The sequence below is a fragment of the Bacillus rossius genome, chromosome 5 (genome assembly GCF_032445375.1).
Source record: "Bacillus rossius redtenbacheri isolate Brsri chromosome 5, Brsri_v3, whole genome shotgun sequence".
Lineage (NCBI taxonomy): Eukaryota > Metazoa > Arthropoda > Insecta > Phasmatodea > Bacillidae > Bacillus > Bacillus rossius.
Window position 1 is genome coordinate 82,468,102 of NC_086333.1, and position 144,179 is coordinate 82,612,280.

General features: G+C 40.3%; 3 protein-coding genes across 10 annotated transcripts; all 3 read right to left on the reverse strand.

The window, feature by feature from the left end:
• Positions 1–18,398: 18,398 nt before the first annotated feature.
• LOC134532324 (circadian clock-controlled protein daywake-like) lies at positions 18,399–37,489 on the reverse strand. The gene is made up of 7 exons (XM_063368744.1): positions 37,418–37,489; positions 31,587–31,752; positions 28,518–28,610; positions 27,002–27,149; positions 24,954–25,087; positions 22,830–22,979; positions 18,399–20,140 (listed from the first exon to the last, which is right to left on the reverse strand). The coding sequence occupies exons 1-7, from the start codon at positions 37,487–37,489 to the stop codon at positions 19,989–19,991; spliced, it is 915 nt and encodes a 304-aa protein (XP_063224814.1). The 3' UTR covers positions 18,399–19,988.
• A 4,262-nt stretch (positions 37,490–41,751) lies between these two features.
• On the reverse strand, positions 41,752–97,788 carry LOC134532127 (GTPase-activating protein). 8 transcript variants are annotated; one of them, XM_063368458.1, is made up of 22 exons: positions 97,700–97,725; positions 93,512–93,749; positions 90,740–90,932; positions 86,884–87,004; positions 84,666–84,867; positions 81,192–81,277; positions 78,674–78,830; positions 77,077–77,282; positions 74,801–74,996; positions 72,886–73,034; positions 69,527–69,728; positions 67,578–67,689; positions 66,628–66,734; positions 65,876–66,037; positions 63,613–63,686; positions 62,738–62,844; positions 59,741–59,886; positions 58,045–58,163; positions 55,764–55,915; positions 54,878–55,058; positions 52,007–52,131; positions 41,752–51,886 (listed from the first exon to the last, which is right to left on the reverse strand). In XM_063368458.1, exons 4-21 carry the CDS (start codon positions 86,964–86,966, stop codon positions 52,032–52,034), a joined length of 2,541 nt encoding a protein of 846 aa, XP_063224528.1. In that variant the 5' UTR covers positions 86,967–87,004; positions 90,740–90,932; positions 93,512–93,749; positions 97,700–97,725; the 3' UTR covers positions 41,752–51,886; positions 52,007–52,031. The 8 variants fall into 8 exon arrangements, with proteins under 8 accessions (XP_063224528.1, XP_063224529.1, XP_063224527.1 ...); XM_063368459.1 differs by lacking the exon at positions 93,512–93,749 and having other exon boundaries at positions 97,700–97,767; XM_063368457.1 differs by lacking the exon at positions 97,700–97,725 and having other exon boundaries at positions 93,512–94,268.
• Positions 97,789–105,809: 8,021 nt separating this feature from the next.
• LOC134532128 (F-box only protein 6-like) lies at positions 105,810–122,583 on the reverse strand. Its single transcript, XM_063368463.1, has 5 exons — positions 122,414–122,583; positions 118,517–118,841; positions 115,472–115,694; positions 113,007–113,139; positions 105,810–107,940 (listed from the first exon to the last, which is right to left on the reverse strand). The coding sequence occupies exons 2-5, from the start codon at positions 118,815–118,817 to the stop codon at positions 107,668–107,670; spliced, it is 930 nt and encodes a 309-aa protein (XP_063224533.1). The 5' UTR covers positions 118,818–118,841; positions 122,414–122,583; the 3' UTR covers positions 105,810–107,667.
• Between the last annotated feature and the right edge of the window lie 21,596 nt (positions 122,584–144,179).

Genomic DNA, 144,179 nt, shown 5'->3' on the forward strand with positions numbered 1-144,179 from the left:
TATTATCCACAGTGTTGCAAAACTGCACTCACAACTTATTCGTAATTTTGTCTTTTACATTTCAAAACAGCTCAGAAAAAAAATGCATTTTTATTACTGTTTAATTTCAACTCCACCAATAAAACCAGCTAGTAAAACGTATGTTTAAAACCGCTTCTGTGTAAATTTACAATAATTATATAAATCTGCTATATATATATATATATATATATATATATATATATATATATATATATATAAAAGTAGTATGGTTTGGGGGCTCCGAGATCAGGCGCCAGGCGGTGGTGCCGGTGCCGGTGTCCGCCATCTTGGATTTGTGACGTCACGGCGGCAAAAATTCCTCAAAATTCCTCAAAAATGCCTTAAAATGACTCAAAATTCCCCGTTTTAAGAAAAAATTTCCCGTTTTCGAGGGAAAAATTCCCGTTTCGAGGGAAAATTTACCGTTTTATTCCTTAAAAATCCCAGCGGCTGAAAATTCCTAAAACTGGCTTAAGCATCCTTAACTCAAGCCAACGTTAAGACATTTATAGGATTATGACGTCACCGCTGCAGTTTCCGTTACGCCCGCCATCTTTAAATTTACTATCCAATTTTAATGAAATAGAAAAATTTTTAAAATTTATAAAAAATTCAATTAATAAAATTTTAATAAAAAATATTTAAAAAACATACGTTAACGACACGGAGCTCGGAGTCCTCGGTTCGAACCAGGTGAGGGCGAAAAAAAATAAAAATGGCGACCGATCCTTCCACCACGGAAGTCACCTACAGACTAACCTACCACCACCAATATCAAGGTCAACTAGTATGATGTCATGTCCGCCATCTTGTCTTCGTCTGCTGGTAGCCATCATCATCTTGTTATCGTCGGCGAGAGTGCGCTGACGCCATGTTAGTTTAATTCTTATCCGCTAGAGTGCAGTAATCATTTATTATTGCTGTGTCACCCGCCATCTTGTCATTTGGCCGCCATCTTGGAATCGTGTAATAATGTAGCTAGAAATTCGGGAAAAATTCCAAAATTCATCAAAAAAATCACTCATTAACTTACATATCGATTTGATCCGCTCCAGTCCTTGGTTCGACCCTCGATCGTTGCAATAATGTTTAATTTTATGAAAAAAATAATAACTTCAATAAACCATGTTCAACGTTCTTAAAGAGACTTTAAATCCTCTATTACCATCATCATCCTATAAGCCATCAACACCAACATATTGGTAATTCATAATTTTAATGCTAGAGATTCGGGGAAAAAGTTCAGAAATCATTAAATAAATTTCCAATCAATGTACTGATTAATTAGATCGACTTAGGTCCTTGGTACGATTCTGGACGATGAAAGAAAATAACAATTTAACATAATAGTGACAGGTTCGAGAAAAAAACAAAAACAACACAAGTTCTTTTACAAACATAATATTTATTACATAATATATATTCTACTACAGGATCACTTGCGAAAGCCAGCAATCTTATAATCATTTAGTTCCGCAGCGGTGTGAAATGACTAATTCTTAGCTCCAATCGGTTTATACTAGACAGAGTCCAGCCAGAACATTTACAGACATAGTCCACCTCTTCTTGACAGAGTTTCTGGATACCGTATTTAACAGTTTGCTTCACATCGTTAGAACTGTAAATTACTGCAGCCGATGTCTTGAATGCACACTTCTTCACTTTGTCATCGAACGGATATGGCTTTCCATATATACAGTCCAACCACAAGTTATATTTCAAAGGTCCGTTTGTTGCTACATCATCAGTAAGCTGATTGATTATCTTCTGTCTGATATCGTCAAGAAAATTACAAATGTCCTTTGACTCACCGAACGTATTTAGATAATAGTAGTCTTTCAACGTTCCACGAAATGCAGACTGCGCCAAGTAGAAGCCATTATCGTTCACTTGTAATGCTCCGAACACAGTCTTAGGTTTAGTTCCATGTTCAGACGTCATAACAATCGGTTGCTGGGCATCTGTTTTTTTGGTTGTACGCTTTCGTGTCTCCAATCTAAAGCGAGGAGTCGAAATGTCGGCAGGTAGTTCAGCAGTAGGAGCACAGACTCCACTTTTACATTTTTTCGCATGATGTCGCAAACTGTCAATTCGAGTAAACCATTTAAGGCACTCATCACATCGAAACTTCATGCGAGAAGGATTCTTCGTGCATTTGCTCCGCTCATGTCTTCGTGCATCATGGGAAAATGCGAACGACGTATCACAGTAGCTGCAAGGATACCGTGGTGATGAAGACGAGCTTTTCAGACCCGATCCAGATACTGATGTTGCCGCAGTTGCACCATCTCCAGGCATACTTTTATGAACATCAATGCATCGTTGTTGCGCCGAAACCTTTACTTTCTGCCGAACAGCAGGACCTTTGCATGCCTTCATGTGCGTTTTCATATTATCTTTTCTGGCAAACTGCTTATGACATTTATCACAAACAAACATTTTACGATATAGGTTCTTGACACATTCTCTATTCTCATGTCGTCGAGCATTGCTGTTGTTTGAGAAAATCTTGCCGCAGTAACAGCACCGATTATCGTTAGTTGTTGTCGATTCGGCATCCATTGAAGTCTCCATTGATGGCGAACCAGCGTTCGCCGAGTTTCCCTGTGCAGCCAGCACTAGCGGCATTAAAGTCTCTTCTGCTGGCGGTACCACGTCTGTTGAAGTCTCCTCCAGTATTGACATCGACGTTGCCAACGGGATCTGCTCCACCATCGTCGACGCTGACGTCATGGTTCCCGCAGTCGATGGTACATCCTCCATCGAGTTCGTCGTTAAAGTCGGTAAAGATGCCATCGAAGTCTCAAGAACAGGCAATTACACGACTTATGCACCAGAAGAAACAAACTAGGTGATCCTTACACCGACGACGGCAGTAACAAACTGAGCGTCCTGTTGTCTAGGACTCGTTTATATACATGCACCGTATGGAATAATACGCTAGTCAAATCAAGAACCATTTACAATAATACTAGAGTCAAAACAACATTTAAAAAATAGAAGCACCATCAACGAAAAGGCAGCTCATTTGGAAGCACCGCTTACGAAAAGGCAGCACATTTGGAAGCATCGCCAACGAAAAGGCAGCACCATCGACGAAATGGAAGCACCAACTACGAAAAGGCAGCACATTTGGAAGCACCGACAACGAAAAGGCAGCACATTTGGCAGCACCAACAACGAAAAGGCAGCACATTTGGAAGCACCGACTACGAAAAGGCAGCACATTTGGCAGCACCGACAACGAAAAGGCAGCACATTTGGAAGCACCGAATACGAAAAGGCAGCACATTTGGAAGCACCGACTACGAAAAGGCAGCACATTTGGAAGCACCGACAACGAAAAGGCAGCACATTTGGCAGCACCGACAACGAAATGGCAGCACATTTGGAAGCACCGACTACGAAAAGGCAGCACATTTGGAAGCACCGTCATCGAAAAGGCAGCACATTTGGAAGCACCGACAACGAAAAGGCAGCACATTTGGAAGCACCGACTACGAAAAGGCAGCAAATTTGGAAGCACCGTCATCGAAAAGGCAGCACATTTGGCAGCACCGACTACGAAAAGGCAGCACATTTGGCAGCACCGACAACGAAAAGGCAGCACATTTGGAAGCACCGACTACAAAAAGGCAGCACATTTGGAAGCACCGACAACGAAAAGGCAGCACATTTGGAAGCGCCGACAACGAAAAGGTAGCACATTTGGAAGCACCGACAACGAAAAGGCAGCACGTTTGGAAGCACCGACAACGAAAAGGCAGCACATTTGGAAGCACCGACAACGAAAAGGCAGCACATTTGGAAGCACCGACAACGAAAAGGCAGCACATTTGGAAGCACCATCATCGAAAAGGCAGCACATTTGGCAGCACCGACAACGAAAAGGCAGCACATTTAGAGGCACCGACAACGAAAAGGCAGCACATTTGGAAGCACCGACAACGAAAAGGCAGCACATTTGGAAGCACCGTCATCGAAAAGGCAGCATATTTGGAAGCACCGCCAACCAAAAAGCAGCAAATGTGGAAGCACCGACAACGAAAAGGCAGCACATTTGGAAGCACCGACAACGAAAAGGCAGCACATTTGGAAGCACAGACAATGAAAAGGCAGCACATTTGGAAGCACCGACAACGAAAAAGCAGCACATTTGGAAGCACCGACAACGAAAAAGCAGCACATTTGGAAGCACCGACAACGAAAAGGCAGCACCATCAACGAAAATGCATCACATTTGTCATTGACTCCAATATTCATTGGCTCGAATATTCATTGGCTCCATTAATTTGCTCGCTCCAATATTACATTGACTCCAATATTCATCGGCTCCAATATTCATGGGCTCCAATATTCATTGGCTCCATCAGTCATTGACACCAACAGTCTTTTGGTTCCAAAAGTCTTTTGGCTCAAAATATATTTGGCTAGAATTCTTCGAGTCTAATAGACTATTAGACCACATGGCTACGAGTCTTAAAGATCTAGCTGGTTACGATTTATACATGGCTTGCGAGACTACAGAGCTACGAAGCCTCTAGAAAACGAGTTTACGTGACTGCGAGGATAGAGGTCTACAAGTCTGCACGAGTTCTTGACTACGAAGCTACTCGCCTACAAGGCTCCAATTGCCGCATCTGTCTTCGTCGGAATTTTCTCTTTTGCTACATCTGCACCATCAACATTATGTTATAAGATTACAAGGCTACTTGCTTACGTAGCTTCAATTCTACGAGGCTCCAATGCATAATAACTACGAGACTACGAGCAATGAGGTTACGAGACTATGCGATTGCAAGTCTTCAAGGTTACGTGATCGTGAGGCTATAGGACTACGAAGCTTCCATAACGCATGGTTACGAGACTGCATGAATAATTGACCGCGTGGCTACGAAACTTCATGTCTCTATCTGACTACAATAGCACTATTCAGTGGTGAGAGTTAATTTATCTCACGCAAAGGTACTTGCTGCAAGTAGTTCCGCTTTTCAACATCAGATGACGTCACGTGTTGCCTGCAGGTAAATAATATTTATTTCTTTTATGCGGGATGCGGGATGCTCACTATCGAACGCATAAGAAGGATGGCTTCGATAGTCTCCAAGGAGAAAAAAGTTCCTCCTTCCTGCTAGTGCTTCTCAGATTTGTCACGGTCCACCATCTTGGATTGCGACGTCACGGCGGCCATCTTGGATGGGTGTGACCTTGACCTTTGACCAAAAAATCGCAGGAATGATCGCAAGCACACGGATTAACCATCAAAATATTGATAAGACTAATCAGGAGCACACGGAGAAAACCACCATAATATTGACAAGAATAATCAGAAGCACACGGAGAAAAACGACTAACGTTTTCTTTGATATCATAAAATTACAGGGAAAAATAAATATTTAAAAATAAAAATAATAAAAAAATAAAAAAATACATGAACTAATTCTGCTAGCTTGTAATCTTATCATTGTTGTGCAATGAAAAAGTTCTAGTACAAGCCAGAATCAGTTCATGTATTTTTTTATTTTTTTATTATTTTTATTTTTAAATATTTATTTTTCCCTGTAATTTTATGATATCAAAGAAAACGTTAGTCGTTTTTCTCCGTGTGCTTCTGATTATTCTTGTCAATATTATGGTGGTTTTCTCCGTGTGCTCCTGATTAGTCTTATCAATATTTTGATGGTTAATCCGTGTGCTTGCGATCATTCCTGCGATTTTTTGGTCAAAGGTCAAGGTCACACCCATCCAAGATGGCCGCCGTGACGTCGCAATCCAAGATGGTGGACCGTGACAAATCTGAGAAGCACTAGCAGGAAGGAGGAACTTTTTTCTCCTTGGAGACTATCGAAGCCATCCTTCTTATGCGTTCGATAGTGAGCATCCCGCATCCCGCATAAAAGAAATAAATATTATTTACCTGCAGGCAACACGTGACGTCATCTGATGTTGAAAAGCGGAACTACTTGCAGCAAGTACCTTTGCGTGAGATAAATTAACTCTCACCACTGAATAGTGCTATTGTAGTCAGATAGAGACATGAAGTTTCGTAGCCACGCGGTCAATTATTCATGCAGTCTCGTAACCATGCGTTATGGAAGCTTCGTAGTCCTATAGCCTCACGATCACGTAACCTTGAAGACTTGCAATCGCATAGTCTCGTAACCTCATTGCTCGTAGTCTCGTAGTTATTATGCATTGGAGCCTCGTAGAATTGAAGCTACGTAAGCAAGTAGCCTTGTAATCTTATAACATAATGTTGATGGTGCAGATGTAGCAAAAGAGAAAATTCCGACGAAGACAGATGCGGCAATTGGAGCCTTGTAGGCGAGTAGCTTCGTAGTCAAGAACTCGTGCAGACTTGTAGACCTCTATCCTCGCAGTCACGTAAACTCGTTTTCTAGAGGCTTCGTAGCTCTGTAGTCTCGCAAGCCATGTATAAATCGTAACCAGCTAGATCTTTAAGACTCGTAGCCATGTGGTCTAATAGTCTATTAGACTCGAAGAATTCTAGCCAAATATATTTTGAGCCAAAAGACTTTTGGAACCAAAAGACTGTTGGTGTCAATGACTGATGGAGCCAATGAATATTGGAGCCCATGAATATTGGAGCCGATGAATATTGGAGTCAATGTAATATTGGAGCGAGCAAATTAATGGAGCCAATGAATATTCGAGCCAATGAATATTGGAGTCAATGACAAATGTGATGCATTTTCGTTGATGGTGCTGCCTTTTCGTTGTCGGTGCTTCCAAATGTGCTGCTTTTTCGTTGTCGGTGCTTCCAAATGTGCTGCTTTTTCGTTGTCGGTGCTTCCAAATGTGCTGCTTTTTCGTTGTCGGTGCTTCCAAATGTGCTGACTTTTCGTTGTCGGTGCTTCCAAATGTGCTGCCTTTTCGTTGTCGGTGCTTCCAAATGTGCTGCCTTTTCGTTGTCGGTGCTGCCAAATGTGCTGCCTTTTCGTAGTCGGTGCTGCCAAATGTGCTGCCTTTTCGTAGTCGGTGCTTCCAAATGTGCTGCCTTTTCGTAGTCGGTGCTTCCAAATGTGCTGCCTTTTCGATGACGGTGCTTCCAAATGTGCTGCCTTTTCGTAGTCGGTGCTTCCAAATGTGCTGCCATTTCGTTGTCGGTGCTGCCAAATGTGCTGCCTTTTCGTTGTCGGTGCTTCCAAATGTGCTGCCTTTTCGTAGTCGGTGCTGCCAAATGTGCTGCCTTTTCGTATTCGGTGCTGCCAAATGTGCTGCCTTTTCGTAGTCGGTGCTGCCAAATGTGCTGCCTTTTCGTAGTCGGTGCTTCCAAATGTGCTGCCTTTTCGTAGTCGGTGCTTCCAAATGTGCTGCCTTTTCGTTGTCGGTGCTTCCAAATGTGCTGCCTTTTCGATGACGGTGCTTCCAAATGTGCTGCCTTTTCGTAGTCGGTGCTTCCAAATGTGCTGCCATTTCGTTGTCGGTGCTGCCAAATGTGCTGCCTTTTCGTTGTCGGTGCTTCCAAATGTGCTGCCTTTTCGTTGTTGGTGCTGCCAAATGTGCTGCCTTTTCGTTGTCGGTGCTTCCAAATGTGCTGCCTTTTTGTAGTTGGTGCTTCCATTTCGTCGATGGTGCTGCCTTTTCGTTGGCGATGCTTCCAAATGTGCTGCCTTTTCGTAAGCGGTGCTTCCAAATGAGCTTCCTTTTCGTTGATGGTGCTTCTATTTTTTAAATGTTGTTTTGACTCTAGTATTATTGTAAATGGTTCTTGATTTGACTAGCGTATTATTCCATACGGTGCATGTATATAAACGAGTCCTAGACAACAGGACGCTCAGTTTGTTACTGCCGTCGTCGGTGTAAGGATCACCTAGTTTGTTTCTTCTGGTGCATAAGTCGTGTAATTGCCTGTTCTTGAGACTTCGATGGCATCTTTACCGACGTTAACGACGAACTCGATGGAGGATGTACCATCGACTGCGGGAACCATGACGTCAGCGTCGACGATGGTGGAGCAGATCCCGTTGGCAACGTCGATGTCAATACTGGAGGAGACTTCAACAGACGTGGTACCGCCAGCAGAAGAGACTTTAATGCCGCTAGTGCTGGCTGCACAGGGAAACTCGGCGAACGCTGGTTCGCCATCAATGGAGACTTCAATGGATGCCGAATCGACAACAACTAACGATAATCGGTGCTGTTACTGCGGCAAGATTTTCTCAAACAACAGCAATGCTCGACGACATGAGAATAGAGAATGTGTCAAGAACCTATATCGTAAAATGTTTGTTTGTGATAAATGTCATAAGCAGTTTGCCAGAAAAGATAATATGAAAACGCACATGAAGGCATGCAAAGGTCCTGCTGTTCGGCAGAAAGTAAAGGTTTCGGCGCAACAACGATGCATTGATGTTCATAAAAGTATGCCTGGAGATGGTGCAACTGCGGCAACATCAGTATCTGGATCGGGTCTGAAAAGCTCGTCTTCATCACCACGGTATCCTTGCAGCTACTGTGATACGTCGTTCGCATTTTCCCATGATGCACGAAGACATGAGCGGAGCAAATGCACGAAGAATCCTTCTCGCATGAAGTTTCGATGTGATGAGTGCCTTAAATGGTTTACTCGAATTGACAGTTTGCGACATCATGCGAAAAAATGTAAAAGTGGAGTCTGTGCTCCTACTGCTGAACTACCTGCCGACATTTCGACTCCTCGCTTTAGATTGGAGACACGAAAGCGTACAACCAAAAAAACAGATGCCCAGCAACCGATTGTTATGACGTCTGAACATGGAACTAAACCTAAGACTGTGTTCGGAGCATTACAAGTGAACGATAATGGCTTCTACTTGGCGCAGTCTGCATTTCGTGGAACGTTGAAAGACTACTATTATCTAAATACGTTCGGTGAGTCAAAGGACATTTGTAATTTTCTTGACGATATCAGACAGAAGATAATCAATCAGCTTACTGATGATGTAGCAACAAACGGACCTTTGAAATATAGCTTGTGGTTGGACTGTATATATGGAAAGCCATATCCGTTCGATGACAAAGTGAAGAAGTGTGCATTCAAGACATCGGCTGCAGTAATTTACAGTTCTAACGATGTGAAGCAAACTGTTAAATACGGTATCCAGAAACTCTGTCAAGAAGAGGTGGACTATGTCTGTAAATGTTCTGGCTGGACTCTGTCTAGTATAAACCGATTGGAGCTAAGAATTAGTCATTTCACACCGCTGCGGAACTAAATGATTATAAGATTGCTGGCTTTCGCAAGTGATCCTGTAGTAGAATATATATTATGTAATAAATATTATGTTTGTAAAAGAACTTGTGTTGTTTTTGTTTTTTTCTCGAACCTGTCACTATTATGTTAAATTGTTATTTTCTTTCATCGTCCAGAATCGTACCAAGGACCTAAGTCGATCTAATTAATCAGTACATTGATTGGAAATTTATTTAATGATTTCTGAACTTTTTCCCCGAATCTCTAGCATTAAAATTATGAATTACCAATATGTTGGTGTTGATGGCTTATAGGATGATGATGGTAATAGAGGATTTAAAGTCTCTTTAAGAACGTTGAACATGGTTTATTGAAGTTATTATTTTTTTCATAAAATTAAACATTATTGCAACGATCGAGGGTCGAACCAAGGACTGGAGCGGATCAAATCGATATGTAAGTTAATGAGTGATTTTTTTGATGAATTTTGGAATTTTTCCCGAATTTCTAGCTACATTATTACACGATTCCAAGATGGCGGCCAAATGACAAGATGGCGGGTGACACAGCAATAATAAATGATTACTGCACTCTAGCGGATAAGAATTAAACTAACATGGCGTCAGCGCACTCTCGCCGACGATAACAAGATGATGATGGCTACCAGCAGACGAAGACAAGATGGCGGACATGACATCATACTAGTTGACCTTGATATTGGTGGTGGTAGGTTAGTCTGTAGGTGACTTCCGTGGTGGAAGGATCGGTCGCCATTTTTATTTTTTTTCGCCCTCACCTGGTTCGAACCGAGGACTCCGAGCTCCGTGTCGTTAACGTATGTTTTTTAAATATTTTTTATTAAAATTTTATTAATTGAATTTTTTATAAATTTTAAAAATTTTTCTATTTCATTAAAATTGGATAGTAAATTTAAAGATGGCGGGCGTAACGGAAACTGCAGCGGTGACGTCATAATCCTATAAATGTCTTAACGTTGGCTTGAGTTAAGGATGCTTAAGCCAGTTTTAGGAATTTTCAGCCGCTGGGATTTTTAAAGATTAAAACGGGAAATTTTCCCTCGAAACGGGAATTTTTCCCTCGAAAACGGGAAATTTTTTCTTAAAACGGGGAATTTTGAGGCATTTTGAGGCATTTTTGAGGAATTTTGAGGAATTTTTGCCGCCGTGACGTCACAAATCCAAGATGGCGGACACCGGCACCGGCACCACCGCCTGGCGCCTGATCTCGGAGCCCCCAAACCATACTACTTATATATATATATATATATATATATAATTTGAGGACTTGTTGAAGGATATGGCAGACAAAACTGTTCATTTTGACGCCATAATTTTAAGACCAAACATTCTTAAAATAGGTTTTCACAAATGCTGCCCTGAAATTACAACTTTTAAAACCACATAATTTGGGGTACTTTTATAGCATTAACGTCATAAATAAGGCACAGGGTTCTAAAATCAGGTCAGAAGTATTGATTATTCTTACAAACTTATTTTTAAAAAATGTTATTATTTAACTGAACACTAATATTCACTCCTTTACAACAATGTCTTTCGCCGGACCATCCATCTTACGGATAATATGTCGTTCTGTACTACGAGATACTAGATCCACAGCACAATTGTTTGATATTTAATTTCAAAAAAAGTCCGAAACAAATAAAATAATAAATATTTAAGCCAGTAGCTAACCAGAGTTTATCGAAGTATTTCCTACGCATATTTATCGCTTTTGTGCTGCCCACGGAGCGAGAGTACTAAACTCGGTGAAATGTTACCCTGAAACATGTTCTCCTGTTCTATGAGTAAAAACCTATTACTTGTTCTATGAATGAGTTAGATAACATTCTTAGTTGAACAACACTACAACAAGGTGAATGACGTAGCATGTAGCATGACTGCAAAGGAACTTTGTAAGCTTTTGGACATACGCCATTGCTAATCACATGTATGTCTGTAGAAGAAAACTAAAAATACCCAAAAGACAAAACACAAATTAAGCAAAAAAAATGCTGTTGTCAACAGGATATAAACACCACATAATATTCCATAACAGGAATATGGTCAACAAACAAAGAAAAACAAAGACAAATGGACTAAGAGAACGAAAAAAAAAAAAAAAAACACAAATGATGACAGCACAAAAAATATTGAACCCAAAAAAAATTCAGCACAACAGTTATGGAATATTATGAGGTGTTTATATCCTGTTCACAACAGCAATTTTTTGCTTAATTTGTGTTTTTGTCTTTTTGGTATTTTTAGTTTTCTTCTACAGACATACATGTGCTTAGCAATGGCGTATGTCCAAAAGCTTACATCAAGTCATGCACTCCCATTGCACAAATCTTTCAAAGATAACTGCAAAGGAAATATAACATTACACTTAGAGCAGTACTGCAAGGGGATTGTGTAGCACGAAGCAGGACTGCAAGATGAATGACGTAGCACGCAAGAGGACTGCGAGGGGAATAGAGTAGCGCGTGGTAAGACTGCAGGCCTGTATTCCAAGACAAGCTCAGCGCCCGCCATGTCCGGGAGAGATAAGACACTTCCTGCGGACGTCACTTCACAGAATAGGGATGACATAGACTGACTGATCTTGTCTTCCGCCATCATTGACGATGTGCCAAGTTAGGTGTCAGCATATGTAGCTAAGCAACGACTCATTTGTGTGCACATATTCATACAATATTCAATATTAACTCGTGTTTTAAAGCAATATGATTTTAATGTAGGCTTTCTAGTCTTAGCATTTTATAACCATAGGCATGCGCAGATCCTCAGTGAAGGGGGCGCCATACCACACAGCATACGCCCTTCTTCCCCGCGGCTTTACACACACAGTGAACAAGTAAGCTATATAATTTTTCAAATGCTAGTTGTCTGAAACGAGATGAATATATCATATCTGCATTCGACTGCCGCTCTAGCGCTACGGTAATAATCTACCGTCAGGTACCGTAATTGTGGGTATAGCATACTATAATTTGTAACACTGAATCATATGTAGTGTACCATATTATCTTACACTATATACTATATATGGTTGAGCGTACCATTGTTATCGTGCGTTCGCTTATTTGTTTTATTATTTAAGAAAAAATTAGTGGACATTCATGAAATAGATAAGAAAATTCGGGATTAAAATCATTTAATTATAAGTTTGCGAGTGAATCCGAAGTAAAATTAACTTTTCACCATATTTAATTCTCATTTAAAAAAAAAAAAACATTTCCTACTGTTTTGTAGTGCTTGTGATTTGTCGCAAATTCATGAGTCGCGATATTTCCGGGTCTCTAGTTATTAGTGATGTAAAGCTGCAAATCGTAGGAGGTAATACCTGCAGTTAATTAGAATTAGACAACTTCAAATCATGGCAGTTAATTTTTCTGGTTTTTTTTTAAGAATATTGAGCATGGGTTAGTTTTCTAAAGGTGTACTTTTAGTGTAAATGATCGTCCCTGTCTGCTGGTGGAAATATGGACGGGAAAGGTTCCGGATCTCGGCGCAAGGAGCACTGTTTACTTGCGGATCCTTCCTGCGGGCGTTATCCCTCCTCCAGGGTGGTGTAGTGATGTGCCAGGGGGTGGGGGGCTGGGGGAAGGTGGTGTAGTGATGTGCCAGGGGGTGGGGGGCTGGGGGAAGGTGGTGTAGTGATGTGCCAGGGAGTAGGGGGCTGGGGGAAGGTGGTGTAGTGATGTGCCAGGGTGGTGGGGGGCTGGGGGAAGGTGGTGTAGTGATGTGCCAGGGGGGTGGGGGGCTGGGGGAAGGTGGTGTAGTGATGTGCCAGGGGAATGGGGGGCTGGGGGAAGGTGGTGTAGTGATGTGCCAGGGGGTGGGGGGCTGGGGGAAGGTGGTGTAGTGATGTGCCAGGGGGTGGGGGGCTGTGGGAAGGTGGTGTAGTGATATGCCAGGGGGGTGGGGGGCTGGGGGAAGGTGGTGTAGTGATGTGCCAGGGAGTGGGGGGCTGGGGGAAGGTGGTGTAGTGATGTGCCAGGGTGGTGGGGGGCTGGGGGAAGGTGGTGTAGTGATGTGCCAGGGTGGTGGGGGGCTGGGTGAAGGTGGTGTAGTGATGTGCCAGGGGGGTGGGGGGCTGGGGGAAGGTGGTGTAGTGATGTGCCAGGGGAATGGGGGGCTGGGGGAAGGTGGTGTAGTGATGTGCCAGGGGGTGGGGGGCTGGGGGAAGGTGGTGTAGTGATGTGCCAGGGTGGTGGGGGGCTGGGGGAAGGTGGTGTAGTGATGTGCCAGGGGGTGGGGGGCTGGGGGAAGGTGGTGTAGTGATGTGCCAGGGAGTGGGGGGCTGTGGGAAGGTGGTGTAGTGATGTGCAAGGGGGGTGGGGGGCTGGGGGAAGGTGGTGTAGTGATGTGCCAGGGAGTGGGGGGCTGGGGGAAGGTGGTGTAGTGATGTGCCAGGGTGGTGGGGGGCTGGGGGAAGGTGGTGTAGTGATGTGCCAGGGTGGTGGGGGGCTGGGTGAAGGTGGTGTAGTGATGTGCCAGGGGGTGGGGGGCTGGGGGAAGGTGGTGTTGTGATGTGCCAGGGGGGTGGGGGGCTGAGGGAAGGTGGTGTAGTGATGTGCCAGGGGGTGGGGGGCTGGGGGAAGGTGGTGTAGTGATGTGCCAGGGTGGTGGGGGGCTGGGGGAAGGTGGTGTAGTGATGTGCCAGGGGGGTGGGGGGCTGGGGGAAGGTGGTGTAGTGATGTGCCAGGGGGTGGGGGGCTGGGGGAAGGTGGTGTAGTGATGTGCCAGGGAGTGGGGGCTGGGGGAAGGTGGTGTAGTGATGTGCCAGGGTGGTGGGGGGCTGGGGGAAGGTGGTGTAGTGATGTGCCAGGGGGTGGAGGGCTGGGGGAAGGTGGTGTAGTGATGTGCCAGGGAGTGGGGGCTGGGGGAAGGTGGTGTAGTGATGTGCCAGGGGGGTGGGGGGCTGGGGGAAGGTGGTGTAGTGATGTGCCAGGGGGGTGGGGGGCTGGGGGAAGGTGGTGTAGTGATGTGCCAGGGTGGTGGGGGGCTGGGGGAAGGTGGTGTAGTGATGTGCCAGGGGGATGGGGGGCTGGGGGAAGGTGGTGTAGTGATGTGCCAGGAGGTGGGGGGCTGGGGGAAGGTGGTGTAGTGATGTGCCAGGGAGTGGGGGCTGGGGGAAGGTGGTGTAGTGATGTGCCAGGGTGGTGGGGGGCTGGGGGAAGGTGGTGTAGTGATGTGCCAGGGGGTGGGGGGCTGGGGGAAGGTGGTGTAGTTATGTGCCAGGGAGTGGGGGCTGGGGGAAGGTGGTGTAGTGATGTGCCAGGGGGGTGGGGGCTGGGGGAAGGTGGTGTAGTGATGTGCCAGGGGGGTGGGGGGCTGGGGGAAGGTGGTGTAGTGATGTGCCAGGGGGTGGGGGGCTGGGGGAAGGTGGTGTAGTGATGTGCCAGGGAGTGGGGGCTGGGGGAAGGTGGTGTAGTGATGTGCCAGGGTGGTGGGGGGCTGGGGGAAGGTGGTGTAGTGATGTGCCAGGGGGTGGGGGGCTGGGGGAAGGTGGTGTAGTGATGTGCCAGGGAGTGGGGGCTGGGGGAAGGTGGTGTAGTGATGTGCCAGGGGGGTGGGGGGCTGGGGGAAGGTGGTGTAGTGATGTGCCAGGGGGGTGGGGGGCTGGGGGAAGGTGGTGTAGTGATGTGCCAGGGTGGTGGGGGGCTGGGGGAAGGTGGTGTAGTGATGTGCCAGGGGGGTGGGGGGCTGGGGGAAGGTGGTGTAGTGATGTGCCAGGGTGGTAGGGGAGGTGGGGGAAGGTGGTGTAGTGATGTGCCAGGGGGTGGGGGCTGGGGAAAGGTGGTGTAGTGATGTGCCAGGGTGGTGGGGGGCTGGGGGAAGGTGGTGTAGTGATGTGCCATGGGGGTGGGGGGCTGGGGGAAGGTGGTGTAGTGATGTGCCAGGGTGGTGGGGGCTGGGGGAAGGTGGTGTAGTGATGTGCCAGGGGGGTGGGGGGCTGGGGGAAGGTGGTGTAGTGATGTGCCAGGGGGGTGGGGGGCTGGGGGAAGGTGGTGTAGTGATGTGCCAGGGTGGTGGGGGACTGGGGGAAGGTGGTGTAGTGATGTGCCAGGGGGGTGGGGGGCTGGGGAAGGTGGTATAGTGATGTGCCACGGTGGTAGGGGGCTGGGGGAAGGTGGTGTAGTGATGTGCCAGGGGGTGGGGGGCTGGGGGAAGGTGGTGTAGTGATGTGCCAGGGTGGTGGGGGGCTGGGGGAAGGTGGTGTAGTGATGTGCCAGGGGGGTGGGGGGCTGGGGGAAAGTGGTGTAGTGATGTGCCAGGGTGGTGGGGGGCTGGGGGAAGGTGGTGTAGTGATGTGCCAGGGGGGTGGGGGGCTGGGGGAAGGTGGTGTAGTGATGTGCCAGGGTGGTGGGGGCTGGGGGAAGGTGGTGTAGTGATGTGCCAGGGGGGTGGGGGGCTGGGGGAAGGTGGTGTAGTGATGTGCCAGGGGGGTGGGGGGCTGGGGGAAGGTGGTGTAGTGATGTGCCAGGGGGGTGGGGGGCTGGGGGAAGGTGGTGTAGTGATGTGCCAGGATGGTGGGGGGCTGGGGGAAGGTGGTGTAGTGATGTGCCAGGGGGGTGGGGGGCTGGGGGAAGGTGGTGTAGTGATGTGCCAGGGGGGTGGGGGGCTGGGGGAAGGTGGTGTAGTGATGTGCCAGGGGGGTGGGGGGCTGGGGGAAGGTGGTGTAGTGATGTGCCAGGGGGGTGGGGGGCTGGGGAAGGTGGTGTAGTGATGTGCCAGGGTGGTAGGGGAGGTGGGGGAAGGTGGTGTAGTGATGTGCCTGGGGGGTGGGGGGCTGGGGGAAGGTGGTGTAGTGATGTGCCAGGGGGGTGGGGGGCTGGGGGAAGGTGGTGTAGTGATGTGCCAGGGTGGTAGGGGGCTGGGGGAAGGTGGTGTAGTGATGTGCCAGGGTGGTAGGGGGCTGGGGGAAGGTGGTGTAGTGATGTGCCAGGGTGGTGGGGGGCTGGGGGAAGGTGGTGTAGTGATGTGCCAGGGTGGTAGGGGGCTGGGGGAAGGTGGTGTAGTGATGTGCCAGGGTGGTAAGGGGCTGGGGGAAGGTGGTGTAGTGATGTGCCAGGGTGGTAGGGGGCTGGGGGAAGGTGGTGTAGTGTTGTGCCAGGGGGGTGGGGGGCTGGGGGAAGGTGGTGTAGTGATGTGCCAGGGTGGTGGGGGGCTGGGGGAAGGTGGTGTAGTGATGTGCCAGGGTGGTAGGGGGCTGGGGGAAGGTGGTGTAGTGATGTGCCAGGGTGGTAGGGGGCTGGGGGAAGGTGGTGTAGTGATGTGCCAGGGTGGTAGGGGGCTGGGGGAAGGTGGTGTAGTGATGTGCCAGGGTGGTAGGGGAGGTGGGGGAAGGTGGTGTAGTGATGTGCCAGGGTGGTAGGGGGCTGGGGTAAGGTGGTGTAGTGATGTGCCAGGGGGGTGGGGGGCTGGGGGAAGGTGGTGTAGTGATGTGCCAGGGTGGTAGGGGGCTGGGGGAAGGTGGTGTAGTGATGTGCCAGGGTGGTAGGGGGCTGGGGTAAGGTGGTGTAGTGATGTGCCAGGGGGGTGGGGGTCTGGGGGAAGGTGGTGTAGTGATGTGCCAGGGGGGTGGGGGGCTGGGGGAAGGTGGTGTAGTGATGTGCCAGGGTGGTAGGGGAGGTGGGGGAAGGTGTCGCCTGTCTCTTGAGGGCTGTGGGGAGCCTTATTTTCACAGACGAGAGAGCCAAACGCCCGATCGTGCATCTTCGGGTTTTTTTTTTTGTTCATTGTAAATAAATATGGCGGTGTTGATAAAACGAAAGACCATAACACAAGACAACGGCATTTATTTGTAATTGATTTTAGAGGAAACTACCTAATTGAAGAAACGTACTTCGTGGATTTGTATAAAATACATACCGTATAAAATCTAGGAAGTCTTTGTCTTCCACAAATATTCTCGGGACGCCCCATATTCCGTGAATGTTTATTTTGGACAGCTAAAATTACTAATGGTTAATTAGGTTAGGGTTAGCTACATTATAAATTTTAAAACATTGTGGACGGTTGATTTGGTTAGGATAGCTACATTAAAGATACTGTTAAATCATGTAAACGGTTTCCTAGAGCTGGATAGCTACATATTTAAAAGTTATTTGCTAAGCAACCATAAAATGATTTGACAGTATTTTTAATGTAGCTATACTTGCCTAATATAACCAACCATCCACAATGTTTTAAAGTATTTATAATGTAGTTAACCTAACCTAATTGACCATTAGTATCCTTTTATCAACACCGCCATATTTATTTACAATGAACAAAAAAAACCGAAGATGCACGATCGGGCGTTTGGCTCTCTCGTCTGTGAAAAGAAGGATTCCCGTGGGTCTGCCCCCTGCCTTCTGCCGCTGTAGGCGCCATGGTAACGACTACCTAAATGTGCAAACCAGTGGTGGTGACACACCTGTGCTTATATAAATCAAACATTGTGGTAGTAACATACACCACGATACATGTTCTGACAGTGTTTTAGTTTGGATGTTATGTCTTGTCCCGACTCGCCGAGCGAGTCGCCTGACTCTGCGTCAGTGAACATGTCGCGGGAGCGAGGCCACTGACCCGAGCTACATGATAACTGGAACCAGCTGGGGGAGTGTTGGAATATGAGAAGCCTATGATGTGCATTCTGTATTGCACAGAACCGAACAAGCCTGAATATATACCTTCGGCCAACTAAGGGATAATTTTTTTATTACTTTACAAAATTGTGGATGGTTGGTTATGTTAGGTTAGTATAGCTACATTAAAAATACTGTCAAATAATTTTAATGGTTGTTTAGGAATTGGCCGAAGGTAGATATTCGGGCTTGCTTGGGTCTGTGCAGTACAGAATGTACATCATAGGCTTCCCTTGGAATATTCTCGGTCGTTTCAACCGCGGCCGCAGGAGCAGTACTCAACACGGCCCAGCAAGTTGCCTGACTCTCGGATCATGAATATGTAATCCACGTTAAGTTCTTAAAATGTTCTAGAAGTTCATAGAATTTGTCTAAATGATTCCAGAATAAATATTTACTTCGAAATCTACCTACGCCTGAAGGCTGTGCCGAAAGGGATTTTATATTTCAAAGAAGTTTAAATACAGTGTAAACTTTCAACAGAAAATTGAGAGGGAAACTCTGCAAGGAAAAATGAATAAAGAAAACAATTATTAATATTTTTATTTAAAATTAAACACGAACATTGGATCTACATTTTTTTTTTCTGTGATAAAACATTCGTGTTGACTCATTGACTCATTTATTTTCAAATTCATTCGTTTATTCTTCTTTCTCTTGAAATTGGTGAATAGAAAATAAAACAAGATTACGGAACTGAATTCGTGGCTCAGTTACATGAGGATCACATAATAAACAACTAAACCTGCCCTACATTTACAAAGTTTCAACATTATTTTTGAAAAAAAAATTGCTAATTTGTACCAAACGAAAGAAAAAGTGTCTGGTAGTTTTTATTCCTTTCGATTGTACACAGACTCAAACCTCACACTTTTAATCTTGTAAGAGTTCGACGATTGTACCTTGGGCTGTACCACACGCCATTGAGAGCTTTGAGCCAATGGTAAAGCAGTAGGCAAAAAGAAGGACCAAATCACATATATCCTATTCAAAACTCCACGAAGTCAACAAAAAATGAACACCGTATAGTTTATCACTCTTATATGAAGAGTACTCTAGAGTACTGCTCATAGAGTTGACAGAATAAATGAAATTTTGTAGTCCCAACACAAAGGTAAGCAGAATGTATGGTGTTTTCTTTTAAATGTGGTTACGTACTTTAAATAGTTATGGTGATTTATCGCAAGAAGATTCAACTAACTTGACTTATTCTTTGGTCAATTTCGTTGATGTCTGTGAGAGTTCTTTTCTCACCAATGAGGCCAATTCGACCCATAATTGGCCTGGAAATAACTCCACAATGGTTACAGGAAACATACAATTTCAATGTTGATGGTAAGTTACTCTGTTTTATAGAATACCTGGGCACTACGCTATTAATGGAGGCACTGCAAATTCAAGTTATAGTTTACCACCAGCGGGCTTTGTGACCATCACCGCTAGGGTGACAGTCGCAGTTGTCCTCTAGTCAACTTTAAACATCCACCTAACAGTAGGCATTGGAACGATTCGCAGGTCCAATGGAGGGTTAAGGTTGCCTGTCCACTGGTGAGACGTCTCCATTGGTTTGCCCACGATTCAGCAAGTCCGTAGCTGAGCATTCTTCATTGGTAGGGACCGGAAAATTTCGCGGGTTCAATGACCTCCAGGATTAACTCCAATAGTTCTGCGTGCACTCGGTCAAATGTCACCCACGCATCGGCTGCTGTCTTGTGAGACGTCCGAACGTAACGGCCTGTGATTCGATAAAGATTTTGGTCGGGTGTTTCTCATTGGCCCAGAGTCGTCCAGGTGAGTTGCGAGCCGATAGCAGAGGCAGCACTGAGGTATAACTATTTGTATTTTAGCCTGTCGCAAAGTGAATTCGCGAGTTTTTTTCCGGTCTCTACTCATTGGTGCGGAGTCGTCCAGATGATGACGGCTGAGGGAGTTCCGTGAGATCGGAGCGAGAGGGTGAGACGGCGTGTTGCACAAGAGGCGGCCAGCGGACAGCTGTCAGTGGTCACCCGGCGGGGTGTGTGGCTGAGCAGTGGTGGGGTCCACGTGGATGGATGTGGCCGGCAGTGGCCCGGCTACTCAGCCAGTGGCCCGGCTACTCGGGCAGTGGCCCGGCTACTCGGGCAGCAGCTCCTCCAAGGGCAGCGCCTGGAAGATGCTGTTGGCCAGCGCGGTGCCCACCTCGTCCACGGTCTCCTCTATCACCGGCATGGCCACCTCCAGCACGCGCCGCCGGTTCTCCTGGATGAAGGCCGTCGCCGTGTTCGCTGCGGGCACACACACACACCTCACTCCTCACTCTGCACCACACCTGTGCGTCGCGCAACGAACAAGACACTCCGCCACCATCTGCACCTGGCACCAGGAACAAGTTCACCAGGCCCCAGCACCAGCAACACAGAGCAGTCCCAACCACAGTTCATGCCATTGTGGGTCCTGTACCAATGTTGTTGTGGTGTGACCAGTAGTACCACAACCCGTGGCCATTTCGGAGACTCCACCTGCCGGCGAGCGGGAGGCATCCCTGATGGATAGGCAACCAGCGATGGGTTCGCCCCGTGGAGAACGCCAAGGAGTTATGCAACCAGCATACATATGAAATGCGGATATTTTTTTTAATAAGACGTTCTGATTGGTTGTGACGCATCGCGGCACAACCGTAGGCTGGCCAGCTGTATAAATAGAGACCTGAAATATTCGCGGATTCATTGACCTCTAGTATAGCTTCCATTATCCTCTGCATTCCTCAAGCAATCACGCGTGTTCATTGGGTGCTAACTTGTGAGGCGTTTCCACTGTGTAGCTTGTGATTCGACGCTTCTTTGGTCAATAGTCTGCCATTGGCCCAGAGAGCTCCAGTTAAACTGCAAGCCAATAGCATAACCAGCAGAATTGCTCACATGTTTGAAGTTTAGCCTATCACGAAATGAATCCGCGAATTTTTCCGGTCTCTATGTATAAACAGGGCGGCGGTAGCAGAAGAACGACACAAAGTCACCGACCCCGAATCACAGCAGAGAGAAGTGAGACAAGACACCCGAACGATAGAGACAGAACCAGACTTAACAAAGCGCGGTTCGCACGGAAGCGGAAGACGCATCGGGAGATTTATAGGCAGATGTTATCACGGATCGGTCAGACGTAGAGTGAACGAGAGACGTTAAAGAAGATTTACGTGGTGACGTAAGACGTAACGCCAGAGCAAAGAAGTGACCGTCAGTGTCTTGTTGTCGGGGGACAGCCTCCTCTATTTCAAAGAGAGCTGTTCACACGGGTTCCCGAACAGGGAACGAGAATTTTGACGTGACAACGTCTAATAAATCGATGAACGCCAGCTGCACTCACGAAAAAGGATGACTCATTGTCCCGTTACGCACATTGTCCCGTTACGCTCATTGTACGCTTGCGCCGCATCTATCTCTCTTCCACTCGATTGGAACAACCATCGATTTTACTTTTTCGAGGCACATTATACTTGAAACACTCCCATTCGTTTCCTACTTTTCCTATCATCGTCCTATCCTTAACAGAATAACACAGATTAGAAGAAGCTAAATAGCAAACATGTATAAAAGTTATAGTTAAAATAATCTATTCGTTAAAGTAATAAACATATTTGGATTAATGAGTGAAAATAAAAGTAAATTTATCAATTAAATTGTAGATTTAATTTCACTCCTTCTTTGTATCCATACAAAATAGTGATAATAAAAATGATTCAATTTTATTCATAAAAGTATGGAATCATTTCATCAATGTTTTGTTATGACGTTGTCACGTTAAACTATCGTCCGTAAACAGACTTTACAGACAACCAATTTTTGTGGATAAATTGTACTCAGCATACTTCGCCTCGATACCTTTCTTTTTTCAGTTCATAAAAGACAGAGGTAAAACCCCGATACTTCAGGTTCATCCGGATGACCTTCATGATAATACCTAAGTGCAGATTGTCTGTCAATACTCAGGCAACAATGCTATGGAAGTGTTAGTTGTGGGTAAACAATTTTGATTTCCTACGACTGTTTATTTTGTCTGCGAATTTTTCACGGAACTGGCGATGTTGGTGGATGGCGAAATCTTGCTCGTGACTGTACACTCTCGCAGCGGGCGCCAGGAGGTTGCTGCACTTGCAACGACCAATCACGCGCGAGCAGGAAAAAGCCGCGGTCGCACGAGAAGTGCAGCAGAGATGCAATAATGGCTGTGACGTCGACCAGGAAGCAAGTGAGTACAGTGCTGAGGGAAAGACAGCGCGCCAGTTGCCACTGGCAGGCAGGATCTCCAAAACCTCTTGGTCTGGCCACCGAGTGGTCTTTTGAGAAACCAGAGCGGCAAATAGGTTCATTATGTCTCAATCTTGCAGCTATGAAACTACCGGCAAACTTAGAAGTAACTTATTTGTTAATCAAAATCTAAACATCATTTTTGACGTGATAACGTCTTATAAATCGATGAACGCCGGCTGCACCCACGGAAAAGGCATGACTCATTGTCACGTTCCGCCTGAGCCGAGCGTGCAAGAACCGGCCAACCACCGTGTGAGGAAAATCTTCTATAATATCAAACAGGTTGAGGCGGGCTTTTTAAAAGCAGCAATTTTTTAAAAAATTTAATTATTTGTCCAATTTCGTCATTTCAAACTAACAATGTATTGACATTGATTTGATTTTAGTTTATTTCTATAACTAATTGTTCGTGATTATATTTAAACAAATTATTTAAATTAAATTTGCAATAACTGTAAATAATATTTGAAAATTAAATAGTATGCAAAGTTTTCATCAATGTTTTCCTATGACGTTATCACGTAAAATTATCGTCCATAAACCGACTTTACAGACAACCCCCCCCCCCCTTTTTTTAAATTTAAATATATTCCTTATTGTAACCAGTAATCGTTTTACTGTATCATTTTTTTATCCAAGGTCGCGACCACTGAGGGTCTGTACTCACTGATGACGGCGTCGGCTGGGTTCTTGTTGAGGAACTTGAAGTCGACTCCTCCCACCGTGACCTTGGAGCGCAGCTGGTCCACCTGCAGTCTCTTCTTGCCGTCCACCTCGTGCTCCTTGGCGCTGGCCTCAACCTCCACCCTCGTGTCGGCTGCCGACAGTCACTCTCACTCACTCTCACTCACTCTCACTCACTCTCACTCCCCTTGTCCAGCGTCGCTTTCACACGCCGACGCCACGCAGCGTGGTTTGAAAACCAGACATTACGAGTGAATGCCGAAATACGTTTCTTCATAAAATAAATTTATTCAACGACTAGTAATATATTTATTATCATAGTTTTTATCCCAATAATGCAGCTGTTCTTATAAAAGCTTTCCGTGTTTCTAAATAACCTTTTTTTTCTTTATTCACTTGAACCCTACACTACAAGGTGTTACAAAATTAACTTAACATTGGCGTGTACTCGTTATTTATACACTGAATCTGAGAAACTTTTAAATCGCTTAAGTTATATGTAGATGCATTTAATTACTTTGGCAGTTTTTATTACATTCTATGTAAAACAGTAAAATACAGTATATTTTTAGTGTCTAACAATCCAAATATTACACTTTTTTAATCATTAATTTATATTACTATTTTTCTTAACTCGTTATGTTTTATGTTTAAGCTAGGTTATGTTTAATGTGGTCATTCCTCCGTAGTACGCGCAGAGATTGTTTTCCAAAGTCGATTCCCAAAGGGTTCAGATCTGCTTGCGATATCTCAGGCTGACACTAACTCTCTAAAAATGGACAACTGAAGGGCCTTAGAATGACTTTATTTAGTTCATGGCAAACTGAGAACTTTCGAAAACCACATGCCTTTTAACTCGTTGTAGAGTAAACCAACATTATCTGCCACACCTCCAGCCCTGCAGCTTATTCCACTTTTGTCTTTGCACCGATATATTCTAGAATATAGAAGTCTTTCCAGCGTTACTGAACACCATTTTTAAAATTGCATACTATACCTATTCAACAGTATAGCAACATTACATCAAGTTCATGAACAGTTACTCTCATGATTACTTGAAATGATACGACATCCTTAAGCATACAGTGATTGCAAACACTGCCATCTTAGATGCAGCGTTAAAGCGTGTGCCATAGGAGGCAATATTAATTATAACGATGCATTTTTTTCTAATGGAGAAGGTTGTCTGTTTATTTAAAGACTTTCTATACTAAACCAACGATTTTGGATTCAAATTTGTCTTAAATCCAAGGTTATTGATACTGGAGTCGTTTAGTATTAAATATTTTGACGTGATAACGTCTTATAAATCGATGAACACCGGCTGCACGCACGGAAAAATTGTCACGTTCTGCCTGAGCCGAGCGTGCAAGAACCGGCCAACCAACGTGCGAGAAAAATCTTCTATAGTATCAAACAGGTTAAGGCGGGCTTTTTAAACTAATTGTTCGTGATTATTTTTAAACAAATCAATTTAAATTAAATTTTGCAAAAAAATTGTAAATAATAATTGAAAAATTAAAAAAAAGTATGCAATTTTTCATCAATGTTTTCTTATGACGGTATCACGTGAAATTATCGTCCGTAAAACCGACTTTACAAGACAACCCTCCCTTTTTTTTTGTCGGACGGATGCAGAAACCTACAGGCGATTTTTTTTCCTAACCTAACTAAAACTAAGTGTTATTTTGGAGGAGTCCGGGTTAGGGAGGGACCTAGGTGCGTCTCAGGCCGAAGCCTATACGCCTAGTCATGCTGGGTTTAGCCATGCAGGGAGAGGGTCGCATGCATCATGTGCTAGGAGGGGATTGGCCAGCCATGGCAGCGATTGGCGCCATGACTAACTACCCTCACTCTTAAATCTAGACTATAACTAGAGATAAGTTGGGCCCAGGTAAAACCTGCATAGACACTGGGCACATTCATGCGGGATGCAAATTGGCATGCATTACGTGTAAGAGAATACAGGAGACAGAGGATGGTCTGGATGAAGTGTTGGACAGAGTGGAAAAGAGGCAGGCGACCGCACGAGGTCGGACGACATGGGCCGACATGGGCCGACATGGGCCTTCATGGGCCGACATGGGCAGGGCGGACATGCACTCACTGAATTTGCCGAGGAAGAGTCCCTGTCCTCGCAGAGGTACCACCAGCAGCCGGCCGGTGACGTCATAGTCTGCCTGCGCCGACACCCGCGGCACCCTCACCACCATGCTGAGGCTCAGCTTGTAGGGGTCCAGCCTGCCGCGCGACCAACCACACGAGTCACAAAGGCAACACACATAACCTTGAGACACGCTTCAGCAAAGTAGCAGACCGCTCTCCTCTTGAGGGGCCCGCCTAGCCAGGGGTGTATGTGTGTCGGCGAGGCGGGATGATAAGCGCGACGCTCGCTGGTGCTTCTAGCGCGGTGTCTCCTCTGGACTGGCGCGCAGTCTTCTCGTCGTGCACATGAGCGGTGACCGTAACATTATATGGCCAATAAATGAAGATAAAAGTGTAATGCAAGTCTCTTAAGTGCTTTCTAGAATCTGTACTGGTTGTTTTACGCCTAAAAATTACTCTGAAATCTTGCGTTTTTGCCATTTTAACTCTTCTAAAAATACCAGTTTAAAAACTTAATCCGAAATCAAAAGTACTTTTCGGCTCTCGGCGAACTCTTAAATGCTTTTAGTAAGCAGACCCCACTCGGATATCTAGAGTAGTTTACAAATCGCGTTGTTTTCCCTGGAGCTCTGCGCACCGTGTGTGTGTCCGGGTGGGCGGGGACCTTAAGACACGCCGTGTTTCGTCCAGAAGAACGACACCTGCTACACCACGGTAATCAGTCAAACAATGAACCTATCTTCCTCTGTGCGTGGATTCCTATCGCACATTAGGAATATGCCCATTATTTGACGTAAAAAAATAGAAAAGTTTTTTTTTAGATCATTCTACAAAGCTTATATAAATTTACACATTACGTAATTTACTTTTTGGGCAGCAAATGACAAACACTTGCTGCATTTAAGCCCGGACATATGCAGTGCTTTCATTAGGCTACCTCAAGATTATGCCGACCAGGGAACGGAGGGGGAGAGGAAAAGAGAAAGCTATAATGGGAGGCGAATATAGCTGTTTCCTATGGACACGTATTTTTCGTGGAATATAAATATTTAAACGCTTATCAGAACTGCAATAAGATATTACCACGCCAGCAATTCCTTCCTTGTAATTTGAGGCTGTCTAGTGAGAAGTCACTGCCTTATTGAACTGCATTCAGGAAGAGTTTGCTTCCTCACGGAATCTCTGTGATTGATGAGCAGACAGTAGGCATGCACCTGAGAGAAACTCAACCAATCACGAAACACAGAAGGTGCTACAGTGTATCAACACGCAGTGCCGAAATATTTTCACGTAAAATACGTTCCCTTATTTCTGCTCTTATTATTTAAAAAATAACAGTGTTTTATGACCATCAAGACAACACTGAGTGGAGTTTTACCCGTATTATTAGAATGAGCAATTGTCCAGGTGTTGCTTGGTAATGGTTCGGTTTGAAGTAGCTTGGCATCTGGGTTGTAGCCGCGTCCTTGGCGAATAATTCACCGACGTTTCGGTCGCCAACACCAGGGAGCAGTTACCTACTGTACGTAACAGTAGTTAAAAGTGGGTAACTGCTCCCTGATGATGGCGACTGCAATGTCGACCGAAACCGTCGTCGGTGAAATTATTCGCCAAGGTGACGGGCTACAACCCAGAAGCCGAGCTATTTCAGACGATGGCCGTGAAAGCCTGCGAACAATACTTGATGTAAGCTTTTGGACATACGCCATTGCTAAGACCTTTTTCTGTTGAAGAAAACCAAAAATACCCAAAAGACAAAAAACACAAATTAAGCAAAAAATTTCTGTTGTCAACAGGATATAAACACCACATAATATTCCATAACAGGAATTTGGGTATTTTTTAGTTTTCTTCTAGAGAAAAAGTGCTTAGCAATGGTGTATGTTCAAAAGTTTACATCAAGTCATGCACTCCCATTGCAAAAATCTTTCAAAGATAATACCTGCGAACATTATTAAAGGTTCGGTTTGTTTGGCCTCACCATTGCTCACGCATGCTCTGTCGTGGTCCACCATGGTGGATGGTTGCGGGAGAAGCAGTGACACTCACCTCAGCTTGTCCACGATGAAGCCAGACCCTCCGGAGGCTGTGATGTTCTCCAGGTGGGCGCGGATCTTGAGGTTGTTGGTGTCCCTCTCAACGTCCAGCATTGGCAGGACGAAGGGCTCAAGGGGAGGCACCCTCATCTTCGGTATGCCTGCCACAACCCCCCGTGAGAGACACGCTCTATCCCAGTCCTTGACTGTGTTCTACAAGGTCACTGCTCCAGAGCTAAGGGCTAGAGGCCAGGCACCCTCATCTTCGGTATGCCTGCCGCAAGCCCCCGTGAGAGACACGCTCTATCCCAGTCCTTGACTGTGTTCTACAAGGTCACTGCTCCAGAGCTAAGGGCTAGAGGGCAGGCACCCTGATCTTCGGTATGCCTGCCACAAGCCCCCGTGAGACACACGCCCTTCCCAGTCCTTGACTGTGTTCTACAAGGTCATTGTTCTCAGCATATTCACGCCCGAAACATACTAGTAGTAGTCTGACCAAACATAATTACATATGCAATATATATATTATATATTATGAATACAGAGAAAATAAATGGCTGACAAAATGGTGGACCCGACAATAGGTACTGTCCGGTGATTTATAATACTGCACTTAAGCAGGTAAAAAATAAACTAAGGTCACATTAGCAGACAAAAACAACACGGTGGATCCAAGATGGCTATCTTGATGTCACACTAACAGAAGTAATATATGCCGTGTTAATAGTAGCGGAGTGTCAATCTGATTGAGTAAATTTATGAGGAGAGACCTGTCGCCATTTTTTTTATTGATTGACTTCGCCGGGATTCGAACCTAAGACGCAAAGGCCAATAGCGTAATTATTTTTTTATTATAAATGTAATTACATTTTTAATTTATGTTTGATATAATAATTTAGGATTTTGAAAATGGTGGACAAGACATAAATCAAAATGGTGATATCCAAAATGGCAAAACGTTCTAGAATACCTGATGGTGGAAAGTTATAGAAAACAAAATGACGGAATCCAAGGAGACGGTGGCAGTCAAATTCATTCAAGATGGAGGCCGGGGTAAATGTCAAGGTCAAATTTCGAGGTCAATGTCCTCCAATATGGCCACAGTAACCTTGCAATCCACGATGGTGGCCGGCACCGGCACAACATCCAGTACCTTGTGCTCGAACATACTAAATTATACTGATATTATGGTAGGAACATTGATGTTTGTAAAACAACAGATACGTCTCGGCAGGCCAATGAGAGTGCGGTGCTTTACTCTTGGACGACTGCGATTCGTCCGGGAACAAACACATCCTGTCAAACATAACTTCATTAACCACAAGGGCCTGAAGAATCTGCAGATTTCGAGGAGCATCAAGGCACGGAACATGACGTACAGTTTCCATTCTTACAAATGACCGCCTGTGTTTAGTTGCGAAAGTGTCTGATTGTGCGATAAGCACGAACAGGGCAGTGCACATCCCAAAGTCCCAGCTCGTCGGCCATGGAGAGCGAGCACACAGGAGTTAACTGGAGCAGTTAGTTACCTTTGGCGAGTCGCGGCCTGATGTTCTCTATGGACTGCAGCACGCACTCGGTGTACAGCGGGTCGTTCCTCTTGCACACCTGCACGTAGTTAGCTGTAACACACACAGAGCGCTGCAGTCGCTTCGCGGCTGGCGTGGGCATCTCGCTACACATATCTCAGACTAGCTGAAGGCTGGGGGAGGGAAGCCTTCTATTCGCAGACGAGAGAGCCAAAACCCAAAGTTCCCCGAAGTTCATGCTTTTTTCAGTATCTCTAATGTAGCTATCCTAACCAAATCAACTGTCCACAATGTTTTAAAGTATTTATAATGTAGCTAACCTAACCTAATTGACCATTAGTATCCTTTTATCAACACCGCCATATTTATTTACAATGAACAAAAAAAAACCGAAGATGCACGATCGGAGGTTTGGCTCTCTCGTCTGTGAAAAGAAGGCTTCCCCTGGTCTCCCGCCAGGCCTGGGGCCACGTCACTTCGTGCTCGGCGGTAAGAGGTCAAGGGTCACCACGTGGTCAGCGTGTACCACCGGAGTGTTGAACGACAGTGAAGTTTTCACGGGATTTTCAGATGTGAAGATATGAATCTGAGCCAACTACAGACGTGGGCAGCCGGAATTCTCCCGAAAATAAATTTATGAACGCGAGCGGCTCGTTGGTGCCGGATTACATTGTGTGCCGAACCATAGAGTCCCGGAGTTAAGAGATTGCTTTGTTTGTTCTTTTAATGAGTCTTGTAATTGGGAAAATTGATTTTAAACTATTTTTACAGACGTCATTGTTGGTTACCAGCAATTTTCCCCGTCGCAAAAAGAAATAAATTCAAAGAACGTATTAATGTGGCTGTGGGTTGTTGTTGGGACTATCAGCTGTTTTCAGTGTTTACCTTTCCTGCGATTCACATTGCTTGAACGACATGTGTGTCATTCGTAAGGACTATGCACCTCGCCACATAATGTGTGTGTGGTGAGGGACTCAGGAAGGGCAAAGGGGGATATACTTCCCCCCTTCCTTTTCGTGAAGTTGGAACAAAATTTTGAAAAATACCAGTAAAAGCAGTATTTAAAATTAGGTGATGCAAAACCTGCAATGTCAATTGTGTAGAAGCCGCAAGCACCTATGGCTATTTCTATAGGCCCAAATGTCAATGTGTTAGTATCAATAGTAATGTCAGTTTCTTGAATACACGTATTTACAAATTTAATTTTTAACGTGACAACGTCCAATAAATCGATGAACGCCGACTGCACGCACGAAAAAGTGTCCCGTTACGCTGTTTCTAGTTACGCTCATTGTACGCTTGCGCCGCATCTATCTCTCTTCCACTCGATTGGAACAACCATCGATTTTACTTTTTCGAGGCACATTAAACTTGAAACACTCCCATTCGTTTCCTACTTTTCCTATCATCGTCCTATCCTTAACAGAATAACACAGATTGGAACAAGTTAAATAGCAAACATGTATAAAAGTTATAGTTAACATAATCTCTTCGTTAAAGTAATAAACATATTTGAATTAATGAGTGCAAATAAAAGTAAATTTATCAATTATATCATTTCACTCCTTTGTATCCATACAAAATAGTGATAATTCAATAAAAATGATTCAATTTTATTCATGAAAGTATGCAATCATTTCATCAATGTTTTGTTATGACGTTGTCACGTTAAACTATCGTCCGTAAACCGAATTTACAGACAACCAATTTTTATTTTTCAAAACCTCCGTCTCCTCTGCGTGCGCGACATGCGAGTGCCGCGAGGCTGGTTCGACCGGTCACGCCTGCTGGCGCGTGTGAACCAGGCTTGCGCAAGCGACGGGTCCCGGCGGTTACGAGGCCCGGAGAAAGTGTGACGTCACTGCCGAGAGGGCGGCCGTGTAGGTGGACTACCCTCAGGAGGCGTGCTACTCGGAGTTGACGGGATGCTCTCTCAGCCCGGGGGTAGCTATGTCTGCACGGCCGAAATACCATAACGCCGAATGTCAAAAGTGACCACAACGCCGACAGCTAGAAAACTGCTGTGTACCACAACGCCGAAATAACTGAATGAATTTGTGTGTGTTTCTTAAATGTATCTTAACGCCGAAATACCACAATCAAATCAAACCTAACCTTACCTAACCTAACCTAGCGTAATATAACCTAACCTAACTTAACCTAGCCTATCCTAGCCTAACCTAACCTAGCCTAACCTAGTCTAACCTAACCTAGTCTAACCTAACCTAGTCTAACCTAACCTAGTCTAACCTAACCTAGTCTAACCTAACCTAGTCTAACCTAACCTAACCTTTGTGGCAGTCCTGCAATGACATTTTTCGGCGTTAGTGTATTTCAGCGTTGTGGCATTTCGGCGTTGTGGTGCGCCCCCGTCTGGGGCACGATTACCTGGTTCATGGTCTGCGCCATGTTGGTCAGCCTGGCCGATGTGGATTATTTGCATTGCGGAGACAGTTTTTAAACGACTGTATTTCATGCAAGTGACTTGTGTATGAATATGGAGATTCTAATTCACACTCTCCAACCATCATCAGATGTGGTCAAGCATCAACTCCGCGATGTTTCGGGCGCACCGATGAAGACGCGCGGGGAGGGAAGCTGGTGTTGACCGACACCGCGGAGTGGAAGTTTCTTCGACGTGGCCACGGGATCTCTGGCCGCTGAGTCGAGCCGCGGTCAGGACGGCTCCAGAGCCCCTCCTGAGCACAAATATTATTAATATTCGATCTATTTGGAGGATACATATGTTTACTTAAATTCTTGTGCGAAACTTTTTCTTTCGTCAAACGTTGTATGTGGAACCATTCCAAACCATCGATTTTGCAAATATCCCGTGGTCATTTGTCCGACTGAGGACTTGGGTATTCAATATATTTTGCGGCTGCGTCCTTGTTTCGCGTCACAGGTCCTCCGGGGAGTCTTGGTGGATGACAGTTGCCCGGAGACGGGGGCGGTGCTGGTTGCTGCTCGACAGGACGCCTCATGGCCTGCGCGTGGACGAGAGAGAGAGAGAGAGAGAGAGAGAGAGAGAGAGAGAGAGAGAGAGAGAGAGAGAGAGGGGGAACTCACGGACCTCCGGGCGGCGACCGCCGACAGCGCCAGTGCCCCAGCCAGCAGCACGCACGCCGCGCTGGTCGCCATGTTGTCTCGCCGCGCCAGGGGTACACCCCCGCCTTATATCGCCCTGCGCCCGGCCGGTTAGAAAGTCGGCCCCTCCAGCAGCACTCGGGAGGAACTGTTACCACACCGCAGCCTCTTCCTGGGCGCGGCGGAGGGAGCAGGCGGTGCTTGCCTCCCGCGCCAGAGGACAGCACTGGCCACTGTCCTCTGGTCCTCCAGCTCTCCCGGGAACTACACGTGATCAGCCGGCCTATTGGTAGAGACCGGAAAAATTCGCGGGTTCAATGACCTCCAGGATAGACTCCAATATCCTCTACACACTCGGGCAAATGCCAACTGTTCATTAGCTGCTGACTTGTGAGTCGTCTCGACTGGGTGGCCTGTGATTCGACACTTCTATGAGTGAGGGTCTCTAATTGGCCCTCAGTCCTCCAGATTAACAGTGAACCAATGGCAGAAGCAGCACTAAGGTATAATTTATTTGAATTTTAGCATAACACGAAATGAACCCGCGAATTTTTCAGGTCTCTACCTATTGGCTACCTGAGTACTTGCCTTATTAGCGTGCTCATAGGTCACGTATTAGGCGGGTTACGAGTGATGGGTAGATACCTTAAATATTCGCGGATTCATTAACCTCTAGTATAGCTTCCATTATCCTCTGCATTTCTCAAGCAAACACGCGTGTTCATTGGGTGCTAACTTGTGAGGCGTTTCCACTGGGTAGCTTGTGATTCGACGCTTCTTCGGTCAATAGTCTGTCATTGGCCCAAATAGCTCCAGTTAAACTGCGAGCCAATAGCAGAACGAGCAGAATTGCTCACATGTTTGAAGTTTAGCATATCACGAAATGAATCCGCGAATTTTTCCGGTCTCTAGTGATGGGTGACCACTTCTCCCTGTTTATAAATGGCTCAGGGTTAGCCAAGGTAATGTCAAGAGCAATGTGCGTAGTTAAAATCATCAGAGTAAATCATGTGAATATGTGCTTCGAGTCTACTTTCCCTTCCCAAATGAATCCGCGAAATAATCGTGGCTCTGTGAACGAATGAAGAAATCAGAGTTCAACATCTCTTCGACATAGATGTTGTAGACACTAAAGAAAAGAGTCTATACTACTTCGTGGCCTATTTTCGCGTCAGCCTAGACTCGTCTGTCCCATGCGTAACTGAGCCATTTCAGCGTGCTCATTGGAAGACACGCCTGTGGTCCGCGAAAATCTTTCCGTGTCACGATAGGTACTTCTCGAACACTGTAGTCTCTTCTTGCATCTATGGCAGATCGCGTCATTGGCCCAGCAATATGCGGGTAGATACTGTATACCGTCCATAGCCAATAACAAACAATTTGTTCAAAACATTTTCCAATGTGTGTCGTAGTCCAACAAAAAGTCAGATTTGTCTATAAAATATACGTGTCATAATTCGTTAGCTGGCATCACGTGGATAGTCGAGTGCAGTGACGGACGTTAGTTCTGATGGACGCGAGGATAGTCGGGTGCAGTGACGGACGTTAGTTCTGATGGACGCGAGGATAGTCGGGTGCAGTGACGGACGTTAGTTCTGATGGACGCGAGGATAGTCGGGTGCAGTGACGGACGTTATTTCTGATGGACGCGAGGATAGTCGGGTGCAGTGACGGACGTTAGTTCTGATGGACGCGAGGATAGTCGAGTGCAGTGACGGACGCGCGGCTCTGGAGGTTGCCGCAGCTCACGACGAGGGCAATGAACAGGATAACGCCGAGTGGCGTAACCGCAGGCGACCGGAAACCTCTTCATCCTCCACGACATCCTCCAAGTGCTGCTTACTTTCTATGGGTACAACCCCCCCCCCCCTCCCTTTTCACCAAGACTCCCGCACTTTAGGAGAGCCAACAAGCACAACTCTCCCCACGCGAAGACAACGGCTTGGACTCGAGTGGAGTGTTTGCTGTCTGCGCCGCCGTCGTCCTGACCCGCCTGGGAGACCCGGGGTCAACTAGGAGGCCAGTCGCTGATGCCCCGACCCTGTGGAGCTGCGAGGAGCCATGGCGTCAGTTCAGTTGTCTGCTGGGACAGGGCTGCCAACTACACTTCAATTTATATCTAGAGACCGGAAAAATTCGCGAATTCATTTCGCGATAGACTAAAATACAACTAGTTATACCTCAGTGCTGCCTATGCTATTGGCTCACAACTCACCTGGATGACTCTGGGCCAATGAGAAACACCCAACCGAAGCTTTATCGAATCACAGGCTGCTACGTTGGGACGTTTCACAAGACAGCAGCCAATGAGTGGGTGGCATTTGACCGAGTGTACGTAGGACTATGGAGTTCATCCTGCAGGTCATTGAACCCGCGAAATTTTCCGGTCCCTATTTATATCTTATATCTAGGGACCGGAAAAATTCGTGGTTTCGATGGCCTTCAGGGTAGTCTACGCATTCCCCTGTACACTCGGGCAAATAACGCAAGTTCATTGGCTGCCGACTTGTAAGTCGTCTCAGCTGGTTTTGACTGTGATTCGATCTTTCTTTGGATGAGGGTTTATAATTGGTTGAGATTCGTCCAGATTAACAGTAAGCCAATAGAAAAATCATCTAAAAGTGATACCTATGTATTTGAATTTTAGCCTATCGCCGAATGGATCCACGAATTTTTCCTGTCTTATTATTCTGTATGATAACCGATAGATACGATATTTGGCTCGTGATGAAAAAAAATAAAGAATTCACTTATCAAAATAATTTTTACAAAATTTAAAAAAAAAAAAAAAAGTAGTTTGTCTGTAAAGTCGGTATACGGACGATAATTTTACGTGATAACGTCATAAGATAACCTTGATGAAAAATTGCATACTTTTTAATTTTCAAAAATTATTAACGGTTATTGCAAATTTAATTTAAATAATTTGTTTAAATATAATCACGAACATTTAGTTAAAAAAAAATCCCGCCTCTAACCTGTTTGATATTATAGAAGATTTTCTCGCACGGTGGTTGGCCGGTTCTTGCACGCTCGTCTCAGGCGGATCGTGACAATGAGTCATGTTTTTTCGTGCGTGCAGCCGGCGTTCATCGATTTATCTCGTAAAAAAAACTTTAGACACAAGAAGAATAACAATGAAACAGTAGAAATTTGAAATTATAAAAATATATATATCCGTATGTCAATTTTTCTGTGAGATTATTATGGGCTTCAGTTTCTGTTGACAACCCATTCTACAAGACGGCTACGACACGACAGCTTACTTTATAATGTATATTTCTGGTAAGATTATTATGATAAATATATACAGTTTATTGCAACCTAGGTAGTGCATAATGTGTCACGAATGATCTTCTGGTGAGGAGATACAGGAAAGTGTTAACGTAATTATTTAACAATAAATTAAATTTCACAACAATTTTTTTTCTTTGTGTCAGGAGCGTATGCAGAATTAAATTTTTTGAGTTTGGCTGTGAGGGGGGAATAGTACCAATTTGTTGTTTTTGCTTTCAAATTATTTTCATTTGTTGGTGGGAAAGATGTTTTAGACATTCGGAAGAGTGTTTGATACATCGCCCCCCCCCCCCCCCTTTTTTTTTGTGTACGCTCTTGCCCAAAGTTTATCTGGAGAAATTTTCGATCGAAGAATATGACATGTCACCGAGTGTGCAGTCTATCCTGTAGGTTATTAAACCCGTGGATTGTTACTATTTCTGCTAACTATGAACAAGAAGTTATTGTTATAACTAGAGATGATGATTTATAGCAAAATTGTTTTTTTACGCCAAGACAGAGTGTACTTAGGGCAAATCACGCATCTTATGCCTTGCAAGTATGTGTTTTCCCATTGGCTGAGTTAAGAGCGGGACAAGCTTATTTCGCTGACCGCCAATAAGCAGAGACCGGAAAAATTTGCGGATTCATTTCACGACAGCCTGAAATTCATATAGTTATACCTCAGTGCTGCCTCTGCTATTGGCTCACAACTCACCTGGATGACGCTGGGCCAATGAGAAACACCCAACCACAGATTTATCGAATTACAGTCCGCAACGTTGGGGCACCTTCACAAGACAGCAGCCAATGAGAGGGTGACATTTTACCGAGTGTACGTAGAACTGTGGAGTTCATCCTAGAGGTCATTGAATCCGCGAATTTTTCCGGTCCCTACCAATAAGGAACCAAATGTTTCAAATATAGACAAAGTGTAGCCAAGCTTATCAGCAGAGGTACGGAAATTCCGCGAATTTTTTTTTAGTCACAAGCTAGAATGCAAACTATCTTTTTTTTTGGGGGGGGGGGGTATGGAACACTTTCCAGTTGACTATTTTCATATGCATTTCTGACGACTTTAAAATTCATTTTTTTTATATCTACCGTTATTTTTAGTTACATGAGTTATTCAGGTGGTGGGTGGTGAGTTGAAGGGGGGGGGGGGGGGGGGGAATTTTTCCCATCGCCTCTTCCATAGGACAACCACTGTTCATGATTGGACCGCAGTTACTGTCACACGCCCCTCTGCGATCGTGAGCCAACCACAATACAGCTAGAAGTAAGCGAATCAGGTAGTGCCAACCAACAAGGATAAAAGATGCTAAGAAATCTGCCAATGTAAAACAAACGTTGGTAGAGCAAATATGCATAAGGGTTTTGAATTTTATTTAGTCTGACGCCAAACGAATTCGTGAAATTTCCGGGTGTCTACTGATTAGTAAAATTGTCTCGTATAAATCTCCATCTCTGGTTATAATACTATAAATCCTATTTTTCTAGAAGTATTTTTTTTTTGCATAGTTAAACTCGACTCGTATCTTTTTTTTTTTCCTGTAGTTAGTTTCACATTTTAAAATAGTGACTGCGATTTTAAAACTGTTGATTGAACGGCCAACTGTTACTTATTTATTATGCTGTCATGTAAAATTATCCCATTATTGAACATCATTCAAAGGTGTGTGTGTGTGTGTGTTTATATGTATAAGTATGTGTATATATATATATATATATATATATATATGTGTGTGTGTGTGTGTGTGTGTGTGTGTGTGTGTGTATATATATATCCAAAATATTTACAATTTTTTTCGGAGCACTGTAAATCAAAATGAATAAATTCTTAATGAAGTCAGTTAAGTAGAAGTGATTAAAACTGCATAATTGAAATAGATTATGTTTTTTAAAAGATTAAAAATAATTTGCTTGGGATTTATAAATAGATTAATTATTAGAATAAAAAGTGAGTTGATAAAATGGATGTATATTTTTAAAATTTAGTAGTTTCTTTAATTTTTTAATCAAGTTCGAAATTTCCAAACAAAATTTTATCAAATATATATGAAATCGAACTTTCAAGAAGTGTCAAAAATATATTATTACATATTGATTGATCAAGTCAAGTGTTTTTTATTCGAATTTGTGAACTATTTATTTTAGGCATCCCGTATTTCTTTCTATACGCATAATCCAGTCAGTGCACATACATACATAGGTTACAATTATTGTCATTCACGCACGCACGTACGCACGCACGACGCGCACGTACGTGTCGCGTGCGCTCTTTCAGACACCACTGAGCGCTTGTTGTATCCGGGGAACATGAAAGTTGAAGAGGTGTCCAACCTCCTTTTTACTGGTGGTACGACGTACGAACGATATCTATGGTACGTCGAGTGTAAAAATTATGGTACTCGTAAATGGAATGCTTGAGGGGTTTGGGAGGGACAAGGGAAAAATTTTATGGTACGCCTGGGAGTTTTTTTTTTCCCCCGGCCGGACCTCGTCCGACGGTGACATTGGCGGCCTCCAGCACCGACGGGCGCTCCTGGTATCCGGGGAACATGAACTGCCAACAGGTGCGTGTTCTTTTGCCGCGCTTTCCCGCCCATGCTCGTCCACAGAAAATGTCGTCGGAGAGACACACACACCTCAGTATCGGAGAAGCATGAAGAGACTGGAGGTACGAAAGAAAAATAATAACTAAATCGTTTTTTTGTGCCGTAAAAAGAAAGGGAAGCCTAAGATGTACATCAAGTTCTGTCCCTGCCCGAACACGCCCGAATATTCACCTTCGGCCAACCTCGGGTTTATTTATATATATTTATATTTCTCTGTTTATTTTAATGTAATTGTACTAATCTAACTAACCGTCCATAGTGTTTTAAAGTGTTTTAATGTAGCTAACCTAACCGACCACTATTAATATTTGAATTCATTTTTCCTGTGCAAAAAGAGTAGCTCGCACGTAAACAAAACACGGTCGCACAGTCAGGGCGACGGCCGCACAGTTGGTATTGTTGTATCCGGCAAGTATGAGAAACGGAGAAGTACACGGAGATACGTTCGTTTTCTTTCCGCCGTTATTTTTTAAACATAGTTTGTTGGAAGGCACACCGCACACGGAGTGAGCTGCTTGGATATCAGGAGAACATGGCATTGGTAGAGGTATTCATGTATTCTATGCTTTTAAATTTTTTTCTTACAGGCCGTAAAAACTGAAATTGTTATAATTTTATTCCACTTTTTTGCACAATCTCTTAAATATTGTCTGCAATTCATTCGGTTCAGTGAACTGTCACAACCAATAAACAATTATTTTTAGACCCTGCCCCAGGGGGTTGTATATTAATAACTTGCATATTTTTGCTTACGTTTTTGCACTTTTGCTAATCTCATCATTGTTGATTGATTGTTGAAGACATGTGTGAGCTAACAAAGAATTTTCTCAGTTGAGTTGTTGAGTACATATAATGATCCTGTTGATAAAATCCTCACAGGGCAATTAAGAAAAACATCTAAGCGTATTTTCAAGGCAGAATGTGGCATGACGAACATTTCTGTTGCAAGTAAATATTTTTCATGATTGTTAATGATTTTATATTCACAGAGAGTTTGAATTCAGGCCCAAATACAAGACAGAAAAATATAATGGTTTTGGTCGTTAAACTTAAAAAAAATTAAGTCTTTCTTGTAAGAGAACTCTAATGTAGCAAAACAAGTTTCTCGTGAACTGAATGATCTTCAGTAATTGAGTTTAGTCACTTCATAGTCAGTGACACTGGAAATGTTTACAGGCAACATGTATAGATGAACAAACCTACCTTCAACACCTTAGTTCATCCCTTCGTTACTTATATTGGATATATTTTGTCTGTAATTTATTGTACTGAACACTTTCTACAAATATTTGTATCTAAATATGAAAAATAAATAGAAAGTTACCATTTAGAATGTAATACTTTTGTATTACCTCAAAATATCTGCAGCAAATTACATTATATTTATCAGCCTATAAATGGGTGTCTTAGGTTTTCTTCATTGGAGAATTTTAATTATTTACATAACTATCAGTTACATAGTTACATAAGTTTATTTCAAGCCTGTACAATGGTTTAAGATGACTTTTAACCAACTTAAATTATAGAATACACAATATTTTAACTAACAAACTTTAGGTGTTCACACTACAGTATTATGCGAGCAACACAACATATTCTGTAGCTGCTAGAAAAACTAATTTTCTTCATATTCAAAACAAACAAAGTGGAGGGGGAAAAATGGAGAAAAAAAGGGCAGTACAAATATGCATGTTATTAAATAGTAAAACTACATATATGGCACGATTTTGCATTGCATTTAAGGAGTACAATATTGTTTATACATTCTGTCTTTTTACCAAATCCTACGCAATTGTTGCTTGATCCTGAGTGACTTGTAGACTCTCTTCACAGCTGCAGCTGAAGCGGCTGAATGGCACCAAGTTAAAAGGTTCTACGCCAGAAATTTAATTACATCAGGAGTGGCTTGTCTATTAGAACCTTAGAAATATTTCAGACTAACTTTTTCCATCAATTTTATACTGGTAAACTGGTAAAAAATAATTGGTTGTCTGTAAAGTCGGATTACGGACAATAGTTTAACGTGACGTCATAACAAACCATTGATGAAATGATTGCATACTTTGAGAATAAAATTGAATCATTTATATTTTAATAATAAAATAATAAATACTTGAAATTATACTAGTAATCAGATTTTTAAAATGCAAGAATAATTAACCTTTATTGCCAAAATTGTTGTAATAAGCAATGAAAACCACATTAACTTTTCACTTCACTTTATAAACAGTCGAGTGGAAGAGAGATAGATGCGGCGCAAGCGTACAATGAGCGTAACGGGACACTTTTTTGTGCGTGCAGCCGGCGTTTATCAATTTATTAGACGTTGTCACGTCAAAAAAAACTCCTCAGAAAAATGAATATTATTACTTTATTTTAACTCATTGTCGCAATTGAAATCACAATTTTTTTTTCTCCTGCGACAAGTGTTTGACGGCCAGCGACACTGCGTGTGTTCTGAGCCAGGAAGCTTCTTGCCCACGGCAGGTCACAAGTGAGCGAGGAAGGACTCCATGCTACAGCCTGTAAGCATAGAAGCATAGAAGCACTAGAGCCGAGTATGGGTCAAAGAGCCCTTCAGAGTTCAGTTGATGGTAGCTGGACATGTCAATAGTTTGAAATTAGATGAAAGTTGGCTATAGTTACATTACAAATAAACGTTTCAAAAATCTGTGTAGTGGGCTATGTTTGGTATTGTATGTATCAATTGTATTTATATCATGTATATTGTAAATGTAGATGTTAAAAGCCATGATGAAATATTAATTAAAAAACCTTTGCCACACATTAATTTAAAGTTGAAGCAAGAAGCCATCCGATACCTTACAAACACGAATTCAATACACTGATCAAGAAACAGTGCATGTGAGGATAATGCAACTAATGTGCCGTTCTTTTCCATGTTAGTTGATCAGCGTGTTAAAAATGAACGTAAAAGTCTTGTATGAGTTTAAATAAGTTAAAACTTTATATGTTTGCATTAACCTATCAACATTTTGAAATGGATAACTGCATAACCGCCGGGTATTTTTGCCACCAGCTGCCAAAAGCCAAAGTTAAACTTAAATATTAGTACCAGACAAGATTTAGCACAAGCCACGCAACATGAAGTTACAGCTTGAGTCAGAACTGGAATCGAGCCAATCACACAGAACTTAGGGAATCCACGGCTACTCATTATAATGTACTTTAAACTTTTCAAACTTAAAAAATCAAGACTGTAATTGTTAATTTGCATATCACAGTGGTTGAAAGTTTTTCCATGATTCTATTAACAATTGATTTATACTTTTTGTTTAATTGTGTAAATCCAAGCATTGATGGTCCTGCATACACAATGAGTAATAACTAGGGACAATATAATGTGGGGGATTGCGATGAAGCCGAAATAACACAGAAAAGCAAGTCCATATAACACCGAAATGCAACAAAAAAAAAATGAAATTAATCAGCATGTTTAATCAAAACAATGCAAATTACAAAAAAAAAATAACTTTTAATATATTCAATTCAATGAATGTAAATTATTTATCATGGAGTTAACATCAAAATCTATGTGCGAAGTAGGATGGAAAAAACTTACCTTGAATATTGCCACTGTTATTTTTAAATAATTTTTACATTACACCACTGGTACATTTTCCAAATGCACATATACTTGTTGATTTATTTTCATTTTGCCCAGTAGCTAGAGAGATGCTTATTACAAATCATTATATTGCAATAGTGTCATGTATTAGTCAAAATACCTAACATAGTTCTGTGTTGCTATCTTTATGAATATACAGAGTTCATAAAAAAAAAAACACTAAATATCTTGTTTTAAAAATGAAATGGGCCTGGTGTCTAGCAATAACGAATATTTGTTTTGATGAAGAAGTTAAGTGGAAACATCAGGTGGACAGTAAGAAACACATTTCTCTTCACTGTTGCAAAGAGCTTCATGGGAGGGCATGACAGGGCATGACAGAGCATGGGAGGGCCTCGGACTGAAGGCAAACAAGGGAGCGAGAACAGATCTCAACAGAAACAGAACTGGGGTGAAAATTAATCAAATTTATTGAATGTTGTCTGGATTCTGTGATAAACTGTCAGACTGGTCCCTAATTATAATTTCATTTTAATTTTTTATTTCTGAGCAATAAACAGATGGTTAACTCGGCTTTCAATGAACGGCTACATTCAAGAACTAGTCGAGGGTACTTTTGCTTGTTCATTATTCACTTTAAAGTGATAAAAAATAAAACAATATCTACCTTTCAGGCAATTTCATTTATTAAATAAAACTTTTGTAAAGTCAAAAAGTACAAACATATTTTTACAAGATTAAAAAAACACTGACACCAGCCATCGGTACCAATCTCGGAGATGAGAACGCGTCTGCTACGAATCAGCGCAGACACTGCGCGGACTAATACTTGGCCGAGAGACGGCGCGGAGTTACACGCATCACGGTGATCGTCACATTGCACTTGCGGAGAACACACGATCCCAAAAATTATGTAGGTTTTCATACTCGCCAAACACTGTCGTTTTGTACAATCACAATGCTTTTAGTGGCTGTTCAGTCTGCAAAACTTAACAAGCACAGATTTTACAAACAAGCTGGCAGATACAATAGCCGTGTTCAAATTTGCCATTTTGGAGACCAACAGGTGCGAGCCAGGCAAGGAAATAAAATATTGGTAACTTAGGAGCGGAACTGCCTGAGCTGCAGGTCAAAAATAAATTAACTTATATACTTTCATTTCCCAGTACATAAACATACAATCAGATTAAAAATAATGTTATAAACAAAAAACAAATCACCAGCACATTATATTCCACACAATAACATCTGAATTAAATTTATTTTGGTTCCAAGAACCAATATCACAGTAACCTGGCATGAAAAATTCAATCTTATCATATGTAGTGCTATTATGTGATGTTTGAATTCACATACCCTAAAAACCATATTCTAAATGTCCAACTAACATTTTTGAACACGCCTAATGTTTCTTACCCCTACTTTATTACTAAACTGGAAGACCGGTGCAGCTACACCATCTCTGCGACAAAAGGGTTACCAACACATCAATTGCCAATGTCCCAGACTGGTCCATGCAACACAGCACAAAACACGACTGAACACTGAGGTATCAAAAATTGGTATTTGCATCGGACGTTTCAGTTTCACGTTCCCCAAAATTTTGTCTGATGACCAAAATGCATAGTCTGTACAAACTGGCATGATCAAATTCTGACCCATTTAGATCCTCCAAGCACAGAGGAAAAAAAAAGGATCAAAACTGCTTATTCCACTACTTTGGTATGCAAATGCTAGGTTTTGAGATCGCTAGTGGAAAAATCAGACATTCTGAAAGTTTTCATTTTAATTTAATTATATTTCTGATTAACATACCAATTTGTGCAGATAGGCCTTTAAAAACTTTAAAAGAGTAGCAAAAACCAAGCAAAATCATAATTTACTCTAATTAACTCTGCAATTTTTTATTTATTTATTTTTTTTCCATGATTTCAAAATTATATTTCTTCCCCATATTACACAGTTGCATGTACTAAACAGTAACCGCAAATTGAAGTTGACTGCAAATATCAAGTCCAGTACCCTGCTGTTTATACTCAAAATTCATTATTGCCAATTCTAAAATTTATTTAGTAGCTGAATTGTTTGCTCTAAATAAAAAAAAAATCATAATATTAATAAGCCAAAACAAATTCACCTTTGAATTTCTATGAATTTTTTTGTGAAATGTGCAGAAACATTTATCTAATTTGCTGTACAGTTAAACCACAATCCTAATTTTGCTAACTGTGATGAAACATCTTGCAGGATGAATATGAATCCATTAATGACACAATACATTACAAAAAAACTTGTACAGTAAGTCCTTGATTAACAGGAAGGTTACGTTCCCAGGAACTGTATGTTAATTAAATCACACTTCCCCATAGCGAACAATGTAAATGTCCCGGTCACCCTCCTAGATCTTCCAAAAGCGCCAACACGCTGTGTAAAAACTTCACGGCCGGCTCTCGACACGATGACGGATCCCAGCACTGCCAAAAAATCAAAAACCTTAAGAGCTCGGAAAAAGCAAGCGTGTAGGTTGTGAACAGATCAGTCCCGTGATCTTTTCATGAGTGAGTGGCTGGCCCGTAACTTCACCGACCATGATCTCGTGTTTTTTTATTCACAATGGACAGTGTTTCATCCAGTCATCTAGCAACTACACTCGTAAACATCCACCGGTTGCACGGCCGTGAAACGAGAAAATATCATCCGCAATTATCCGGTGGTCATGGTGCGGTGATGACGACAGCACTGTTTGCAGCGGCATGGCGGTTAGACGTTGGAGGGGGGGAGGGGAACTCACAGCAAACTTCACTTCTTTCTGTAACTAGAGGCAGATTTATTTTGTTCTTGTTTCATCTGTACGGTTACGTAGAACTGAACATGTACATAATATTTCACTGAACGCAACAAATGATAAGAACTTAATCCGTATTCATTTCGGGTAAACACACCGCAACGCACAGAGGGGTACAATGGACTAATGGCTGGCTAAAAAACTGTTTGGAAAATAATGGCTCGTTTACGTCACCATTCGGCAAGCCAACGAAAGACCAGCAGATTCCCTCGACAAAAGGGGTCTCATGGGCCCGTGGAAGGGGTGAGTTAGCTACCATTATCTTTGTCACGCGCATCGTAAACATTAGCAGCATCTTACCTTCTCTTTTATGGGCGTGGGAAAAAAAGAAACACAAGACACTCTTTTAAAACAATTGTCTCATCCGTCTATAACCATCCAACATGCATGCAAGAATTACTCATGTATATAAGCAGTGCAGCACTCGGATGTGAGTGTATACACAGGCTGTTCAAGAAGTACCCATTCCATCGGTTCGTACGGTCTGCAGTAATGAGTTTGGCATTCGTTAACTAAATTTAAGTGTCCATTGGTGTCCATTACAGACTTGCCAACCTTTACGATTTTTTCGTAAAATGTACGAAAATCACGTCCGTTTTACGATTGTACGAGGATGTCTGCATTTTTTACGAATTTTAAGTACGATACGTTTATTAAAACATGTATTTACCGTCCGCCTTAAATGTTTTATTGTATGGTTTGTAAAAGCTGTTGCCATGTATTGTTGTTGTGGAAACGAGTGCGGTAATTGAGTTATATTATTGGTTGAAGGCCAGCGAACCACGTAATTTGTTGTTCGATTGTATATCTTTCCTTATTGGCCGCCTGCGCTTACAACCAATCACGAACCAGTTTAAATAGCATTTTTAGTTTGGCAAAATAGTGTCGTGCATTAGCGTAAAATGTGATTCTTCAGTTTAAGTTTAGCCAATTTTGATTTTGTTTATTACAGGTTAGGAAACAAATTTATTGCATGTTTTTAATAAAAACGTGTTATGTGCACAATTAACGGAAGTGGAATCAAGTGAAGAAGAAAATGCCCCCGAAACGTGATACGCATTATTCTCAGGCATTTCGCTATACATTTTCCGTGTATTCTTAAATCAAGCAAGGGAAAACAGTTCGCATTTTTTTCAGTGTGTAGATGCGACATCAACATGGGGCACGGCGGAAGATATGACATCAATCTCCACGTGAACTGTTCAAAACATCTCGCAAATGTTAAAAGTGGCGCAGTCAGTTCAAAGGTTAGTGATTATTTCGCTAAAAATAACAGCACAGACACTGCTGTAATAAGTGCAGAATGTATGTTTACAAACTTTTTGGTTGAAAATAATATTCCTTTAAATGTTTCGGATCACGCCGGCCCGTATTCATAAAACTGTTTTTAAATTCTGAAGTAGCAAAAAAATTTGGTTGCGCAAGAACAAAGTCGACGGCTATCGTGAAAGAAATGGCAACAGATGCAACTATAAAATTGTTTGTAATTTACAAACTGTGGCATTTTCAGTTGCGACCGACGGCAGCAATGACTGAAACCAAATTATATCCACTAGTAGTAACATTTTGTGATGCAAGTTTGAAAATGATAGTGTCAAGGTTGCTTTCATTACCAGTACTCCAGGGAGATTCTACTGGAAGTTAACTGATATCAGTGTATATTGTAACAAAGGTACACTCAGTTGATTTGTAGGGTACCACAAGGAACAAAGTTTTTTCTTTGATGTGATACTAAGCAAAATTGTTTCCATAATGGTAAATTATGAGAATGATTGTTGGTCTGCAATGATGTTAATGTATGTTAAAACGATTACATAATTTTGATTACTAGAAAAAATGTGATATTATGAAATTTTATTAATTTTTCAATTGCCGCGAGCAGTTTACGCGTGTTATATTATTTTTTATGTATTTTACTAATTGAGGGTTTCAAAAGTTGGCAAGTCTGCCATTATACCAAATGTCCTTCAAACAAGTGTCCGTTAATTGAGGACTTACTGTATTATCAGGTTTGCTAGTAACATTCAATGTTTGGTAAAACCATCATAAGCTTCTTTAATCATGTTAATCGAATTTCATACGAAAAACATGTCAAACATTTTATCTTTAAATTCTTTTGTTACAAGTGCATACACAATAAATAACTAAATATACACAATCAGATTTTTATATTCACAGAAATAACAATAGTTTGCTTCTAGGGTTTACAACCCCACAAAGTAACACTCTACAAAACACTCCCCACTATCACAAACTTAACTTCTGTACACTATCTTACAAGGTTTCTCGGGCAGACAAGGGTGCACAAAGTACAGGCCCCTGGCGAGAATATAAAGGATTCACAGGACTACAGACTACACATGGTTACAAATACAGCAAATAAATGCTAGCCTCTGCCAAGCGACAACTTCCACAGATTTAGGCACTGCACGGAGCTACAAGGTACACAACACAAGACTGCAAATATACAACAACTAAAATAAATTGAGCAAAACCTTCAAAATACCAAGGCCATGCATCTACGTGGGGAATCACACGAATGTAAATGTTAATACAACAAAAATCAGGTTTCCAAAACAATGAAATGCTTTTTAAAATTCTCATTTCTTAAGCACACAATCAAAAATAAAAATGTTTTGCTACCCATGTAAGGAATATTGTGCTCTGAACTTCTTTACCTCCATTGCTTTTTATGAGTAGTTTTAAAAAAAAAAGAGATAAGGCATGATAAAATATTTATGTACAGATTTTTGGCCCCAATTCACTTCCGCCAAAAAATTTTTAAACGCCACAGACCTTCTGCTTTCTCTTCCCGCTCTTTTTTTTTTTTTTTTTTTTCATATTTCTTACGCAATAAAACATATTCCATACGTGACGTACATCTGGCAGCGTCCACAACGTGATGCAAGGCCTGGTTCCCAGTTATAAGCAAACTACTGCCAGTGTACTTTAAATGCACATCCTCCAAGTTAAGAACTAGCAAGTCGTTTTACTAATCCTGTCACTTTACTCAAATTATAGATTATTAATATTATGTATTATTTATTGAGTTTATTCAGAGTGAATGAATGTAGTTTCAATGTAATATACATAGGTACTTTACTTATGCACCAATAAAATAAATAAAATTAACTTATTTCCTGCTTGCAAGCAAAGTTATAAACACCACACTTTATAAAAAAAGCCACAAAAATAAAAATAAAGTTTTTTTTTAAACTATAAACCTGTTATTAAGAAAAAAAAGTTTATAGTTTAGCATTAATACACTGCGTACTCAAAACCCACATGTTTTTGAGGAAATTTATTGACATTGTCCTATATTTAACATAGATGTTTTTTAAATATGTTAGACAGGAAAGACTAATTAATAGGGACCGGAAACATTCGCGGGTTCAATGACCTGCAGGATGAACTCCATAGTTCTGCGTACACTCGGTCATATGTCAACCACGCATTGGCTGCTGTCTTGTGAGACGTCCCAACGTAGCAGCCTGTGATTCGATAAAGGTTTGGTTGGGTGTTTCTCATTGGCCCAGAGTCATCCAGGTGAGCTGTGAGCAAATAGCAGAGGCAGCACTGAGGTATAACTATTTATATTTTAGCCTATCGCGAAATGAACTCGCAAATTTTTCCGGTCTCTACTAATTAATATTATTAGAAGTTTTTCAAAGGTCTAGAATGTCTCAATTAGGCTATTTATGTTTTAGAATGAAAATGAATTATTTAAAATATTATTTTTTTTATCAGCATAATTGGTGGTACTAAAAACCTTACATGCCCCATTAATTTATTATTTTCATAAAAGTAGCTTTCAAATAAAAAAATCAATTTATGCAAATTAAAAAAAAAAAGTGAAGTACACCACAAGACTAGCTTGTTGTACAACTCAAAAATCTAAGTGGATGAAGCTCCAGTACAGAATCAACCACACGTGTGGTTTGGAATGAGTCAACTGAGAAATAGGGAAGAATACAAAATGAGGAATAAAGACGATCTCATGGCACGGACAAGAAAGTGACAATTAATTAGAAATAATACAAGTCTCGACATGTGCAATAGACATGAGTAAAAAAAAAAAATACGGACCAGGATGGATATGAAATGGACATGCTAAAACCTGGGCACACACATTCGTGATCAATAAATTATGAGTGATAACAACAGTGCCAAAAAAACAGACATGAAACACCAAAATATCTCATACGCATTATAATGAGCTTCAAAAAAATAACTGTTTCCATTAAGTAGTAGTTTAAAACTAGTTACGCAGGCTCTACACTAGTCAACCAAACATGTTGGCAATCATGTTGACTGATCTGGAGGCCTGTTGGTGAGCCCAAAAGGCAAATGGTTTGCAGTTTGCAAGTTTGTGATGTTTGGTTGACTAGTGTAATCCGAGAAAAGTTGTGAGTCACAATCACTAAGCGGTTCCAATGACAGGAAAAAGTGTACAATTGGAACATGAATGTGCAAAAGTTTAGAAACCAAATTTTTTTAAGTATTTGAAGTACAGTCAGTTCTTGATTGTCCGCAGACGAATTATTCACTGTGCGGCTTATCCGCACCTACAGAACCGCAGAAAAATCGTATTTGATAATCACATCAAAAATGGAAGAAATAGCGTGAAAATTGATTAAACATAATTTTTCTAGCTGACAAATATTATTTATGAGAGTTGTACTCTCATTACCCTTTGTTTAATCAAAAAAATTAATTTAAAAACTGCAGTCGCAACTTTACTGAAAAAAGTCACCAAGCGATTTTTGCACAAGCATCGCTAGACCTTAATCTTGACTCTTTGACCAAAACAAGACATTTTTCGCAATAACAAAATATTGAATACTCTGATCGTTCGGCAAAATTCTGTTTGGAAGACATCACTAATAAAATTATTCAATGTTTGAATGATTTAACATCTTAACTTAACTTTGGCACAACCAATGTTATGCTTCCTTTGGCGATAATAGACGTTGAATATGTCTTTCTAAAGCATCAATGTGTTCGGAAGATGTCCTGTATTTAAATTAATTAATGTTTCAACAATTTGTAGAATGTTTTCATAAGAAACTACTAAATGACCATAATAAATATTGATTTTAAATGTGATTGCTTTAGTATTGGTATAAACCGACATTCTACTCTTTTTTTTTTTAAATTTTCGATATAATCGTTTTCAATCCGTGCTTACAAAACTGATACACATGAAAAAAGTACAATTTCATCCATCGAAGTGTCACCCTTCAGTTCTGTTTATTTCTTATAGTTTTGTAGGAATCTTTTACACCAATTTTTCAGTAATATAAAACTACTTGAATGTTTTGTTTGTTAATTAGTCAAAGGCATAATGTGTATTGTTCTATGCACTAATTTTAGGCTGTAAAGTTCTTTGTTTTAATCATCTACCAAAAAATCCTTTCAATAAGGTACTGCCTTATTACTTACAAATATTGGATTTCTAGAGACATTACATGATTATTTACAAAAAGAATTGAATCGGTTTTGTATAGGTTATCGGATCAATGAAATATTATGAATTAGTAGTAATTGGATTGGTATTGGTTTTTACCCATATTGCCCATCAGCCATCACTAATAATAAATTTTAATAAATATTTCAACAGTGCAAGTTTAAATGCTTTACTACGTATTAGTCCTAAGTGTCCATGTAGATCAGCATCACTAACCTCAAAAAATGTGGATAACCAGGAGTCAACTGTATAAAAAATAGTGCACAAATTGTGACTCATTTACAGATAAAAGTATGAACTGAAGCTATAATATAAATTCACACTTTTTATTTGCTTTCAAATATATTTTGCTTGGCATGTAAACATATGCTGTATCCTGCATTTTTGAGATCACATTTATGTATGGTATTTCCAGTGACCACTATGATTATTTCATACTATCTTAAATATCCATTACAAGCAATAGTCTGCATTCATCATTTTTACAACAGATATGTCAAATGAAATCTTCCATGTGAAAACAAAAACCCTTTATGAAGATAAATTCTAAATTAATAAAATTTACAAATTTTCAGAGGAATGAAATTTTAACCATTATTATAGGTTGTACTGTGGTCATTAGAATATTAAGCATAATTTGTCATTGAAATACGCATGTAACTAAATTTATGCAATTTAAAAATCTAAAATTTCTATTTATCAAATTAATTTTGTTTTAATGATGCATAAATAAAATACATACTAATGTGAATACAAAAAAAAATTGAATTTATAATGCAAACAAAGAACAATGTTTATCACAAACATTCCCAAAATAATCAATTATTATGGCATTGAAATAAGCATACATATCCCATACTACAAATCATGTGATGTAAAATTTCTCTGGAAGAAAAAAAAACACCAGACGTCTCAGAGCGCAAATAAATCTACACTGCTACACAGAAATCTGAATAAGTGCCAAAAACATCAATATTCAGAGAACCTACCCATCTCAGATGGTTCAGATGATAATATATTCAGTGGATGAAACAAGACCCAAACAACAAGGTGTAAATTTTCAGCAGAACAAACTCAAAGAGAGCATTATTTGGCACACTGATCCAACAGTAATGTATTTGCATTACTGAAAAATTCTGTACACTTTACTGGGACAAATTTACTCCTTAGCCAATTTTAACGAGTCCAAAAAACATTTAAATCTCACATGTCTATTGAGTTAAAAAAAATGCCACAATTGTAAAGCCTCAGTTTTATATTTAAACATTTATAAGTTATGTCATTCTTATACTTTACTAAAAATGGAAAAATTTGAACACAATAATAATTTGTAAAAAAAAAATATTGTTTTAAGAGATATCCACACTAATTACTAAAATTAAAAAGAACATTTTTCTGGACATGCCATAAAACCAGATCAACTTGCGGTCGTGATGAAGAGAACGTAGCGCCGTCCTGGTGACAAGTGTTCCCACACAAGACACGAGATGCCCGACCGCAGGGTGTGATGTGTGCAGGTGCTTGAAGCTTGCGATCCACCAATCACTGCGAGGTTCAACGTCGCTCCCACGACTGCTCGCTCCTTGCTTCGCACCGCCGACTGAGATTACAGGATTCCTCGAGCGAGGGAACGGCCCGGTGCAAACATGATCACGGCCCGTGGAGCGCAGCCGTCCGCTCACCGCAAACTACGCGACGCACGGAAACATCGGACGTTCCCGGGCGAAGGGACTGTACACGTATGTTTCCACTAGTCACGTACTCGTGACTGTCTCGCAAGAACACTTCCGCTCTACGCAACATCTCTTTTTACAAATCTACCTTATGTATCGGCTCTAAAAGTATCACAGTAATCAGACTATACGGCATCGATATTACAAAGCATTCACACCCAAGTCTTCCAGATGCGTACAAATACCTACATCAGAAAAATTTAATTGCAACATCATGTTAAAATGTTACTTCTGTAAAGCGAACACACAACAGTTACGTACAACACGTTTTGCGATCTGACAGAGAACACACTGCACAGGAAGGAATGTATGAGAATATCTTGTGGAAAGTCTGAACGCAAAGGAAAAGGACAGAGGCGCGAAGTAAGGAAACGTAAAAACCGAAAGAAGAAATGCTTCGTAAGACACCGCAGTTCTAGTGGAAGCTAATACGCTAGATGGATAAAAAAAAATTCCAACACAAAAGTTTCCAACTTTCAAAAGGTCGTAAAAAAAGCCATTCAGAGAACTAGGCACAGTATGATTTTGGTGCTACCAAGCACTCCACGGGCATGAATGATGTTTGACCGGACTCCGACCACGCAGGACCAAACAACCCTTTCAAATTACGAACGAGGTTTACGAAACTTAACAAGCACTTTCCTTTTTGAGCAGGGAGTAGTTCGTGGTGATAGCGCCTAATCGTCCACCATTTTACGATATTGTTCACTTCACACGAGCATTGTCGAGAACGTCTGCTTCATTTTCAGCCACACTGCAAACAGAAACAAGACAACTCTCAAAATTTACAGTAGCTCTTCGTTGATTCAAGGCTTTTGAAAACTACGGTAGATGAGGACGCAGCGCGGGCGGAAGGAGACGACGCGACGCTCACCCGAGGCGAAGCGCGGAAGCGGGCGTCAGTCGGGCGTGCTGAAGGCCTTGCGCGGCAGGCTCGTGTCGAGGTGGTCCATGCGTGCGGCCAGCAGGAGGTAGTTGTTGTCTCCGATGGGAGCTTGCCTGCACACACGCACACACATGCACATTTTACAAGTGAAGCTGCCCCACAGTGATTCTGGCACTACATATAAATTAATTACAGAGTTTAATCTACATTAAGGGGGTGTGCCTCCCGTTTCAGGTCATGATTTTATATTTATGTATATTAATCACTGATCAACTTTTAGACTTTTTTCAATTGTTTTAACTTTCACGGAAGTGAAAAATATATACAGCGCATACGTTTTTTGCATAGGTATTAGCTGCCAAATCTACATTTTTTAAAGTTTTTCGGGTTGTGCAAATATAAGGAGAATTTAATTTATTGCAGAACTGAAAGTTTTCAGGTTCAACTTCAACGCCACTGGCTACTTCATGGTATGGTTTTGCATTTCTATCACAAGAACCCATTTCACGTTTCTTGGCTGTCGAAATCGTAACAAGTTTGAGAATTTTTGAAACGCCAGGTAAAATTAATAAATATTTTCTGAAAGAAATTCAAACCATTTCTTGAAGTAGCCAGTGGCATTGCAGTTAAACCTAAAAAGTTTCAGTTCTGCAATAAATTAAATTCTCCTTATTTGTACAACCTAAAAAGGTTAAAAATTTAACTTTGGCAGCTAATTATGCAAAAAGTATGCGCTGCATATGTTTTTCATTTTGTGAAAGTTAAACAATTGAAAATGTCTACAAGTTTGTAATTACTGGGATTATTTTACAAGAGCTGCATTGCGATATTTACGGTATTTAATTACCCTGCAACTAAAATAAATGGTTGATTAAGTAAGTACATTACTAATGTAAAATCATTTCAATGGTTGGTTAGGTTAGCTACATTAAAAATACTGTAAAAAGGTTTTTTTTTTGGTTGGTTGGACTGGTTTAACTTTGTAAGATAATCAAGGAAATATAGTGGCGGTAAAAATAATATTAACAAAAAAAAATTTTTAACACGTAATGGAAACTTATTTAGGCTTTTGGTAGTATGATATTAAGTTCTGTAATCTTATGACAGTTTCATTGTTTTGTTTTTTTCTATATGTTTTCACTACATAAATTTCATATAGGATATTGCCATTTGTAGGACTTGTAGGACTATAATTGTGGGTAAAGTATAGGGGTGTGCGAATATTCGTAAACACGAATAGTTGCGAATAGTAACTGACGAACTATTCGCATTCGTAAGTCGAATAGCAAAATTTAAAATTGCGAATACCGTATGCCCGAATATAAGGCGACCTGCAGTTTCAGGAGGCCAAACAAATGTAAAAATAATTTTGGTAGAAATCAATGTGAAAATTCATTAGACATACATTTCGTGTTGATAAATCCTTTTTGCATTTATGTATACCGCATTTAACTTTCCGTTTCACAGCTACGTATTACTATTTAGTAGTGTGTTAAACGTACAAAGCAAACAAAGAATGCAGCTTGCCGGAACAAAACAAGTGGCTAGCTGCCATGGTGAAGCATACGGCCATGAATAACTTCGGTGACGTGACCGCGAATATTTTTCCATATTACTCTCTGACAGAGAGTCGTCCTATGAATTTTAAAGAATAATCTAAGATAATTATGTTGTTTGAGAGGTTTTTACATAAATAAAGAGTGGATTACTGTGAAATTATTAAAATAGCTCCAGAGGGTGTGGAGGCGGACAGAGAGAGGGCGGAACACCTTCCTGGTGAGGACGGGGAGGGAGTGGAATGGGCTGGGGGAGGAAATGGTGGAGGTCAGGGATGGGAGGGAGCTGAGGAGAAAGCTGATGGAGGGGGGGGGGGGAGAGAGGGGAGTGAGTGGGAGTTCTTGCCACCGGGTGAAAGCCCAATTGCAGGTTAATAAGTAATAAATAATAAAGCAACGTACCAAATTCCTGTAAATATGGCGTCTTCGTGCGTGTTCGGCAATGTTCGTTTTACAACAAAGAAATATTGTGGAAAGACAGTTGGCAGCCATGAATTTCCAAACATTACTTCCGAAATGTTTTGTAAACGTAAACAATCGTTCTGAAAATAGCTGTGATATTTTAGTACAAATTTTCCGTTAAAAATCTGAAATTAAATTAACGTAAATGTTAACACGCGATTGTACACAAAGTACAAATATGATATGTGTAATAAAATGTTTCCATTTTGAGATGCTTCAACATTCACATTTTTACTCAAGAACAAATATTTTAATTTTCAACGTTAAACAATTGTGAATTACTGCAATATTGGGTGGATTTATCGTTTTCCCCGTGTGAGCTAACGAAGTTTTTGTTAATATTAAAATCGTGAACATTTTGTTTGAAAATGTTTCTACTGTAGCTTTCAGCTTGGAACTAATGTTTGCGGTGCTGACGTCTTGGGTGCGAAAATAAAGCGACTTCCAATTTTCTCATTTCTCGTTTATGTAAAAATGGTCGCCTTTTATTCGGACCAATATTTGCATCAAATATAAAATAGATAACAATTATTAAATATTATTATATATGAAATAAAAATTCATGTCCTCAATAACGCTTAAAAATACTAAGTGAACTTTTTTTTTGTGGTTTCATTCACAGAAAATATCTTGTATAAACTAAATATATAAAAACCCGCCATTGTTCAGTGTAGTAACATAATATATATATAAATATTACAACTATTCGACTTCGAAACTATTCGCATTCTATTTGAAAATTTTACTATTCGATTCGAAATTATTCAACCATCAAAATCCACTATTCGCACACCCCTAGTAAAGTATAAAACTACAGAAAGTGGCGGCGGTGTGCACTGACTTGCTGCCGTATCTGGTCTCGCGGGCCAGCAGGCGCAGGTAGCTGCGGTGCTCGCGCTCCAGGCTCAGCACCGCCTCCTGCAGGGCCGTCAGCGTCTTGAAGCACGACTTCACGTCCTCGATCACGAAGCTGGGCAGGAAGCAGATGTCGCCCGTGTACACCGCCTGCGTCTCGCACGCGTCTGCAAGCATTTACCCCCCCGGTCACTCCCATATACCCCTCGAATCCAAATGTAGATCTCAAGGGTGAAAAATAAAATACAAGAAATGAAAAATATTAACTATGGTGTTGTAACATTCAACTCCTTGAATGTTTGTTTCATTAAGTTTACAGAATCAATACATATTGTAATTTTATTTTTTATACGATTACATGTTAAAACTACATAATTTTTCCCCTCAAATATTGAATCCTTCAAACACTATGATTTGAAGGTCTTTGAGGATTCAATTGGCCCATCCCTAGAAATTATCCAATTAACTTACTAAATATTTAGTGCAGAAATTAATATATTATCTCTTCAGTGGACCATTTTTTGATATACGACATGAAAAATTGAAAAACATTTTGGAGGTATGGAAAATTAACTTTGTATTTTTTTTTTAATCATTATCAAGAATTTGACAACTTCTGCACGATCTGCTCACTTCACATACCTTCAAAAAATGTGTGTGCATGGCCTATAGTAGTGTAACTATCATAATTCAGGACCAATGTATATTTTAAAAATTATGATTTAAATTGTGTGATGTGATGTGATTTTCCTAGCGGCAAACAGACCCCACAAGCTGGCGTAGAAGACACAGCGGGGCGAGGGGACGCGGTTGTTCTGTGTGAAGTGATGTGCGTGGAGGAGTGCTCCGACAGCGGGGAACGGGAAACCCACCCTTACGCAGCTCCAGGCGGTCCATGTGCGACATGACGAGGGAGTGGATCCTCTGGAGCTCGCGGTCGGGGTCCAGCGTCACCTGCAGGCCGGCCCCCAGGCCCTGGCTCGTGTCGTCGCAGCCGGGCGCCGCCTCACTCTGGGCACGGCAGCTGCCCGACACACACGCACGCACTCGTGCAGTACGGGCCGTGGCTCCAGGCAACATCGCACAGGTTTACCTACCACTCAATCACTAGGGTTGGAACACGTGTTTTCAGAATTAATTTATTGGCATTAAAGATCCGGTGCACATTCTCAAAAGAACTCGAGGGACTTGCATTTCAACGGTATCTTCGTTTCTCCGTCATGTAACGTTATGGTTGCTGCTTGTACTCGTAGTTGCCGGAAGCACGACGAGAAGACTGCATAAAGCAAAACAGATCAAAGGTCGTAACTGCCGGCATTCCTAATAAAAATGGCGGGCTACGTCTTTAATTATGGTATATCTATTGCTAGGGACACCTGTATTTCGCGAATACATTTCGTGTCAAGGTGTTTCACAAAAATACTGCAGCTTTTCTCCTGTGGTTATTGGCTGAGGTCGGTGAGAGGTGTCGTCCCGCTCTTGACGGGGCCAATGAGAATGTGGTCTCCGTACTGCTGCACCCTCACAATTTGCCACGACTCTTAGAAAAAAGCTACAGTGTTTTGTGAAATAGCTCGACATGAAATGATAATCGCGAAATACAGGTGTCCCTATCAATTACCTGTGCTTCTTAAATGGAACATTGCAAATATTTTTTTATATATCTTTACTAACCTGGTTCACACAAGATGGTAAAACATTTCTTAAAATTCTACAAAAACAGTCATTTGGAGTCTGATGTATTTTTGAAACAAACATTGTCTATACAAAAGTCTTAATCAAACAAATCAGGAGAGAAAATTCATTAGAAAGTATGTACATTTTTTAGTACACATCAAACCATGTAATGTAAAAAAAAGTGACTAAAAATGACTATAACTCAAATTTTCAATGACATAATAGAAAGAATGACAAATAAATAATAATTTTTCTTGTTCTTTAAAAATATGTCTTTCTGAGCAGCACATTTCCTTGTTGATATCGAGGAAGCTTGCTTGCCGAGTAAGGTTTTTATTTTGCTTATTATGTTTATCAATAGCATACATAAGTTTTATTTCTTGTATTGCGCTTATGAATTTTATTTGTAAAAATAAGTACTGAGCATCATAGTAATCTAAATGTACCAAACATAGGGTTCTGATGAATTGTTACCAAGCTTTATCTGCACCAGTCTGGTAGTTTTTCAGTAAACAGTAATATAAGGTGAGAAATGATTACAGATACTACTGGTATCGGATGCTATTTACCTGGCATATGTGCAGTCCTATAAAATGTTCAGTTTTCAGCTTTCAGTGGAAACATCAAAACATTAAAAATAGAGTTCTCAATAGGTCTATAAGCCTAACACATTATTCACTAGAAATTTGCCGACACTAGTTTATTCAATTCACTTACTGACAGAATGATTTTTTGAAACTATAAAAAAAATATTAATTATCGGGTATTGGATCGGAAATGTAATAATCATCGGAACCTGTATCGGAATCTGGTTTTTTTTTTTCAGCATCGTTCACATACACGCACAACTTTTCACAGGTTCTAACACACTTGCATACCCGTGGCCCGTGTGCTTCTACACTTTCACACTTTTGCAAGTGTTTCAAACATTTGTGTACTGTTTGGACTTGTAAATATTGTGTGTAGTTTAGTGTATAGTGTTTGAAACATTTGAATTTTGAACTTCCCGCGCCGAGGTGGGTAGCCCTGCAGCTTCCGGCGACGAAGCAACAGTTGCTGTTCAACCATCATGGCGGTAAGTCGTGCTATCGTGCACGCTTGCTGCCAATCGAGTCGTTTGCAAGTGCATCGTCATTAATTGTGTCTGTCTGGGCTCAATCGACATAGTGGACTGTATAATTACTAATAAACACAAACTTCTACTGTCGCGCACGGCCGACCTACCGAAGCGAAAACAAACGAGCACGAACCGGCCACAAGATGGCGTGGGAGCAGCAGCGTCACGATTCCAACGCTGCGGGCGGGAAATTCAAATTCAACATTTACACCCGGCCTGAACAGTGTGGTTTTATCTGGATTTTACAGTCTCGTACGTCTCTCGACAAAACATGTACGCCACAAATCGAGAACCATCCACGAGTGGAGGTTCTCTCCCGACGCGCGTGGCGGCAGCCGCGAGTCGCGAGGGACACTCACCACAGCCACTGGCCGTTGATGTAGGCGGAGGGGTGGTACCTCTGCAGCCGGTTGGCGTTGGTCTGGCAGATCTTGGTGAGGATGTCGATCCACTCCTTCTCCTCCACGCAGTTGTTGGCCTGTCGCAGTCCGCACACACACAGAGACGTGAAGCACGCAACGCACAAGCTCTCTGCCAACACTTACAATAGTAGCATTTTTTCTCCATTCATTTTTTATTTATTACTTATTTATGTCATCTTTTTAAACATTTATGTTAGAAGAGTTATGCTGGGTCAGTGTGTTTGTACTTTTTTTTTATGTTTTCTTTTTATATTTTGACGTGACGTCTAATAAATCGATGAACGCCGGCTGCATGCACAAAATAGTGTCATGTAACGCACATTGTCCCATTACGCTGTGTCCCGTTACGCTCATTGTACGCTTGCGCCGCATCTCTCTCTCTTCCACTCGATTGGAACAACCATCGATTTGACTTTTTCGAGACACATTAAACTTGAAACACTCCCATTCGTTTCCTACTTTTCCTATCATCGTCCGATCCTTAACAGAATAATACAGATTGGAAGAAGTTAAATAGCAAACATGTATAAAAGTTATAGTTGAAATAATCTCTTCGTTAAAGTAATAAACATATTTGAATTAATGAGTGCAAATAAAAGTAAATTTATCAATTAAATTGTAGATTTCATTTCACTCCTTCTTTGTATCCATACAAAAAAGTGATGATTCAATAAAAATGATTCAATTTTATTCATAAAAGTATGCGATCATTTCATCAATGTTTTGTTATGACGTCACGTTAAACTATCGTCCGTAAACCGACTTTACAGACAACCAATTTTTTATTTATGTGTACACACTCCTAGAGTCTCAGGACTGTTTGTGTGCATGAAATAAAATTAATTTAAAAAAAATAAGGTCATTCAAGAACATTTGAACAGTAAGTGTTTGTACTTGTAAATATTGTGTGTTAATTTAGTGTATAGTGTTAGAAACGTTTGAATTTCGAACTTCCCGCGCTGCTTGTTAGCAGAGCCAAGTTTTTTAAGTTGGCTGCCTGCCAAGGTGGGTAGCCCTGCAGCTTCCGGCAACGAAGCAACAGCTGCCGTTCAACCGTCATGGCGGAAAGTCATGCCATCGTGCACGCTGAGTTGTTCGCGAGTGAATCGTTATTAGATGTTTCGTTTTGTATGGATTTTACAGTCTCTTACGTGACTTGATGTAAGCTTTTGGACATACGCCATTGCTAGAGTCCCGGAAATTTCGCGGATTCCTCTGGCCTCAGGATAGAATTCAAAGTTATAGGTGTGCTCGACCCATGTTTACTTTCCCATTGGTTGATTTCTTAGCGAGAACATTTTTATCCTTGTTATTTGGCACTACCTGATTCGCTTACTTCTCTCCTAGCTGGACATCGTTGGTTCACGGTCGTAGAGGGACGTTTCCAGATAACAGCAGTCCAATCAGGAACACACTGCGACAGTGTGGAGGTTTGAATTCTAGCTTGCGACTAAATGAATGCGCGAAAATTCCGTGGCTCTAGCCATTGCTAAGAACATGTATGCCTGTAGAAGAAAACTACAAAAAACTACAAAAAAGCTTACATCAAGTCATGCACTCCCATGGCACAAATCTTTCAAAGATAATAGTCTGTCACGTCTCTAGACGAAACAAGTGGGCGTCTCGTGTTAACCTGTATGTAAAGGGCGCGCTCCGGCTGCACGATCTGGAACATGTTCTTCATCTTGAAGGAGTCCTCCTGCAGCCTCTCCACGGCCAGGATCTGGTCCAGCGGGATGCAGCACAGCGGGTCCTTGCCTGCACAGCCCCACACGCACACTGCGCTGTGTTAACTACGCACGCGCTGACACCGGACACCGGTCACCGCGTTGCCCCGCTTAGGGGTCGTCCATTAATCACGTGATGTCTTTTTAGCAAATTTTTTAACCCCCCCCCTCCCCTCTAGTGATTTGTGGTGAGGTTTGACTTAACCCCCCACCCCCCAATAAATTACGAGTATTTTTTGGTAAAAAATATTTTTAAAAATTTCAGAATATGATCTTTAAATATAGGTATAATCTAATTTAATTCTGGAAAATTAAGCACAGTGATAAAAATGTCCAGACACACATTAAGGTTGCAGGTTTATTCTCACTGGCATAAAAATAATAAAGGAAAGGCTTATATGTGATTTATGCATGTATTCTGCGCCAAAATCACAGTCTTACTGGTTGCCTGGCAAGCCGAGCCGGGTGGTTCATGTTGCGGTGAGCGGGGATATTGTTGCCTGACTACGGCAAGTCAAGGTCACGCGTAGCTGCTTTTCGGTTTAGTAGAAATCGCGCGAAAAAATAAATACCTGTGATATCTCTCTACACCCCCCTTCCCACTTGTGATATTTCGTGATTTTTCCCGACACCCCCCCCCCCCCCCCCCTTTTCGAGCCTCAAGTGATTAATGGACGATCCCTTACAAGTCCGTCCGTGGGGTTGTTTTCCTTTCGAAACGCACAGTTTCACTCCAAGTCTGATGGAAATTTTACAGTTGACTGTCTTGTTAATAAATGAATACTTCACTCTCGCCGTTGAAATTAAAACTAACAACATGGGTGGCCCTTCAGCAGCCTGAAACAAGATGTCTGCCCCCCAGCAGCCGGAAACAAGATGGCGAACATGTCGTCATACCGACTGACTTAATTTATTTAATTTGACATACGTTGTTGTAAGGTTGGTCTGCCGGTGGCTTGCATGGAGTTAAGGATCGGTCGCCATTTTAATTTATTTATTGTTACCTCGTCGGATTCGAACCCAGGACTCTGTGACATAAGTATGTTTTTATATAAATTTCATTATAATTTTAATTAATTAAATTTTTTTATAAATTTTAAAAATTTCCCTGAGTTTCTAAGTTAAAAATTACAAAATTTCAAGGTCATTATCTACTACATGAGATTTAAAAAATAAACACCCTCCACACCCATTTCTCACCCCTCAAACCAAAATATTGGCACCACTTGATTAAATTTTGCACATTTGATGCTCCACACAGGCAAATAAAAAAAAATGTGTACCCTTGAGCTTTGCAATAAAAGTCTCTAAATATATTTAAAAATAAAAATAAAGTTTGTCATTTGAGCTTCGTAAAATTTTGCCTCGGACCAAAATAAGAGGAAAATTACTGAGATTTCGATAAAACTACCCCCATCCCCCCAAATAAAGCTCTTAATTCTGCGTAAAGCATGTGAAACACTGGGTATTTAAGCAAGTGGGTTTTAAAAAACACTACTGTATTGGACAATTTTTTTTTGCAACCTCAAAACCTTGTGTTGATGTAAAAAAAAAACACATGCACCCACACACAGAGTCTCTCTCTCTCTCTCTCTCTCTCTCTTCTCTCTAACTTAATAATGATCATTTATATGCTTGTACATTTAGCATTTATTTACAATGATGTGACACTAAGAATCAAATACAAAACACGACAGTAAACCACTTTTATGATTTAGCCAAGGGAAAATGTTACGTTCATATTTTTGGTTTTCATTTACTTTATTTCTTGAAATAATTATTTTTTTATAAACTATGTCTGCAAAATTGAGTCTTTTCTACTCATGAGGAGTTGAAAAAATGTAAGCTGGTTTTCAGGTGATGAATAGGTAGGTCAACCTATGTACATTGAAGATCCACTTATTTTTGACACAATCATATAAATTATGAGGAACTTACGAATGATGGTGATGAGTCAACACCATATTTTCTTCATATAAAAATTATAATCAAGGGATTATAGTTCTTATGCCATCAATTAAACATTTTTATTCAACTCAAGTTTTTACACCTAATTCATTTGTTCCACAGAAATTTTCAACACAACAGGACTGCCACTCCATTACTCAATTGGCTGTGAATCATTCACGATGAAAAGTGGTAATAATGATTGAAAACATCTGTGACATTCCATGAAATAACGCACACAAAAAATATTTTACAATAATTTAATCAAGCACCATTTATCCCACATAAAAATAGGTATATTTTGTTCAAAAATAAACTAGATTTATATGCACTGGAACTTTGTATAATTATAGCACAGCAAATGTTTATTCTGATACATTATATTTTTTAAACTGAAACAATGTGAACAAAATTAGCTGTGCTGTTAAAATGTAATATGGATGGAAACCATTCACTTCCTAACTTATTAATTCTTTCCTGTCACAAAGATGATATCAGGCATTCGCAGCCGCATCATGATGCTGAAGTCAACTAAAAAGGTCAAACTGTTTCCCTTCTTTCATGTTACTTTAGATGGAGCCCCTTGTAATTGCATCTTTGAAACAATTTAGATAAAAATTTTGTTCAGATATTGTGCTAATAAATCTGTTTCCCCAGATACGTTTGTATACAACGTATGATATTAAAAAAAAAACTGATGTAAATTTTCAGTCCGGCATGCTCATACCTGTATATTTGGAACCTAATGCCCGTTTCAAAGCAACTTGTTTTCACCGGTAAAACAAAAGGTAGCCATCAAATTGTTTATTGATAAAGAATGTTGGGAAATAAAATATAATTAAATGTAAACAAGAAGAACAGAAACTGGTTTATGAAAGTACAGGAATCAAACCCCAGCGCAACTTTGCAGAAAGCTGTAAAATGAAAGTACACGTGCGGAGTAACCTGGTCCGTACCTTTAGTTTTGGAGTAGGTGAGATCCTGGGTGGTTAGTCTGAAGTAGCGCTGCTTGAAGTTCTTGCGACCAAACCTCTTCCTCCCCTGGGCGCGCTTGATCATCTCCCTGCGAGCAAACACTCCCTTCAGCACCGGCGGGGCTCCCGTTGGTCGACAAGCCTCGGCGAGGTCTCACTAGCGCTCGGGACATCCAGGGACACCTCGTGACCCAGTTCCAGGTCTTTTTATTAAGTTAATAACGTTCGCAGGCTTTCACGGCCATAGTCTGAAGTAACTTGGCTTCTGGATTGTAGCCGTGTCCTTGGCAAAAAATTCACCAACGTTTCGGTTCAACATATCCCATTCAGTTCACCTTAGTTTAACGTTCAGTTCGGAATCTGCGAATCCGCATACTGCTGTATCGGCATATCGGAAAAATTTTGTGAATCGGTACAGCTCTGCTTTATACCTCATTCCCGTAACATTCAGACTTTCTGTAAGTTTCTAAACATTCTATTATTTTACTGAATTGGTTTTTACTCAGAACACAATTCTAAAAACAATAACTTTAAAAAAAATTAATTTTACACCACAGTTTGCAAAGTTTCTACTGAACTTGAAAATTTCTACAATTCGAATCCTATCATCAGTTTCAATGGTTACGCTTTCTGAAAATACTTTAAAAGAACATTACATTTCAACTTGAGCAACATAAAAGTTTCACCTGCTTCGTTACTAGGATTCTATCCAAATAAAATATTTAAAACAAACCTACCTCATCCTGGCATCCAAGGCAGCATAAAAAAAAGTAGTTACTCAAATTATTAACTTTGCATAGGACAATTAATGTGACTTAATTACTAATTATAAAATTAATTAACCCAGCTGCACTCACCCTTCTTTCAGAAGAACTGGTGTGTCCAACGTTTTGTGGCCTGGATTGGACGTGGCCGATATTATTTCCAGAAACTGGAACAAATATGTATTATCGGTGACAACACAGTGGAGCCACCTTGTCGAAACACAGTGTAATTCCAACATCAGCAATGAAATCATTTATAAAGAGCCAATGTGCTTGACTGTAAATAACATTATAGTGCTAGGCCACTTCAATTACCACATTAAAAACAAACTTGTTTCAAAATTATTACACTGTTATCACTAAACTGTTACAGTAAGTTATAAATTTTCAAAATACACTACAGCTTATTTTCATAATACAATTAATGTAGGCAAGAAACTCTCATTTCATAATGACTCGCTAAAGATTATGTGTGTGAGAAATAAATTCAGTTTATGTCTTGAGTGAATTAGAAAATTGTACAAAGCACATATTCAAGTATTCTGTAACTACTCAGAGTATTTACAGTTATTATTTGTGCCATATTATTATTATTCATGTTTTATGTACATATTATTTAGTTGATATTTAAATGTAAGTGAGTTCTAACAACCCAGGATACACTTTTTGATTTAATACAAACTCCTAGGCTTGTTTCTATTTGATCATCTACACATTTCCTTGGGATAGTATTCAGTTTTATTACAGTTCATGAACCAGGCATTATGTCATAGACAAAACAACCAAATCCACATCCCTGTCTTTGCTGTGTTGAGTCTTCTCTGTTTTTCGCCTGGGGTTGCTACAACAAGGATAGAAAAGAAAAGATGGCCGGGTACGATGGAAAAAGAATGTAATAGTCGACCATGCTAGTTTGCGTGTTCTTACATATTTCGGCGTTTTATATGGACGATGGATATTCTAAGAAGATAATTCTATCTGGTGATATGCATGGTTTGCATATTTATTAAAATTTTCATCCATTCCAAACCGCCCATGTGATGTCTTGATGAATGGTTCCTGCCGAAACGACCTACAAAATGGGTCGTCTTACAAGCCAACGTCTAGACCGATGATTAATTTGTCTACTATTCGGTGAGACCATTCCAATTACTTCAACTTTTCAGAAGCCGACTGGATTGGTGGAGGCCTAGTTCCAGAACAACTATTGCCAGCCGTAGTATATTGGTCCATTCCAGCATTGGCCTCCTAGCTGCAGTCCACGAGGGAACTACCTAGTAGCCCTGAAGAAGAACTCCGAGCTCCTACCGACTGAGAACCGTGTGATGTCCCTCCCCAGTGATGTGTCTACTTTATATATATTTTAGGAAAATTACCCTATTAAAACATAACATATTTACGACGTTAACAGTTTGAGTAAAAACACTGGGTTGTTAGGAATCTCACCAACAAACACATATAGTTAATGTTTTAAGTTTGTTTAAGTAATTAACATATTAGTGTCAGATTGGTTAGATTATCTTATCTTTCATAGATAGATTCTGTGACACCAATGATTAAATACAATAATTCCTAACGCATATTAGTAATTTATTATTTATACTCCATACAGTCACAAAGTAAAACACACTGGAAGATTACATCACAACCTTAAACATATTTTAAATGGACCCCATAATATTATTGACAAAATTCGTATATCACTTTCTGTAAATTATCATTATCTTCCAAGTAACTATGAAACGTGCTGGTTAAGCTACCGGGCATGCTTAGAGAAATACAGCCGTAACACCAAGCAAATGTTAAAACTTTATTAGCATACTTTCGGAATTATATATGAGATTACGATACTAAATATTTTTAAAGTATAAATAAAAAAAAGATATAATAGCAACTCTATATAGTTGGATTTCAAAGTCATGAGGATTATAGGGTTTATCAATATCAAAAATATTGGTATTACTGACGGTAGCTATTGAATTTTACGTGAACGTGGAAAATAAACGATAGAACATACACTGTGTTATGTCGGCATGTGGTAACTGATTCAAGTTTTTATTTTAAGTACCTAGTAGCTCTTTTTTTTATATGTAAGTAAAAACTTCGCTTTATTTAAATGCATAAGTAGGCAATCAGAGCTAAGCAATACAAATTCTAAAATTCTCGGAAATTCTAAAATGTTCTTGAGACGAAATCGAGAATGTTTTGGTCTCGATGATTTCTCGATATTACCGAGACTCGCATGTGTCTCTACACTGAACGCATGTAACACGTTGCTGCAGCGGCTGAACAGACCACGTGCAGATACTGTAAGCACTTGGCAGACGCCGAACGCAGCGGACAAACAGACACGGACCTGCCTGAAGGCCTGGACGTGGGCGGGCGTGTAGAAGGCGCGGTACACCTCCGCCATGTACTCCTCCTTGCACGTCTGCTGTGCCGAGCGCGAGCTCACCAGGTTGCCCAGGCTCTGGATCGTCTTGGAGATGAGCGTGAGCGAGCGGTTGGTCTGCGCGTCCTGCAACAGGTGGCAGGACTGCACACACCCGACCCCCACCGCTCTCTCTCTGGGGCCCACGCCTCTACGTCACGTTATCTGCACGTACGTACAGGAATCAGGGGCGGGCTTGTCAATTCTTATTTTTCATTAATTCCCCTCGAATCTGTTACACAAAGATCTGGTAATGTGGTACGATTGAAGAACTTTAATACTGAAGCTATCTATATATTTTATAATAGCTGTTTAATTATTTTTATTTAAATATCTTAACTCAAGGTTTGGATCACAAATGAACTGGCATAAGTAAAGAAGCGCAATATTTTTTTTCTTAAAGTTTCGAGGGTTTAAAATAAACAGTTCAAGATGGCGTCCTGTATCAAGAATGGAACGTTTGGTGTATTTCCATAGTATTTATTTTTTTATAGTAAAATTATTACTAAAAAAAAGGTTGCAAATGAAATACAGGATTTCACTTCAAGACTACAATTTGCGGTTTAACTATCTTCTTAGCAATAATATATTTAAAAAAATAAAAAAAATATAATAAAATGATTACGGGAAAAAAACAATATTTCATTACAGATATGCAGTATGAATGTTACACTTACAATCTGTTCTGTTGTTAGATCGAACAACTTGGGTCCCAGGATAGCAGGGGCAAAAAATCGCAGGAAGATGAAACCCGATATCACAGAATATTTAACTTCCTTGTTGCCTGAAAAAAAAATATTATAATCAGCATGTTTGAAAAGAAATATATAACATATAACATAAATTATTAAGCCTGTACAAATATTCGAATTTTCGAATACAAATAATAAACTATTTGTATTTGATTCCATCTCGAATGCAAACACATTGAAATAAAGCATATCCGTTTCCTTACGAATATTTGACATAGCGTAACACATGAGTTGGTTGTTAAGGTTAAGTCATTTGCGCAATATGAATTCCCTTTTTTGATGTTTTAATGGGACTTCACAATAAAAAACATGAACAAGTATTCAAAGTTTTTTTTTTCACTACTGTCTCACTAAACAGTAACGGAAAAATCGCATGAATGATTCAAGAAACTTCACATTTGTCATTTCAAACTTGAAAACAAAATATTATTTGTATTCATTTCGTCACACAAATTATCATGGTCACAGGCCCCAAAAGTGAAAAGAAAAAATAAATATCAACAACCATGGACTACACCACAAAACAGTACAGTATCGACAAAATTTGGTGAATTGGTACAACTCTATTTTTCGTGAAACAATCTAATCGCTCATTAGACTGAATAAGGTACACCCCCGCTAGCGACCGTTTCCTTGTAATTAGGGGGGCCATTTGCATGAGAAGCCATTGCCCTATTTGACAGTGCGTTGCTTTCGCACTGGATGGTGGTGATCGGTGAGTTGACAACAGAAATGTACTTGAAGAAAACCCAGCCAACCATGAAACACAGACAATGCTGTATATTTCAACACACGGCTGGTCTGGAAAATCTAGTCGCTAAAAGCACTTGAATTTGGTCTCAAGTTCGGGCAGGCAACGAGAATGCCGTGCGTACCTGGGAAGTGCGTGCTGGCCAGCTCTCTGAGGTCGTGGAACAGCTGGCACATGAGCGAGGGGCAGTGCAGAGCCGACGAAGTGATGGCGTGGAATATCATCTCCACGTACTCCTGCGGTCATACCAAACACGTTCAGCCGGTCGCATCACGCTAATCCAACACTCTCTTTCCCCAGGAGAGTGTGTGTGTTCCAATCAGGTAACTGTGATTATTGACTACCAATTTAATCAAGACAATATCATTTTTCAGTACTAATTAATGTCTAAATACATTTAAATAAATGTTTTAATAACATTTTAAGATAAACTACCTAAAATTATATAACAGTGTAAAAATGTTCATTGACAGCATGGTTTACACACCAGGATTTCGGCATAACATTCTTAAGTAGGCACTAACAACATTTCCAAGTTGCAAAATGATGTTATTAATATAAAAGATATATTTCAGTTAAGGATTTAAAAAACCTAAACTGAACACTTTCTATTATTCGAAAGATTACTTAACCTGTTAACGTGATTACAGGATCTTGTTTACTAAAAGCGGCTGCCAAGATTTGCTACCTACTCATCCTAGTAAGTGCAAGGTAAACAAGCTCTAAAAGCTTCTGGCTTTTCTCACTAGAGCTATTACTGACAAGCAGGATGGTGTAATATAAACATAGGCTGAACAATTGGGCGTCTGTGATATTTATGCATAATATAAACCACTTAACTATATTAAATAAGCTAAAGTAAATACATAAACAATGAAGGAAGCAAAAAGCTATTAAGGAAAAAGAAAAATACTTATTGTCTATTAGTCACATTATTAACTTGATACAGTGTACACGTAAAAAAAAAGCGCTACTTGAAATTGATGCCTACACTACTGTAAGTCATGCCATTCATAATTTATTGGCGTAGTTACTTCATAATCGGCCAAATCGTGCAGTGTTTCTTTAAGGGGTGGTTGTGTACTTAAAACAAAATTTAGCATCATTATTAATTCAAAACCATCCTAATTTACAATGGATACTAAATACACTAGAAATAATTTTATGAACAAAAAAAATTATTGTAGTAAACAAATCATCTTAAGGTTATCAGTGGCCCACGCACGGAAGGGGGGGGGGGGGGGGGGATATGGGGGATACATACCACTGTTAAGTTATGGAAAAAAAGAAGTGATATATCGGTGAAGGCAGTACGTTATTTTGGTGATGCACGGTGAGCTGTGACAACACCTGGAGTCACAAACCACACACGAAGCCGTGAATGTTGACGTAAATTTTTGGAATACCCAACTTTTAAATTTTATTTTATTTTTTCCAAACCCCTGCCTAAAGAAATTTCTGCATCCGCCACTTATGAATGAAATATACAGTGAGAACTTTGTAAATTTTAATAATTGAGTCATGTATTTCCAAAAACTGGCCATCTCCCTCAGGAACAGTTTTTGCGAGAAATCGAGGAGGAAAACTGTTCACCCGATTCCATGACGTGGCATTCAAGACGGTTTATTAAACGAATATGGCCGGTTTTTTGTAATCAACTGCTCCTTATTCACTGTGGGTCACCGTGGAATATGATTTTCTAGAACAAAAAACCATTTTTTTTTTGTGGAGACGGCCGGTTTCAGAAACACACGACTCAATTTTTCAAGAATAGCTTCTTGGCTTGTGGGTTGCATAAAGGACCTCCAGCGTAGCCAGTGAACAAAGTACTAAGGACACTGCAACACCAGTCTCTAAGACGATTTTTTAAAACGCGCCATCCTAAAATGAGCGCGGTCTCCGATGTCGGTGTGGCTCAACCCGTACTTCGCTCAAAAAAAATGGAATGAAACGAGATGATTTGACGGGGTCACCACCCACCTGATGGCGTGGCTGGGAACGCGGGGGGACAGGGAGGAGGGCAGATCAGCGGAAAAGCCCCCGGGGAGAGAGGCGCGGGTGGAAAACGCGCACCTTGAGATTGGCGAGATTGGCCTCGACGGTGGCGCGGTCCTTGACGCGCGTGGGGTCAATCTCGCACGGCTTGCGCTCCTGGAACACCAGCTCCATGGGGCCCCGCAGCGTGTTGTGCAGGTAGTGCAGTCCCGCCAACCGCATCACCTCGTCCATCATCTTCGACACCAGCGTGTTGCCCCGGAATATCGTGTTGGCGTCCCTGTGGCACCACGTCCCGGGCTCAGCTCCCACAGGGGAACATCAACTCAATACATAGCTACACAAAAAAAAACTCAATTTTTTTTACCCAGAAAGCGTAGAAAACCAGTCAATGGCTGCTGGCAAGAGAATAATAACTAGAGACCCGGAAAATTCGTGGGTTCATTTCGTGTTATGCTAAAATTCAAATAATTATACCTTTGACATCTTCCGGGCCTACGGCCCCTTTTAAGTCCGATATGCCACCGCCCAAACACCATCCACCCTCCATTCAAACCTCCCGCCTACCCGTGCGTACGTGTGCGTGCGTGTGTGCTCGCCCGGCAAGAGGGCGCTGTCGAGTCAGTGCGCCGCACCCCTAAAAAGATAAGAATATATAATTGTGTTTGTTTTTATATTCCCTAAGTGCAACGTGACGGCAGATCGGCCGGGAGGGTTTTATGTACTTTTATTTTTAAATAATGTATTAAAATATCATAGCGTTTCCGGACATTCCCGAGGAAACCCGAAGCCAGACAATAATTACGTTTCAATCTTAATAATTATTATTTGTACAATCTTTTCTCTTCATTCAAAAATTGTTATATAATTTTCAATGCATTCTTGTCATGTTAATTTAGTTTCCCGTGGCACGAATTCGCAAATATCTTTTAACGGCAATTGTTTCGGCGGGAGGACGCCATGTTAGTCGTGCGAGCCATGATCTCACCCCAGTCTTCCGCCATCAACGACCGAGAGCAGACGCATCAGCACTCCGGGGACCTCACCGCTTGTATTCTCTGCCAAGTAATTCTGTTAACTTATATTTCGTCTCAATCATTTTCTTTTAGTCCTCGGAGCGGCTCTCGGTCGGGGGACTGCTTTACTAATTAGTTTACGGTCAGTCTCTGTCTTTTTCCTCGTACTACGTAATTTAATATGTGACCACGTGGTGGCTCATCACCTATAAACTGATTCGTGCCGCGGGCGTTTTGCATAGTTTCAACCGTGTACGTGTGTGAGCTGAATTAGCGGAATAAATCAGGTGTATGAATTTAACGTATTATTCTTTTATTTTCAATATGTGTGATCACGTGGAGTGTGACGGCGTGTGGGACGCCTGAGAGTCCACTTCGTAGGTAAAAGCGTGCCCGACGCTGAGAGCGGGCAGGAATTAGTGCTAGATGTTTTCAAGGGGGAATATCACGTCTCACATGGGCGACGTCACACCCTGAGTTAGGAGTCTCACCGGGTCCACGTGCCGTACCACGTGGTGGCGCCCGCTAACCTTCCACCATAAAGCTGACTGATCGACCCCCCCCCCCCCCCTCGTCACCTTAGTGCTGCTTCCGACATTGGTTCACTGTTAATCTGGAGGACTGAGGGCCAATTAGAGACCCTCACTCGTAGAAGTGTCGAATCACAGGCCACCCAGTCGAGACGACTCACAAGTCAGCAGCCAATGAACAGTTGGCATTTGCCCGAGTGTGTAGAGGATATTGGAGTCCATTGAACCCGCAAATTTTCCGGGTCTCTAATAATAACACAGAAAAATAACCAATAATTGTGAAAAACTCGTTTCTTCTTCTTCAAGGCATCCATTTTACTAGTTTGGCCACAGACATGAATCACAGCTTTGGAAAATAATCCAGTCGAAAAAATTTTCATTCTGCAAGAAATATTTCATGCATTCGAGATAAGTCCAACAAAGTAGGAAAAAGGTGAAAGAGAAAAATGGACAGAAATTAAGTACCTGTCATCTGTGAGCAGTTGTTTCCCCAAACATTTTATTTAATTTTTTTAATAAACTGCCTATCAGCTGTGACAGTTGTCACATCTCATGCCTAACCAAATGGCTATCCTACTTTGTGACTTCATCAATGTGAAACAGGGCAGCTCTACACCGCAACACTGTGTGAGATTCGGCCAACAGAGACTGAGCGCACAGATCCTGTTTAACGCGAGCAGCATGAAGGTTCATCTCCACATCATTCTACTAGCAACAGGTGGCAACTGGGTGAAACTAGTTCGCACGCCTTATCAGTGGAAAAGGCAAGATTTTTCTGGGCGCCGTGAACACGGGAACATTGGCATGGAGCATACAGTCATTTGGTGGAGGATGAAGTAGGGAGGGGGGGGGGGGATGGATTAGAATAGCAAAAATAGATAATTGCTGAACTAATTGTAAAATTCCTGACAAAATTAGAATATTACTGAAATTTTATTTGTAATTGTAATTGTAACATGCCAACCAACAGGACAAAGCCTTTAATGGAATAATTGATAATATTAAGTGTTCCGATAGTAGTATGCTACTTTTGTTATCAACTGAAATCTTCCTTTCAGAAAATGAGTTTAAATGTGTTGCTTTGATCGCTGATTTTCTTATGTGATGAATTTGCAACCACTACAAAACTTATGTTCTCTTTAGCCAAGATCGAAAATAAATGTTATAAACATTTTTTGACGAGATAACGTCTTACAAATCGATGAACGCCGGCTGCACGCACGAAAAAAGCATGACTCATTGTCACGTTCCGTCTGAGCCGAGCGCGCAAGAACCGGCCAACCACCGTGCGAGGAAAATCTTCTATAACATCAAACACGTTGAGGCGGGCTTTTTAAAAGCACCGATTTTAAAAAAAATTTATTTATTTGTCCAATTTCGTCATTTCAGAATAACAATTTATTGACATTGATTTTATTTCAGTTTATTTCTATAACAGATTGTTCATGATTATATTTAAACAAATAATTTAAATTAAATTTGCAAAATCTGTAAATAATTTTTGAAAATTAAAAAAAGTATGTAATTTTCATCAAATGTTTTCTTATGACTAGAGACCCGGAAAATTCGCGGGTTCAATGACCTCCAGGATAGACTCCAATATCCTCTACACACTCGGGCAAATGCCAACCGTTCATTGGCTGGTGACATGTGAGTCGTCTCGACTGGGTGGCCTGTGATTCGACACTTCTATGAGTGAGGGTCTCTAATTGACCCTCAGTCCTCCAGATTAACAGTGAACCAATGGCAGAAGCAGCACTAAGGTATAGTTATTTGCATTATAGCATAACACGAAATGAACCCGCGAATTTTCCGGGACTCTACTTATGACGTCATCACGTAAAGTTATCGTCCGTAAACCGGCCTCACAGACGTGGAGGCGGGCACTCACGTCACTTTGGAGATCTCCCACTTGGCGAGCTCGCGGATGAGCGGCACCACCCGGCCGTGGTGCATGAACACCCTGACGAGCGGCTGGGCGGCGTCCAGCTTGCTGGGCACGATCTCCCCCAGGATGTAGGCGGCGCTCGACGTGATGGGCTGCACAACACACACACGCCGCTCGCACTCTGCACTCACCGCTCCCTGCACGCCGCACACGCAACGAGGAACGCAACCAACCTTCCGTTTCAGTTTTGCATAAGGCAGGGGCGTAGCCAGGAGGGGGTTTCAGTTTAGGGGTTCAAACCCCCCCCCCCCCCCCGGCAACAAATCATTAATTAATTTCTTATTCATCACTCAAACAAATTTCATATTAAAATTAAGAAAATTTTTACCATTACAATATTTAAATTTAAGTACCGAAAACTGCTAAAATAGCACTATTTTACACCTTCAAATCCCAATTTTCTCGGGGGAGGACCCCCGGACCCCCCACTTTAATACCCATGCTTCTTAACCTCCCCCATACACAAATCCTGGCTACGCCACTGGCATAAGGTAATCATAAATGAACAAAAAAAAATACAGGCATCTTAACTAAAAAAGGAAAAAAAAATTATACAAAAATAAAAAATTATACATAAATAATTTACCTCAAAAAATAAACTAAATGACGATCTACCAAAATAATTACAAAAAGAAAAAATACAAAATAGAAACAAGTATAGGAAGAAAAGATGTTGCTCCACTCTCAACGTAGTGATCCCAAGATAATTAATTAGTGGTGAAAGCATCAGTCGACCTGATGACAGGAGTGATTTAAACACTGGTTCACAATTACCTTCCACATTACGTTAGCAGAGTACAACACAACAGAACGTCTGACAGATCACCAGTACCCGCTGGGAGTACCGACCAATGAACTAAACGGCCAGACACGTTCGCACAAAGGGAGGTACCAGAAGTTATAGACTTGGCTGTAGAGTGGAGTCCCACTAATCCAAAAATCCTGTTAATAAAAACAAGTTTATGGTGAAAACGAATATTTAGAAAAAATTCAAATTTATTTTATATTAATTTATTTTTTTCTTCGAGATCTTGACTTTTATCATTTTTAGTGATTTTGTGTAATAGGTTGTGTTACATGTAAATTAGGGCTGTGCGAATCCTCCTTTTTCAGTTCGACTCGATCCCGAGTTGAATCCCTACCAACTATTTGAAATTCGATTCCAATTTCGAATCTTTTCTTTCATTTTTAAGTTTTATTATCATAATAATTTGCATTAAGTTTATATACTCATATTACTGAAGGATAAATAGTTTCACAAACAAAAGAGTTGACAATATTATTTTATTTCATACAATTTCCAGTTGGCAGTTGTAGAAATAATAATTAACTTGAATGTATGAACTTCTTTAAATGCTATTTGTTACTTTCATATACAACATTCACAGATTTATATAGGCTACACTGCTACAGTTTACATACGAAATAAAACACTTTGACATAAGATTTATGGTAGGGTGTATATACATACATTGAAACAAATGATTTTACAAAAATAAGAATTACGTAGACCTACATGTTAAAGCTATTTATTCCTTTCACAAAAAGCTAAAAAATATAGGCCTTTTTTTATTTATTTTTTTTGGACTCAAAGCATTTCGAATCCATTAAAATTAATCGGGGCGAGTTCGGGTATTCATGGAACCGAACCGAAATCGAAAATTTCGGGTACCCGCACACCCCTAATGTAAATGCTTATGGAGATGTGATACTACAAGCTGTTGAATTACTGCAATTATTTGGCTAATACATAGACACGGTAATCCGAACAGGTCTCCGGCCCCAATTAGTTCGGAACGGCGGGACTCCAGAGTGCTCCACACCAGGGCAGTACTGACGGAAGCGAACACGGACGTACCTGCACGTGCACACTCTGCAAGACGAGCTCACGCAGCTGGTCGTACTTGCAGCTGGGGAAGACGCGGTCCGCCGTGTAGTGGATGTTGAGGCGCAGCGAGCCGTGGCCTTCGAGGGGGGCCCCCGGGGACGTGCGGTAGAAGCTGCCCGGCGACTTGCACGGCCGACTCTTGGTCGGTCGCGGCTGCAGGAAGTACCTGCGTCAACCAGCACTCATGCCAGACTCTATAGCACGGCCATCGTCCGCAGCAGCTTGGCTCTTGGGTTGAAGCCGTGTCCTCGGCGAATAGTTCACCGACGTTTCGGTCGACATTGCGGTCGCCATCTTCAGGGAGCAGTTACCAAAGTTTCAGTCGACATTGCAGTCGCCATCTTCAGGGAGCAGTAGGTAACAATAGGGCCTATTTTATATGTAGTTGACACATAACCACCCATTTAAATGATTAAGAACAACTTAAATGTAGCTAAGCAAAGCTAAGCTAAGCTAACCTAACCTAATTAAATGTTAAACTGCAATGCAGTTTACCAGAGTCAACTAAAATGAGAGGAACTCAAAAATAAAATTTTCATCATATTGTTTTTTTTTTTCAGAAGAATACCTATTGTTACCTGCTGCTCCCTGATGATGGCGACTGCAATGTCGACCGAAACGTCGGTGAATTATTTGCCAAGGACACGGCTACAACCCGGAAGCAAAGCTACTACATATAAAACATTACCACCATCTTCAGTACTAGACTAATAAGTATTACACCAGCTGACTGCATGATTCAGAGGTGGTCATATGTTGCCATGCTCAATTTCTCATTAGTTCATGTTTTTTAAGTATGTATGTAAGTCAGTCTACCTAATTTAAACTTTAAATCTGCTATAAGTTATTGTAAGTAGTAAATGTAAATAAAATCTACCAAAAGCAGTGCCAAAAGTCGGTACTAAAACATAAAAGTGGTGCAAAAATACTTGTGTAAAAAATTTAAGGTTACTTCTAAAACGATCATTTTTTTTTCCCTTTCATTTCCTTAAAAATTAATAAAATTAATTCTATATGTTATGAATTGAAACTTAAGAACTTTTGGTAATTCCAGAATAAAAATTCTAGATTGCTCTTTTTTTTTACTTCTTACATTTGTTTCCCCATATTGTAACATTTTTCTTCATACCATTAACAATAATTTCTCGGCTTAAATATAAAATTACAAAAATTTAAAAAGGAAAAAAAGAATGAGAGAATAAGTTATTTCCATATTACTTTCAACATTTGCTGGGGAGTTTTCTGGGAAATTAAGTTTTTCTCCAATTAAAAAAAAATCTGATAATTAAATAGGTAATAGTTATGTAAAACATGGTATGATATAAAATAGCAATGGCTTCTGTTGTAAACAGCACTATCCCATATTGAACGACAGACCCAAAAATATAATGATACAAAATGTATAACTGCGAGTTGAACACACAGCATAAAAATACGAAGATAATAAACAAGGACCTATAAGTATGGAATTCGAGGCATTCATAATAATATAGATTGGAGCTGTAGTAGAAAATAATAAAAATATGTACGAGATATCTTAGTACAATGTTATTGAAATTTATGCCTATGGGTTTTTTTTTTTAATGAAATGTGTTAAAAAAAGCATATTATGGAATAAATAAGACACTTAAATGTTCTATGATACTAATTTTTCCAAAATAGTGTCATTTTTACTGTTACATAATGCATTTTTACAATATAACGATTTGTAATAAGCATGTCGAACTATTCGGAACAAATAAAACAAATCCGACAAATATATCTGTGTTTGAAAAATCTACTAACATCCTAATGTAATAATGAGTAACTAACTAAAAAGAAGTAAACTTTTATCAATTTTTTTCATTATATGTGGTACAAAATTTCATTGAATTTAACATTTAAAAGATTACGTATTTGTAGCACCGTCAGTGTTTGCTAATTAGGTGAATTTCTCCCAGGTACATATTGATTGTAACAACAACAAACGCGTCCTGAGTGGCTCGGTCAAACAAGTCAACGACTTCTCTCGCAAACGGCCGCCAATCACAAGGAAGTAACCACAGGTGCGAGTATACCTTGCTGTTCAGATCTTTTCGCGAAAAATGCCTGCCCCTACGTATTTGTCATTAGAGTTGTGTTTTGGCTAGAGGAAGGGTGATTTTAATTGCATTTGGGTGCTTTGTGGTGCATTAACTTGAATTTCGGTGTTGCACGGTGAACGCAATGACCTTGGAGAAGCGGGACGGCGAGACCACGAGGCTCACCAGGAGTTGCCGGCGGCGAACTGCCGCTCCTGCAGGCTGCGCAGGGGGATCTTCACCTCGCCCAGGAACACGTTGTCAGCCATGGCCGGGGCGTCGTGCCACAGACACACGCGCAGCTCGCTGAACTCCACCTCCGCGTCCTGCCCCAGCTGGTAGATGTCCCGGTCCCGGTCGTGGTTCTGCCCTCCGCCCCGCCCGCACGGCAGCTGTCGCCCACACCACACACGCTCGCTCCGACACTCCCGCTCCACCACTGTGTGTGTATTGTTATCTGAGACTTCATGAATAGTTTCATTGCCAAACAATTTGATAAATAAACTTACCCTGTAATTACAAAATATCACGACGATTAAAGTTGATTTTATCGACAGATAATTAAAATATAAGGGGAAAAAAATAAGTTGGGGAAGAAACTGCAACTAATTGAATATTTATTACAGTGCGAAGAAATCAAAACGTAATAATTTTCACAACGGGCAAAATATTGGCAATGTTGTTTATATTTTTTATTATTTTATTTAAGTTTATGAAAACATTATGATAGTTTACTTTTAATGAACTAAAATATGTTTTTAGTATTTACTGTGTCATTATAGTAGAATTGTTTTGGTCAGGTCCAAATAACTATTTCCTAGAAAATTAACTAATATTAAAGATTAACTTTTCGTTAAAACCAATCGAGACTCTACGAATTTCTTTGAAATTTAATTCTTCGTAAGCTCTGAACACCAGTGAATTGTAAAACCTGTGAACGTTAACTAAAACTGATCTTGGCTACGAAAGACAATTAATGGAATTACTTTTGGTCTAAAATGTGCCCAATTAAAAAAAAAAATGGCACAGAGGCCGTACGATTCTCGATACAGTCAACACTTCCAAAATCGTGGGAATTGAGGGATTCTATGAATTGACTGATGTCCCTAGAGTTGATTCAATGCTTATAATTATAACTGATTAACAGTATAATCTGGAGTACTGAAACAAGAATATAATTAATTTAAAAAAAACATAGATATATTTTGATTACAAATTCTTGGTAGTACTTTGATTCTGAGCATTTTTTTTTTTCATGTTCTACACAATGTTTTACTAACTGTTTGACTATCGGTATCTACTACTGGTAAAATCTCATTAAACCAAACATTCAATAGTTGTACTTGTTAACAGGAATTTTGGCATTAGCGACCGGCAGAAACAATTACTATTACTACTGCATGTTTTCACCTTGATAAAAAGTATAGTGGTAAGTGTCTACTAAATCATCAAACACAGTTATAAATATTATCTTTGAAAGACTTGTGCAATGGGAGTGCATGACTTGATGTAAGCTTTTGGACATACGCCATTGCTAAGCACTTTTTTCTGTAGACGAAAACTAAAAAAAATACCCAAAAGACAAAAAAAAACACAAATTAAGCATATTCCTGTTATGGAATATTATGTGGTGTTTATATCCTGTTGACAACAGCATTTGTCTTTTGGGTATTTTGTAGTTTTCTTCTACAGAAAAGGTGCTTAGCAATGGCGTTACATCAAGTCACAGTTACAAGTGTTCCCGCAGGACCACCCACGAACACAGAGACACTAGGAGGCTCACTTCGAACACGATGACCTCGTCGAACTGAGGGGAGATCGTCTTCTTCTTGACCTTGGTGCGCCGCACCTCTTGCTTGCCGTTGGAGTAGCACATCGTGACGGTGGCGAAGGGGTCGCAGGCACCGTTCTTGATCGTCAGCTCGCTGCACTCTATCAGCCTGAGCACAGTTCCCGGGACATCAGACCCTGCGGCGACCTTCACCGCGTCACGTCGTACTTGAGCCTCTGTCCCACACGCCGTTTTATTCAAGCTATTTCTAACATTTCAACCTGTTACCTTTCGTGTATTTTTTGTTCTGTCCTTCATTTAATAGCCGTAACCCTCTTTTATGCACACTCTTAAATACAAATGATATTATATATAGACTTGTTAACAATTTCAATATGTATGTTAATCACTTACAACCTACCAGAGAGAAAAAAACCCTGTTAAAAAAATTTATTTTTTTCGGCATCCCAAGATTAATTATCTTTATGGTACTAACCTTAAGTTACATGTAGTATTTCAAATTCATGTAATTGTAATTTTTTAATTAATCTAAAAATTGTATGTATATATGTTAATTTAACCATGTTGGTTTGATTAATTATTAGAATTTAAGCATTCATATGGATATTTGTATGTTGTGTTGTCTTGTCCTTGTTTTGTCCTACTATTTGTTTGTTCTTATAATTGTTTTGTTCTAGTTTTTGTTCTGTTACTGTATTTGTTTTGTACTTGTCCTACATGTTGTGCCCACCATTGGAGCCTTGTGCTGTTGGTGTGGCATGTTACAAATTCAAATAAATAAAATAAAAATAAATAAAAATATTTTCAAAAGATACTTACTACATGTAATATCGTCTGTGTAAGAAGTCGCGCAAGTGATGATAATTAAAAATATTTGAACACCTTTTCATACCCAATAAATACTTGTTGAAAATATTTGAGACAGAACAAAAAATGCAAGGGAGGTATGGTTGAATCGTAGAAAAAGCCCTTCAATGGAAGTAATTAAGAAATATGAAAAAAAAAAAAAAAAAAAAAAAAAAAAAAGCAACATGGAGTGTCAGACCAGGCCTTGCAAGACCCCACAATTTAACTATATTCTGTAGGAACAACCTATTCCTCACCCAATTCATCAGCCAATGAAGTGCTGGTTGAGTGTTTTTTTTTTTTACTAACTATGCACAACTGTGTAATCTATCTCAAATGTAATCTGTAAAGTAATAAGGTAGGGTCATGCATGCATCTCTGACTTCATGACAATTTGCAAAACTTTACAAAGGTTACCACACAAACGGTGTAAAAAACACTTGACTCTTTCAATTTAAATGACATGTAAAGGTTAGTTATGAAAATAGAAAGAAGAAGAACTTGAAGGGCACCAAAATACAAATGAATAAATGGTATGTGAAGAAGGGTGAAAGAAGAGACAGTGAAATAACAATAATCAGGGGAGAAGTACGCAGCGGAAAGACAGCAGTCACTAGTATGTAAGGTTATACCTAGAGATGGGGCAGCCAAATCCTCAAATACCATCAAATTCTTAGCAGTTGAAGAATTCTATACTGGAAGAAAAATATTTGATGAAAAATATTAGCGGAAATAAAGTAAATTAAAAAACACTGATAACCTCAAATTTATTAGGTCAATTTTTTTTTCTTCATACCTATCCTGTTATCATTCCCATAGATAGTGTATTTTTAACATGTAATTATATAAATAAAATTACAATATGTACTGAGTCTGGAAACTTAGTAAAACAAACATTTAAAGGGTTAATTGTTACATCATATTTAATATTTTTTTTTTTTTCATTTCTTGTACATTATTTTATTTTTGATCCTTGAGACCTATTTTCGTATTTGACTGGTATATCCGAGATACTCTCTAGGATTCAAATTGAATATTTGGATTTAAGAAAATTGGGATTCGGCCCATCATTAACACCCTCTAGTTATGCCCAATGACTTGAGGTGACAGCCCTTACGAAGATTGTAATGGTCTCCAAATCACTTGGGACTGACTCCCGGCCTGTCATGCCGGGAGCTGGGATCGGAACAACTACCCTCACTACTCCATGGTTGGTTTCATACAGCTACATTTGTGGTGACAGTACGAATCTCTTCCTAAAAATGCTTGAGGCATGAACCAAATTAAAACAAGCAATTCACAAGCAATCCCAGCTGTACGTAAAACTTAACACTCTTAAGGTCACTAACACACATTAGAACAATTGATACGTATGTTTAAAAGTGGTAAAATAGTTTTGTTTAACTGGAAGAAGAAAAAAATTATAAAATAAAATTAAAAACATATTTATGGTAATTACATATCGCATTCGTACACTCCTACTACAAAGATATTGAACTTAAAACGACCATTGTACTTCCGAGATAAAAGATTTGCTCCCTTTAGAAAAATAACTCTGTAAGCAACATTCACATACGTCTCGAATGTGTGCAAGTGTAAATGATGTCGTAATTTCTGTGTGAACGCCATCCCACATACCATCAGCAATACAACTGGGTCTCACCTAACAGCTATCCTGTGATTCTGGAAGTTCGAGTCACACCCATGTCTGATGACTGGCTCAAGATTCACTTCAATGTGTGCTTTACCCTGAAGAACAAAAATACAAGTAAACAAACTGCAATAACCACAACATCAATCGATAAGAATAAATCAAACTAACTAAAATTAACTTCTTTGCACCAGATGCCTTACATAAAACTCTATGCCTGTTTGCACACAAGAAACAGGAAATGTTTCTCCATTAACTTAACCTGACTCAACTGTAGTAGGGATGGATTTTTACAATCGGAAATGACACATTTCTTCTTCAATGTTCTCATATGTGACTAATGACCTCACTACTGAAAAAAATTAAGCAACTAAAATTTAAAAAAAAAAAAAATCTTTTTCATTATTACAATTTAACTGCAATTAGTCCTAATTCCATCCAGTAATAAAACAATTTTTTATACTTATTAACCAGTCTATAAAGCACGCCTTCAACATGGAAATCACATTCAGCTGGTTAAAAAAAAAATACATTAAGTTTCCTACGGTGCATGAATCTTAAGTGCTACAGTAAAAAAACAAAAAAAAAAAAAGCAAATCAAAGTTGAAATTCAAGTTTGCAGATTTGCGTGGGCATAACATTGTAGTCAAATGGACAGGTCACGCACACTTAAATTCTGATATTTCTCATTAAATTCTCTTATTAAACATTTTAAAAATTTCAAGAGTTTATGCAAATGATATATATGATTCATTACAACTTCCAGTAGCATTTGCAAAAATTTTTAGGTACCTAATTAAATTACATAGGTTTTCAGTGCTTCACTGTAGCTGATTCACACGTCTGATATTTTAGCGTTTTAAAGCATTAACATTTTCAGCCACAACACAGGGTTATATTCCGGAGCATAATCCTCAAAACCACCTGAGGGTAGACTTATACATATACATATATATAAACTGTCGAGTGGTTTAAGCATGCATTGCACTTTGTGCTGCAGTGAGATTAAATGCATACCAAACAAAGCATTGTGATGTGAAGACAACACGAAGCAGAGACTTTCTAGCTGAACAGATACGGCGAAACCGTAAGGAGGGTGAAAGCGCCTTAATCACTTCTCTTGTGGAGTACAGTCACGGGCAAGAACACGTTACACTTCACAAAGAATTAACAAGTCGTGGAACCTGTACGTGTTGTGTCTACTTCTGTCCCTCACTACTGTTACCATGTCTCTTAGAAGAAAGTGCTGTCATAAGGAAAAAACAAAGAGTTAAAACTTTTATTTTATTAAATTGAAGTAATAGCCAAATGGTGAACATAGAAACACAATCTTGCGATTGCTTGAATTATACAGCAATAGCCCGAGGGCATAGTTACACAAAATATGCTTTCAAGATAGACATTTTACAAATATTACATAAAAAAAAATTGGTTGTCTGTAAAGTCGGTTTACGGACAATAGTTTAACGTGACGTCATAACAAAACATTGATGAAATTATTGATCCAGAAGAAAAGGAAATATCATATTCGGCCTGAGACTCAGCCGTAATAGGTTTTTGCAACCAAACCATTTAGGCATTAAAAATATTATATTCTTTGAGGAAGAATTTTTTTTTAATTATTCAATCTTTTGCATGATAAAATCTACCTCTGCATACTTTTATGAATAAAATTGAATCATTTTTATTGAATTATCACTATTTTGTATGGATACAAAGGAGTGAAATGAAATGTGCAATTGAATTAATAAATTTACTTTTATTTGGTTTCATTAATTCAAATATATTTATTAATTTGAAATGTTGCGTGCGCCATATTTATTTTTACAAGTATAAAAAAAGTTTCGCAACTGCCAGGTTTCAAACCGACAACCTTTAGATTAAGAGTTAGGTACGCTAACCACATGCCCACGACGCCATACTAATGTAATGTAGTTTCAAATGTTATATATACATTTATAAAAACTTTGTTCACGGTAGGGGTATAATATTAACACGATTTTATAACAAATACGCATCCCAAATACACCAAACTTATTTATAATGTGTTACAATATTTTTTAAAACGTTGTGCAAAAGATCCCGGGTGTAATTTGAATTATTATGTGTAACTGTAAAACACCATTGTTGGTTCAAAACGTATTTGAATTTTCAACATTACTTTTAAATAACCGTACCGATTGTGCTGAAAATCGATGGACGATCGTTAAATAACATAATATTAATAATTCAAACGACGAAAATATGATTGAAAAGTCAAATCGATGGTTGTTCCAATCGAGTGGAAGAGAGATGCCACGCATGCGTACAATGAGCAAACAGAACACATCAGTAGTGGGACATCCGTAGTGGGACACTTTTTCGTGCGTGCAGCCGGCGTTCATCGATTTATTAGACGTTGTCACGTCAAAAATCCAGTATGTACTTGAATGAATCTGAAATTAACAGTTCCAATTACTGTGTGCCTTCTCAAGAAAACTAAGGTATCGCAAAAAAAAAAAGTGTGTGCATGGAGCTCACGTGCAGAAGAAGTGAAACTTCTTTGCTTATTAGGTATAGATAGAGATAAATTATTAATATTTTTTAATTGAACAAGAGAGAATAATTGAGAACAGTGAGGATGCGGGTATGATCTCAAAAGAAAAAAAAAAACTGAGGAGTACACAAACACAAGCAGCGTTACAAGAATTCCGTAGCATCGCTGCTGCGTCATTTCTACCTCTCCCCTGCCGTCTCCCCTTCCGGCCGTTACAACTAGCATATAGCATGCTACGCTGTCTTCCCACACAATCGCCAGTGCATGCGTTGGAGTAATTGCCGCTTACGCACTCCCCTCCTCTACCGGTTCCCCCACCACGCACCCGACTCTTCCCCTCGTGCGATCGGAATTTTCGTTAACACTCGAACATTAAAGGCCCTCAGCAAAGAAGTTTCACTTCAAAAATTGATACAAACGTATCCTAAACGTTTGTGATCTTCACAATCATGTACGTGTCTTTCGGCAACACACTGAGCTTGAGAAGTCCAGACAAACGTTAACACCGATGACACATTTCTTCTTCAATATCCTGACACGATCTTCACTACTGGCAAAACTTAAGCAACTAAAATTAAAAATATATATATATTATTATTACAATTTAACTGCAATTAGTCCTAATTCCATCCAGTAATAAAAAAATTTATTAACCAGTCTATAAAGAACACCTTCAACATGGAAAGTACATTCAGTTCAAAAAAAAAAGTACATTAAGTTTTCCCACATTGCGTGAATCTTAAGTGCAGGACTGTTGGTGCTACAATGTGTGTATATGTATGTAAGTATGTAAGTATGTAAGTATGTATGTATGTATGTATGTATGTATGTATGTATGTATGTATGTATGTACGTATGTATGTATTATGTTGTGTGTGTGTATATACACACACACACACACACATATATAAGCAAGCCAAAGCGAGAGCAGCGCAGCCCCGCGTGCCCACCTGCACCTCGCTGTCGGCATCGACCGGTCGAATGGGGAACCAGTGGTCCTTGTTGTGGTAGGCGCTGAGCTCCTCGCGCTTGATGGCCACCTTGCCCAGCACCTTGTCCTGCTTGAGGTGGCGGTCGCGGTCGCACACGTACACCGACAGGTGGCGGAACTTGCGCGGCACCTCGAACTGGAACTCCTCGCCGAAGAACGGGCTGCCAGACAAGACCCCTCCCACGTGACACTGCTTCCGCTCCAATCATCTCTCACTTTTAGACACAAAACGTGGCTCTTTACTCCGAACAACGGGCTGCCAGACAAAACCCCTCCCGCGTGACACTGCTTCCGCTCCAATCATCTCTCAATTTTAGACACAAAACGTGGCTCTTTACTCCGAACAACGGGCTGCCAGACAAAACCCCTCCCGCGTGACACTGCTTCCGCTCCAATCATCTCTCAATTTTAGACACAAAACGTGGCTCTTTACTCCGAACAACGGGCTGCCAGACAAAACCCCTCCCGCGTGACACTGCTTCCGCTCCAATCATCTCTCAATTTTAGACACAAAACGTGGCTCTTTACTCCGAACAACGGGCTGCCAGACAAAACCCCTCCCGCGTGACACTGCTTCCGCTCCAATCATCTCTCACTTTTAGACACAAAACGTGGCTCTTTACTCCGAACAACGGGCTGCCAGACAAAACCCCTCCCGTGTGACACTGCTTCCGCTTCAATCATCTCTCACTTTTAGACATAAAACGTGGCTCTTTCCCTGAACAACGGGCTGCCAGACAAAACCCCTCCCGCGTGACACTGCTTCCGCTCAATCATCTCTCACTTTTAGACACAAAACGTGGCTCTTTACTCCGAACAACGGGCTGCCAGACAAAACCCCTCCCGCGTGACACTGCTTCCGCTTCAATCATCTCTCACTTTTAGACATAAAACGTGGCTCTTTCCCTGAACAACGGGCTGCCAGACAAAACCCCTCCCGCGTGACACTGCTTCCGCTCAATCATCTCTCACTTTTAGACACAAAACGTGGCTCTTTACTCCGAACAACGGGCTGCCAGACAAAACCCCTCCCGCGTGACACTGCTTCCGCTTCAATCATCTCTCACTTTTAGACACAAAACGTGGCTTTTTTACATACAATCAACACCTGTTAGTATCCATCTACTTTCCTACGTGGATGTTTTATAAACACAAAAAATTCCAACCTTCACTGTACGCAGGACTAACCTTATCGATACACACAAGGTAAAACAGTCTGGACACCTGTATTACGAAATAACAAGTAATTCTGTTGCCGTTAACTATAACGTCAGGAATAATTTTGTAGCCAGTGGGAAAACATTTCATCAACTGCGCAATACAAATGAAATTATTATATTGCTAATACCATCTGACTGTTTTAATTGTAATACAAGTAACAACAGATAAGGGAATATTTTTAACAATTAGGGGATAATTGGCTCATGAGATTATTATTTTTGTACATTTGACAGTTCTGAAGGAATTAAAAGAGTTTTAAGGGGGCGCCCGACCGGCTCATAAGTGTTAAAGGTGACACTGGCTAGCACACCACACGCCCCTTCACCTCTAAGTGCAGGGCACCGAACATTCATGCATTTCAGCTTAACTGCACGTGCAGTCTTTGCATTTGTAACACGCCCATGTGTCACTTAGCGGTGACGCGATATTTTTATGCTGGAATATTAAAATAAAGGCATACTGCACTTGCCTATACCACTTACAATATTGTGTGAAGAATTTTTCATACCTATGAACATGAGTGAAAACACCTGGTTTAACCTTTTTTTTCGCTGTTTACAAAGTACATGTTATAGAAGAAAACATGAAACGAAACTCATACAGACGAGTGCAAAGGCTCTTAAATGCTGTCCGTAATCACTTTCAATAAATCTTGAGTGGTTTGTAGAAGCAGCGTTCACACCTGGCGGCCCAGCAAGGCACCACCTCAGTTTTCGTCTACATCAAGGTCGTAAGAGAGGACGAGTGGGGGAAGTGATGTGGCTGAATGCATTAGCGGGGGCAACATGAGCGGCCCGAGAAAACCCACCAGCTCACTGCGACCTCCCCTTCATCTGGGTTTGACCATACCGAGAATAAAACTCTGATTACCTTGGTAGGTGACCAGAGGTCCGACCAAACCTTAACCACAACAGAACTGGGGACGATGTGCTTTGGAACTGCCGGCGGTCACTCACTTGAGGGTGCGCTCCTTGGTCGTGGTCCTGAATATCTCCTCCTGATCCAGGGACAGCTTGCAGTACACATCTCGCTGCCCCATCGAGCCGTGGTTCCGACAGTGCAGATTCTTGGCCTCCCCTGGAAGCAACCCTCAGCAGTGCCCCCCGTTCCCGTCCGACAAAACATCTCAACTTTAGATTGTTTGGGCTTCAACTGAAAACATTTGAAACACCTCTTTAACATCTTCTTTTGACCGATTGTTTCCTTCTGCCACACTCCAAAATGACATGACAATGATACGTGTTTAATTACTTGAATGGCAAGGAAGTTAAAACAATTTTGTTATTTGTGTCTGCAAATTAATGATACCTTCATGAATCCATCTCTCATCTTTTCTCACAGTTTATCATCATGCTATGCATTCTAACATTAGTGAGTGGCCTTACACGGTTATCTAGACAGAAACTTAATATTGGCCGGCAAAGTAGCCGTAATACAATCCAGACTTTATTTGATTATAAGCTATCTAGTGATAAAATTAATATCTAAGGAGCATGTTTCACTGAAATCTCATGGAATTAAAACCTAATCACAAAAAATTGAGTTCCACCTAATATTAGGCCCTAATTAATTAATTATGTGTGGATAAAAGCCTGTACCGTATACATGAGAAAGATAAATTATGTTCACTAAGAGTTAAACTGAATAATGTTGAAATTAGATGATGTGGCTTCATGAAACAATATTTAGTTTTTTACCAAAGTGCAATTTTAGATGGTTCATGCTTATGGTGAATGACAATACTGAAAATTCACCAACAATCATGAGTACAATTCATAATAATATGAACTTACTGAAATAATAACTTTGTAAAAAAAAATATATAAGAACCCCATGTCAATATTACAACCCGTTTTTTATTCTTCTTTTTTTTCTCATTTGCAATCATCAAAAAGTAGAAAGTTAGTTTAAAATTAGTTTAGTAGGCACAAAGCATGCTTAACCTCAACACTGATTTTTATGGGTTGCTACACACATCACCAATCGTATTTTTAAAACACTAAAATGTAGTTTTGCACTAACACATTACGTTACTGCATTCTGTACATTAAAATCCTGCCTCATAACCATTCTCCTAACATGCATGTATGACATACTACAAATACGGGACCTAAAAAAAAAATATATATATATATCCATTTTCCAAACAATTGGAATATTGTGTATGAAAACTACGTTTCTCTTCATTAACAAAACTTATGTGTACAAAGGAGCCAATTGCGGAATGAATTGGGGCCAAGTTCCGATTACCTCATGGTCGGTTTATGAATGGGTGAAACGCTTGAACGAGTCACGCACGGGCCAGCTATGACTCGACCATCGGTGGGCGTAGTTTGGCCCTGTGGCTGTGACAGCAATCACAGTTCCAACTTCCTTTGTCAGGCGAAGCCCACACGAAACACGCTCCCAACAGCGCAAACAAAACTATTGCACGCACTCGCACGTTTCTGAAGATTGGACAGCATCCGAGAAGTAATCTGAACGTTTAAGTATTGGGAATAAACACGAATAACGGCATTGTAAATTCAGGACGTGCGAACTGAAATACAAAGAGATACAAAACGAAGCCCAGTATTCTCGGTCAACATCTCTTCGAAAAATTAGCACGACCGCACTAAAATGTTTATTCTAACCCGATTCGCACCACCTGTTTCTAGAATCGTTGTTGACAATGTGCGATTTCCGTTCGTTCGATCGCTAACTGCTGGCAGGGTCGGTCATCGTGTGGTGTCTAATCAGTGCCTGAATCACTTCGACGCCGTAATTACAACACTGCAAGATAGAAACATTTACAAAAACTCACCGATTTTGATTTTTAATCGCTCTTCAACCCGCACTTTAAACTTATCGGCCGCCATGTTGCCTCCATCCCTGGCCATGGAGGAAGTGGGCTGAGCGCCTGTGAATGAGGGTCCCCGCTCCGCTCGTTGGAGGGGGGAGCGGTGGGGAGGGGAGCGACGCATGGGGAAATTCACTCATTGAATGGCGCAATTTCCTTTTACCCCTGATTTCTACGTCAACACATGGGCACGCTGAAAAGTCGGGAGGGGAAACGACCACACCTCCGAAGTCGGTTTCCGCTCCACTACACGCGTGAAAAAAAAATTAAAAATTAAGTAATGGACAGCATAAAAAATAAAACGGAAAGAACTGCTGCCATTCCGTGGCAGTTTCGACACGCAGCCCCTGAAACAGACCCCTGGGAGCCGTGGCCTGAGAACCCATTCATCAGCGTGTGTAGGAACTGAGCCGATAATAATCGTTTATTACCGCACAGGCGACTTAATAAACCGCACGAGCGGCAAGCCGCGATCGCAATGTTTTCCCACTGGAACAATAAGAGGTCAAGTCGAGTGGGACTCGGAAACCGGGACGTCATTACTTTGTTGACGACGAAGGGTAAAAAAGTGGGCGTGGGAATGTGAGCGGAGTGTTTCCTGAGGCCTGCGCAGTGGAACTGGTGAATGTGAATGAAACTCTCTTTGCGGCCAACAGACTGTACGGCGCATGCGTACTTGGTTGTTTACTACCGCTGCAGGTATTTTTATCTGAACACACAATGGCGATAAGCAATACTGCCGCGCTATCAGCGAGGCGAATTGAGCGTGAAAGAACGTGACTGTAGTTAACGTTTTTTTTTTCGAATGGCTATGTAATTACGTTACACTGACAAACCCATAAAAATTATACAAGTTCAGAATTGCGCCAGCCACCGAACCAATACGCACATGTTTATTAAATGTATGATATTATTTGTTATTTAAATTAAAGTCCACATGCAGTCACGTGTTTGTTTCCAAGTTGCTCTGCGTGGTATTTTATTATATGTTTATGAACCAGTATTTTTTTTAATTATTATTTACTGACATAAAGAGGGTAAACGTCAACCTATTTGTGTAACATTTTGTGCTCGCATTTAAATAAGCCAATGTTAGGAAGTAAATAAAATATTTTATATGGTATTTAAATATTGGGTAAAAACATGTTAGATCCAGTGACAGGGGAAATTGTAGTGATACCCCCCCCCCCTTCCCCATTTTTCTTCGAAGAAATGAAGGGGAGGGGGTTCAATTTTGGTGAAAATGGTATGTTATTTTTGGTGATGAATAGAGACCGTAAAAATGCGCGGTTTCAATGGCCTTCAGGATAGACTGCACATTTCCCTGTACACTCGGCCAAATAACGCCAGTTCATTGGCTGCTGACTTGTAATTCGTCTCAGCTGGTTTGTCTGTGATTCGATCCTTCTTTGGTTGGAGGTTTATAATTGGTTGAGATTCGTCCAGATGAACAGTAAGCCAATAGCAAAATCATTTAAAAGGTATATGTGTTTGACTTCTAGCTTATCGCCGAATGAATCCGCGAATTTTTCCGGTCTCTAGTGATAAAGAATGAGCTGTAACATCGTCTGGAGCAACAAACTACACAAGAAGTGACTCTTATTGAGAATGATACTGTAACAGTCCAAACCCCTTGTTGTTGAAGAAATTATTTAAATTCGCAGATTGTAATTTTATTTATTTTTCTATTTATTTTTTTTAATCTCCCTGAATATCAGTTTGTATCCACAAATAATTGAAAAATAAAAATAAAATAAAAATTGTGTACTTTTTTTATCAATGTCATTTTGCTTTCTCGGACGACAGAATTTCCTAAGTTATTTTGGGAAAACAATGTAAAGATTGCAACCTAGCCATGTTCATATAGGTACATATCTGCACGCTCAATTATCTTTCGTTTTGCGCTAGCAGGGTTGCAAAAATATTTTGCAAGTGCAGTATGTACCTAGACATGTGATGCACTGAGAGCAAACCTTTGTCGTTTGTCGCTTTGCACAGCGATTCCAAGGTCACTCTTGAGACTTGCTGGCACTGAGCAGACCATCTCACAGAAGCGAAAAGACACGTGATGACGTACTCGGTCGTTCATTGGCGCGCGGAACTGCGGGTCGTTCTGGCGCCTGATTGGTTGTTGCTCCCACTCCGCGCTGGCAAACTTCACTCATGCTAGAGACCGGAAAAATTCGCGGATTCAATGACCTCCAGGATAGACTCCAATATCCTCTGCACACTCGGGCAAATTCCAACTGTTCATTAGCTGCTGACTTGTGAGTCGTCTCGACTGGGTGGCCTGTGATTCGACACTTCTATGAGTTAGGGTCTCTAATTGGTAGAGACCTGCAAAATTCGCGGATTCATTTCGTGATATGCTACAATTCAAATAATTATACCTTAGCGCTGCTTCTACTACTGGTTCACTGTTAATCTGGAGGACTGAGGGCCAATTAGAGACCCTCACTCGTAGAAGTGTCGAATCACAGGCCACCCAGTCGAGACGACTCACAAGTCAGCAGCCAATGAACAGTTGGCATTTGCCCGAGTGTGTAGAGTGCAGTAGAGTTTATCCTGGAGGTCATTGAACCCGCAAATTTTGCAGGTCTCTACTAATTGGCCCTCAGTCCTCCAGATTAACGGTGAACCAATGGCAGAAATAGCACTTAGGTATAATTATTTGAGTTTTAGGATAACACGAAATGAACCCGCGAATTTTTCAGGTCTCTACTTATAAATCGATGAACGCCGGCTGCACGCACAAAAAGCATGACTCATTGTTAGAGACCGGAAAAATTCGCGAATTCATTTCGCGATAGGCTAAAATACAAATAGTTATACCTAGGGACCGGAAAAATTCGCGAGTTCAATGACCTCCAGGATGAACTCAATAGTTCTACATACACTCGGTCAAATATCACCCACTCATTGGCTGCTGTCATGTGAGACGTCCCAACGTAGCAGCCTGTGATTCGATAAAGCTTTGGTTGGGTGTTTCTCATTGGCCCAGAGTCATCCAGGTGAGTTGTGAGCCAATAACAGAGGCAGCACTGAGGTATAACTATTTGTATTTTAGCCCATCGCGAAATGAATTCGCGAATTATTCCTGTCACTAGTTATACCTCAGTGCCGCCTCTACTATTGGCTCACAACTCACCTGGATGACTCTGGGCCAATGAGAAACACCCAACCAAAGCTTTATCGAATCACAGGCTGCTACGATGGGACGTCTCACAAGACAGCAGCCAATGAGTGGGTGACATTTGACCGAGTGTACGTATAACTATGGAGTTCATCCTAGAGGTCATTGAACCCGCGAATTTTTCCGGTCCCTACTCATTGTCACCACCGTGCGAGAAAATCTTCTATAATATCAAAGAGGTTAAGTGCGGGAATTTTAAAAGCACCCATTTAAAAAATTTGATTTATTTGTCCAATTTCGTCATTTCAAATTAACAATTTATTGACATTGATTTGATCTCAGTTTATTTCTATAACTAATTATTCGTGATTAGGTTTATATTTAAACAAATTATTTAAATTAAATTTGCAAAAACTTTAAATAATATTTGAAAATTAAAAAGTATGCAATTTTGCATCAATGTTTTCTTATGACGTTATCACGTAAAATTATCGTCTGTACACCGACTTTACAGACAAACCCCCCCCCCCCCCCCTTTTTTTTTTGTCATGAGATTGTTTTACATTGGATTTTAGTTAACACACTAAAAAAAATTTTTGTAAATGGAAAAAAAGTCGTGTTAAATAATTTTTTTTTTTTTAAAGTACTGAGCAAATTGTGTAAAATTGTACATGTTTGTAAATTTGCACATTTACATGTAAGTAACTGTGTCGGTAAAAATAAATTATGTTCGTGGTAATACTGTGCTCAGATTGTTATCAGTGCCAATCTGTTTCGTGTTGTCCCAGTGGCTGCATTAATTAATGTTATATGCAAACCGTTCCCTGAATAGCTTTCCGGTATTAAGAAATAAAATAAAGTCTAATTGTTTGATATTCATTATTCTTTTCATTGGTTTAAACAAATGTATGCTTAAAATATTAATCATAATATAAAATTATGCGCCAATTTAGGTAAGCGTGAAATTAAATATTCAGAATTCTTTACAAAAAAACGTATTTTATATGGGCAAAGATAGAAGTAACAATGGATTGAACAGGTTTACAATTTTTTTGTTATTATTTATGAACTATTTCTTGACACTTTATTTCCAAAGGAATCTTTTCCAGAAGTACATAAAAAAAATCAGTGAAAGCACGTCATGGACACAGAGTCCTTCAACCATCCTCCTGACACTGTTGCCAACTGTGCCAGCCTTGTTTATTATGTGCAGGGGCATGCATATTTCGCGAAAAGATTCCGAGACCAGTTGAAAGTTAAAGCACTGTAGCATCATCTGTGTTTCGTGATTGGGTGAGTTTTTTTTTTTTTTTTTTTTACCGATTAATGTCGATCGGTTCATAACCAATCACAGTTATTCAGTGCGGAAGCAAACGCGTTCTAAGTGGTTCGGTAAAAAAATGGCAATGACTTGTCTCGCAGACGGCCGCCAATCACAAGTAAGAAACCGCTGGTACGGGTACACGTTTTTGCAGTTTATTAAAGCGTTCAGATATTTTCGCGAAAATTGCCTGCCCCTACTTATGTGAGAGATAAAACAGAAGAAAAAAATTACGTATTCCGAATATTGTTGCAAGCGTGACAAAGTGAAATTTGGCTAAATAAAGGATACCTCAAAACAACAGTTGCACCGGCGGCACCAGGTTTGGACAGTCAGCTCTAGGTTGAGGTCGTGAAGGAGCTAATGACAATCCAAGCTGGCCGGCGCTGGTGAGCTGTCTGCAGGAAGGAAATAGGCAGGCGATGAGCTGTCCTCTGGGGTCTTGCCACACACGACACTCTGGCTCACCGCTTCCTCCAGCCAGACTGTGCAGCCTCCAGTCTGCTATCTCCAGCCTCCAGCTACCGGACTGCAACCTCTAGCCTTCAGACTACTACTCCCAGCTTCCAGCCTACAATCCCCAGCCTCCAGCCTCCAGCCTCCAGACTGCTACCTCTAGCCTTTAGTCTCCTACTCTCAGCTTCCAGCCTACAACAGCAAGCATCCAGCCTCCAGCCTATAACCTCCAAACCCCAGCCTCAAGACTACAAAGTACAACATCCAGCCTGCATCCTCCAGCCTCCAGCCAGCCTACTTCTCCAGCCTTCTTACAGATGGTGATTTATCCCGAATCTTTCTTGTACCATGATAATCTGCAATTTACGTAATTATAATTTATCTTTTGGTTGAATTTTTTTTAAATATGGTTTGGTTATTTAGATAGAATCAAAACGTCAGAAGACGTTCTGATTGGCAGGATGTGCTTTCCTCATTGGTGAGTTATGAAAGGAACAAGATTTTTTTTTCCCGATTACAGCCAATTAGAAAATAAAATTTTGCAAGTATGACCAAGAGTATCAAAGAGCCATTTTTTCCCCACCATAATAAATATTATATTTTTATTTTTTATTTTACAGAAGTTAAATAATAATTATAACTCACACAAATATATATAATACTTTTGATAATTTATATTTAATTAATTTTTAATTCGTTTTAATTTTTACCGACAAACTATATTTCTATAATATCGACTTCATCAAGAAAAAATAAGTTATGGTCTTAAGTTCTTTCCAAGTCTGGTATGCGTCTTTGAAGTTGTGGCCGAACAACATTTTTATTGTAAATAATATTAAAAAAGTAGGCCTACCTATTTTTGATGGAACACTCAGCATCTGGATTATGATTAATTTAACAAAGTTCTGTCGCTGTAACAAAATTATTTCATTGAAAAAATTGGTGATAGTAATATATAACTGAAAAATAAATGTGATGCCTCGAATTATTTAAATGAAATTAATTTTGCTACGGCGATTAGAAATTTACATAATCCAGACGAACAGTGTTCCATCTGTTGTTCAGCTCAGGACCGGATTTAGGGGGGGGGGGGGGGGGGGGGGGGGGCAACCGGGGCGTAAGCGGAGGGCCCCCACAAACGGACTCATACAGAAAGGACTATGGAAAAGACCAATTTCCGGAACTATTTTACTACCAAATTCTCGCAGATCAAAATTTCATAGCTACATTTCCAAACCTTGAAATTGCATTGAGAATGTATTTGGATTTGATGGTTTCAAATTGCACTGGAGAGCGCTCATTTTCAAAAATGAAAATTATAAAAAATAGGCACCGAACCACGATGGGAAAAAAACCGTTTATCGAAGCTTTCTCTCCTGAGCATTGAAAGCGATTGACTCTGGGAATTGTATTTCAGCGAAATCATCAACGATTTTTCGGCGAAAAAAGCTCGGATGGTTCCGTTCATTAACACTAAAATTTAATTTCATATAATTCTTGTCTCCGATAATATGTTTTGTATGTTTTTTTTAATACTGAGAGAATCTACTTGATTTCACAATAAATTATTTATTGGAAAACTCGAATGAAAAAAATTGTTCATTTTATTTGTAAAATAATTTGGGGCCAGGGGGCCTCCGCTCCTCTGTTGCCCCGAGGCCTCCAGGCCTCTGAATCCGGCACTGACAGTGTTCCATCTGTTGTTCAGCTCCCACTTCAAAGACATGTACAGCTTGGGGAACCACTTTAGACCACGAGTCGTGCATGTTTTCAACTTATTTTTGTCGTAATAAACCTGCAGGTGAAGTTCGTCGGTCGAATTATAGCCGCCAAGCGCACACCGTCTGCGGGTTCTCGCAGAGGAGCAAGGAACTGAAGCTAGGGAATTTTGTAACCAATCGTCACAAACAATTTTTTCAAAAAATTTATTGAAGTGACAACTTCTACAGGAAGGTTTAGATAGGGATTAAATTCATGTAAGTAAGGCCTTTTGCAGGTTTCTCGACGTCATGTTGTCAACATCCCGTGTGACCTCTAGTGAGTACGTTACTTTTGTTTTTATCGTTCAAGCGGATTATTTTAATGTGAAGTTTCACTTATAAAGCACGTGGCAACCATGCGCCCTCCCATTTTTTTATGAGATCGTTTCACGGACATAGGCAATTATTGCATGAAAAAAAATACTTATTTTGAGGCAACTGTCCGTCTGTACGTATCGTAACAAATATCAGTTTGTTGTAACTTATTATTTGGTATCTCTAGCTAAACATAATCAACAATAATATGTTTTTTTATCCAACAATATATGGAAATATTTAATTTGACGAAAAGCCTTTGATGGGTAAAAAAAACTGTCAAACAAAATAAGTTAAATTATGTTTGCTTTCGAGGCTGAGTAATGCCAAAGTGGTGGGTCGCTCTGAACTGCAGCAGGTATCATCAGGGGCGACCTTGGAAGCCTAGACAGTTTATCAGACAATGGCCGCAGACGCATGTGTAAACATCTCAGCTCTCGGAATACGGTGTTTGGCATGAGTAACTTCGTGGATGTGGAACGGAAGTCGAAAACGAAATGTAACACAAAGATGGTAGACCCCACGTGTAGTAACATACACCCATACGTAGTCACTTTCGTAAATATTAGGGTACCTATACACCAAACATTTTGGTGTGCTAAATGAAACTCATAGTTAAACTACCCTGGAATTTATTTGGTAAACTAAAATGGTCATAGTAAAAAGGAATCTCAAGTTTTAAAATACCTAAGAAAACTGGCATTACAATAATAATTATTAGGGACCGGCAAAATTCGCGGGTTCAATGACCTCCATGATGGTCAAATGCCACCCACTCATTGGCTGCTGTCTTGTGAGACGTCCCAACGTAGCAGCATGTGATTCGATAAAGCTTTGGTTGGGTGTTTCTCATTGGCCCAGCGTCATCCAGGTGAGTTGTGAGCCAATAGCAGAGGCAGCACTGAGGTTTAACTATTTGTATTTTAGCCTATCGCGAAATGAATTCGCGAATTTTTTCCGGTCTCTAATAATTATGATACATATTCTCCTTATAGTGTGACAACTAGCTAGGTAGCACAGAGAGAGCGCGCAATTACCTCAAGAGACGTGGTTCGAATCTCGTCATTGGAATTTTTTTTTTTACTTGTTTAATAACTTTTTAATATATTATAATAATGTTTAACCAGCTCGATAAGGTTAGGGTTAGTTTGTAGAAATTTTTTACAAAGCTGATTTCAGTCGTTTGACCAAAAACAAAAACACAAACATATACTTGGTGTTATAATATGTGTTTTAAAAAAATTTCAGGTTAATATTTTAGTAATTCCATTGAACGTGTGCTATAACAAGAGACCCGGAAATTTCACGGATTCTTCTGGCCTCAGGATAGAATTCAAAGTTATATGTGTGCTTGACCAATGTTTACTTTCCCATTGGTTTATTTCTTAGCGAGAACATTTTTATCCTTGTTATTTGGCATTACCTGATTCGCTTACTTCTCTTCTAGCTGGGCATCATTGGCTCACGGTCGTAGAGGGGCGTGTCCAAACAACTGCGGTCCAATCATGAACACAGTGCGAGAGTGTGGAGGTTTGCATTCTAGCTTGCGACTAAATGAATGCGCGAGATTACCGGGTCTCTAGCTATAACTAGAGACCCGTGAATTTCGCGGATTCAATGACCTCCAGGATAGACTCCAATATCCTCTACACACTCGGGCAAATGCCAACTGTTCATTGGCTGCTGACTTGTGAGTCGTCTCGACTGGGTGGCCTGTGATTCCACACTTCTATGAGTGATGGTCTCTAATCGGCCCTCAGTCCTCCAGATTAACAGTGAACCAATGACAGAAGCAGCACTAAGGTATAATTATTTGAATTTTAGCATAACACGAAATGAATCTGCGAAATTCACGGGTTTCTAGCTATAACAATTTGGTGAATTCTAACAAGATGGACAGAATTTTGACAAAATTGCCTGTGTAAAGGTTGATCAGCAAACACCTAACCTCGGTGATGCACTGGCGAGTGTTCGCTCCGCGCGTGGGGTTCCTGGTGCAGTCAGCTACAGACGACCCGCGGCGGGAAGATGGCGCTCTGCCTACTGACGTCACTTCCCCGGCTGACCGCTTCCTTCCTCCCTGCAGCCGCGGCCCTTCCCCCCACCCCTCCTTCACTAGCACGGTCCGCCGCGAGGACCCAGGTGTAGCCTTCTTTCCACAGGCGAGAGAGCCAAACGAACGATCGTGCATCTTCGGTTTTTTTCTGTTCATTGTAACTCATGACTAGGGACTGGAAAAATTCGCGGTTTCAATGACCACTAGGATAGACTCCACGATTCTCTATGTACTCGGGAAACTATCACCTGGTCATTGGTAGAGACCCGGAAAAATCGCGGGTTCAATGACCTCCAGGATAGACTCCAATATCCTCTACACACTCGGGCAAATGCCAACTGTTCATTGGCTGTTGACTTGTGAGTCGTCTCGACGGGGTGGCCTGTGATTCGACACTTCTATGAGTGAGGGTCTCTAATTGGCCCTCAGTCCTCCATATTAACAGTGAACCAATGACAGAAAAACTACTAAGGTATAATTATTTGAATTTTAGCATAACACGAAATGAACCCGCGAATTTTACGGGTCTCTAGTCATTGGCTACCGACTCGGGACACCTGTTTACTGCGATTCTCATGATTCGATACTTCTTTTGTTGAGTGTTTGCCATTGGCTCAGAGTCCTTCAGGTAAATTGCGGTCCAATCACTGACGCAGCATTAAGCTAAACGAGTTTGGATTCCAGCCTGTCTCGAAAGGAATCCGCGAATTTTTCCGGTCTCTACTCATGACAACTAGAGACCTGCAAAATTCGCGGATTAATTCGGTGATAGGCTAGAATTCAAACACATATACCTCTTAGAAAATTATGCTATTGGCTTACTGTTCATCTGGACGAATCTCAACCAGATATGAATAGGGACCGGAAAAATTCGCGGGTTCAATGACCTCCAGGATGAACTCCATAGTTCTACGTACACTCGGTCAAATGTTACCCACTCATTGACTGCTGTCTTGTCAAACGTCCCAACGTAGCAGCCTGTGATTAGATAAAGCTTTGGTTGGGTGTTTCTCATTGGCCCAGCGACATCCAGGTGAGTTGCGAGCCAATAGCAGAGGCAGCACTGAGGTATAACTATTTGTATTTTAGCCTATTACAAAATGAATTCGCGAATTTTTCCGGTCTCTAGTTATAAACCCTTAACCAAAGAAGGCTAGATTCACAGACAAACCAGCTGAGACGACTTACAAGTCGGCAACCAATGAACTTGCGTTATTTGCCCCGAGTGTACAGGGGTATGTGCAGTCTATCCTGAAGGCCATCTAAACCGCGAATTTTGCAGGTCTCTAATGATAACTAATGGTCAATTAGTAGAGACCTGTAAAATTCGCGTATTCATTTCGCGATAGGATAGAGTCCAAATACTTTTGACATTATTTTGCTTCAGTGATTGGGCCACAGTTTATCTGAAGGACTCTAGGCCAAAGAAAAATCTTTAACAGAAGAATTAGCGAATCACGATCATTCCAGTCAACAGATGTTACGAGTCGGTAACCAATCAGCAGATGTAATTTGCACGAGTGCATAGAGGATCATGGAGTCTATCCTTTAGGGATTTGAAATCGCGAATTATACAGGTCTCTATCAATTAGGTTAGGTTAGCTACATTATAAATACCTTAAAACATTTTGGACGGTCGATTTGGTTAGGATAGCTACATTAAAGATACTGTGAAATCATGTAAACTTTTTCCTAGCCCTGGATAGCTACATATTAAAAAAGTAATTTGCTAAGCAACCATAAAATGATTTTACAGTATTTTTAATGTAGCTATACTTACCTAATATAACCAACCATCCACAACGTTTTAAAGTATTTATAATGTAGCTAACCTGTCCTAATCGACCGCAACATTTAATGCCACGCCGGTTTATACAATCAGATAGAACGGAAAGAAACATGGAACTTCGGGTGCGGCTCTCTCGTTTGTGAAACGAAGGCTTCCCGGCTAGCGCCACGGCCGGACGAACACTCGCTGCCCTGAAGCGAACCAGCTCGCTCCTATCAGCGCACTTGTGCCCGCGAGGTCCGGCAAGTGTGCTCGTGTACAGTGGTGGATGTGGGGATTTTTTTTTCAAGGGGGGGACGAAAGAAATTTTAAAGAAAAAAAAGGGGGGTTGTCTGTAAAGTCGGTTTACGGACGATAATTTTACGTGATAACGTCATAACAAAACATTGATGAAAATTTGCGTACTTTTTTTAATTTTAAAATATTATTTACAGTTTTTTTGCAATTTTAATTTAAATAATTTTTTTAAACATAATAACGAACAATTAGTTATATAGAAATAAACTGAAATCAAATCAATGTCAATAAATTGTTAATTTTAAATGACGAATTTGGACAAATAAATCAAATTTTTTTTTTAATTGGCGCTTTTAAAAAGCCCGCCTTAACCTGTTTGATATTATAGAAGATTTTCTCGCACGGTGGTTGGCCGGTTCTCGCACGCTTAGCTCAGGCGGAACGTGATAATGAGTCGTGCTTTTTCGTGCGTGCAGCCGGCGTTCATCGATTTATAAGACGTTATCACGTCAAAAAAATTTTACATTACTATATGCACTAACATACTGACATATGGGCCTACGTTAGTGACTTCTCTCACACAACATACTGTCTTCACTGATATTATATTATCCCCTGCGTCCAACAATGCTGTTATCGCAAAAAAAAAAAATAATAATAATCTTGTGTACTTCTTGCGTACTTCCATTTTGAAAAGAAAAAAGTATTGTAGGTTAAGTAGCTATATAGTAATTCAAATGCTTGTGGTCATTTTCACGTGTTCATTTACGAGGATTAACATATTGAATGAAAATGTCTGAGTATAAAAACGAGTTTATAAGTAAGTTTAAACAAATACATACACAAAAATCGATTATAACTTACGAAACAAGGCTATTATATTAAGTAAGTTGTCATAAATTCACGTATCAGTAATGAAATGTACATATATATTATTTATTGATATCAGTTATAAACTTTTACGTTCATTTAATAAATTATGCAATGGGGAGGATTTATTTTTAAAATATTTCTGTGGACACACAGGAGAGAACAAGAAAGATAATTCACTTTTTTTTTTTTTTTACAAGTGCATACATCAGGAATCTAACCAAGGACTTTCAGACTCGATTACATAAATGATTTTTATTAAAATTTATTTTATATATTATTTTTAATATTTAAAAAAATCCAATTTTTTTAATATATCGTTTTAATAATTTTAATTTGTTGGACATAAGGTCACCCAAAATGGCGGAAAAATCTAGAAAACAAAATGTCTGTGACGTCATAATCTAAGATGTCGGAATCAAAGATGGCGGCCGGGGTCAAGCAGAGATTAGAGAAATTTACAGATGGAGCATAAGCTCTGAGCACTGTGGCCAGTTTGTTCACGTAAGAAGATGGCGGCCATTTGTTTATATAGTATATAGAAATGTAGTATTCTACATACTCTTGTACGCAATCATTTTTCTCGAGTCAACAGTCTTTATTTGTTTAATATCCATGCACTTTTCCACCACCATACGTACATCACTTACGAGAAAATGCGATTTTCTTCTTTGCACAATATGGCGGCGACCTGCTTCCCCCTTACGTCCCCTGGCTTCAGCAGAGATACCTACATACTGTGATTATGCTCCATCTTTAACTTTCTCTAATCTCTGGGGTCAAGGTAATCCAATATGGCAGTCGGGATCACGGTCGAGGTGAGCCAAGATGGCGGCCTCCGGCTCCAGACGCCAGGTGCCTGGTTCGACGCCCGGGCGGCAGTGCCTGACTGCACACGAGGTAGTCGTGCGAGCGCCAGGCAGTCTGGCCAACATCGCGAGCCCCGCTGCTAGGGATGCGACCTGGCGGTGGACTCGGGAACCACGTGTAGTGACACACCGCTGCCAGTCCGCTAGCAGAGAGCCGTGTCGTTCTGGCCCACACCCAAACCAACCAGTGCGGGAGACACACCTCGATAATGTCGTTCTACGTCGATCACAATCTCACCCACACAAACTCATAACCGACTGCCATCCATGGCGGCCACCGGGACTGGGCACACCAGAGATGCCCCCCCCCCCCCCCCCCCCCCGCGGTACGACCCGCAAAAGTGTTTTTCCTGCCACGGACGCCCACCATTGTGCCGTGCAAACATTCTTTAAACGACGACTGTAACTAATGTACATAGTTTATATAGTGCTTTGTTGAAGTGAAACTTCTAATGCGACTTCCAACAAGGTTGCGTTAAACTTTTAACGCTACCATGGAGCGGGTATGAAAGCACTGCTGCGTTAAACGTTCAACGCTCCTGGGGAGGGGGAATAGAAAGAGACAGAGCGAGAGTGAATGCGTGGCACTCGAACGCATGCGCGTAGTATACCTGTTACAGGCCGAGCGTTTGCAACGAGTAGCGTCCAATATTCCAAGCACATGCGCGTGGTATTCTTGCTATGCAGCGAAGTAAACAGTGTGAGCGTCGTGAAATTAGCTGAAATACGTACTGGTTGTTCTATTTTATTGTTCTATTTTAATTTATAATATTCATTATTTCATTTACTTGTTTTTTTTTTTAGTTCGATTTGATACAATATGATTTCACTAAAAATCAATTTCCACCCCTTCCTATTTTCATTTCGACATTACGAAGTATCACTTCTTCCGCGCGGAGGGACTCCACGCACTATTTTTTTATTTACACAGAGTGTATAACTTGCTCAGTATTATCGTTCAAGTGTATTATTGAAGTGTGAAGTTTCACTTCCGACGCGCACGGAGGCCAGGCTTCTGGAAGGAAGGAAGAGCGCGCTTCCTGTGTCTCCCCGGCCTTGCCGCTCCCCCCGCGGTCACAGCTGGATGTGGTCGGCAACCACGTGGCTTCCTCCAGCTCCAGTCGCAGGCTCGCGTGTGTACACCCGCTCCATGGGGGAACATGGGGGAACATGGGGGAACATGGGGGAAGCCTTCATTTCACAGACCAGAGAGACACACCCGAGGTTCCCCCAAGTTTACATGATTTCACAGCATCTTCAATGTAGCTATCCTAACCAAATCAACCGTCCACAGTGTTTTAAAGTATGTATTTATAAAGTAGCTAGCCTAACCTAGTTGACCATTAGTAGGGACCGGAATAAAAATTTTGCGGGTTCAATGACCGCTAGGATGAACTCCACAGCTCTATGTACACTCGGTCAAATGTCACCCATACTCATTGGCTGTATGTCGTGTGAGACGACCCAACGCAGGAGCCTGCGATTCGTTACAGATTTGGTTGAGTGTTTCTCATTGGCCCAGAGTCCTGATGATGAGGTGTGAGCCAATGGCAGAAGCAGCATTGATGTATAACTGTTTGAATTTTAGCATCTCGCGAATTGAATCCGCGATTTTTTTCATGTCTCTAACCATTAGTATCCTTTTATCAACACCGCCATATTTATTTACAATGAACAAAAAAAAAACTGAAGATGCACGATCGGAAGTTTGGCTCTCTGGTCTGTGAAGAGAAGGCTTGCTGGCGACAGGGGCGTAGGAACCGGGGGGGGGGGGGGGGGGGACAGGGGGGACGTGTCCCCCTGAACTTTTTGGGTGGAGGGGACTGTCCCCCCCAACTTTCTAGACCATGATATTTTTATTTTATAATATTATTCTGCCCAACTGTATTTGTAATTTCTTCACTCTCAAATTTTATCTTAAGGAAACAATAATAATTTTAACATCGATGTATCCAATGGTTATATACAAAAACTGCTTAAAAAGCGTTATTTTGCACTTTTAAAATCAAAATTTTCCGGTGGAGGACCCCCGGACCCTCCGTCTTAGTAAGAGGGGAATGGGTTTACATGACATCAAAATCATTATTTGTCCCCCCCAACTCTATGAACACAGCTACGCCAATGGCTGGCGGAGGCGGCCGGACTCCGGCGCGGGTATATATACACGTGCCTTGCGCGCTAAGTATAGCGCCGGCGGGCTTGCTAGCGCCGTCACTCGTCACACACTGGCGTGCGGCGTGTCGCCCTGCCCCTCCCAGAGAGTGCGCCACTGCGCCACTGCGCCTCTGCAGGCCTCCTTCCGACCTGAACACGTCTCTGAAACTGCTTCCATCGTCGGGGGCAATTCAAAAATATTTGTTGTCTGTAAAGTCGGTTTACGGACGATAGTTTAACGCGACGTCATAACAAAACATTGATGAAATGATTGCATACTTTTATGAATAAAATTGAATCATTTTTTATTGAATTATCACTACTTTGTAAGGATACAAAGGAGGAGTGAAATGAAATCTACAATTTAATTGATAAATTTTCTTGTATTTGTATTCATTAATTCAAATATGTTTATTACTTTAACGAAGAGATTATTTTAACTATAACTTTCATACATGTTTGCTATTTAACTTCTTCCAATCTGCGTTATTCTGTTAAGGATATGACGATTATAGGAAAAGTAGGAAACGAATGGGAGTGTACCTCAAAAAAGTCAAATCGATGGTTGTTCCAATCGAGTGGAAGAAATAGATGCGTCGCAAGCGTACAATGGGCGTAACGGGACAATGAGTCATCCTTTTTCGTGCGTGCAGCCGGCGTTCATCGATTTATTAGACGTCAAAACATCGCAAGGCGTTATTATGTCAGGTGAACGTGGAGGCCGGTGAAAAAAGAGCTCTGTCGTCTCGACCATTACGACCAATCCCACGGTCAGAGGCTTGAACGTTCAACCACTCTCGTACAATGGGTAGGGGCTCCATCCTGTTGCCAAATAAAGTTTACTGCTTCACTCTTTGCTAATTACGCTCAGGAATAGCCATTTTGCGTAAGTGGCGCTGCAAGCGAGAAAACAACAAAGCAATATTCGCGCATGTGCTTATCTGTTTGCCTTACTACTTAATTGTGACCTTGAACCGAATCCCTACTACTCTTCAGTTGTTATCTACTATTAAAAATTAGAACTCTGATATTATTTTAGGGATATACTGTATTACTAACGTAGCTGTATTGATAGTAAGAAATGCGTAAGCTATTATCAGGCAAACAACCGAATGAAAATTGACTATTTTGTTAGCCATAGATATATTTTGTGGTGTGGCATACTAGAAATTTTGCATCTCCTCCTAATTATATAGAACTTTAAGTGTTTTTTGCACAGTTCAATTCTCGGTTACTAATCAATTAGTTGCCAAGTAGTTAAATTCTAACAATTTGGATTTAAAATCCCATCCAAAATTCAAAATTTTTTTGCTAGAAGATATGGGCCCACTCAACAGACAGGGTTATAACGACAGCATCAACAATGCAATATCGATAATTCCAAGGGTGTGGGAATGGGAATGGGGATGGTTTTCCGAAATCTCACATAAACACAAGTCACCATCCTCGTGTTTCGGAAGGTCACGATTTCATAGATGTTGGATTTAAACGGTGAATTCATATAATAAACTAAGAGCAGTTAGTTTCTATCGTAGGAACCCAATTTAAATTATCAGCCAGCTACCGACAGAAGTTTCATTTCTTTGTGCAAGGCTGCCCACGGGGATTTAAAAAAAGAAAAAGCTCTGCTCCGAGCTCTGTCCAGCCGACACGCAGCAGTCAGTGTCACGTCAACACAGACGAGCCCACGTACACAGAGCTGTCCCGCTACGGAGTTGAAAAAATGAACTTCGGCTACACAGAATATTCCAGTAACTTACTAAACCTCCCACAGCTTGGTAGGGACTATTTGAGTAGTCACAACAGGTATCTATAACTGTTATCATGGGCATTCACATTTTTAAAAAATACCTAGCCCAAATTTGATCAGGCCTCCCCTAAAAAAAATTAAACTCTTATCTGTTATTCTTTTTTTAATTCTAAAACTATACTTATTCTACCCAATAAATCTGGTTTTATCTACAATTAAATTTTATTTAAAAATAATTGTGAATGAAAATGAAAATCTTGCAGAATTAAAAGCTGGCTTTAACATACATAATTTAATTTCGAAATAAATTATTACATCAATACCGAGAGCTCCATTATACTTATACGAGTTAGTAAAAACAGGCTGCAGTATTCCCGGAAACATCTTGGTATACAACATAGAGACAAAAGAATGTCTCCAAAAATAATCACTCTGCCATTGGTCGTGCGAATCTCACGTGGATCGATGAAATGTGGAGGTGGCGCCTAACAGAAACGACAGCCAATAAACAGTTTACCATCCCTATGAAGTCCAGCCTGATGGTGGAATATACCGGCTACAGCTTCGTGAGCATCAGCTATCACATTACTGTACATAGTTCCAGGCCAGTTGTGGCCTGTATTCCTCACACAATGAGTAGTAGTCTTCACAGTCAACATTAGTTCTCTTATTCCCAGAGTATAGTTTAGCTTGCAAAAAGGAAAGCATGACAGACAAATCAGTCATCTTGATTCCTCAGTGTCTACAATTGCAAATCTACGTGATGGAAGCTGATGGAGCAGATCTCAACTGGCGTAAAATAAAACGGTAACATCCTCTTGTTTTAGAATGATTTGTTTTCTAAAAAAATGCTTAATAAGTACAACAGTGTTTTTTGGAGTTACAAGAGCATCAAAACTAAAAATAATAGAAAATATTAAATAAAACTACGTGCAAACTTAAACTGAAAAGTTTCTTGGTAGTAGGGCAGCATCACTGTTAAACATTTCAAAATTATAATGAATAATAACCTAATCATTCTTGCACTTAATACATTTAGTTCCACATTTTCTGACGTACTTCATTTGTAAAATTGTGTATAGGTATTTAATTACTTTATTATAAAAACCAGATTAAAGAGTGCTACTCTATGTTTGTTTCTACATCTTCACAGTTTCAACTGAATGGCACTAACACTAACCAAAAGCAAAGTCAGAAAAAAATTCATAAAAATTTATTAGGATAGTTGGTAACAACAAAACCAAACATATTTTGACACTTTTTAGCACTAACTTTTATTTTGCTCAAACTTCAAATTTTTTGCTTTAACTTGTAACTAACTGCTGATATTGCAGACATTAATTTGAGTTGACGATAAGCAATACACAATTTTGCTTCCGTCCATCAAAATTTTGAGACACAAAATTATTCTCATGATGTTTTACACCTTTTTGCGCTAATAATGAATAAGTGTTTCCAAAGCAGAATAAATATCTCTAATGCAAGTCAGAGGAGGAGACAGACTGAATGTTTAGAAGCGAAGGACAATAGCTGGTTAATCCACCAAGCTTCAAAGCCACTAATGAGTAACATGTGACACTTCAACCACAGTACGACACACAAGGTACTTGTTTCAGGACAAGACTTAAGAGGAGTTTAGAAAAAACATAGAACTAGAACTAAGTTACATATAACAAAAATACATCACAAAACTATTCACAATTTTTTTTTATTTTACTTACTATGTTGGTTAGTACCTAAAAATAAATTTACTGGTTCCTTTTGAGGCACTTAGAAAGAACCCTTCTAGCCTCCTTACAGGAAAAATCTTTATGTACATAACTGTACAAGTATATTATTTACAGTGATACATACACATTCACAAACATAACAGACCTCACATTATTGTGATCACACAGAACATCGCAGGTAGAGATTAACGACGTAAAGAACACAAATGAAGTAGACGTTACAAACCAAATGCAACTAGATATAATGCAATAAGCTCACAGTAAAAAGAATATATTATTAATATATTTCAAATATGTGAAATCTTATGATCATTACCTATTTGAAAAAAAATTACATGCAATTTTCTTTTCAGCTGACTTCGAATATTTTTTTTATGCAGTAGCTCTGTAGGTACAAAAAAAGTCTAAGATGCACAGGACAAGTAAACCAATGCACCAATGACCAACCCACACAGAATAGATCATGAATGATCTTCTTCGCTGGAGAACTCGTCACTAAAGAAATCTTCACAGCTGCTTGAATCCAAGCTTACGACCTCATCCCCCGAAGTTGGCCCGTCGTTGTCAGAATCTTCACACCCACAACCACTTTTGTCTCGCAAGAAGGTGAGGATAACAAAAGAACCAGTCATCTTGGCCCCGTAATGGCCGGCCCAAAACTTTGTGTCGACGCCTTTGTGGCAGAAGCGTACGTAGCGAACGCCGACCGGGTAGTTTTCAAATATGTGACTTTTCTAGAAAACACACAATTAAATTGACTTTATTTTACACAGATTATCATACAAACTACTAACAAAACTTTTTTCACAATCATCCACATATTGAATAAAAAAATTTGTAATCCTAATGAAAGCCAAAGTTGAGTTAAAAGTATTTACTGAATTTTTTTATATCCTTCAGTTCAATGAAAAGTAGCATAATTTTGGACTATGACATACATATTAGAAGTGTGAGCTAATTAAGAGTACAGCACAAAGAAACTACTAGTAAATGTAAATTTTTCAGAGAAATTACAATCAATTCCTGATGAAAAGTTTATCAATTATATTTAATACTACAAACATTTTATTAAAAGGTTAAAATTCTCGTATTTATAGGAAAAGTGCATGTCAGACTTCCTTCAGTCATAACCAGAATACAAGCACAACTAAGATGCTGCAATTTAAATTTTTTGTTACGTATATCATATTTTAACATTTTACAATTAACAACTTCCAAGTCAATTTCGACATCCCTTAGAAAAACCAAAAACAAATATTTAAATAATTATTTAACAAATATTGACCCGCCCCAACTTTGCATGGATGTGGTATATACATTTAATAAGTGATTATAAGTATCAAGTTCCTGTAAGTGTTCTGTGTTTTCAAAAATTATATACATACTAGCATGTACTGCCCATGACTAGAGAATTTCTTTGGTAAAAATGTTGACAGCTTTTTTTCTAACGAGACAACACAAACAAATTTTGTTTAGAAGTCACATGCGAAAGAGCTACACACGTTAAAAGAACTCAATGCTTAAATCTATTCCTGCAACACTGAATGTTTGACCCTCTACTTTATTTATTGTCATTGAAAAAGACAGTTGTACTGGGAATTGAAGTAATTTAAACTGAAACAGAAGCATTAATAGAATCCGCAGAATTAAAATGATGGATCGTATATGATATGGCATTAAGGTAAATTCTGATCTAAATTAAATGCCCAAGATAACTAACATGTTTAATTGGATAAGGATTAATACTATGTCAGTCAAAATAGCTTCGCAAATAACTCTTTTTTTAAATCAATTTTGAAACACAAAAATGGTTACTTTGAGTCATCCTTAGGAGAGACATATGCTGTGCAGACTTTTCTTTGGACTTTTATAAGACCTACAATTATGTAGTACATTATCAGTCAGCGTAAGCCATGTAAGCACCCTAAAAGCATCTTTTTACGACTTGATTAGAAAAAATACAGTTTTCTTTTCTACCATCATTAATTTTAATATGAATATATTTTACACATAAACCTTCCAGAAGAAATTCTCTAAATAATGTAGAAACAGCATCAAAAATGATTGTGTAGTTTAGAAGAAGTGAACAGAGCAATCTCTGTAAGCATGATTTGTGCGTATCATGTAACTTGCAAGGTTTTCTACGAATTCTATTAACAATAGACTGGTAATTTTCATCCGATCAGGGCAAACCCAAATATTAAAAAAATCCCCTCTCGCCAGCTATGGCGTCACCTGACAACATCCGGCATTGTCTGATAATCTATGCCAAATAGTACAAACAGCAGCTAAACTAACAGAATGCGGGAACTTATTTTAATTATTTAACAGTAAAATTTAAATAAAATTAAATATACACACATTTATATATAAGTAAAACTAAACCTAATATGAAATAGAATTCATAGGGACATGCTGATTTTTGTGTTACCTGTTCATATTTAAAATGTGACTGTAAACTGAATTAGGGCGTCAGAAACAAAGACTGCAGGAAATTGCAAAATTACGTTGGCTTCCAGTGAGGACATGTTTATTTCAGACTTTTGCATGATTGTAAAGACCATTTCCTCAGTTACATTACATTTTCATGAGTGAAAATAACCTGTCCACTCACTTGAAATTTTTTTTAACCAAATGAAAACACACACAATTTAACATTACAAAAATATTGTTTTATGAAACATTATATTCTTGTTTCAGTAATTATGTTTTACTATTATAAACACCATATGAAAGAAAAACATGGTATTTTATTTCCCCCGTTGTTTCCAAAATTTAGATAAACTCCTATCGTAGAAGTACTTTGTTCATAAAAATACAGCATTATCGACGGCCAGTATGCCGCAGATACAGTTTGTTTTCCGATGAAGCAATGCATGTCGGCAGATTCAAATGAATGTATATACTAATCAGTACACCTCTACTTTTATAGCAACCTGGTGAGTCTATCCACTTCCTAACATGTAAAAATGAGGAATTTTAAGAAAACAAAACAACTGTTCAAGTCATGATACACAAACATCAGAAACAGATTTCATGAGCACACAACTTTAACAAGAAATGGCCATTATTCATGGTCATCTCATGTGTACGGCAAATCATCAATCAACAGACAGGTTAACATTCCCGGAAATTGTCTGGTCAGCAAAATGTCTGTTGATTAAACAAATTACGTTTCCACATAAAGGACCACGCAATGTCCCTGGTTACGTTCCCCACCGGCAGGCTGATAAGCTTAACGTAACAGTTCGAGGAATATCGGAGCAGATATTTTTGGTCATGACATCAGATTTTTTTTCCTAACCTGAATTAAAACAAGCGTGTTTGGGGCGGGGGGGTTGTCCAAGTACGGAAGACTAAATGTGTCTCAAGCCGAAGCATACATGCCTAATCATACAGTGTTTCAGCCATGCAGGAAGGGTAGCATGCATCACGTAGTTTGTTTGGTGATTGTCCAGCCATGCCATACCTAACTCGCCTCACTCTTAACTCTAGACTAAAAATAGTTAAGTTGGGCCCCGGTAAAACTGCAAAGACACAACGGAAACTCTGGGCTCTTTCACGCGGGGTGCAGAAATCGTACATCACGCAAGAAGGGTTGGTTACGGGAACGGACGGTTCAGGAAGAAGAGTTGGTCAGGGCACAAAGAAACTAAGCAAACGGGCCTGAGCTTCTATATGCTGTCCGCAATGAGTATGGGCCAGTGGCGGATCCAGAGGTTCACCTCGGAGGGGGCACACTAGGATTTCAGAATATCCAGAGAAAAAAAATGTCTTATCTACTCACACTACACATAACATCCAACCACCAGATTTTATGATTCTACAAGAAATTCATTAATTATACTAAAAAATTTTATTGGTTTCAGAAACAATCATTTTTGTCGGCAATATTAACGTAGCAGACAACTGGTTTTCCCCGGCGGGGGGGGGGGGGGGGCACTTGCCCCTGGTGCCCCCCCTTGGATCCGCCACTGGTATGGGCCGTGTTGGTCGGTATCCCGCCACTTGCCTGGAGTGCCAAGGAAAATAAAGACCCGAAATCGTGACAACCGCACCCGACACTCAAACCAGGTCCTCTGGAGGGGGAGCATCCAGTTTCTATGCAGGGTGTCCACACAAATCTCTGGCCAAAAAAATTAAAATTTCCCTCGCTAGTTTTTTTTTTTTTTCAGAGCGGGTAGCAAACCTGTGATAAAAACCAACGTGTGTGTGTGTGGAGTCCACACGTGACAAGTTAAACTTCTTGCTTATTATATGATCAGGTATAGGAAACAAAACTGTGCTTGGCTGAGGTCTCAGATCAAAAAAAATATACGCAAGTGTGTAAGTGTGCAGCGTCATTTCTACTTCTCCCCTGCTGTCTTGCCCTCAGCCAGTTCCCCCACCACGTACCTAAATGATTAAATTGTATTTAAATTGTTTATTAAAAAAATTGGTTGTCTGTAAAGTCGGTTTACGGACGATAGTTTAACGTGACGTCGTAACAAAACATTGATGAAATGATTGCATACTTTTATGAACAAAAATTGAAATAATTTTTATTGAATTATCACTATTTTGTATGGATACAAAGGAGGAGTGAAATGAAATCTACAATTCAATTGATAAATTTACTTTTATTTGCACTCATTAATTCAAATATGTTTATTACTTTAACGAAGAGATTATTATAACTATAACTTTTATACATGTTTGCTATTTAACTTCTTCCAATCTGTGTTATTCTGTTAAGGATGCACGGTGACTACTCCAACCCTAGAATAAAATTCCTGGGTATTTCCAGGTTTTCCAGAAATTTATTTTTATTTTTCCAGAATATTTAACTCATTTTCTATACTAAGTCTATGCGTTCTTTGTAATACTAAATTATACTTAAAATTTAAATTTACTTCCAAGCCTGCCTACATAAACATATCCTAACAAAATGCCGAATTACGTTACTTTCCGCGCAAATGCACATTGCAGATACAATGATATTGGTACATTAGATGAAGTGTTGCCAACTATTTACAAGATAAAAGTTTACACCTAAAAAAGTATTAGCTGTTATAAAACCAACAACAATTAGTTAAAAGATATACCGTATGAAAATTTAATAAAATGAATCCATAAATTATCCAATAAATAAAATATTGAACTTTTTTTTTTATTATTAAGAAAATTGCAACTACGCACGGTAAACAATCTTAATGCGCTCTGGCTTCAGGCTCTGCAAACGTTTCTCTGAGCATCACAATCACACACGTAAACATGAATGGCGTCAGGATTGCCGATCACGCTTTCGTCTGTGGATGCTGACTCTCCCATGTCGTCTCTTATTCTAAAAATAAATATTTATTACACAATCCATTGCTATTTAATATATATTCAATCTCGATATCAATTGCAGATGTACATAATTAACGACTTTAATGTTAGACGATAATTATTACAGTATGGAAGAATAGCAAATCTCCCGAGGGGTGAATAAATTTCTGGGTATTTCCAGTATTTTTCCAGAGGCAAAATATTCCTGGGTAATTCCAGGTTTTCCCGAATTTCCCGACAAATCGTCACCCTGGGATAGGACGATAATAGGAAAAGTAGGAAATGAATAGGAGTGTTTCAAGTTTAATGTGCCTTGAAAAAGTCAAATCGATGGTTGTTCCAATCGAGTTGAAGAGAGATAGATGTGGCGCAAGCGTACAATGAGCATAACGGGACACAGCGCAATGGGACACTTATTCATGCGTGCAGCCGGCGTTCATCAATTTATTAGACTTTGTCACATCAAAAAATTTGTAAATGAACTTTTCACCTTGGTCCACGACGTGTTTTCCCCGTCGGCCATCTGCTTCCGGCACGTGTGCTGGACCAGAGCGACTCTGCCGGCATCGCACAGCGACACTGTCAGCGAGTACATGGCCCCACAGTCGAACCTATTGGCGTACCTGCGAGCGGGAGAGCAAACAAATAGCAGTTCACAAGTCAAAAGACGCTCAACTGCAACTTCAAAGGCACCTATGTAGGGACCGGAAAAATTTGCGGGTTCAATGACCTACGGGATGAACTCCACTGTTCTGCGTACATTCGGTCAAATATCACCCACTCATAGGCTGCTGTCTTCTGAGACGTCCCAACGTAGCAGACTGTGATTCGATAAAGCTTTGGTTGGGTTTTTCTCATTGGCCCAGCGTCATCCAGGCGAGCTGTGAGCCAATAGCAGAGGCAGCACTGAGGTATAACTAATTGTATTTTAGCCTATCGCGAAATGAATTTGTGAATTTTTCCGGTCTCTACAAATATGTACTAGTTCTGGGAAGCACTTTACCCCATAAACTGAAAGGGCTAGTGGGTATTCTAAAAGGGTTTTATATTTATGAATAATTTGATATTCAATACATTTCAAATTAAATTTTTTATTATTATTCATTACCAGTGGATACAGTAAAGTGTGACTTCATTAAAAAAAAAATTGTAACATGTATGAAACAAAAAAGAATGAGAACTTTGAATTTTTCTGCTACATAGTACGTACATACATGATTTTTATATACAACAAATAATACGTGATTATGATTTCAAAATATTAAAATTACTCTTTTTTTCTTGTATCATTTGGATTAAAAAACAAATTTTTCAAATTTCAATTATTCTAGTTTAAAAAAATGCATAACAATTTATTTCTTTTGATCTAGCAATTTTAGATGATTACACTATTATGATTCCACACATTTCTCTTTCTTATATTTCACTGTATTTTTGCTTTCTTTCAACTGGACTCATGTATCTTTAAATTTCATTTGAAAAATATTTGATATTCTTGATTAATTTGATATTTGATTCAAAATTGATTGCAAATAAAAAAAGAAGGATTTGCATAAGCTTAGATGTAATATATTTTTACAATTACGTAAGGTTTGTAAACTTCTGAATGGAAGCTTTAAAGAGACTGAGAAACATGCAGTGAAACATAAATGATTATCACACACAGATTAATGTGACTGCTCAAAGAAGTGGGGCAACAACAAATAATAATGTTCCACCTATCACTAGTTCGATAACTCGTGCATAAAAGAGAACAGGCATCTGACGTCTGAGCCAACATAGCCCTTTATCGTTAACAAGCTTATAGACTACGGGTGTGTGACATCTTCACGTGCTGACATTGACAAGTTAAATAAAGATTGTTGATTTTACAATTTGGGTCAACATGTCCAGTGCAATATCTTCACGCCACACTGACTTCCAAGTATGCCGAGACTAACATATCAAGTCAAAAATTGTGATGCAGTTGCCATATGGATTTTTTTAAAGTATAACGTCTTAAAATAATTCAATTACAGTATAGTAAAAATTAAATAAACAATAGTGTTTTAAATAATGCCATTTATTTCCATTAGAAATGGATTAACCCTTTCCTGCCTAGAAATGTAAAAAAATTGAATTTTGTAAATTTTATTTCATTTTTATATTTAAGTAGGCATAAAAGGAGGCCATAATTTTTTTCAAATTTTTTTATTTATATTTAATATTTTTTTTAATGATGGGACTTTTAAGTCCTGACAGGCATTTATCATATGTCCAGCTCAACAAACAAAAAAAAGGGCGCTCCAGACTGGTGCAGTGCTGCCGTTTTAGTGCTGCAACCTCTTGGCTGTCAATCGAACTTCTTCGACAACTGGCAGAGCGGAGCTATACAGGGACCCAGAGGTCCCGACAGTCAGCATGTGGTTTCAAACATGCACACACTATTTCTATGGGGCTTCAAACATTGTGGGACTCACAAGTACCGCCAGGCAGGAAAGGGTTAAATACGTATACTGACTGAAATAATCGAATATCGAAACCGAATTCAGCTTCGCGACATCGAAAGTGACAAAGAACGACACATTCGAGTCAAGAGTTGTGGCGAGGTCAAGGCTGATACTTTAGAGACCGGAAAAATTCGCTGTTTCAACGACCTCCAGGATAGACTCCAATATCCTCTACACACTCGGGGATAATGCCAACTGTTCATTGGCTGCTGACTTGTGAGTCGTCACGACTGGGTGGCCTGTGATTCGACACTTCCACGAGCGAGGGGTCTCTAATCGGCCCTCAGTCCTCCAGATTAATGGTGAACCAATGACGGAAGCAGCACTAAGGTATAATTATTTGAATTGTAGCGTTTCACGAAATGAACCCGCAAATTATTCAGGTCTCTACTGATACTGTGACGAGACACGTGAGAGATGTCGACCAGCGACGTCCCTGCTCTAGACCACGGGACAAGGTGCCCACCACTCGCCGACGTGCACGGCGGGGCGGAGCCCGTCCAGTACGCGTGCCGGGACCCCCGCCCGGACCAGGTCCACCCACTGCTCCTTGCTGCAGTCCCCGTACGACGTGGCGAAGCAGGACGAGCCGCCCGCCTCGGCCGGGACGGGGTCGCAGCCCCCCGGGGCAGTCTCCACCACGAGGCGGTCCCCGCCGTCCCGCAGCACGGTCCAGTGCTTCAGGCCCTCTGGCAACAAGTCCCCGTCCTCGCTACGTCTGCTCTCGGCTCAAAACACATGCACGCCTTCACACTATTTAAAATACAGTTAACTAATCTGTATTCATGTTATCTTTGAAAGATTTGTGCAATGGGAGTGCATGACTTGATGTAAGTTTTTGGACATATGCCATTTTTTAGTTTTTCTTCAACAGAAAAAGTTTTTGCAATGGCCAAAAATGGTCCAAAAACTTATATCAAGTATATACAAATACTAAATACAAAGTCATTATTTCTACCAGAACCGTGGAAACTGGAATTGGCGGTCGTGTTATAATCGCAAGCTCGTGTATCACACCAAACTGTTCAAGTTTTTTTCGCGAGTAAACCTAACCCATTTCTCCTTTGGCACCTCTTGACGAGCTGCTACAGGAGAGATAGCACTTGCACCTTGCCATCGGGGACAGTTTGGTTGAAAAACTAATGTCTCTCTCTCTCTCTCTTAAATGTGTCACTTATACGATATTAGTTGAAAAACCAAACCACACGCGATCTGCCTGTAAACTGCGTCACTTGTGCCACTTTAGTCCGGGGCTTCCTGTACCTCCGGCAGGTGAGGTATGCAGGATGGAGGGGAGGGTGCGAATGAAGTTAGTCTGTGGGTTCTCTCTGTCTCTCTTCGCTGTGGCTTCTGTGGGAGGCAACCACCCCCCCTCCCCCTTTCCCCTCCTCTACCACCCTCCCAGACGATGACCACTGTGTATCACCACAATGTTCGCTTTCCGAACAGCCACCGCTCTTGAACTAATCATAAACACACAATTTTCTTTTCTAACTGCGGCTCAGTGTTTCAAAAACAGACCGTGCAAATCACTATACGGACAAAAGTGGCACCAGAAATTGTCTGGGAAATATTGGAATAAATTTACTAATTTAAACCATTTTTAAGTGCTACATACTTTAAATTCCAATATCCAATAAAAAAAAGCTTTCTCATAAATTCTCGATCACAAATTTTGGCGCTGCACCATATTCAGTCATGTTATTTTCCAGTAAATACAGTACATATCACTTGTAAGGCCAGTTAAAGGGAATCAATAAACACCATCTTGAACCTTTCACTTTTGTGTTATAACTTTAATTTTAAGTTACTTATGCAAATATTAGGCATGATATGACAGAAATTTATTCTCACATCGTTACAATACAATTTTGGTAAATTCTGTGTTTGCAGCTTATTGGAACCCAAAGAGATAAATAGGTATACTAAATAAATTGTATCTGCACGAAGAAACAATACCACACTGGTTGCTGGAGGGGCATTGAAATATTACAAGGATCTGTGATTCATGTGTTATTTATGTAGCTGACCTAACCAACCTTTCTATTTAGTTACGGTTTGCTTTTACTTTCCAGACGACACGACCCTAAAGCCATTACAAACAAAAAGACCACTTATAATATTTCAATGTCCTGTCCAAAAAAAAATATATGTAATAAGGCCTGTACTAAGATTAAATTTATTTAGTTAAATTTTCCCACTTTTGCCCAATACCTGTGACAAAGCAACATAGTGGCGATTTCCGCTTAAGTAGTAATTATAAAAATAAATATAATTTTTTTTAAAACATTCTTTAGCTGCTGTTGATGTCGAGTAAAGAATGATCACCTTATATAAAGCAGAATTTTTTTTTGTATAGTTATGATTTGTTTGTTTAAAATAAATGGTTGTATGCAATTTAAGAAATGCTTCATTTACATAAGTGTCACAAATGTGTCTTTATTTAATGCAATCAAAATAATGACACCTCTGAATTTGATGTACATAATTTTTTTTCTGCTTTTAAATATGGGTGAAAACATTTGTTTACAAAGTGGTGTGTTTAAGTTGCATGTGTGAGCATGGAATTGAGACAATAAAAGTAAACTAAGGGCGGTATTCCAAGGCATTTGGGTGAAGTAACGAATAATCACTGCCTTGTTGGGATACAACAGTAATGAAACAAATCAACAAACGTTTTAATAAGCAGTACCCTGCGAAAGGCTAAAAAATTGTTTTAACACATTCTAATGGATTTCACAACCATAGATATAATTGTTATGGCATAAATATTGGAGATAGCAGCACAATCATACAATTATAGAACCACCTTTCAAATTTTAACATGTACTTCTAAAGTTGCGATTATTTCTTTTTTTGACCAATAAAGTGTACAAAATTTATTCCCGGATAGATTCACTATCATGATGATTCATTTGGCACACCAGCTATCTTGACTGTACACAAGTTAATGGCGCCAGACACGAGTCTGCCATCTGGAGGAAATCAATGCGCGGAATTTCGGCAACAGATCGGCAACGGACAGGACACCAAAATTCGATCCCTAAAAATAAGGGACCGGCCGTGTCCTATCGTGTTCTAGGAATACGGTTAGAGTTCATTCAGGTGTGGCATATTCAACGCAGAAACCCTTATTTTTGGGTCTTGGAATACCGGCCTAAGTTACACTTGTATTTGGATGGTGTTATGCACAAATGAGTTAACCAACAAAAGGAAAAAAAAAAGTTATTGAAATAATTGTGTAGGTAAAATGACACTTTTAATTGAGCTAAATTTTTTTAACCGACATTCCTTGCTACTATGCCATCTTGCGACCAAACATTCCAACGCACTGCCACAATACCAGTTATTGTGTGTTCAACTTTGAGCTCAATTTATTCAGCTGAAAATGGTTGTGGGTTGAAACTTTTTTTACGTAACACCGTCCATTTATAAGCTTCGCTAATTCAGGGTTTGTCGATGTGGTTGACAAGAAGGGGCTGGGGCAGAATGTCAGGGTGTCGCGGCCCACCTTCCCCGCAGGGGTTCTTCAGCAGGTTCCTCCCGTACGGGTCCTTGTCGAAGATGGAGCAGTACAGGTCCAAGGGCAGGTCGGCGGAGACGTCCACGGCCCGGCTGCTATGGTACCGGTGCCCCTCGCGCTTCAGCTTGCGACGCAACGCCTGCGAGTCAACCAGCTCCCGCCACACGCGGCACACCAGGCGGCAGGCCAGCAGGGTGGGCAGGTCCGCGAAGCTGACCAGGTGCACCAGCACTTCCTCCGGGATCACCACCCCGCTCAGGACGTACCCGTTCACGTCACCCTGGGACATGGCGGCCGTCTGCTGGGGAACTCCCTGCGACACGAGCAGACATTCCGTTATCAAGGGGCCCGCCTCGTCAGTGGCGGGATGATTAGCGCGACGCTCGCGCGGTGTCTCCTCTGGACTGGCGCGCAGTCTTCTCGTCGTGCACTGAGCGGCGACCGTAACATTATATGGCGGAGAAATGAAGATAAAGGTGCAATGCAAGTCCCTCAAGTGCTTTGCAGAATCTGCACCGGTTGTTTTACGCCTAAAAATTACTCCGAAAACACGCGTTTTAGCCATTTACACTCATCTAGAAGCACTGTTTAAAAACTTAATCCGAATTCGAAAGTACTTTTCGGCCCTCGGGCGAACTCTTGAATGCTTTTCGTAAGCAGACCCCACTCGGATATCTTGAGTAGTTATCAAATCCCGTTGTTTTTTCCTGAAGCTCTGCGCACCGTATGTGTGCCCGGGTAGACGGAGCCCTTAAGAGGCTAGGTTACCAATGATCCCTTGTGATGCACTTCGATCAAAGTAGTAGGAACACAATGGAAATTCTGAAGGTGATCTACGTTTCTGTAAACAATATGAAAAAACTCAAAAAAAAATATATTTTTTTTTAATTTCCCGACATATTTTCCAATTATATCTAAGAGGGTGTTGTGATAATTCAAGTAATTTACCAAATTTTTAATTATCGGTTATGTTAGGTACCTACATTATAAACAGTGTAAAATCGTGAGAATGGTTGGTTACGTTATGTTAGCTATAATAAAATTACTTTAAAGTAGTGCAAACGATTGATAAGGTTAAGTTCGCAAAATTCCAAATACTTGAAAACTGTGTGAACAGTTTGTTATGTTAGGTTAAAGATGTAACATTGTAGCTTTTCCATTGATAAAAAAAATAAAATTCTGAATGGTGTTTTGTGAACACTACAGACATTTCTTTATTTACCATGAAAAGAGTGTTTCGAAATTCCTACTGGTTTATGACAAATTATAGTTTATAGGTTACATTAGGTAGCCTGTGCAATGATGCAGCCATCATTACCGAGTGCTTTATTTGATATGTAAGTGTAGAAATGGCGGTTTTCCATGAAAGATTAGCCTGATCGCCTGTGTTTCTTTAGTGATGTAAATTTACATTGTGCTTTAATGAGAGATATACTTGATCCTATTGTCGCCACCCTACAGTTTACTTGATACTAGCTACAACATGATTCTGTGGGTCTCCAAAGATTCTTACAAATACACCATAGACAAGTCTGTTTTTTAAAGACGGCTGTTTTTTTTAAGGATGGCTGTTTTTTTAAAGACGGCTGTTTTTTTTTAAACACATGTATGTTTAATGTCAGTACATTACAGCCGGGGCCAAGACTCTTCCCCCCCCCCCCTTCCAATGCCTAGTTAAAATTTTAAAAAAATTTGGAATTTTATTATTTGTTACAGAAAAGCCGCGACGATAGAAGTTTACTTTTATATAGGTCATTTTGAACCAATTTTTAAACAATTTACTGTAGTTTTAAAGTAGCTAACATAGTTAATACTCTGATAGAAGGGCTTCTTAGAACGGAAAGAAAAAAATTGGAAAACATGATTATCACTCACTACACACATCCCTAAATTTAACCTGACGGGATTGTTTCTTAATTCCTACAGGTTCGTGAAAAATAACAGTTTTAAGCATACATTACAATACCTGCTTTTCACACTGCGACCGCTATTCATTTTTTGCCCACGATTGTGTTATCTTTTTGTTTAGTACAACTGTGGCCAGCTATGAAGAATTAAAAATATGGTATTTTTTTCAGTTTCATATATATTGAAGTTTATCCCTGGATCCTGAAGGCTTCATCAGATGGCATGATCCTGCTGGCTTGATTGTGTGGTACATGATGCTTGCTGTTTTAGTTCAGTACGTCGAAAGATTCTGATGGCATGATCCTGGTGGCTTACAATAATGGATTATGATTGTAAGTCGAATAAAAAGAATTATTTTTTAACCTACAATCATAATTCTTATTTCACAATTTCTTTCCTGTGCAGGATCTTCCGACATACTGAACTAAAACTGCAAGCATCGTGAACCACAGAATCAAGCCAACAGGATCATGCTATCAGGATCAAGCTTTCAGGATCCAGGAATAGACTGGGATACATGACACACCAGCCATATCAAACACAGAATATACAACGGCTGTAATCAATGAATTCCTTGAAAATACTGTAAAATTCAATGTGTCAGCTACTTCACTGCACAGCATGTATTCCTCTCAAAAAATGAACGTTAGGAAAACCAATTCAAATTTTCGCTTCCCATTAGACTCGTCCATTGCAACGTGACTCAAAATAAAACCCACTTTAAATGCAATGTAACAAAACAAACATTTCGTAATACAATTACTTAATCAAATAAAATAACACACATGAAATATAAGAATTAAAAATTCCTTACAATTGCAATACAACCATTACAGTATTTAAACAAATTTCAATATTACATCTACATTGAGTAAAGTTCTCCAAAGATAATTTTTAAACAAAAGGGGGGGTGAACAATGAATGTCGGCAATAGCATGAATACGTGCGTATTGTAATGTAAGCTGTAAAATGTTATTTTTTCACAAACCAGTAGGAATTAAGAAACCTTCCTTTCAGGGTTAATTCAGAAACATCTGAAGTATATGGAAAACATATATTCCTATTTTTTTGCAGGTAAACAATGAATGGTGGCGGCAGGGTAAAAGCACAGGTATTGTAATGAAAGATATAAAATTTTAATGTTTTCACAAACTAATAGGAATTACGAAACCATCCCTTCAGAGTAAAATTAGGGACATGTGTAGTGTGTGAAAACCATGTTTTCAGATTTTTTTCTTTCAGTTCTAAAAAAATCATAATATCCAAGTATTACCACTTACATAATCTAACCAACCATCCACAATATTTAAAGGTATTTTAAATGTTGTAAACCTAACCAACCAACAGTATTATAATAAGTAAATTTCAAGTTAACTTGCTTTTCTGTGAAAAAAAAATAATAAAATTTCAAAAAAGGTGTACTAGAATGCTACAGATATTCCTGTTGCCATGATGTGTTTTATTTTTTGTTAGCATAGACAAGACTGTTTTCTACAAGAGATTAGCCTCTTCGCCTGTGCTTGCTATAGTGACTTAAATTGTGTTTCATTAATAGCGTAGCCGAGACTGTTTTTCACAAGTAATTGGTCTGATTGTTGACCCCATCCCTATTGTTTATTTCTGTAAAACGACATTGCGATGTTTCAAAAGTTTTCTAAGGGCCGCTTGCAGAATCGAGTTCAAATAAAGTATATGGGAAAAAAAGGGCCGGTTAATCACGGATAAATATTTTATATAGTCTCGAAGTCAAAACTGGGTGCATCCTTGCTAAATCTCGATAAATGTAATTCTAACAATACTTTACTCATCTTTTAAAATGTTATAAAAGGAGTCACAAGTAAAAGTAAATAAGTGACAAACATAAAAGCATCCAAAAACAATCTAGAAGCAAAAACCTAAACATAACCTAATTGTTAAAACCATCACGGTGTTTTAGATCGACACCAACATTCTAACACAATAAATTACAGCACTTACCTGGGAAGTGATACCCTTATATACTTGTCTTATAACTGCACTTCGTCACTTCCAACCGTTCTCTCATCATTATATTTATTTATTTCCATGAATTCCAGTCCAGATAAGCAGCTGACCAATGACGCAATTAGATAATTATGGTACAGGGTTGCCATCCATGCTGTTTAACTCCATGTTGCCATCGGCATAGTTAAAAACTTGAACGAAAACATTTCAATTTAAATGTATTATGAAATGAACCCAAACGAAGCCATTTAATATTTTTAATATGTACATTTTTTAAATCATACTCCTTTAAGAACGTTTTTGGGAGCGTTGGGAGTGAAATGTTAGCTCTCAGCTGCTCGAACGCATGCGCGAACAGAATTACTATCGGGACGGAATAATTACTAGTGAACGGAAATACTGTTGTTTTAGGGGCATAAAATTTCGAAAAATATGGTGAATAAGCGTGCTCAATCCGTAGATATTGTTTTAATGAACATCACAGGACATACACAGCCTATAAATATTTAAATAAATTAATACTTAATAATAGAAAAACTATCCTGTAATACCAGTTATCATTTTTAGTACCTACCTAATAACAAGAAATAATGGTAACTTAAAAAATACTTTAGAATACTGGCATTCAAATTAAGATAAACTTGTAGGTAACATCATAATCAAGAGAGAGCGCAGCATTCATTGTACTGTAGAGACTCAAGAAATTGTTACACTTATTCGACGCCATGTTGAATGAAGTAATTTCGTAACAAATTTTTTACTGTTAATACTTACATGTTCACTTAGCTCAGTAAGGTTAAGGTTTGTTTGTTATAAGTATTTACAGCCTGATTTAAGTATTTTGATGTATCCCTGAACGTCCGAGAAGTGCGGGATAAGGAAGGGGTAGATCGCTACAGAAGAAAAGGAATTGTCTGCGGACTCGTGGTTGCTAATAGCAGGGTAGGGAAGAGGAAGGTTGAGAGAATAAGAGTCTAACGCAATTTGGTCTCTGGTAACTGTTTAGTACTCAGATTTCTCTAGGTTAAACTTCTCTGAGAATTTAATTTTTCTTTTCTGGCATACTCTCATATTACGCTACGCCAGCTTGAGCCCCTTTGCACTGTGTGCATGTTAGTAGCTAATCTTGATTGGAGTGTGGATGCATTTCAGGGCAGCTTTATACACTTAAGGTCGCGGTTTTATTGTAAAAAATAGGGTTCGCATGCATCGTGGCTGATAGCAGGGAGGCCATTGGGCGCACCCCTATTACACTCTCCAAATGTAACGAGATAAGGGCTATGCGAGGGTGTGTACATGCCAAAATACAAGCGGTTCACAAGTACTCGTTTATTTGCAAAGTCCACGGAATGCCACCACTAACAAATACTATATAAATATTTATCGATCAAACATCGAAGAATATTCGTAGCTCGTAGATTCCTGATTCCCGACTTCACAATGTCATGCTTCACTTATTGGTTGGTTGTGAACATAAAAATATTGGGCTTCAAAACCAAATATAAAAGAACTATAAACCCACACAAGTAAAACAGTTTTAAAAAATAAAAAAAACTATGGGCATTAAAATGCCACTGGGTATTTACTCCATTTCATACAACTCATTAAACTGCTTCCATGGACTATAATGAAGATTATGAAAATAAGCAGTGATCAAATTAATAACCAGCTGCAGCACCAAAATTCTTTTCTTAGGTGTTATCAACCACCACCAAGCGCGTGGTTACTGTATCTGTGGCTACTCGCCTCGTTCAAACGTCGCACGCCAGCTTTTAGAAAACACTCTGTACCTCGTGAAGAAAAGGGTTGGTGGAAACACCCGTAACACCCCGAAGTAAGAACAGTCAGATTGTTACAAGTTTTGAGGATCTCTCCTCCTATTTGATAACCCAGCCTTCATGCCTATAAGGATTTTTAAGGCTGGGGCCCCCATGGGCGCGGATACGGATACGCCATATACGCAAAATGGAAAGGCATTAGAGGTGCGGCTATGCCCAGAGACTGATTGTTGCAGGTGGTTTTGTAGCCTTTAGAATCTTCCTCCCCCCTCCTTCCTACCCGACTGGTCGGTGTATGCCGCCTGTAAGCAGACTACCCTCCGAACACGGCATCTTCTGTCCTGGTTCTTTTTCCCTCTCCTTAGTGTTTAGGCTTTACTACGCTCCACGTCAGCCCGCCTAGCCGGGAAGCGCCAACCACGTGACACCCGGGCTCTTCCGAAAGAGGCTTAGCTACTAACATGCATGCTTGGATGGTAATTCAAAAGAAAAGATCTAGAGTCGGCCGGCACCTGATATGATCACCTGGACGCGTGCCACGTGGCGCGAGACATGTCTGTCCTCGTGGAGCTTGTCGAGAAAGGTTTTAAATGAGAAGATAATTTTTTGAAACTAAGAGATCGGTTACAGCAAAGAAATTGATGGTGCTTCACTGGACAGCGTCCGACCCTGACCAGTGGCGGATCCAGGAGGGGGGGGGGGGCACCAGGGGCAAGAGCCCCCCCCCCCGAAAAACCAGTTGTCTGCTACATTAATATTGCCGACAAAAATGATTGTTTCTGAAACCAATAAAATATTTTAATATAATTAATGAATTTCTTGTAAAATCATACAATCTGGTGGTTGGATGTTATGTGTAGTGTGAGTAGATAAGACATTTTTTCTCTGGCTTCTCTGAAATCCTAGAGTGCCCCCTCCGAGGTGAACCTCTGGATCCGCCACTGACCCTGACCTGGACTGAAGCCATTCCTCTGCAGACGCCATTACGCGCTCATGGCCAGAAATGTCGTCGCACAAAACGACTAGATTTTAGAGAAACAACATTACCAGTCTGTCTTGACGTAACCTGAAAAGAACACATTACAATTTGCATATTCTGCCGCGTCTGTTATCACCTGTAAGGTTTTGTTTCTAAATTAGACTTACATACTGACGTCTTACAAGGACTTAGAAGGGGAGGTCCTAGGGTCCCTTCTGGAATTAAAAAAAAAAAAAAAAACATGGGAAAACAGAATTGGAAAATAACAACAATTAATTTAGCTACATAAGGTTACAAATATGTATATCATTTTGGAAATATCATTGTAATCCTTAGTGTATTACCTCCATACTACAGCCCTAATACACAGATATGGCAGAAACTGTGTTTACAAGTACAGTCTGTATTTTTTAATGCCAGTTTGCATACGTGTTACTGTACGTATGTCTTTCATGCAAACTTGACATGTCTGTTTCGTGCATTTATTAACATTAACATTATATGTATTTATGACTTGTCTTAAAGAAATCAAACAATTCAAGAACAAATTATTAAAACAATGAAATAAAAATAAACCAAATTTTAAAATTTCCAGTTTTCTTTTCTCAAGGAAAATCATTACTTAAATATTCTTTGTGTAAACGTTGGAGTAAAGTATATTATTCCCTGAGGTTTTAGCGTGACAAACATTTTTCTCTTTAAAACTCAAAAAATTCCATTATAATGAGTACTTACTCGTAAAAAATGATATAATTGTCATACTGGACCTCCTCCTACACAAATTCCTGTCTACGGTCCTGCGTCTGACTGCGGCATTGTTGTCGCAGCCGTCGCAGGGCGCATTCCGATAGCGTGGCGCGTGGCGGTAGTGCTGATACATGGGCGACACCCCGGCTTTAATGACGGCCAAGGAGGTACGCCTTCGACACCCCTCGAGGAATTAACGTCAATTGTAATTTATGTGAAAGAGGTAATTTCATTAAGAAAATATATTTAAATCGATGATTGAACTGTAAACATAATTGTAAAAACAAACAGTAATCTTTGATAATGGAGGGACCGTCGAGAAATGTGTTTGTTGACCAAGACTTTTCAGCCCAAATATGTGCCACTGTGTAGACGAAACACTATTTTTATTTAACTAATCCGATGACGATAAAAATCTGAATTGACGAATGAAAAATTAATTTATTTTTCAGTTTGTGACAGTTCTACTCATGGGCGTCTCTGGCAATTAAAGTTGGGGGGGGGGGGGGGGAACATAAAATAAATTTATTTATTTAAATGTTAGTACCTCCGTCGAGTTAAGTATAAAATGTATGTTTATTTTCAAACTATGCTTTGTATGTAATTTTTATTTGACACCTGATATACTACTATATGTCATTGTAAATACAAGTATTTTATAAACATGAAAATAGTATAAATAAAACTACTGGATGTACTTGAAAATATTGGGGGGGGGGGGGGGGCTTTGTCCCCCATGTCCCCCATGTCCCCCCGCCCCAGTAGCGGATCCAGAGGGGGGGCTAAGGGGCTCAAGCCCCCTCCAAAAGCATCTGGGTACACTATTGTTTTAGTGTTTGCCTTGATAAAGCCTATCCTCAGCTGGGTCAAGCCCCTCCCAAACCAAAATCCTGGATCCGCCAATGCCCCCCCCCCCCCCCCCCCCCCCCACCCGCGCTTGAGACGCCTGTGATTCTACTTATGTTCGTCGTGCGGTGACATTCTGAGGAAGGAGCAGTCAAGTCATCCCTCATGTTTGCTACATTAGAGGCGAGTAACATTCCTTATTCGAACCATATTTGTCGGTGGCGGTGCCAAATAAAGTACATTTGAGTTAGCCTTTTGTGCTTTTGGCCTCAGCTAAGTCCACTTTAAGAGCGGTTAGCTTCTTTTTTTCTGCCAAATATTTATGTTAGAGCTTTTATTCGTAACCATTCCAGTGATTGAAATACGTAATAAGCTCATTTAAATGAAAGCAAGACAAGTTCGATAATCAATTGTATTTTTGTAATGTTTAAAATGTTAGAGAAATTATAATAGTTATGTGCTCACTAGTAGCATTGAATATTGAATATGTATATGTATACATATTAAATGCTAGTAGTGAATTCTCTATGTGCTTTAGCCGTAGTGTTATTTTAATGTTAGTTTGAATGTTAGTTTTTAATTACGTTTTTTATAGCAGCTGAGCAGTAGGCAGGTAAAATTAATTAATATTTAAGGCAGTCTCAACGTCTATTTTTTTTAATAAGCGTTGAGACTGTCTTGGATATTTATTAATTAATTTTACCAGCCTACTGCTGAGCTGCTATAAAAAAACGTAATTAATTGAAAATTAACATAAAACGTACATTAAAATAGCACTAAGGCTAACGCACATAAGTAAAAATAAATAGACCTAAATTCCAGCGACATACTTAAACCTGATGGTTGTGGCCTAGACAGGGGTCACAGTTTTACTAAACAACATAATGCAATCCATTTAAACTACAGAATTGATCTGAAAGGCCTCAGACAGGGTGTCCACAGTTAGCACTTTCGTACTAGATCTTTTATAATTTTTTTTAGTGGTCTAGTACATTTACGCTCAGATCTAGTACTTTTTTCTTAAATATAATAATATTACAGTAACTCCAATATGTTTTATTATTAAGCGTAATTATTTTTAAAAACTATGGAATGTATGTGTGTGTGGTGTGATATTTAATTACGAGTATTGCAATGTCATAATAACTTCATAAATTGTTAAAACCATAACAAATTATAATTTAGTACTTTTTTTTTCAAATCTAGTTCTTTTTTCTTGCCTAAGTTGGTAGGAAATATTTTTTTCCTTGTGGACACCCTGGCCTCAGATGATTGTTGACGCCAGCCGTGCGGAACAAGCCACCGGGCTCCGGAGACGCCTATTGGTCGATCACTCGCACCACGTGACCCGGGTGTCGGGGTTCGCACTCGCGTCTGCACGGCGAGAATCCACTGCAGACCGCAAACATCCTGTTTTCGCCCGCGGCCGCCTCGTGTTGTCTCCGCCGGCGCGGCGACTCCAGAAGGAAAGGGTTGCGGGCCCGGTAGTGTAGCTTCGCTCCACTCGTTTCCACAGCTGTTCGGTAAGGCGGGTTCAAAACATTTTGCACCATATTCGCAGAAAATGCAATTTTTTTTAAAGTTAAACTTCTTTAGGCGCGTTATGAAAAAAAAAATGAGAGTGAATTTTTACGATGCGCACGCAGGATGCAATAAAAATTGATACGATAAAAATAATACCACATAAAAATAACAAATATGCTTTTAAATCTTAAACCTTAGTGATTACTGGTCCCTATAATTAAAAAACATTATATATTGTGAATATTAGTGATATAAATTGCGTTTATAAACTTTTTTTAAGTGTATTTATGTAAGCGTGATGTTATGTTACCGCACGTAGTTATAATTATTTCCATTATAAATTATTATAGTATTACTTATAAATAATAAACATTTATAATTCCGAATTAAAACTCAGCATTTTCATTGATTTTCATTTATAATAAAACTTGATCTCGATTGTTATACTGAATTAAATAATTTAATTTTATACATGTGTTTATATTAATAGTTAATGCTTAGTATTTATTTATGTTTAAATTTGATTGAATTTATACTTTACCAACCGTGTTTATAATATAACTCCAGTCCTTGCATTAATTGATTTTTTATTAATTATTTGAATGCTAAATTAAAGTTAGTTTTTTATTACGCTAATTATTATAGCTTCTAACGCGCGTACATAAGTACACGCACCCATTATTTTTGTCAAACCTGCTTCTCTGCCATGACTGCATATAATGAAACTAAAAAATTACCTAGTATACTTTCCGTCCAGCCTTTTGTATGTTTATAATTGCATGTCACATCCTAGATAGGAATTAGAAGCATATTTAATATTGTAAGAAGGCATAAACGAGAAACATTTTTAATGTGTTTTTACTTAAATGCAATATTGAAATGACAAAAGTTAAAAATAAACAAAATTTAAATGTGTTGATTCTACTTTTACTTTAAAAACAATGGTGAATGTTTTTTTTTTTCAAAGAAAAAAAAATTTTTTTTGCACTTCCATTTAATATAGACATAATACTGACTGCTCATTGATACAAGAGAAAAATTCTACTTTCTCGTGACTTTGATTGCATTTTATGTTATGTTAAATGATTGGTAATTATTTCTAAAAAATATTACACAATTTTATTTATCAATTTGCTTACGAATCATTTAGTAATATTACTATTGAATACTGTATAGCTAATTAAAAATTACGCAAAATGACCAGGTAAAGATACTTAGTAAAGCCAGGTGAATAAATTAAGTAAGGCCAGGCGTCACTAGTTGAACCCCCCTTCAAGGGCCAATTGGACACGAGGGCAGCAGGGTGACTGCCATTATGTGAACCCGCATATACAGGCCGAAGTGGATACGAGGGTAGCCAGCCAGGTGAATGTGCAAGTACATACATACACGCAATTACACGGGCAGGCATTGACACGAGGCGAGCCGAGTGACTGGATCAGCACATGAACCCGCCTTCAGAGCCGGCGTAAAACACGATGGTAGCCGAGTGACTGAGTCAGTCAGTATATATGAACTTGCCTTCACGGACACTATTACAGTTGGTGACGGTGTCTGTATGTATATGAACCCTCCTTCTGACCCGGTGTGGATACGAGGGCAGCCAGGTGGCTATGTTTCAGTATATGAACTCTCCTTCAGGATTGGGTGGACACGAGGACAGCCGGGTGACTGCTTCAGTATATGAAACCGCGTTCAAATACGGCATTAAACACGTGACTGTCAGCAGATGAACCCGCCTCCTCGACTTGCAAGGACACGAGTGTAGCCGGGTGACCGTGTCAGTACATGAACCCACCCTCGCGGCCCAGCGTGGACACGAGTGTAGCCGGGTGAGTGTCGTCGACGGACGGGCGGGTTACCTGGCGCGGGAATAATAACAGCCGAGGCCCACATTGTGTAGGGGTACTGGGTGGAGGGGGGGGGAGTGCGGGAGAAGGGCCTCCCTGCGCCGCGCCGGACGATACGCATCTCTAGACCGGGCCCCAAGGTCCCTAAGAGGTCGCGCCGGGTTCCCACGGCTGCCTCCATGCCTGCGCGGACTGTACCACCCTGGCGGTACAGTCCCTGCAGCCGGCCGGGCGCGTGCCGCCCGCCACACCCTGTCCCGCAACCACCGTTCCCTCCCTGGCTTATATGGCAACTCTTTCGAAACTACTTGCGGAAATATTCTACTTAAATGCTACAAACAAAATGTTATTTATCTTTCCAATACATTTTCGTGGGATACACAATAATGTATGCTGTAACTTCATGTAGGCCTAAATCATAATTTTGGGAGACTTCAGATATTGTTTGTTCAGATACCGTATTTTTTTTCTATACGAATATATGTGTGTAATTTATTACGGCGCTACTTGTTTATACACATGTATATATATATATATATATATATATATATATATATATATATATATATATATATATATAATTTTTTTATTTTTTTTGACGTGACGTCTAATAAATCGGTGAACGCCGGCTGCACGCAACGAAAAAGTGTCCCGTTACGCACATTGTCCCGTTACGCTGTGTCCCGTTACGCTCATTGTTCCGTTACGCTGTGTTCCGTTACGCTGTCGGTGAGTGCAGTAATAATAGGTTATGTTACAATTGACTAAAAAATTATGGTGATTCATATAATTGATGATAGATATTTGATTACAGTTTATTTTTATGAAAACGTGTTCACAATTATATTTAAACTTTATAGCTAAACGCCAGTTTTTAAAATTAATTACAAGTCATCTACACGTGAACTGTTTCGTCGACTGTTTATAAAGTGAAGTGAAAAGTTAGTGTGGTTTTCATTGCTTATTACAACAACAATTTCGGCAATAAAGGTTAATTATTCTTGCATTTTATAAATCTGATTACTAGTATAATTTCAAGTATTTATTCTTTTATTATTAAAATAAAAATGATTCAATTTTATTCATAAAAGTATGCAATCAATGTTTTGTTATGACGTTGTCACGTTAAACTATCGTCCGTAAACCGACTTTACAGACAACCAATTTTTTTTGGGTGATACAATCAATGTGAGCTATTAGGTACAAGAACTTCAATTTGAATTGTGTGAGAAGCCGCCTTGCCTTCAAATATAGTAATTTATGTCAGTGTGTTATTATCAATAACATGTAATGTAAGTTTTTTTTATGCACGTGTTTAATATTAAAATTTTTTTTGTTTCTAATTTTAAAATCCACTCACGCTTCTTCCTATAAAAAAAATTCCTGTAAACGCCACTGCCCGACAGGTCTCAGGTCTGTGGAGCCTGAAGCGACTGTGCAGAGCATGACTCGGTAAAAGAGGCAGTTGGTGTGAGAGTGAGGGCAGCCTTTTTTTCACAGACGAGAGAGCCAAAACCCGAAGTCCCCCCCGAAGTTCGTGTTCTTTTTTTCCGTATCTTTAATGTAGCTACCCTAACCAAATCAAACGTCCACAATGTTTTAAAGTAGTTATAATGTAGCTAAACCTAACCTAATTGACCATTAGTATCCTTTTATTAACACCGCCACATTTACAATTAACAAAAAAAGAAAAACCCGAAGATGCACGATCGGGCGTTTGGCTCTCTCGTCTGTGAATAGAAGGCTGCCCGTGTGAGAGTGCAGTCCAGGCCGACGTTTTTTAGGATGTTGGTTAGGGGGAGGGGGAAGTTCGTGGCGGCTGGAACGATTAGGAGGAGGGGGTTTACCAAAGAAAGAGACGCAACAAAGGAGGACTTCGGGCAGCGGCGTTCGGGTGTTTCCGTGCGCGTCCGCCGCGCGAGGCACGCGACGCCGGGCCAGATGGCGTGTGGCGCGCCTCCCCTCCCCTCCCCTCCTCCCTCCTTGCAGCCGTGGGAAGCGCACAGGGTGTGCCGCGAGCTGCTTCACCGCCCGGCCCCTCATTGTCCCTCACCCCCGCTCAGGACGACACAATGGACCCGGGAATAATATCGGGATGTGTTGAAGGTGGGGTGGAAAACCGTTTGCTCCTGAACACTCACTGCCTTCCCACGCGAGATAAAACGGAAGGTAAGAGTAGTTCCGGCCGCGACCAACGGCATTTTTCTGGTTTTTTGACGGAACCGTTTGTGACCGCGGTTAAGAATACGAAAACATAGCATTTTTTTTTAATATAACAGAGTTTCTGTTTATCTGTTATATCGTAGGGATATCCGATAAACTATTGAATCATGAACATTATACACAGCTTAAGTCAACGCGAGTTGGTTTCGCGATTAGTATGCGAACGTAGCACATATAAAGCATTACGGCACATGTAAAATGTAAAAAATACAAATAACACATTTTCTGATACAATTGAAATAATCTGGCGCTATGAATGCCATTATTTACTTGTCATGTTGATAAGCATATGCGGTGAAATGAGGTGATATCTGCCTTTCTTACACTCAGAATTAGACACAGAAAAATTAATTATATTACCTGTATTAACAATACTAAATTTAAATGAGTGTTACTTACGTGACAAGGAGAACAATAGTTCAAAGAAGGTACTGTAATCAGCAATGAGCTTAGACAAGGTCTGCCGCATCTGGAAGGCATTTGGGAGAAACATTTAGGGCATAAAGCAAAAAATAAAGTGAAACAAAAGGTTAAACAGAAGTTGATTTAGAAATGTTATCATCCAAGTCAGATTTTTTTCTTTTCTTCTCGACAGTTCTAATTTCTCGATCTTAAATCTTCTGAGATATTTTCTTGATTATCAGTAGACTGAAACAATTGCAACAAGAAAATTCCAATTATGGCCAATGTAAAGTTTTGGGCCTTTCAACGAACAATATTATACTAAATTCTGAATGTTTGTAGAGTAAAATATAGTCAATTCTTTCCTTTGCATTTCATAATGAAGACCGTTTCCAGCTATCGCTTCACTTTGATGAGTACACCGGAGGAAACGTCTCTTCCTAGCCACCGGCGCCGCGGTGGCAGCACTGCGGCGCAGCGCGCTCGGCGCGTGGTGCCATCTAGCGGACATACGACGAACTACGTGGCGGCAGCCGGCCGCTACGCCGCGCCAACCCGGGAAGCCTTCTATTCACAGACGAGAGAGCCATACCCGAAGTTCATGCTCGCTTTTTTTTTTTCGTTCTATCTCATTGTATAAACCGGTGTGGCGTTAAATATTGCGGTCGATTAGGATAGGTTAGCTACATTATAAATACTTTAAAACATTGTGGATGGTTAATTAGGTATATTAGGTAAGTATAGCTACATTATAAATACTGTAAAATAATTTTATGTTTGCTCAGCAAATAACTTTTTAATATGTAGCTATCCAGGGCTAGGAAACAGTTTACATGATTTCGCAGTATCTTTAATGTAGCTATCCTAACCAAATCAACCGTCCACAATGTTTTAAAGTATTTATAATGTAGCTAACCTAACCTAATTGACCATTAGTTATCATGAGTTGTCCAATATAAACATTCAAGGAATATGGAGCGTCCCGAGAATATTTGTGGAAGACAAAGACTTCCTAGATTTTATACGGTATGAAAAATATACAAATCCACGAAGTACGTTTCTTCAATTAGGTATTTTCCTCTAAAAACAATTACAAATAAATACCGTTGCCTTGTTTATGATATTTCCTTTTATCAACACCGCCATATTTATTTACAAAGAACAAAAAAAAAAACCGAAGATGCACGATCGGGCGTGTGGCTCTGTTGCGGGAGCCCGCGGTGATTGGGGCGACCTTGCGAGACCCCCCAGTCTGTCAGACGTTGTACCACGTTGTACCACGTGGTGCATTCGGCTTGAGTGGCGCCCACAGCTCGGCGTGTTCGAGAACTACTAGGGCTTTCGCATCAGGAGTCAACTACCACGCGCGAATAGCAGTTCCATGCCACGGCCCTGTTACGCGGTGAAGTAACAGTTGAACAGAAGGGGTGCTGTCACAACTTACAAACACACAAGATAGAATCTTCTTAGTTATGCCTGTTCTAAGTTATGTGTTTCTAAGTTATGACAGTTCTAAGTTGTGAGTTTCTAAGTTGTGATAGTTCTAAATGATGACTTTCTGCGTTACGACGCTTCTAAGTTGTGTGGTTCTGCGTTGCGTGTTTCTAAGTTACGTGTTTCTAACTTATGACAGTTCTAAGTTACGTGGATTTTTTTTTTTTCGAGATTTCTAAGTTATGGCTGTTCTAAGTTGTGTGTTTCTAAGTTATGTGTGGTTCCCAGTACAATTGTCCGCGGAGCCCGAGGAGAAGGAACAGCAGAAGTCTCGCATCTGCCCCCGGCTCCCACACGGCCGGCTGGTGGGTGTTTATCCGCACAACCCTTCCTATCCGCGGCCTCAGCCACCCCCCTTTGTGCTTCCCCCGCACCCTTACAACCCTTCCAGAGCCACCGTGTTTTTATATCCCTCTGGGCCCGCGGCGGATCTCCCGGTCCTTCGAAAACAACCCCGCCCCCGTGCAGATATGCCCCCAGGTCGTACCTGGCCGCGCTGTGGCACGGGGCGTGTCTTAAGGCCCCCGCCCACCCGACCACACACGCGGCGCGCAGAGCTCCAGGGAAAACAACGCGATTCCAAAACTACACAACATATCACGAGTGGGGTCTGCTTACGAAAAGCATTCAAGATTTCGCCGAGGGCCGAAAAGTACTTTTGATTTCGGATGAAGTTTTTAAACTGTATTTTTAGAGGAGTTAAAATGGCTAAAACGCATGTTTTCGTGGTAAATTTTGCGTAAAACAACCAGTACAAGTTCTTGAAAGAACTTAAGGGACTTGCATTACACCTATATCTTCATTTCTCCGCAAAATAATGTTATAAAGCGAATGTGGTCAGCGGCTCATTCAAATGCTTGTTCGGTTGAAAGTCGACGAGACAGTTGAAGTTTTTAATATATAAGTTTTCACTAAAAAGGTTTTTCGTATGTGCTTATGAATTGTACAAAATGTATTTGCAACAGGCCAGAATCATACTTTCTACTTTGATTTTCTGTAAAAACTATTTGAAATAAAGCCTGCAGGAGAAAAAAAATCGTTTCACCCATAAGGATTGCATAGGCAACTTGTGTTGTGTGGCGATTGAAGTAGATCGTATGAACATGTTTTGTAAATTCTTCGAAAGTCTGTAAATCCATGCATTATATTTTGATACTTGGACGACCACAGTTAAAAAAGCGCACTGGCCAGCCAACTCCGAGAAAAAAATGAAGATTTAAGAACTCTTTATGTGCTCTTTAAACTTCATTTCTGGTAACGGCGCTGTGGCATAGATGGTAATGTGCTGCCCAGACACTCGGGTGTCAACTCTCGCTGATATTAACTTTATTTTAATAATTTAAATTTTTAAAAATTTGTTTACAAATATTTATTCAAATATAAATATTCTACTTATTACATATTTGTTGATGTTTAAATTACAGTAATAACTGTATAGGCCTGCATATAGCTGTCCGATGTGTGTTGAGTAACAGGCGATTTGCCTAAAGGCGGTTTGCCTAAAATGTTACTATGATGACAAAACACCTCGTTTTGCCTAACGGCGTTTTGCCTAACTACCATTTGGCCAACGCCGTTTTGCCTAATGGTGATTTGCCTAACGGCGATTTGCCTAACACGCGATATGCCTAACGGCGTTTTGCCTAACGCCGCATTGCCTAATGGCGTTTTGCCTAACTCCTATTTGACCAACGGCGTTTTGCCTAACGGCGATTTGCCTAATGGAGATTTGCCTAACGGCGTTTTGCCTCAAATTAGGCAAAACGCCTTTAGGCAAAACGACACATGCCCTGTGTGTTTACTATCTTCCCAGTGCTCGCTGTTCAACTAAACTGTAATCGGTCGAAGGCAGGAGTTGCCCGGGAGATAACAGTTCAGGGAACTCGCAACAGCCGCGAGCGACTGGCGTGGCTTTAGTGAAGGCTCAGCCTTAGCCCCATTCAGCGAGGACTGCCATACCTCACTCCTTAACTCAGCTGCTGTCCTGCGCCATTTCGTCTGCAGTTTTAATTATTGAAACAAATAAATAAAATACAAACATAACCTATGTAAGTATTTGTGTGTTCATCATTCAGTATTGGAGGAAAAAGAAACATCCTTCATTCAGGAAAGTGAAGATATCATGGGGATAGTAAAGTCATGTGGTAGATTTCAGGAAATTTAATTACTTTTTGCGTCTATTATCATTAGATATTCTTTATGTGTAGATGCTTGAACAACTATTGGAACCCAGGGGCGCAACAATAAGGGGGGGGGGTATTTTGCCCCCCTCTGAAACCTTGAAGTGGGGGCAAACAGGGGCAAAGAAAGTGCAGTGTAATCAATTTTTATATAATAAAACTGCTTAAATAGCATCATTTTCCACCTTGAAATACAAATTTTCCCGGGGAGGACCCCCGGCCCCCCCCCCCCTTCAATAGGGGGGACCGATGATTCTTTATATAAAGGTATATTGTCCCCCCTTTGGAAATTTAGTTGTTGCGCCCCTGTTGGAACCAATCGGGTTATATATATAAAATACTTCAACAAATCAACTACCTACGCATATAACAAAAAATTGGTTATGTGTATTTAATTTTGTTTTATTTAATTATCAATTTTGTGTTACTCGACTTATACATTTATTTCTGTCACGTAGAAACGCACTGACAACATTGTGCAGACAACAATGAACGGCTTATTCCCCAAGAGAACTGTCAGAAGAGTGGTCGTGTTATTGAGGTTATAAAATCTTGAAGCTCTTTGTGTTATCGAGTTTCAGAACAGAAAGTGTTTGAGAACTCGTAAGTAGTGCCTGTTAAAACGCTACTTTATGTTTAATAATTTTAATAAGTGTGGTTTTTATTCAAAACCTAAAATTAGAGTACGCGAAGAAGACGAAAATAGGTCTATGCAATTATCACTCTATGGCGCCGTCTCCTCGTCAAGCTCTCGACAACAATGGTCTGCGCGCGCGCGGGAAAACCCACGAGTCATATAACCTCAACCTTCGCGTGGACGCAGAGGCAAGGCGCGGACGTGATGCGATGACCTTGGCCCTGTCTGCAATAGCAATAGGAATGTCCCGAATTGCTGATCGCTAGAGACAGGAAAAATTCGCGAATTCATTTCGCGATATGCTAAAATACAAATAGTTATACCTCAGTGCTGCCTCTGCTATTGGCTCACAACTAGAGACCCGGAAATTTCGCGGATTCATTTAGTCGCAAGCTAGAATGCAAACATTCACACTCTCGCACTGTGTTCATGATTGGCACGCAGTTGTTTGGACACGCCCGTCTACGACCGTGAGCCAATGATGCCCAGCTAGGAGAGAAGTAAGCGAATCAGGTAGTGCCAAATAACAAGGATAAAAATGTTCTCGCTAAGAAATCAACCAATGGGAAAGTAAACATGGGTCGAGCACGCCTATAACTTTGAATTCTATCCTGAGGCCAGAGGAATCCGCGAAATTTCCGGGTGTCTACTCACAACTCACCTGGATGACTCTGGGCCAATGAGAAACACCCAACCAAAGCTTTATCGAATCACAGGCTGCTACGTTGGGACGTCTCACAATACAGCAGCCAATGCGTGGGTAACATTTGACAGAGTGTACGCAGAACTATGGAGTTCATCCTGCAGGTCATTGAACCCGCGAATTATTCCGGTCCCTACTGATCGTTGATTGGCCCACGTGAACCTCTCTGACGCCAATGATGGTGTGGACAGTGGTCCGAATACATTGGTCAACATGCACTCTTCTGTCCCTTGGGTACCTTAGAAGAACACTCATGATATTTGCGGTTCCAGGTTCCAGTTAAAAAAAAAAAAAGAAAAAAAGTGCGATGAAACGGAAAAGAATGGACGGTGTGATAGGAAGGCAAGGAGACCAAGAGGCTCTGGTGACTACTTCAGAAATCACGAGATTCGGGCATTGCAATTGTTGACAGGGCAGTTTTCCGTGCGGAAAATGTGACGTCATTCACATTAGGACAATGACACGCACCGCCCCACAGGTTTGAATTGTTGTAGACGGACCCTTATCGATAAGATGTAAAGCCGAAAAAAAAAATGTATGTGTGTGCAAGTCACACACGGTAGAAGTGAAATTTCTGAGAAGTCCCTGATTAAAAATACTTATTGAAAAGTATTGAAAAAACAAGTAAATGAAATAATGAATATTATAAATAAAAATAGGAAAATAAAATAGATCAAGTACGTATTTTAGCTAATTTCACGACGCTCACACTGTTTACTTCGCTGCATAGCAAGAATACCACGCGCATGTGCTTGGAATATTGGACGCTACTCGTTGCAAACGCTCGCGCATGCGTTCGAGTGCCACGCATTCACTCTCGCTCTGTCTCTTTCTATTCCCCCTCCCCAGGAGCGTTGAACGTTTAACGCAACAGTGCTTTCATACCTCCTCCGCGGTAGCGTTCAAACGTTTAACGCAACCTTGTTGGAGGTCACATTAGAAGTTTCACTTCAATAACTGTTGAAAATATTACAATACCTTCCTATGAAGGAAACCATCACGTGAACTAGGGAAGGAATGGGCCGCGGTCTGTCGCAAGGAACGACCCCGGTTTTGCCTGGAGGGATGTGGGCATGGCCGACCGGATGTAGAACCCACGACCTCTGGAACACGAGTCCATGATCATTGCTGAGGCACCTCACTCGGTGCTCGGACATCTACTGCTTGATTCAGTGCGGCTCAAGATTATTCTCAAAACGTGGCTATAAAAATTGTTTGTCTGTAAAGTCGGTTTACGGGCGATAGTTTAACGTGACAACGTCATAACAAAACATTGATGAAATGATTGCAAACTTTTATGAATAAAATTGAATCATTTTTATTTTAATAATAATAAAAGAATAAATACTTGAAATTATACTAGTAATCAGATTTTTAAAATCCAAGAATAATTAACCTTTATTGCCGAAATTGTTGCTGTAATAAGCAATGAAAACCACATTAACTTTTCACTTCACTTTATGAACAGTCGACGAAACAGTTCACGTGTAGATGAATTGTACCTAATTAATTTAAAAAAACTGGCGTTTATTTATAAAGTTTAAATATAATTATGAACACGTTTTCATATAAATAAACTGTAATCAAATATCTATCATCAATTATATGAATCACCATAATTTTTTAGTCAATTGTAACATAACCTATTATTACGGCACTCGCCGACAGCGTAACGGAACACAGCGTAACGGAACAATGAGCGTAACGGTACACAGTGTAACGGGACAATGAGCGTAACGGGACACATCGTGACGGAACAATGTGCGTAACTGGACACTTTTTTCGTGCGTACAGCCGGCGTTCATCGATATATTAGACGTTGTCACGTCAAAAATTTAGTAGCATTGTTTTGGAGTGACTGTGGGAGGCGGAGGTGGTCGTGTGAAAGCTGGTTGCCGGGTTGGTGGAGGGGGGGGGGTAGATGGGTTATTTATTTGACAGGTGCCGACTAACGAGCCGATGTAAGGTTCAGGGGAGGGGGGGGGGGGGCAGTTTGGGCCGACGCTGTCCCCAGGCGACTGTGCGCCGGAACAGAGAACAGAGCAGACAGCTCCTATCCGGAGACGAGACCTGCACTCCGTCGTCTGCCGCAGCTGCTCCGCGCCTACAAGGTCCGCCATGTTGCTTTCAGCCATAGACCTTTAACATCAGGCAATCCACTATACTATATGTACATGTGCTTTAAAGAAACAAAACTTTGAAAGAAAAACAAGAGAAGATTATGGCCTGAAAACTGTTATTATCTTTGAAAGATTTGTGCAATGGGAGTGCATGACTTGATGTAAGCTTTTGGACATACGCCATTGCTAAGCACATGTATGTCTGTAGAAGAAAACTAAAAAAATACCTAAAAGACAAAAACACAAATTAAGCAAAAAATTGCTGTTGTCAACAACTGAAAACTGTTGAAATGAAGATGGTGGGTGTAAAATCCTATATCTCCCCCATAGAGGGGTTGTACACTGAATGTTTTGTTTCTGTGATATCGTTATTTTGCTCATGACTTAAATAAATAAATTAAACCTTATTTAATTATTTATAAAGGCTTTCAACTAATTTTTTAATGGTATTTCTGAACTTAAATTTTTTTATGTCAGTCCAGGCGTGTATTGAGTGCATTAAGTCATTAACAGTTAGTTGGTATAAATCCTTTGTCTTAAAACTCTTCATTTTTAGTGTATCATTATTAAATAAATACATATTAGGTTTTCCCAAAACCCTGCAAAAAATGGTGTCTATTATTTTTGGAAAAAACATTTTTTTTTATTAAATTGTGTATTATATACTATAAATGAAAAGTTTTGAAAGGAATACTTTATACTAAGGGGTAATTTAAAATTGTATACCACACGATTACATGCCTTCAATTCGCGCCAGGACTGACAAAATATTAAAAATTGATTTGTTTAGTCGATGAAACATTTTATAAACAATTAAATATAGTTATGGGTAAATATGTAGTTGGGCGATATGTGTTAAAAAAAATTTTTTCATTCGAAAATACTTTTATTCTATGCTCTTTAACGTCCTCTTTTCATTAAACCCGGCGGAGATAAGAAATTCCAAATACTTTAGGAGATATCGAATTTTTAAATTTTTATCACAATACCTGTGCATTCATGCGGCGTTTACATTTGTTTCTTGTTTACGAGTATGAAATTTGTTTTTCTTGTGGCGTTCACCATTGTTTAAAAATAAGTAAAAAAAAATTACGTGAGTTCCTACTGTTCATCCATTGTCCCGGTTTGTTAGGTCAGGTCAGTAACATTATAAATAGCCTACTTTAAAACTAAACAACAATTTAAATTAATTCATATTATTTTTAATGTCCGCTTAGTTTGAAAGTATTTATAATGTAACTGACCTGACCTAATCGACCATTTTAATTAATTAGACATTCACGAACACACGGCAAAATAAAAAATTGTGAAGGTAGAATGATTGCACAGGTCTTGTATTGCAAAATAAGAACGGCGATATCTCCTAAAATATTTGTAATTTATTATCGCCGCCGGGTTTTATGAAAAGAGGAAGTTAAAAAGCATAGAATAAAAAGTATTTTCGGAATTTAAATTTTTTTTAAAACAAATATCGCCCAACAACATATTTACCTAGTTATGTTATGAATTTATTTTAGATCGTGAGCAAAAACACGGAAGAGTGGAAGCGAAATAATGTAGGGCTCAACCGCCGCAACAAAAAGGGTGGAGTGTCTCTAGCTGGCGACCACGAAGTCCGCATGCTTCATGAGCCTCAACTGAATGCTACAGGGACGTCTCCATGTCTGGGCTCTGCCTCCAGCCTCTCGCCTCATCATTAAAGACTGGAAATATTCGCAAGTTCAAAGACCTCCAGGATAGACTCCACGATTGCCTACATATTCGGGCAAATGCCACATGCTCATTTGCTAATTACTTCTGAGACCTGTCAACGAGAATGCTTTCGATTTGACACTTCTTTGGCTGAAAGTTTTTCACTGGCTCAAAGTCCCTAACATAAACTGTGTGCCAATCACAGAAGTAACATGAAGGTACAGCTGTTTGGATCCTAGCATAACGCGAATCGAATCCGCGAATTTTTCCGGTCTCTACTCATCAGTCATTAGCACACACGACGCGACCATTGTTGTGCGTGTTGTTTCAGTCTGGTAGTGCACTTAGTTCTAGGAATTGTCAGCAGATGGCATGCTGACACGTCGTCGGCGCCATATTGTAACGCCTTAAACATTGCGGAAGTGGTGCCCGACCACGCATGATGATGGTTATTAAGCATGAAATAGAATCTCCGTCGTTTAAGCCCACCCCACACGATGCCCATTTTCTGCTATAACTTATGATATACCCATGGGTATAAAAATGTGCACAAAAGTTTGTACATCATAGGAGAAGAGGAAATTCTCAACTCCACTCAAACGATACCGAGAATGTAAACAGAAAACCAGCCAACGTAGTTACCGACAAAAGCAAGCATATTGGGATAGGACACTCTCATCAAATGGATACAGTATCATCAGAGGGATACGAACTCATCAAAGGGATAAACTCTCATCACAGGGATACCTACGTTCTCAGCAGTAGGATATGACCCCGTCAGTAGGATTCGATCGGTCACAGGAAACGACTGCTTCATCGACATTTGGCTACAAGACTAAAAGGCTACGAGGCTCCAACTGGGTACAACAGCTCCATTTAGCAGCGAGAGTTAATTTATCTCATGAAAAAGAAAACTTGTTGCAAGTAGTTCTGTTTCTTGCCAAAGGTTGTCATCACATGCTGTGTTGTACAGGCAGTCGCTCTTTCGTGTGCAATGAATGTGGGATGCTCACTCGTGATCGCAAGAGGATGGCTTAGCTAGACATAAGTAGTGTATGATAGCCGGTCCGAGCACAGGAGTAGGAGTGTGGACTGTGGGTAGGGTCAATGACCGACCAACCTGACTCTGACATCACGGCGGTCGTCTTGGATGATCTTGACATTAACCTTTGACCTTGACACCGACGGCCTTTTAGGATCCACCAATTTGTTTTTTTTTTGGCCATCTTGAATTCCGCCATGTTGGTTGTGCCATCTTGGAACTGCCATTTTGTTTTTTCAACATTTTGTTTTTCTAGAATATTCCGCCATCTTGAAGTCAAAGTGGCAGACCTGGTGTCAGGGTGGCAGCCCTGGTGTCAGGGTGGCAGCCCTGGTGTCAGGGTGGCAGCCCTGGTGTCAGGGTGGCAGCCATGGTGTCAGGGTGGCAGCCCTGGTGTCAGGGTGGCAGCCCTGGGCCAGGCCGGGCGGTGACCGGCGATCAACTCTCCTTCGCTGCCTGACACGCGCCGGTGATGGCGTCACAGACAGCGACCACGGCGAGTCTTCCCCCGCTGCAAGGACGTATCTCTGCGGTTACCAGCAACCACCACTCCCACTCACTCACTCTCTCTCTCTCTCTCTCTCACCGACGTCTTCCAGAGTCTTTTGTCTGCTCGGCCTGTTTGTTTTCGGTTGGCTCTCACGCGGGGTCTACCCGCTCCTTTTTTTCAAGGTCACCTTATCCAGGTTCGCCCGCCATCTTAGATTTTTAATATACTTATATATGAGGTTTTCTTAAACTCAATGCAAATCAATTTAAGTTCTCTAAAATATTACTAACGACTTCAAAGAGTATCACATCAAGTTAACAAGTCCACACATGCAACGGAAGGCTCCAAGTGGACTTCTGGGAAGAGGTTCATCTCAAGTCAGCTGAAGGGTGGGTTTCTGCACGCAATTTACAGAGGACGTTGCACGTAGCGGCGACCACAAAGCAAGGGAGGTAGAGTCGCAACTCAATGTTATAACTAACGCTCTAATTTTCTTTGGAAATCCGGGAACTGTGCGGTATTTACAGACAATCTTAAGAACCTAAAAGTCGTTAACTTTTCGAAAGTAAATTGTGGCAACCTTGATTTTTTTTTTGTGATCGTTCGATGCTTGGAATACCAACCATATTATGTTCAAAATCAAATATGTTGTGAAGCGAACAACCAAAACATTATCGCAAAGTTTGAGTGTTTAAATCATATCCTCAATTTCTATTGCAAAAAAATACACACGTGCAAATGTCTGCTTAACCTTACTTTTGACACAGAATCAATATTTATGGTATGGAAACAACATTCGAGTACAAAAAAAAAAGAAGTGCGAATATATTTTATTGAATGCAGTGCACTCTGCTTACAACTTGTAAAACTAAAGGGAACATACAAATTACCTTGTTTCAACAGCCATGTTTATTTCATTGCTGCCAAGATTAATGAACATGACAAAAATTATTACAAAATATATATATTTTTTCATTTTTCTCTAAACTCCACTCCATTTATATATCATTCCATTAATTCTGAACTATGAGTATGTGTAAAATTGTGTTTGTA

Excerpts from the sequence above, each read along its gene's own strand:
- LOC134532324 (XM_063368744.1), bottom strand. The coding sequence starts at position 37,489 with ATGGGCGGGAAAGCGCGGCAAAAGAACACGCACCTGTTGGCAGTTCAT. Across the intron at positions 27,150-28,517 it reads CAGGCCGCGACTCGCCAAAG|GCATACCGAAGATGAGGGTG; the intron begins GTAACTAACTGC and ends GGGTTGTGGCAG. Across the intron at positions 22,980-24,953 it reads ACTCTTCCTCGGCAAATTCA|CCGACACGAGGGTGGAGGTT; the intron begins GTGAGTGCATGT and ends GACTGTCGGCAG.
- LOC134532127 (XM_063368454.1), bottom strand. The coding sequence starts at position 88,890 with ATGCGTCGCTCCCCTCCCCACCGCTCCCCCCTCCAACGAGCGGAGCGG. Across the intron at positions 66,038-66,627 it reads ATCTAACAACAGAACAGATT|GACGCGCAGACCAACCGCTC; the intron begins GTAAGTGTAACA and ends CACCTGTTGCAG. Across the intron at positions 52,132-54,877 it reads GAGACCAGATACGGCAGCAA|GCAAGCTCCCATCGGAGACA; the intron begins GTCAGTGCACAC and ends GCGTGTGTGCAG.
- LOC134532128 (XM_063368463.1), bottom strand. The coding sequence starts at position 118,817 with ATGTCCCAGGGTGACGTGAACGGGTACGTCCTGAGCGGGGTGGTGATC. Across the intron at positions 113,140-115,471 it reads GCCGTGCACGTCGGCGAGTG|GTACGCCAATAGGTTCGACT; the intron begins GTGGGCACCTTG and ends TCCCGCTCGCAG. Across the intron at positions 107,941-113,006 it reads AAAACACGTCGTGGACCAAG|AAAAGTCACATATTTGAAAA; the intron begins GTGAAAAGTTCA and ends TGTGTTTTCTAG.